Source organism: Venturia canescens, chromosome 4, assembly GCF_019457755.1.
Source record: "Venturia canescens isolate UGA chromosome 4, ASM1945775v1, whole genome shotgun sequence".
Classification (NCBI taxonomy): domain Eukaryota; kingdom Metazoa; phylum Arthropoda; class Insecta; order Hymenoptera; family Ichneumonidae; genus Venturia; species Venturia canescens.
Window position 1 is genome coordinate 11,155,176 of NC_057424.1, and position 121,896 is coordinate 11,277,071.

Below are 121,896 nucleotides of genomic sequence, written 5' to 3' on the forward strand. Positions count from 1 at the left end.
GTGTCAGTTGCGACATGAGTTCCACTACTCGACACTTTAGCTGTTATTAAGGTTGCAATATTACATCAGACGCTTTCACGCACTCTTTCCTCAAGAGAAAACTAATTTTCAATTTGATTAGAAAAAGCCTCTACGCTCCCAGACACCGAGATGTGATTCCTTCATAAATTTTTTTTCTTCTTATGCTTTCGCGCTTCTTCCTGAATGGATTCATGCACTGAAAAAAGGGTCTGTCACTGAAAATATAAAATTCAATTACTATGGCTCTAGACAGTGTGACGGTCCATCCTCACCTGTCGTGGCATCCGACACATATCAGCCTCAGTCCAGAATTAATACTGCTTCTGCCACGTTATGGCGAGTGCTTTATGTGAAACATGTAATTCTAAACCCACAGATTTGTAAATTAAATTATATGTTCCATTGCGAACGTACGATGTACTGCAATCGTTGTTAAGGTCTTTCTCATTCTCAATTCTTCGCAGGAGACCCGCTCATATCCACGTCTAGGTAGTCGTCGATGACGCGCTAGTCTGACCTCCTCGCGGCAGCTGAAATAATGAAGCACATTGTCAGTTTTGAAAAAAAGTTAGCACAGCGTAGGATGTGAAGCGACAGACGAGCGCGGGTACTTGTAAAAACTGTTAAAAGAGACGAGGCCTCGGAGAGGGTCATCCTAAACGGCCTTATCATAAGGATAGTCTTCTGAAACATGTGTTGACACTGGAGTCGGTTGACCTGGTTGGCTCAAAGCGAAACAAGCAGGCCCCCGATCGTCGTTCCTGATAGTGGCAATAGAGTCTAGATTACCTCAGGGGTGCCCATGTTACATCGCCTAAAATTCAGGATCTTCTTGAGTTCTTGGGGGTATTGCAAGGCTTTATCTTAAGCACCACTGGCTTACCTAAGCCATGATCAAACGTCGGGGGAACTATGATCGCAAATGCATGAACCCGTAGAACCGCGTCGAGATTAAAACGATGCTTGATACGCCGTTTCTTTTATCTTCTTCGTAACTGAACATGGCTGGCATCACATTTCATCTTTCTCTTTTACGATGACGAAAATGTCGGCTCGCTTCATTACGTGCTGACGTGAACGTTGAAAATTCGATCTTTCAAAATAAAAAATAACCAAATTGGCAATTTCTGTACGATATTCCTCCCAAAATGAGAGCTCCCACTATATTTAACGAGGCTGCAGAAAGATTGGGAAGAAATATCCGACGAGAAACATCTCCAAGAGCCTGAACTACTTCCACCTCCGTTCCCCGCATCCAGAATAATTCGTTGTTTTTAATTTAGCTTCTGCCATCCGTTTTCAAGGAGTTTTGAATACTCGTGTCAATAACCAGATGCCCGCGATCCCAAGAAGACTGCTCGAGTGGCCACCCGGATACTCGGTTATTGCGGCGAGGCTCGTGGAGCATCTTCAAGTTCGGTTATTAGGTTATCTCAGTTATGAGTGAACGCGAATAATCCTCTGCTATTTTTCGTCAGACGACATGGAGATTAACAAAATGACTGGACAAATTCTTGCTGACAATGTCGCTTTTCAGGATACACGTTATGAGAGCTACGTCCAAAAACGAGGGACCTTGGAACAGCGCGCGGCGAGCAGGCTTGCTAGATTCCATTGTGATTGCTTTTTCGGCTACTCATCCTTCGTTCTCTAGGCATCTGGAACTCCTCGTTCTCAGGAATGATACGGAATAAGCTGTTATAGTTCCCGGAATTTCCGCATATTGGCTTCAGATACTAGCAACACAATATAACCACGGCAAACACTGAGACAACGTATTCCTCTATTTGAAGGTACGAAACAATGGGTCTCTACGAATTGGAATAGCAATTGTACAAACCGTGGAAATACAGCGTGTTGTTTGGTCTTCTCGAGGATTATACACTCAGACGTTACGTCGAGCCAGAACGTATGTACATTGATTAATAGTGCGTCCTCCCTTCGCTAGCCCGTGTCTGGTGACCGCTCATCTGATGATGAAAGTAAGCCATCCAGTGGCCCTGTACATGTGATAAGATGTCTGGAGTGCAACCGACACGCCAAAGATGAACGACGATGCACGAATATGCAAGAGGATTAGAAACGATCGAATCAAGTCCGAGTCATGAGGCGGACATTTGTATGCATGCGAAAGTCTTCAATGAGGGTTCCATAAAGATAGCATAAAGATAGCAAGACTCGAGGAACCACAAAATATGGAAAAACGTTGAGAAGATACGCCCGAACTTCGGAGGGATGTAAGCTCGAGTTCCACGTACGCGGGTCGTCTGTGCACGGATACTTCGTACAAAATTTGTGGAAGGAGTTGCTTTTTTCTCGAATATGGCGAACTATATTTGTGGCAACTCAACACTGCTTTTCGTTGGAGTTGCTATTAGAATGTTGTTGAATTGACCAATTAATGCGCGAAAAGACAATTTTGGAGAGGCGATTTCAAGTACACAGTTTTAACTGAGGAACAAAAGAAAAATTCTTCAACGATAATAGAAAGCTTTGTTTTTATTTGGTTTTTTTTTCTATATATGAATCATGTTTTATTGTTTTAGAACTATTATTCTTTTTGCAGAGTCAAAAAAATGTTTGCAAAAATAACTTAAAAGCTCTGAATATCGTGCAATTTTTATTTTTGCAAACCTTGTGCTGCGGATGTGCCGCGAATGGCACGCACATCCGACAGCGATGAAATGACAAGGCTTTGTACGATAAGCTTCCAAACAACCGACTCCAGTTGGCATCTTTTCTCGATATGAAACATTTAGAAGCTTTTTTAAATCTACATTCAGTTGCCTGTGTACATGTTGAAAGATGAATCTGAAAGCGTTTTCAGATTAATACTTCAACGATGCGCAAGCACGTTTAACATCGAGAATAAACGTACCTGGGCGTACTGCGCAACGTTTTATAATATTTTCAGCGATTTACTTGCTTTACGACCTCCCGGGAAAAGTACCGGGAACTCAGTAATTGGTTGCTACATTCTGAACCTGTGTCAACGTTTAATCTAGTTTTATTCGCACCAGGAGAGCCCTCAAACCGGTCATTCTGTATTCTACGCAAATCACGAGTAGACACTGAAACAAAACGACTCAAAAATCGAAAAGCATGAAACTTGACGTTCCGTGGCTATAAATACTTTTGCGCAGCAGACGCGGGCAGCTAGGAAAAAATGTCACAGGGCTCCATTACGATTTGAAATTTGATTTTTTAATGGAAAACATGGTGCTTGGCTGCTATTTACTTTTATTCACTGATAAAACGAACTCCAAATTCGTAATCGATATTCCAGAGAGAATCGAATTTCTTGAGAACCCGAATTCGCTGTCGATGCGCGATCGGACTAAAAGATGGGATGAGATGCAACGGTATAATATATGAGGCTTCGTATCCGCATAACTTCAAAGCCATCGCTATTTCGTTGTGAAACGAGTTCTTCCAACTCTCACGAAATTTATGAATAAACAAAGCCGAAACTAATACGTAACAGAGTATGGACTACTATCCGTCTCTGTAAAATTCAGCAGAAATTAGCGCACAGAGAAAACGACGAACAGCTAAGAGGAGTCTGCGCGCTATTCGGATAAGGCTGGTAAGTGGAGAAGAGGATGAAAGTCTGCAGAGTAGCAGATCCGCGTGGGGATGTTAACCCCTCAAATGCCCCTACGATAATCGGATTACGGGCGTTAATGTATATTGAATTAAAATTCACGTCTCCGCCGTTGGTACGGTTTCTTGGGTGCGAGCGGTGTTGAGAAACAATCCCACCCCTTTTTATATGGTGTTTATGCATCATGGGACATTCCATGCTGAACCGACGCTCGTTTAGTTTTATTATTTCTTATTTATTATTTATTTATTTTTTTTTGCAGAAAAATCTAACGAATTGATTTAAAAAAAAAGTAGTTCTGCCGTACAGTTTTTCGGATATTGCGTGTTAAGGAGGGTGGCTAGTGACGATACAATGTTGTCATGCTAAACCATGTTAAATACATGATAGATTTCAAAATGATAAGAATTTAATAAAATTTGGTGAACATATTCTTTAGTGCCAAATTTGACAATACAAATTTTTTAAGATTTCTCTTCTGTACAGTTATCGAGTAATTGATCACTAAAGTTCACGTGTATAAGCATAGCGTTATACATTCCGGGCATAAGAAATCTGCTTTAATGCGTAATTACTCGATAACTAAGCAGAAGAAAATTTTGAAAAAAATTGTGTCTTCGCGCTTGATGTTGAAGAACATTATCACCAAATTTGATCAATTTCTTATCATTTTGACGAATGTAGCCACCCTCCTTAAAGTTCTATGGTTTCTCCATCTGAACGCATGGTAATCGTCAAACAAAATATGTGTATCGAAATAACTCGAGAACGGTTCTTAAGATTTTGATTTAAAAAAAACACAGTGTTTTTATTTCAGGGATATTTCACAACGAATAATGTTCACACAGGAAGGGAGCTGCACCCTATTCTTTCTACGGCACTTAGCAGTGGAACTACCTTAACGATTCCAGACTTCGATTCAAGTGTTTTCTTTATAGAATATTTTGGAATGATGAAAATGAGCGTTTTCAGAAGGATATTCAAAAATTCGTTAACACCATTGTTTATGAGCTAATATCAATTTAAATAGATACTGCCATTTGTAAGTTCCCAGCAATGTTGCGGTAGAATTATCGTTAGAGCTCCGGGTTTCTGGATTCCCGCCACCGCCCTCGGCCTCCAACCCTTTCCACGCCTTTGCTCTCGCTCTCCTCGTTCACCCTTTCCTCGTCAGGCCTCCTGCCTCCACGATACTTTCCGTGTCTCTCGCTCCAGGGAAATTTCCTCGACGGCACCGGGTGGCGATAAAAGCGCTACCCGCGAAACATTTCTCGATCAGGCTGTGCTGCCTGATGAGAGGGCTAATGCAGAGTTATAATCTCGTTATAATAAGTAGACGGGCGGATAAAATATATTATAGCTCTTGTACCCATTGCAGCTCTGAAGCGTTTTCATAGTAAATGCTCTGATAGTAAACACTGTACGATGCTATTTTGGTTGTAAGAAAAAGTCATTCAGGATAGGCGTGTTGACGGCTTATCAATCCTGGAAATTTGTTTCTTTTCGTTCTGATTTTGTGCTTTTACTCATTACCGACACGGTGCTCGAATACGTGGCTCGATTCTGTGACCTCGCGACCACGATTTCCATCGTTAATTCTGAATTTTCTTGAATCAATGTACGTGAATAACTGGATAATATTTGCTGGTCTAGAAGCTCATAAAATAACAGGAAATGCCTGAAACTGCGATTGCCTCTGAACGCGGTGATCACTTTAAAGGATTCGTTCACTGCAAAGGCATCCGTTGTCATGGTGAAGCTTGTAACGATTTCATTTTGAATATTGATCGAGTTCTTGATAAAGACGATATTAAGGGGGTTTCGAGGGTTGGCTAACACTTGCAGCCGGAGCTGGGCGTACATCTTCACAGAGAAATTATCTTTCTTGCTGCGTGTTCATGCCGGTAGCTCAAACTGTCTTTGAGAAGTTCGAATGTAAACGTTAAGTGACTCGAAGTGGAAGTCAGATAGGAGCTTTATTGCCGGTGGCCGAGCGACGCGACGCCATTGGCGCTCTCTCCCGAAACTAATTCTCGGTGTAATCTTGTCGCGTAATGACGGTTCTGAATGTGCCGAGTCGCTGTACAGTCGTGTGACGAGGTGTGTACTAATGGACTTCGGGTCGGTTGTCGAAGGATCATCGAAAGCCCCGAAACAGCCGGACGAATGTCTTTGTTTCATAATCGCTTTAAAAACTTTGTAAAGCTCTCAAAGAGGCGACGAAATTCGACGAACGGTTTATTCGGGAAAAGTTTTTGCAAGCTTTCTCCTGTTTTCTCGACTCGCAACTTCAATTCTCTGTCCTTGGGCCGAATTACGAGCCCATGCGTACGAGTAATTTTTTCTCGTCTCTCTGTAAAGCTTTGTGCCTTCCTGCATTCCCTTCGGCACGCGTGACAAGCCGCACGGCTTAAAAGAACTTGAACGCTTTCGTAGGAGTGTAAGTCCGCGTTCAAGAAGATGCTTAAATTTTGTTATTCGTCTGTTCCCTCTTTCTCTCACAGTTTGCAACACTTTGTGTCACATAGAAGAATTAAAGGGACGTGTATATACATGCGAGTACGTGACTGGAGATAGAAACACCGGAAGAAGCCACGACCGGAAAGCTGTGCAGCTGCTTTCTGTCCGCAGAAATATAAGCAGCACGCGTTGTTGCAAATGGCGAAGGGAGAAAAAAACGTCGACGAGGGAGAAAGAAAACGGAGAAAAGAAAGGAGTAAACGAGACGCCAGATGAAAGTGGTTCGAAGTGATTTTCGTTAAACCACGAATTCTCTAGTTTCACAGGAGCCGGTCCAAGGGGGCGGCGCATCGAAATCCTTTCGATGTCTCCGCGATATATTTCTCGAACCATTAGTCACGTGGTACATGGAGTCAGTACTTCGTAAGAGCTATTCTATCCACGTATCCGTGTGAATTTGGTCCAATCGAGTGGTCCAACTGGAGGTTCAATCGTTGAACTTTATGAATTCATTTTCAATGATATCAGGCACTGTAACATAACCAGTTATTTAAACTTATACGCAGGTGCAGTTATGTGATCATTTAATCGTTATCTCGATCTTTCTTTTCCAGCATATAATAAACGACCGCAAAAGCTTTTCAATTTCCACCCAATGACTTTTACCGAATGCACTCTCTCGTTGAAATAATTCTCAATGGGACTCAATTCACTTTTGATCAACGCACTTAATTATCTCAACTGACAATATTGCGTGGAAATTTCGCAGTGCATGTTAATCGTTGAGGCGCCACATGTACCCCGAGGCTCAAAAAATGGTCAAACGAAATTGCCGTTCGGGATTAATTTGAAAAGTAATAATCCTTCATCGCTGTGTATAGTAATTTGCTTCCATCACATCGAGTCCCCTCATCCGAGTTGGTTCGCGTAACGAAATTCGCGTTGAAGCTAACGCACTTTCTGTTCGGAAATCAAAAGCGTTTTTCCGAATAGCTGTCCAGTGTAACGCTAAAAGTATTTGCTTCTCTGAAACGTAAGCGGTATAGATTCAACGCGTTAAATATTAAGTCCGGAACTGCGAAAATGTTGAAATAAATAATGCAAAATATGATCACCGTGGTAACAAGCGCAGCTGATTAAAAAATGAATGGACGAAATGGACGAAAATGCCGAACAAAAAGCCGACCCGACCTGAAATCGTTAAAGAAGCACAAGACATAGAATATAATTCTATACGGAAAATTTAGTAGGAGATACAAGGTCGGAAAGCCAACACGAAAGCGTCGTTGTCATAATCCGAACGTATACGAATCCCTGGGATATAGTAGTGCGGGTGAGAGGTCAAGCGAATCGAAACGATAATTCGAGGGTTGTGAGAGGGTGGCGAGTATGTCGGACCGAGATCGAGGTGCACCAAGCCCGCGGGGTTTTCGCTGTTCCCTGCCGCTTTCAAACCAGTTTCTATAGATATACGTATATACACGCTTACATACTGTATACATGTATACCGGGCATATCGCCATTCACAGCAGACGACAATATTTAAGCGCGCAATTACGTCGTATCGCCGAGATCGGAGCGTATAATGGTCCTATATATTTTCATATGTACATGTATAGTTTAGTTAGTGTACAGTCGAAGCTCGGCACGCAGGTTCGACCGCCTACACGTTAGCGCAGAAACCGCGCGGCATATAGAGCCAAGCCGGTGCTTTATAAATTTTGTGCAATTGGCCAACGCCATCGAGGATTAAACAATTTTTCTCATCCACCTATGAAAGGTGAAAAGAAGGGGATAAAAAAATGGGCACCCGCTGCTAACGACACATTGGCCTCCCACTCCCACTCTCTGCACTGTCGCGTGCAATTGCCATTTCTATACACGTGTGTATGGCTCCCGCGATATGCATATATTTGCTGCTTCCTGCTCCTACTCCTATGTTCAGTGAAAATACTTTATTGCCATCGACGATTCTTTATCATTTTATTCGTGTTGTATGCTTTAGGGGTGCATTATCATTTACGGAATTTGAGGGAAAATATCGGAGTCGGCGAGTCGAAGGATGGGAGCCAAAAACATTTGTGGACAGTTCTTCTGCCCGTTGGATTTAAGGAGGTGAAGGGTGAAGGGCATTTCCACGGGATTTGAATTATTCTTAGTCTGTGAGTTAGATACAAATAAAAATTTTTGCATAATGCTGAAAACGAGGAAGAGCGCGATGCAAATTGACGCGAAATGCACGCGCTAACGTTCTCAGGCTATCCTGTCTCGCTCCTTTTCTTTCCGCTTCCGCTTCCATCGTTCAGCCCATGTAGAAAGATATGCCGTGCTCGGAACTCCTGTATACGAACAAACAGAAATAATTGAGGTCTGTGAAATTCAACTTGTATACGGACGCACGCCGAAACCCCCGTTCACGTTTTTTCAATCGTTTTGTCCGACGCTTCGGTAGAAAAAAACTTTTTTCCAAGCGCCATAGAGAGGTATTTCATCCGTTTTCACCGCACTATCTTCAAACAATTTGGCACAACGAACTGCTGTAAATTCTCGGTGACTCCTGGATTCTCTCTTGCTCACCAGTGTTATATGTGGACGTGTATGAAGGTGTGCATGGATATGCATTCGCATTTACATGCTCGTGTACAGAACGTTTCAATAACGGTTTCGAGCTCCAAAAAGTTTGTTGGATTTTCATATCTCCATGAGTAAAAATATTCGTCCATTTACTTTCTGGCCGAAATCTCTAAAAAGGCGATGTACGATTTCTGAACTTGACCGATGATTTGAAGGTCTCTGAAATTCGACATAAATTCAGGGATTGAAGCGGTCTATACCCTAATTAGAGGGGCAAAAAAAGACTATTTTCGCGAATTTTTTTGACCGGTATAAATTATAAATATGGATAGAAACAAAATGCTTTTAGATTTAATAGGTAAATGGCTATAGCGCACATCACACGATTTTTGATTTTTTCAAAAATGACAAAATGGCGGCCATTCTTCCAAAAACTACGAAAAAGCATTTTTTTTCATCGTTTTTTTCAAAAAGAAAATAGCTCTACTAAAAATTTCAAAATTCGTATGATATGCGCTATAGCTATAGTCATAAAAAACATGTGGTAGAATTTTGGTAAGGATCGGTTGAATAGTTTCGGAGATGTTATCAACGAGCCGTCGCGAAAAACGTAATTTTAAGAAAAAGGCGTTTGTGCGCGGTGCGTATTAACGCGCTCAGACAGCCAAGTAAACGTCGCTCAAAAGTGCACTTGGACTGCTCAGATTTTAATAAAATTGAATACTTTGAAATATGCAATTTGAAAAAGTGCAATCAATAAAAATCGCTTTTTTGGAAATTCTAATTAGAGTACTCAAGTGGATTTAATTGTGCGATAAAAATTGAAAATATTCAGTCGCAAACGCCATTCATAATCAGGCCATCGTGAAATGATTTTTCGTGATTATAATTCTCATAAAAGTGAGGCTTAATGCATACGATGGAGATGTCGTGCGGCGGCAGCTCAACACCGGAATGTCCGAGCGTACGCAGGCTTTACTACTAGCGAGCTAAATTTTCCTTCGGTATTATGAAACACGAGATGTGAAATTGAGTAAGAGGGAGGATAAATAACACCCACAAGCACGTTAATAAAGTCTTATCGGCGTAGGTCCATGCGTGTCGACTTAAAGCCACGGATACATTAATCCGCTATGCTAATTCGACAGGGCTGACCGTACTACCGCGCTGCAAACGCGGTTGCCGTTCTCATTGTGTGGAACTGATCTTCCCTCGTGTTTATCGCTTCCGCGCTTTCGCTATAACAGACAGTAAAAGTCTACGCATGAAAGTTTTAAAGGTCGAGGCGTCAGAAGAATTTATTGGATCAGGAAAAATCCGATTTTCGAAAACACTTGGAAACGCGGTGGTTTTGGTATAAGAGTCAAAAGCGAATTAGCATTTATAAACGTAGTCACGAGTCCCTGCCGAGATTCGAAGCAACAAAAGCACACTAAAAACTTCATTTGAACGTTCGAAATCAAGATATAGAAGAATTGAAAGTTTTTTGATTGACGGACACTGAAATTTCTTAACAAAGAAACGACGATTCGTGTACGAATTGATTTTGGGAAATTATTGAGAATGCTATTCAGACGTATATGGAAATTGCACGTTAACGTACGCAAGAATGCGACAGAGGGCTTGCGCTAGCTTAAATTCTTGGCGTTGAGCTCCTACCGCGTCTCCGCGTATAAGAAAATGCTGTACCGCTTCCTATTTTTTTGTATCCATAAATAGTTTTGCTGGATTATGGAAATTTACTTTTCGGATATAAATAAAATTTGGTAGATTATATTGGCAAATTATATTGAGATTCCGATCCATAGATAAGAGCCTTAATAATTATTTTATCTTCGTGGGCATATCGAAGACGTAAATATTGTCAAACGTTTGTCTACTTCTGTACATACGAATTTAGGGTATGGCTCAGCTGGTTCGAAAGTAAAATTTTCCAACACGGTTCAACCAATTACGAAAAAGCTCCGTCAGCGAATCGTAGCTAACGTCTTGCGTCCGCTGACGCACCGTTTTGTAATCGGTCGAACCGTGTCGAAAAATTTCAACTTCGAAAATTGAAGGTGGACGTTAAGTAATCGATTCACAAACTTAACTCCTTACATACGTCCAGCAGTGCCTAAAACGCGCTAAAAGAAAAACTGTTTTTAGAAGAGATAGCAATAGAAAATAATAAAAATAATGTTTACACATTGTTTATTAGTATTTAAACTTTGTAAAAAAATTTATTTCATTTTTTTTTTTTTTTTTTTTTAATATTACAACATAAAAAATCACGTTGCTCCATGGTCTGCATCATTTCTTCTTGAAATGTTTATAGATCTGGAAACTGTAAAAAAATTCTTGTAAAATAAAGTTGTAGTTATAGTCCGTCGAGCCGGATTTTTGGAGTTCGAAAAATTTTGCAATTTACGGCAGTTTAAAAAAAAGTGTGCATTTTGTGTCATAAATGTCACACTTTAATTATGTTTATCAAATTTTTTAATGACAATATCAAAAATCCGACTCAACAGACTACACAGAAAACAATTTCGAATATTTAAAAAAAAAGCGTCAAAAAATATGAAAAAAAAACTGTATGAGTTGTCATGCAGACCGTGCCAGAAAAAGTTATTTTGAGAAAAACGCATTTCGAGTGCGCATCAGGTTCTCTCGTTGGGCAGTCACGTTTTCTACAGTAACTTTCGATCTGTAGGGAATTTTTACAGACTTGAACAGAAATACGCCTAAAACTATCGAGAATAATAATCCGTAAAAAAAAAATCGATTTTTTGAAAATTCTGGACGTGTGTAAGGGCTTAACGTAGAAGAATCGTTTGAATCCAGCAGAGAATTCGTCGTGCTCCAGATCATTGCAACAGCTGTACAGAACACACCGTAATGTAATATTGCCACCCGATGACGGAGGCAATTCTCGTGATTTCAATTTCTTCCAATCGAAAGGACCGACTACTACTGATGGAAACAACGATCCATTCAAACCTACTATGCGAACGTTTTCAAAAATAGACAAAAAAGTGATAGATCGAGGCAATTGGATTCTGTATGCAAATACAAAAGTTCGAAAATTGCTCATTTCAAATTTCATGACCAATCGTTTTTTTTTGAGTCAACATTTCGCTTTTCCAACCTTTCGGTATATTATTGATCTTCGATGGTACTGTTCGGGAGAGTGAAAGTAAGAGAAAAGTATTAAAATTGCGCTGTTCATGAGCTACTTTACCGTACACCGATATGAAGTTTTACCGACGTTCTTTCGAGCTGACAGTAGGCAAGGTGAAACACGCCTGAGCTACAAAATTCACACTGCTTGCCTCATCGTCTTATCCTGTCAGCGGCAACCTGTGATATGTAGAACGAAAACTCCCACATCTCTGAATTTAAATCTGCACCACTGAATCGCAAATTCTAAAAAAACAAGTAAAATTCGTGTCACGTAAAATTCGATGAATAATCCTGTCATTTTCTCTGAATTTGCGAAATATATTTTTGGCTTCCTTCTGTCGTCACGTGATCCATTATAATAATTACACATTGCACTTTAATTAACATTATTACGTATTTATTATTTTCATTACATTTCAGCCAATTCTCTTAGGGAATAATTTTTTTCTGATGAGAATTTCGGTCTCAAGCTGAAGCGGTGACAATAAAAAAAAGACATACGAAGTTGATGAACGTAGTTTCGAGGTATTGCATTTACGAGTGAAAAAATTTAACCCGTTTCCTTAAATTTACAGCTGTCACTAATGACGATGACAATACCGGTGGTTGCTCACATTCAAAAATGGGTTTAAACTTTCGAACGTAACGTCGCATACGAAATCAGCATTCGGATTTTAAAAGAACGCGATCTTTTGTAAATTCGAATGCATTTAATCGCCATTTGAAATTTTTCGAACGTCACACATTGACGCATTCCATTCTTTTCTCGTATTCCAAATATTTTTCAAGTATTCTTCAAAACTATGGATTCAAATTCCATACGCTTTAGGTTAATCCTGGATACGAGAAGAATAAAAAAATATCTTTCACCGCGAAAATTGACATGTCAAAGGTGCATCAAATGTTCAGTTTGTCGTGTGACCTATCTCGAGCTGCTTCACCGACAAATAATGGAAAATAACAGAAAGCTGTATTGAAGGATTGCATTGCAAGCTAAAAGATTGTTAACGGTCTCGAAATTTTGCTTAATATCCATAGTCGAACTAATGAAACGAAGTGGAAAGTAATATTAGGTCAAAACGTTAGAATAAAAACGGTGACATCGAGGAGAATCCAATCACTGGAAAACGAGGTTTGGAGAAAGAAAACTCAAAATCTTTTTCAGTATGAAAATTGTTTCTACTGGACCGTTAATAATTCGTGATTTTTGTATGTATAATTTGCACGTAGCGATAAAATGTAACTCCCCAAATAACTCCAAAGACTTCCCTAATAAGACGGACTATTAATAATTCTCTCTCCCTCTCAGTTTTAAATTACATTTATCTCGTTGTAACAATATCAATTTTCCAAGTGACAAACGTTGAGGTCGGTTGAGGTCGTTGCAGAATAACGATAATTAGGTCTCGCAGTTCTCTCTTGCTGTCATTATTACGAAAACGCTCATTTTTCTGATAACACCAATCCTAATTTTCATAACAGTCATATATTTATCGACATCAATGTGAGAAATTAATTTTTATAATTTTCTGTACTTCACATGATTTCGGTATTAACGGTATAGCAGAGAAGCCGCCCCCGCTGTACGAAAATGGTCATTGACATACAGATATTCCATATGAATCGACAAAATAAAAAAACAGCCTGGCAGTTGTACCTTAAAAGAGTGTTCGTTTATGCTTTTTGTCTATACTTGAAAATAAAAAAGCCACGAGCTGGGGAAAAACGAATTATCGTTGACACACAAAAGTTTGCAAAGTGCTTGGTATCAGAGACAGGCGAATGCTGGCTCAAGTTGAAAAGGCAGAGTAGCTTCCTCTCAACCTCTTCTCATTCGTTCGTTATCGGAGGGCTTAGGACCTGGCTCGAGGGTCTTATCGTATTAACGTTAAAACGAATAGCCTCGATTCAGTGCCGAATGAAAGAAAATCAAATAGTTTTTATTTCGTAACCTCTCAATCGTCGACGATTGTTTTTTCAATTTATTGAAGTATCTGCAGACCCATTTTGTCAGAATAAAATATTCATATTTTGCCTCGAGATAGTTGTCTCGCCGATGCGATGTTTTCCTTCGAAGTCGTTCCATGTTCAGGGGTCGTTGCTATGCGATTACTTGAGAAATTGAGGAAAAATTCTCGGTTCGTATCTGAATTCATTATGATCAACTCTTCGCACTGTCTCTTTAGTTTCTTGTTAGAAATGCAAGTTCTAGAGGTCCGGCAACGAGATTTTTTTTCCCTAGACAATCATCAAATGTAATATAATAACGACGCAAAGTTGACGAAATAAAATCAGAATTTCACTCATCCGAGTTTGAAGACAGCAATGAAAAATCACCGAGTAATCGGGAATATTGGAATTTATATGTTGATTCGGGAACTCTGAACCTTTTAATCAGCACTTTCTTCATCCCTTTATAAGGTTTTGCATAAATAATTCATAAGATGTAACGTCTAACTTTATTAGGATATTTCACAAATTATCGAAGCTGTTTCGTACATCGACTGAAAAGTGGACTTCGTAACAAGACTGCAGCGAGACAACTACCTTAAAATAATGAATCAACGTGTATTTCCGGTCGACCTTGAGAATGAATATTTATTCCCATAGTTTTCTGTATTTATATTTAAGGCCTAACATTCTTAAATATATTTACTGGATTTTCTGATACGAAATGTTGGTTTTAACCCAACGATATGTGGACAGTCGCGTATGGAAGTAGAATAAAAGAGGATCGTGAACTCGCATAATCGTTTATAGTACTCATCACCGGGATGATCAAACAATATCTGATTGTCGAATTAAATCTCGATTCATTTTCGATACAAATAACAAAATATTTCTTTTTTTTCGACGTATTAAAAATCTCTTATGTATATTTGGTTTTTCTCAACTGGACAGGCAGTCGATTTAACGAAATTTTCAATTTTTCTTCCCAGGCACGAAAGGCCTATGAACAGATCAATGTAATATTTTTCTTCGTCAAATAAAAATAAGTTTGGAGACGAGAAAATAAAAATGATCGATAATCCAACGAAGTTTATTTGACAATAACTGTTAAAATATTACTTCCATATCATTTTAATTCTACCCAATTAAGTCTTTTTTCCGGATGTGCGGAGCGACAAATGATTTTATTATTAAGCATGATCTACTAATGCTGATGTAGCAATGAAATTCAAAATAAATAAGTACAAAAAATCTTGATGATTATATCGAAAAACGAATAAGTCACATTGTAAAACGAGAAACGAGCTTCGTGACGAAATAATACAATACAAACTTAACAAAAACGACAAATTTAATATTTTCAATTAGAAATAAACGTTGAGTAACAATTGTAAAATAACGACACGAGGAAGAATTTTACTTTAAAGTTATAATAAACGGTCGCGCACCGCAAATTTCTATATTCGGAAGATAAAAGAACGGAAGTAACGCACAAAAACGTAGGTTAATCGTTCCAACTACAAATGTTATCGATCAGTCTGCTGTATTCGTTGCAGCGGTGACTTTAGCGATGAATAAAAAGTACAAAACGAGGCTGAAGTTGAGGCCATCACTGGTTTTCACTGTTGCTTTTTGGTGGTGTATGATTTTTTGTAATAGTCCCAAAACATGTAGAATATCACGATTACGTGAAACATGTAAATGTAGGCCAGAGGCTTGCGACTTGGCTCGCACGAAGGCATCAGTGCTTGAGCTGTGTGCAAAACCATCACGACGAATTGAATCTGCAACAGAATTTTTGTGCTCAAACTAGGACGTAACGGGTCATCGTGACTCGGCTACTCGTTGACTTCGTTATATTTCGTAAATAAATTGAGAGTTTTAACTGAATAGATTTGGGAAAAATGTTTGTTCAAATAACATCGAAATAAATTGAAGTTATTTGAATTCCTCATTAATTTAGTTCATTAGAAAGTTCCTATGCGTACCAATTGAAGCATCGTTAAATACGGTTTCCATCGCCAAATTCTCTTTTGCATATTCGGCCCTAGGCAAGCTAATAAATAATAAGTATACATGATCACATGAACGATGCAATTGGGCATCATGATGAACGTCCACATGCCACCTGAAATATTAACATCAATACATTAGCAACGGCATTGTGCCGAAGGATTCAAAATCAAAGCAAAAAAGTCTGCGAATTGCGCGAACATTACCTGGCGCATATTTGCAGGCGATCCAGGCAAGGCTAACGGTTGTCACGTGATGATAAATGTGCAGAAAAGATGACTGTTTGTATTTCTTGCGAAGTATGAATATAACAGTATCGCCAAGCTCGCACATCTTCAATAACAGCAGCCACCATACCCATCTCGCCATCTAAATTGTCATGTCAATTAATTAGCTCCTTAATTAAAAAACAATTGTTTTTTAAAACTCCTCAAACACGCTATGGGAGAGGCAAATACTTTTAGGATGCCCATTAAAATCGCTGGTGAGAATGAATAACACACGAAATTCTCATTGACGAAAGACATCTTTATTGTGGAATTAATTGAAGTGGAGTCACTAAATACTGCGACGATCATTTTCAAAATATCATGAAGCAAGTGAGACTTTAGCACGTGACAATTATTTCGTGGCTGTCAAAAAATTTAAGAAAATAATGACTCAGTTTTCAAGGTAAAATTTGACCTGAGCAGCCCCCGAATTTTACCATGCACCAGGACAAGATTTTCTTGGGCCTTTTTTAGTAGTGGCGAATTTTGATTAAACATTTTCGCTATTTTACGAGAGCTAATAATCTTGGCACGCAGGAACGTTTCGAGGTAATTACAAATCATTTGCTCGTACTGATTTCACTTAAGTCTCTTCTTATCGGTGATCTGACACCGACGAAGTGAAAAAAATCGACGTCAAGATATTGGAATATCCGTTTTTGTATGGGGCTGGAGAAAATGTTCTTCCGCTGCAAAATATGTTGAAACAAACTTACGCTCATGGACTCGGAATTTAGTGAGTAATCGGGGGGTTCACATCCCCACGATAGGTTCGTTGTAAAGCCGGACGTTAGGAGCTGAAATTTGATGAAATATTCTATTAATTAACACGAACCGAAACCCAATTGCAGCCTCATATTTTTGTCCGTTTATCTTACTCCATAAAAAACCGCAGCACTCGCAAGAGCTACGAAAACGTTGTAGAATATCATGACATTGTGGAGAGAATACGGCTGACGTTTTTCCATGTACTTAGGGCCGAGGTAAAGAATGAAGAAAAGATAGGAGACGAGTATCGTTGCAACCGGAAATGGACTAGACATCAAAGGCCAATCAGCCACCCTTGGATCTGTTACGATTTAATTTATACAGAATTACTATTTTTACATTCCTCCTTGCGGTATGCGGGTTCGTACAAAATTCCAAATCATTTTACATCTTGCAAGAATCTGTGTTTTTTTACTTTTCATAGTGACCGAATTCGATTATCCTACTTTCATCCTGGTTTCCTCAATTTTTATTAGAATTTCATAGATCATTTCATAGTTGCGTTGCTTCAAGCATTTTATTTTTAAATCAAGCTCACAAACGTATTTTCAATACGTTAAAAGGAAATTCGTTCAAAAAGCCGATTATTCCGTTGAACATAGCGAACGAGATTTGAATTAATACACCAGAAGAAAAAAACATTCTTGAAAGTTTTTCAGCATCGATTGAAACAAGCAAGTGAATCGATCCAGATCTACGAATCTTCCATCGAGATCTTACCTGATATCTCCTCGATGAGGTAACGATACGCCTCCGCAGGCCCCATTTCCTGTGATGCAGAAAAACGAATAAACTTTGTGTTCACAGAATGATTGCGACGAAAGCGCGACTTTTTTCTATGCCGCGAAGATTTTTAATTCCTTTGAAAGAGACGAAAAGTAACGCGGGATACCGCGCGATCACTCGGTCATAAAATTCTCGAGAGAATTCTTCGGGGGTTCCATTCCCGATAGCTCGTGGCTCTGTGACTGAGAGAACGAGTGACAGAGTTAACGGGTCGTAGAGTCGAAGTTGGCGGATGCAGTTGTAGCAAATCGTCAACGAACGAGACCGAGATGGTCCGAGTCAAGAGAGAAAGAGAGAGAGAAAAAGGGAGCAGCAGATGATGAGAGATTCGAGCTCGACACACAGCAGGTTGCAGACTCACTCTATCCATCGTTACAGATTACAATATACGTGAATCATCAACAACGGCCACTGCACAACGCGGATTTTCATTCGTTACGCCAACGTGTACTCAATGAATTTCTATATCCGCAACGCTCACACTCCACCTGAACTCGTTGAGGAGCTATTGCGATCGGATTTTCCAAAGGGAACAAACGATCGAGCCGACACTAGAAAAAAACCGTAAAATTTACTGCTAACTGCCCTAACTCTGAGAATTTCACGAAATTTCAAGAACGACGCAGCGTTTTTATCCGAAAATCCTGTTACAAGGCTTCTGCAATTACCTGATAAACATGAAAATTTAAGGAGGAACATCAGCTTCACGTGAAGTGAGGTTATGTAAATACGAATTTCATTGTTTTTATATAAATTATCTAGGTTACGTAAAGTCCGTTTGCTTTATTTATTCGGGATTAACCCCCAAAAGTACGTAATTGTCGGGTGGAATTTATGTGATATATAAAAAAAATGGCAGAATTAAACGACCTCAAATTTTGCACACTTGTTCTTTGGAGTTCAAACTGTGGAATAGTATTTTTTTTCTAAACTATCACCATTTTTTATTTGTTTTTGAGTACGAAAAGTTGGGATCTGTGGAGTTATTTCCTATGCGTAGGTGTTAAATATTCGAAGTTTAGAAATGATTTACTAAAAAATGGCTGAATGAAATGGATTAAAAATTAGAGAGGCTATAGAAAATATATCCAAAAATGTATTCTAAAAGTTTCATTAAGCTATCGTCACTTTTCTCAAGCTGATGTTCCTCCTTAATCGAGTGATGGGAAATTTATATCCAATGATAACGGTAACAATAACGTCAGTAGAAATTTCTCGAAATCTACAATGATGCAAATTGGTTGATGATTCTCCGTCGACGGATGTACTTGAATTGAGAAAATTTATTTGTTCAGCCGGATATATATTTTCCAGGATTTTGTGAGAAATTCTGAAGAACCACTTTTTCACGTTTCTCACAGTAATCGATTGGGATTTCAAATTTTTGAAAAATTTATGATCGTTATTTCGATGACGTTGGTTTCCGAATTTATTTTGTGGTTCTTTATCCACTACCGCGAGTCGAAAAGCTATCGGGAATACTAATTTTCTCTAGTGAGACGAGGTCTGAGCTGAAAAGAGTTTAGTTCAAACTTTTATCAGCTTAATGATTTAGTCGTAACTGGCGCAGTCGAGTTTTCACAGAAACATAAATGTTGCGAGTCCAGTTTCTTGCCCTGTGTGTTGTAATCACGTGAATGGTTCCACTTAGAAATTGTTCGAAGGTGGCACCTCGATTTTTGCCAATGGAAAGCGTAACGATCGATAATAATTATGGGCGCAACCAAAACTTGGCATGGCAATTTTCGAATTGACCATCGAGCGTTTCAAGAGTGGGCACGTTCATGAGGACAGTCGAAGACGATTTGTCTCGTTTTCAAAACGAAGAAAAATCTTTGGCAAAGTTATTTTGACGGGAACGATCAGTCAAAACAACCCCCAGCGTTCTTTAATTAAACGGCAGTGGCGTAAGCTTAAATGGAGCAAAAACAGACTGCGGCAAAAAGAATAAGGAACAGACCCGAGCATTCAACATTCATCACAATGTCTGTGCCGACAGTTTAAGGAAAAAAGCGATTGGGATTACAAAAGGTGTCTCGTTTGCTGGTCCGATGACAGAGAAGTAACGAGTTTGAAAACTGCGTCGCGGGGGATCCGAGGAAAATTAATCGTCCCGAAACTGTCCGTGGACTTATCCGCGCGCACGTGATAGTTGAAGCGATAATTAGTGATCGCTTTTAATTGGCAAATGAGATAATTACTCTATCCGAGTTTAATAACGTGTCCTTCGACCGAGGGATTTAATCTCACGGTATCATCAATTTTCCAAAAACACCCTTCTATATTGTAGAAAGCTTGAATGAAAGGTGAGAAAAAAGCCAAAAAAAAAGTTATCAACCAATCAATCTTCACCAAAGCGCTATTCAATAGATATTTGCTCACTACAATTACTACAATGAAAATCTTAGTGGCTCTAGATTAAAGATTAATAGTTTCTAGGCTAATGAGTAGGTCTTACTGAAATCGATCGCGGATGTTAACTTCCTCTATCTCGTGGAAGTACACCTGCAAACAGTCAGAGAGATAGTAAGCTGTATTGTCAAAATTTCAAGCCTGTGCTTATCATTTATAAGTACATACTGGGAGGCACAATTATTTAAATACGTACTGTTTGCTACGCGTGTACAAATGAAATCGTACAGTGATTTGTTTGGAATTTTTCGTTGATTTTTTTGAGAGTTGATAAATTTCTCAAATTTTGATAATGTTCAAGGAAGATCGCGCAAATCTAATGGAAATCGGAAATTCCAATTATTATAAGATCTACGCTCTAGTTTTCGAGAAAACAATTAACGAATGTCACATTTTTTGAAGCCTTGTACGCAGGCACACTTCCTGTGCGACGATTTTAATTTAATGAAATAGGATCCTCTCAACTTTGAAGAGCCAAAAACAAGAATAGGAAAATAGAATGTTTTTAGAGATCAATAATGTCTTGAGAAAGCCTTGTTACCGGTGAAAATCACTCGGGAATGAAAAAACAAAAACACTTATTGAGGTTAACGAGTAACAATGACAAACGGTGAAAGGTTTGACAACACCCTGGACCAGCTGGTTTAAAATATAGACATAGCATACGCATATTAATAGAAAATAACTGTTGTCACATTTTGCTTAACGATTTGACTACGAAAGTATTTTAACTGCTACGATTATATTAAAAATGTATCAATCTCGACGAATAAGTTGCACACATAATTTGAATGATTGCAAGAATGAATTTAAATCGTTTCTTCGATCATATCAAAAGAGCAAAAAGTTCACTTGCTTTTTGACTCACAAGTAACCCATGATTTTCCTTAAAAGCTGATAATTTTTGTTTCAGTGATTAAGACATCGACGAGTGGGGAAATCTCAATATCTTTCATTTCGATGCCAACTTTCATGAAAAGTATGGAAAAGCTGATTACGTGTGTAACCGTGAGTGTTTAGTCGTACTTTGAAATTGTCATTTTTTCTGTCAGCTCAAGCGTTTTTAGACTCTTTTTTTATTTCGCTAAAATCACAAATATTTTTCGATCCGAATATCAATACACCCCTTTCCCTACAATCGATTTTTACAACTAATTCAATGAAAAAACCAAGGCCAGCGGATGTAGAAAAGCAAAAATGGTGAGACTCGCAACAACGCTGGTTCATTTGGGATGGAATGCCCCGCAGCTATTCGATGATAAACTTGCATGCGATGTACAAATACATAGTGATACTAAAAGGACTTATCAATGAATGTTATAGTAGTGCAGTAAAAGAGCGCAAAAATCGATAGTGCAGATGCAGCAGTGAATCGACTTAGCAATTGTTTCGAGAGAGAAGAAGATGATCGAAGCAGAGCTCGATATCGCAGCAGGACTCACTCGCTTAGGCTCTCGCACAATATACGAACGCACACGCGTGCGACACATTAATTAGCTAAAACCTACAATCGTCGTTTTATCTTAATAGTTACAACCACCAAGACGAAATAATAACGTTGGAGGCGCAGTCGTGACCGACTTACTGTGTGTTTCCGGAGTTGCAACTAGGAATAGAGTATGTATTTGGTGCAGCGAGAAGGCCCACACTATCCCTCGTTATTTCAGGATCCTTCGTGCACACACAGATCTACGGGGACGAACATACACGCACGTACACACACACACACACACACAAACACACACACACAAAATGAACAGCCCCGACACGTGCGCGTGTGTGTGTCTTCCTCATCATTCTTTGTCCACCCTTCTCCCACCCCTTCAGCTTTCTCTTACTCTCGCTTGAAATAGGGTCGATCCCAAAGATAATTTATAATGCACTCATTACGTCATTACACAGCATTACCTCTGCCAATGTTGCTGGTTATGGATAATTAAACTAAAAACTCGTCCGTGTCTCTGGACCTGTTCGATCCTTCACTCAACACGGTTTTTCCCCCATTCGAAAATTCGACTTCCGATTGAAAATTGGGGGAATAATAAAAAGCGATTTTATGGCCCGCTTCAGAGCTCCGATCGCTCCATATTCGTTCTATTTCTAAATATTGTTTTCCGGCAACGCGGTATTCAGATATATCTCACCTCTCGTGCTGCACATTTAAATTCCTTGAGCAGTGCCAGGTTCCAGCGCTGAGCGGCGAAAAAGGAGCCGAGACGCGCGCGCGTCGTCCGGAGTTTTGCGCGACGCTGTCGCCAGAGATCAATACGATTACCGCAACGCGAAAACTCTCGGGATTGAGGAAATTTCGATATCTTGCTTTACCCACTGGTGCTAACGGCTTTCTTACTCCCTAACTCTGCTTCTCACCGCGAATCAATTTTACTTATTAATTGGCGCGATTTTTTTTCCTTCCCTTCAAGATTCAACCTTCCGCGGATTCAGAACGCCACACCGACACCCACGACTGTCTCTCAGGGCGATGGTCTACTGTTCGAGTTACTCTCATCCACAGGGCATGCACCCCCGAGCCAGGAGCTTACGTCCAGTGCCGACCCCGCTGCCTTTGAGGCCCCATCACTCGATCAACGTTCTTTTATGCGCTAAAGTTCACATTTTATTTCATTTTTAAGTAACATTATATTTTTTTTCAAAAATATATATTCTTAGTTTAAATATTAGTTTCAAAGCGACCTGAGAACATTGTTTGGTAGTGTTTCTTCCCCCTTTTCTGGACAATCCAACTTCAGTAAACACCGAAAAACGTACGAAGCTCGAAAGTTAAAAAATTCAAATAAAACGATTTTTTATACGGAAAAAAAGACTTTCCAAAATCCTCAAATTTTGACATTTCTCTATTGTGTATGAAAAAGTAGGAATAAATTTTATCGAACTGAAGCCAATTTGCGTTCAGTGGATTCTCAGACTTCTCAATTCAGACTTCATAATTCGACGAAATTCGATGGACCAAAAAAAGACGACGAGAAAAGAACTGAGCAAGGAGACAAGACCATGTTTTCGGAGCTCTTCGCTCTTATCTCGTGAAAATCGTGAAAATCGCGAGAGAAAAACTTGTTTAAAGTCATCGTTGCTTCCACTTCGCAAGTAGATTCTAATGAAGTAAGAACGTCGGTACTTTATTTCGACCTTCACAGTATCGACTGATCGCAGGGTCAGCGATTTTTGTACACGGAATGCCGATTCTAAGTGGACCTGCGTGTATATTTAACTATGAGATTTCTCGAATCATCCAACGGCGATCAACGACGAAGTGCATCTTTTTCACGCTCGCAATCGATCGATCAGGGATGATTTTTATTTTTCGCACAAAGCATCCAACGTGACATCAACGTTATGTATGAAACGAACGTTTGCCCTTTTTCGGTAGAAGATATTTTAACAGCCCTGAAGAAAGTGCCGGTGCCGCCTACGGTTGCTACACGCGGCCTGCCGTAAGCGTGGGGCTTCTCAACGTTCTGTCATTAGAATCAGGATTAGCTGGGAACGTCTCTCGTATGCATATGCACAACGTACACACAAAAGTCTCTCGTCTAGCGTTGTTTTCACTGTTGCGGGACACCTAGAAGCAAAAATTTCCCATTCTTTTACCAACGCCATTACCTTCTTCGTGCGTCTGGTGCACGAACATTCGAGTTTGGATTATTTATTTATTAATTGAAGAAAATAGGCCGCAAACTTGATTTGCAACGCGCTCGTGTGCACTCCAAGTACAGCTTCGAATAAGGCATCGCCTGCTGCTGATTCAGCAACTTTAATTCGCATCCTTCAACTTCGGTTCCTAAGTGAAAATTCAGCAAAGTCTGAGTAATTTTGACAGATTTCACATAATTGGATTTTAGCAAGGGAATTTCATCGAATTTTTATGATTTTTGTTTTTTCAACTAGAAAAAATACGGGATTGGCGATGCAAAGGGTCGAAAAATGTATGACGGAAATAATTTGATGAATTAAATGAAATCCCACGGTAACAGAGTCATTGGAATTTGAATGATTTTATCACTTCTCAGCCCTCATCGACTCGGATAGATCACGTCCATTATTCGCTGGACAAACGAATGAAAAAAGTGAATAAAAATAAAAATTCTTATCGAGGATGCCCCATGAATTTGGCAATCACTTGGCTTCATGGGGAAAAATTCATCTGTTGTCAGATGGCACCCAGCACAGTTTGAATCTCTTCTCCCGAACGTCGGATTTTTACTGAAGGTGATTGCTTGCACGCGACCAGATCGAATTTGCTTTTCATTTAATGATGCATTCAGATTCATTCAGGGATGTCGACATCAAAATATATTCTTTTTGGCAAAAATTTACTTCAAAAATACAATAAAATATAAGATAAAGTGAAGCCTGTGCAAAAAAAACTAATCAACACGTACGATTGGTCCCTAAAAAATTAATCAAACGAAAAGAAGATACCGGAAGATGTTGAAAAATGCAAAATCTGAGTTAGAATTACAAAAATATTCAAATGATAAATTCAGCCAAAAATAATGAACTAATACGAATCCGTGTACTTCCATCCCCGCAAATCTTATTAGTCTCAGCTTCTTTAGGTTTGAGTAACAACCACAGAGGTCGCTAAGTCACGGGTTCAGAATTACTAGAACTCTGGGTATGATCCGGATTAACGTTTGACGAGTGCTGATAAAATCATTTCCGGCAATGTGAACGGTCGGTGACTGTTCCAATCGTCAACTGACTGTTCGATGGCTGATATAATCTGCGACATGACAATATAAATTATAGCTGAAACTATAGTAGTCACAGGATTAATTCACAATTTTATTCATACGAGAGATGTTGATAGTGATTTTTTATGGCAAGGGATAACTTCTTTTTTGTTAGTGGAATAATACTAGTTCTCAGCTTAAAAACGTGGACTTTTCTTATTTGGATTTTAAATTATTTTTTCCAATCAATTTTCGCCAATCAATATTAATTACTCGTTTTTTTATTATGAAAAAACAGGATTCGAAGTTTATTCGAAGTACATAGTCATCAACGGGGAAATCACAGTTTTTTTTCAGTCTTTTCAGATCTTTCTACGAGCTTTCTCATTGCGAATTTTTTAATACAAAAAACTTGATTGTTTTTATGTTATAAATAATGTGTAAATGAAAATAAGATAAAATAAACGATGGCAAGTGAATCTAAAAAAGAAAAAAGAATTCATTGAATTTTCCTGTTTTTCATTAATTCACTGTGATTGCATGATTATCAGGGATATAAAAAAAATTATGTTTTACGATATCTACATAATGTTGAAAGGTGAATTCGTCGAGAGAGATAAGTCTTAAGTGAATACAAATGATCACGAATTGTGAGTTGAGTCATCACTAGAGCGAACTATTGAATAATAAAATAGCTATGCATATGCAAATAATGATTCATCTGATAGCACAGTTTCAATGGACCTAAATATAAAATTTTTTTAAAGGATCTCAAAAACCAGTTCTAGCCATTCCAAATTATCCAATGATCCATGTATTATTGAAAATATTATGGAAAACGTTGAGTAAATTTTCTGGAATGTTTGAGCAACGAATATTCGGAGGGAAAATTCTTGACTTTGCGTTTAATCGAGTATATTTGAAGGTTTTAGTAGATTGCCATTACCGTTAGTCGGCAAAGGATATTTCGATCAGAAAGAAACATCGAAGGCGCTCAAATTTAAAGGGATGAGTTGTTTCTTCATAAAAAGATGCCTCATTCGAAAAATTTTTTTTTTCAATACACCAAGAAGACCGATGATGTTCGCAAGATTTTTTCATGCCGGGCACTGACCAAGGTTGAAGCCGTCGCCCCGTTCGTAACGATCAATGATGAGCTTTCACACATTTGCTGAAACAAAACACAGAGACGATATTTTTATTGGAGAATTGAATTTTTGGACTATCTTTCAATAGCAAAAGTAGTTTCTCATAAGTTCTTCGTAGGCCCAGTAATGGTTAATAGAAAATAAAAGATTCAAGTGTGCATTCGAAGTTAGTGGGGAATGAAAAAGTAGACGTTAGTAGCTCTAGAAAAGGCCCCGAGTCTCCGCGGTATCTTGATGTCAATGCAAATTGGTCGGGTTAACGGGGGTGAGGGCGTTAATTTATGCACAAGAAGATTGGTAAACACCCTCGAAAGGAAGCTCCACCAATGCTCTGTTCTCGACTTATGACGATGTGTGCTATACTCGACTGCTTAGGCTTGAGTTTTAACGTAATTCACAAAGATGCAGAGTTAAAGGAATATTTGAGGGGATTGAAAAAGTGCCACGAAGGCTAGTTTCATCTTCATAGTATATGCATAAAGCCAAGAGATTCACGTCGAAAATAAAACTCTGAGGGCAACCCAGAGAAATCCACACCCTGGCTGAGGAGTCAAGAATTAATCGAGGATTCAGTTTTCATCGTAGTGGTGGCACTCTTGCCTCGAGTAACGACACCGAGACTACATCCACGTTATATCTATAGATGCTTGCATAACGTTTATAAAATGCTGAGCTTTGAAAAAACTAAGATCACAACAATCTTCCACGTTGGATTCCGAATTTTCGATCGAAGATTCTTATGGTCCTTGTTGCTTGAACACCATCTGCAAAGAAATCAAACTTCTTTAAATACTCTTTCCAAACGCCAAATCAAGATATTTGATAAACTTGGGTTGGGCTCTCCATTTCAAGTAACTAAAATCAAGTCAACGTCATAAGGACTTAAAAATGGGAGAAAAACATTTTTCGTAATAAAACTCGGTATATAATGGCGTCCTGACGGTCGTAGAAACGGACAATTTTTCACAGATTTTCCAAAAAAGAGGAACTAAGACAAACGATAGTTAAAACTCCAAATCAATTTTGAGATTTAAAGCTGACAAAGAGAATACCATCTAAATAATTTTCAAAGATTTTGTAAACTCCTGCGACGGATAAATTATAAAAACACTGAAACTTTTCAATCGTAAGATGCATGTTGTAACGAGTTTCATTCACTGCTCTCTTTTTTGTATTTCATTTCTCTTTGTTAATATAAACAGACGAATAATGAAGTTTCTCTTTGACAGTAGCAACTTAAAAAAATATTGATCACTAACTTGAACGTTTGCCTCAGTGGTTCTTTCCTTCCGTCTGATCTCCAGAAACCATTTTTTTGTGGCTTCAACGTCACCAAATTATTCTTCGCTGATAAGTTTGTTTAAAGATTTTCATTTTTTTAAATTCTTATTCCTGTAAAAACTTGCAAACAGTCGACGAATAATGATCCTTACATTTTCTAAATTTATTGGAGAATTGAACTTGGTCTGAATCTTCTCACGAATTCCAGACGAATTAATTAACCAGAAAATCGAATAGGAATATTCATCATGTAGATGATTAATTTAGATTTATTCCTGTGCTCTCATCATGCCGAAAACTTGACCAAAATTCATACTAGAGGAAAAATGGGGGAGCATGTAACTACACTGTTCAATGTCAAATTGCAGAACTTGTGGTAAAGCTTTTGAATTCAACGCTAAGAGTTTTTAGTACACTTTTTGCAGAAAATTTTCATCATTCGTTCCAAACATCAGCTAGAATTACAGCAGGTAGAATGATCTGTGCACACACAAGCATACTTCAGAGTATTTGAATCAAATGATTTTGTGGTTTTTAGGTCAATCGATACTCAAAGTTTCTGCACAAGAAAATCATTTGGGAAAATGGTCAAAGATGTGAGTAAGGGAAAATTATAAATAATATTGAGAATTCCATCGTTGAAGTACAATGGAAGATATAATTTTTAGGCAACATTATTTTAATTTTCAATATTGTTCCAAGTTTTTGGGTCAACATAGATTAAAATTCAACCAAACAGAACAAAAAAATTAATATGTACAGAAAAGAAGTTTTCCATTGCATGATTTTTTGTGGTACAAAATCCAACATCATCCATTTAAAATTCTTTCACTTTTAGGATATATTGATCAGTTGAACGTATTTACAGAACAATTTAGAAAAATATCACACGATTGTACATCAATATACAATATTTCACACCCGGTCACAAAGTCTTACTTGATGCCTTGTAACTCGCTTATTCCGATAAGAATTAATTTAATATGAGCGTTAGTTCTGGCAATTTCAGTCCTCAGATTTTCAATAGCTAATTCAAACAGCTTAATTCTGACATCGATCAGTATAAGGGCGTCTTCCAGGCTGAATTCGACGTAATATCCAAGCCCAACATCCAATAAAATCTCTCTTGGATTTTCGACATGAGCCTGAACAAAGAAGTTATTTCCAACATCTACTTTGGTCTTGAATCCACTTTCGGTCATCCCAGTACTTTGTAGGGTTCCGATGACACTTTTCAGTTGCATAAATTCCGCAAGTTCTTCATTTTTTTTATCCAATTTTTTTTCCAGCTGTCCAAGATCCGCTCTCAAGACATCGTTTATAAACGACTCGAATTTCAATATTTTCTCGCTTATTTCGCCGCTCATATCCATATCGAGTCTAATGAGTTGGTGAAAAAAAGACGATGGAAAAGTAAATTAAATTTCATTGAAGTTTGTTTTGCGTGGTTATAGATACAATGGAATTTTTGACTCTTCACATAAGAAGTGACTTATTTACAGTATACTGATATTCAACGATTACAAAAAGTGCATCGAAACTGAAAATTCCAAATTTTAAGGTTATCTCGTTACTTAGGACACAGTTGAGATTCTACATCGTAAATTTTGACTCATCAATATTTTTTTTTTTTTTCATAGAAAAATCATTACCTTTTGGAACAGCAAAGTTATGAATAATGTTATTCTATAAAATACGAAGAATTATATTCCAGTGATTAAAGCACTGATCTCTTAGCGGTGTTTCTCAATGTTTATGTTATGTCTGTCTATTAGAGCATTAGATTAGCAAATAGGTGATCGCAATGACCTCTGAGGAGATGGTCGGAACTCGTGAGTTTCGTCGGTAAGTAAAAAATCGTTGTTACCATCTGTAAATCAGCAATTTCCTGACGAGTTATTCGATTTTAAAAACTCGTAATAGATTGAATGCACGTATTTGCGTGTGTACAGAGACGAGAATATCGAAACTTAGAATTTCAATCTTATTCCGATCGAAATCGAGAGTTTATTTTATCATTTATTACGTAAAATAAATTTATTAATTTTTCCAAATGTAATTCTTTTGTCTTTATTTCTTTGAATTTTTTTTTTCAAATATTCACGAAGATCAAACATTGTTCTACGAAAACGTAATGAATGAAATGAAGGAAATATCGTATTGGCATTTTCAAATAAAATGTGCATAGAAACTGACTAAGAAATCATGCCAAACCTGCATGCAGGATTCGAAAAAGTGTGACCAGTTGAGATGCACCATATTTCTGAAGCTTCGACTGACTCCAGTGAAATCAATCATTATCAAATGTTACATAGAATATTAATGAAAAATAACAAATGTCACGAATTATGAATTTTTCCATGTTTTATGCACTCGACGGTTGCTTAAGTCATTAAAAAAAACATTATTGACACTGGCATAATATGAAAAATGATATCGCAGGGTTCATGAATCTTTTATTGCCATAAACGATCAGCCATTCGTGATTCATGACTTGACATATCGATATGAAACTATAAATGTTTTTGCAGTAATTTTAATGAAATATGGTGACAGAAAGATATTAGATAAATATGTTCAGGAACGAAATAGAAATGTAAGAGAGAGCGGGGTAAAACAGGATACCTGGAAAATTCGAGAAATTTTTTAGACTTTTTTTCTCAACTTTCATATTTGTCCGAAAATGAACAAAAAATATATTTTTTCCAAAACGTCATGTTTTTTTTTTTTTTTTTTTTTTTTTTAATTTCCACTGCTGTCTACGACAGTAATCGCAGATATTGGGGAACGTGGGGCAAAGTGGATACGATGAGCAACTAAGCTAAATGTGTCGGCTTTTACATATGTACTACTGCTGTGTTAAAAAATTGATTTGAATGGAATTTGAATTAAAAAAAGGACAAAGTGGACTTGTTGAAAAAAATAATTTTGGGTTCTTTCATAAAAAAAAATCGCTTTATCGAACCTGACAGGAGGGGAAATCCCTTTCGTAATTATACTTATAAACCGTGCGGATTTCAAACGAAGTACTCGTTCAAACATTCGCGTGTGAACGTACCTCGACACTCGATTTTGAACACGCTTCGGCTCGACGGACGTACGATCACGATCAAATTCGTTCATTGATTATTTTTTTCTATTCTCATTTTTATAACGAGAACAGTCGATATGTGTCGATGTTGATTGATCGGTTGTTCGAAAAATCAATTATTTTTCAGATTTTCGAAGATAATTTTGTATTCGAGGGAGGTTTTATCGAGATGATTTTAGAGTAAATGTAGTCAAAGTATTTTGATCCTGGTCAACAGCTATTTTTGAATATTTTCATTCCCTAAACGCAATGTATATTGCATACCATGCAATGTGATATTGTGAATTTGTTTTTCTCTCTTTTTTTTACTTAATTCTTCAAAACCTCCTTTTGAACTATCGCAACTCCACTAAATTGTATAATTCGGTGCATTCGTAGTTGAAAACTTCATAAAAGCCCCACCATATATTATTTTACAATGATCATCGTAAAGTCATAAACTCGAAGATCAAAGTCTTAGAAGCGAGCTCGGTGTTCCCTATGCTCGTCAAGTTTTAAACATAGTTTCGAACAACTTGAGCAGGTCCACTTTTAGCAGCGTCGAGTCAAAAGCACTCGAGCTTTTTTTCCGTTTCAATGACGAGTTTTACGTTGCGTGGCATTATGGACAATGGAGAAGCGGGAAAAAATATATGCTGTCAACTCGTTCTCGTAGCATGATCGACTTCGACATTTTTACACAGTTTTTCAAACGTCCCGGATCGATAAAAATCAAAAGTTTTCCCGGTTCAGCAGAGAGTGTAATCAAGCTTTTTTTTCTTATTAAAAAAGCGGATTTCACATTTCCTGTCCAGGAAATACGATCCGGATAACTCCAACAGAATAATCAAACTAATTAGCGATTGGTTGATGCAAACGGTATGCAATTTTTTAGCAATTATTTATTCACATGGAGTCTACGTGCAGCAATGATGTCGCCTCGCCTCATTGAATGACGTTCCACGATTTATCGTCCATTAAAAACCAATAAATTATGGCGATAAATCACTAATTGATAATTAATTAATTATACGTCAACTGATTGCAGTGGTACGAATGAAAAACGAGAGTGAGGAACATTTGTCCGGCGCGTTTCTTATCGTCCAGAGATATCCTGCACAGTTGACGAAAGTATTTTTTTCGAAAGTTCGATCAATAAGAAAGTTGCAAAGATAAGGGATATTTAGTAGGGAGAGACAGCCGAGTTGAAGGAACACACGAAGGTGATTGGGGTGCCGCGAAATCTGTATTCGCGAGCGCACCGAATAAAAGAGTATTTCAAAAATTCAAAAAGGCCTCGCAGTCGGGAGTCATTCAATCTTCAGTCATTCAAATAAGACAGGAAAACGACGAGAGAGAAAGAGAGGAAGGAGCGAAGAGAGACAGGGAGAAAGAAAGAGATCGAGAGGGAAAGAGACGAATAAACGAGCTGGCGGTTGGACAGGCTCTCGTGTGGCGTATTTCCTACGCTATCTAAGCAATATACTGCACAGTTTATGTTGAGACCGGGTAGTTAAACGTTACGAAGACTTTTATAGGCCTACGCGAAACCCCCGTGCACTCGGGCGGTTGCAACGACGACGATCGCGTCGCCATTCCCTAACCAAATACACACAGCGTCAGAGTAACCGCGTCCAGGCACACGACGAGGCTGCTATCCGCGTGTGTGTACACGTCGCTTGCGTCAAGCGTATGCGAGCCGTGTGTTCATACTCGAAAACTTATACATCCTCGTCTCACCGTTGCTAGTATGCAACGCGTTCGACGTCGATGCGAACAAAAAATGTGAAGCAGCAAAAAAAATTAAGTACAAAAAAGGGACACGAACACGCAGCGTTTGGTTATACTTTGAGACTCACTTTTACGACCTGGAAATCGTTCTGCCATATCGGCGAGTATGAGCGCTGACTCTTGCAATCTTTATGCTTCTCTCTCTTCTTTTTCCTTCTCCTCTTCGACACTCGCTTCAATTATCAATCGAACAATGTCTCCGGAATTTATTTACTGTATTCCATATTCACTGATATTACCCCAATGTGTTTAATCACTTTTTATCCATACTTGGAACATACTCTCGAGTATATCGCGAGAATATTTCAGTACCACATATTCGCAAAATGACGACCGTAATTCGTTATTTTCGATCAGCAAACTCGCATCTTTTTCTCATAACTGTGCAAAATTTTAACGTGTTTGTCTTGAAATTCCTTTTTCGATACGGGGAGAGCGAGACAACTGTTTCACCAGAATTTTTTTTCTTTTTTTTCCTTCACTCATTTTCTTCCGCATGCTGACTTCACTCACCGCTCATTTTAAGAAAAGATAACACACCACGAGCCATAAATAATACTAATAGAGATAAATTTCCTTCAGCAACTGTGGAATGGTTCGATTGAAGTATGTCATCTTTAAAAACATTTTAACCCATGACATTTTGACGCGCTTGAGGATGAATTCTGAGAGAGATTGCGGTGGTTGTAATTGTTGCAGGAGACAATTTTTTTCTTTTTTTTTTTAATTGAATCTCCAGCTTTCTAGTGCTCGATCTCATCTCCGCATATCCTATCCTATTATCTAAGTTCATTTCGAATATTTTACACTCGTAACGTTGACTCTCATTTCTTGGATTATAATTGTTGGAAATTGGGTCAGCGGTTTTTGTCGAAAGTGACGAAACGCCAATATTTTGTTGAGCCTGAAAATAAGGTTGACCCTGAACCCCTCCGATCAGCTTTTTCGATTGGAAGTCCTGCAACGCAGTCGAAAACGACCTCGATGCTACCTTCAGCGTGAAATTTTATTTTCATAACGAAAAGAACGGTTTGTGACGAAGTCGCGTTTGGTGAATACGATGAAAATTCTGCGGAGAGAAAAATGAAGGAAAGTCGCTCGGCGATCATGAAAGTTGAGTAGCTTCGGCCAATACTCGGTTGGGTGAACGTTAAGTCGAGGCACCGGCTTGCGCAGCGATTGGTGAGCCGAAATTTTGGAATTCTCTATTGTCCGAGTGAGTTGAAACTCGTTTGAATTGAAGCCGGTTTGTATCGGCAGAGTTTGCACAGTTTATCTTGTCGCTCGTACAAGTCCGATTCAGTATTGCTTGAGGAAATGTGGTCTCTGGACACCACTTAAGGACATTTTCATTCGCTGTGACGATCAATAAGGGGTTGGATAAAAAATTCTCTCCGAGTGCCTATCTTCATGAATTTTTTTAGGTGAAATTCACCCTTAAGGAACCGACTTGGGTGGCCGTTCAGCGATGCACCGGCTCACGCATCAATCACAGCGGGAGATACTTTTCCAGAGTTTCAAATGGGATTTCAGACTTCAGAATGCAAATGTGACGCAGCGCAGTGAATGTGGAAAAATTTGTGTGTGGTATGCTTCGAAGGATCTCGCAGAAACAGGAACTGCTTAATGAGAGGAAAATTGCGGGATACAATTGATGAACACAGGAACGGAAAGAAAAATATTAAAAAATAACACTTTCAAGAAGTCTTGAAATGAAATTGAAATATAAATTTCACCTACCTTCCAAAATTGTAGCATTCTTACTGCAAGTGATGACGGTTTTGGTCAATTGATCAATAAATATGTAAAAGAAAAATTGTCATGAGAGCTGCAAACCTCAAGACCCTGAGGGACATTCGACGTCCATTTTGCACTGAGCTGCAACGAAAATCAACCGAATCCAGGATTCGATGTCATATTTTCATAGCTCACGTGCTCGAGAGTGAAAAATTCTATTGGAAATATCATTTTACAAGATTCCATGAGTATCCAGCTCTGTTCTTGATGTCCCTACAAATTTGAGTAGGAAATAATGAGTAACTAACGATATTCAATGATTTTCAATTTAATTCTTATTCGTATGGTATAATTTAACAAGTAGAATGAGCCAAATACACAGAATCCACAATTAACGATTCGTGCGTTTGTCAAGGAGGAATACAACACCCTCTATCTATCTCTTTATCTTTTCTTGTTGTTTCGAAGAATATAATAACTTTGGACATTCGTTTGAAATGTGATCTTCGACCATCCGTCCATCAATATATATGCTCGGGTCAAATGATTTTTTGAATATTCTTTGTCCGCTCTCTTGTGAAAAGTCTAACAAGAGTTCGTGGACACACGTAACTTGCAATAATAAATGATCCAATAAATAATGACGACGGTCTAACTTTGTCTCGCGAGTACGAGGCAAGTTCACCGAAGAGAGTATAAAAAAAAACCAACTTTTTATACGTGGATATAAATATTATATAATTAGGGGACAAGTCACGAAGACCGACCATCATATGGAGCTATTTTCATTGCATTTATTCATCTACAAATCCCATATTAATAATTTTCCCATTCTTCTCTCTTTGCGATTTTTATTCAGACAAAAAAAAATAAAATAATAACAGATTACTCGTGTCCTCGTATTTGAACTGTGAACGCATTTTTGACTATATGCAAATTCATTTTTGTCTGTTGATGAGGTGGCCTATGGACGAAACTGACTTTAGGCATTGAGTTTGCTCTTATTTCGTGCGATTTTACTCTTTATGGGTCATCTTTATTTATGGGAATAACGGACTGGGTCCAAGAGATAAAACGATTTTTAAGAAACGTCGATACTCTTTTCTCTCGGTGCCTGCAACCACGACTACACTAGCAGAATCCCTATTGTTCATTGATTTTGGAAATTTCGATTGGGGATGACTTTGCTTTCAATTGTAATGAAGTTCAAATCATTTGTTCAAATGGTACAGAAATTATTCGTTCATTTGCAAAAGCTTCTTACGAGTCTCCTCTTTATCCAAAGCTTTTCCGGTGTCACGTCAAATGTTTACTTTTGTGTTCCCAGTCCGTTTGTTCTAATGGATCGATTAAACATCACGATCCTATTCGAGTTAAACTTTTTTCTTGCTCCTTTCTTGCCTCGCTACTGTTTTGTGTTGCAAATATGGTGATTGTACGCATTAGTATTTTTCATACGTTGAATCTACGGATTCGGCAATGCTCGAGAAATGTTGACGAGATCAAAAGAAAAAGTGAAACTTGACCATGAGGCTGGAGAATGTTTAAAAAATTGATAAGCAACGTCAGTTTTTTACGTAGAAAAACTGGATACAAAAGTTTCTTTTCAATATAGCCAGGCTGAAGTTACAAACTGATGAGCTCACATGACTTACGTTTTAGCGGTTGAATTTCCCACTCAGATTCATCAGTGGAGAAAAAGAATTTAGATCCAGTCGTTTTTCACGTAAATTTAGTCAACGCGAGAAAATTCAACACACGGTTGGCGGCCATGTGATAATAGACGAGTCGCAAATTTGGCAAAATAACATCAGCTGATTGTTTAATTACTAGAATCATCAACGAATGGATTCACAAATTTTGCAAAATCGCAATTTAATAGACAGAACAAAACAAGGATAAAAATGTACAAGTTCTAGCACCTCAGAAACGAGTTATAAAATCGCATTGAATTGAAACTCGAAAATTGCATGTTTTGTAAAGACAGAGAAGTCCGTGAGCATGATTTTTCGCCACAAGTGTTTTCGCAAAACATGCGATGAAACATTAGCAGTTGGGGAAGAATTGATTTTTTATTAGTTCTCAGTGAAACGATCTGCGACCTGATTTAAAGTAGTGAATAATTTTCATTCTAAAATGGATCTATTACAAAAAAAATCGTATTACTTCTTCCAAGAGTAAGTTGGCGACGATTGAGACTTTTGAGAAACAAAAGAAATCAAACCATTCAAAGTTCAATTAACAATAATTCTTAAAACATACAACTCCAATTATTCATGGTAACTTTGTTAATGATTCTCTGTATCTGGAAAAATCTTTCGAAATACCATTATCTTTTTACAGGTAAAAATCGTTCCGACAACACAAGAATTTCTGACGTTACTTGACGCTTGAAACGAGGCTTATTGAGGAGAAAAAATCAGAGAAAAAATCAACAAGATGGAGTGAAAAACAGTAACTACTTCATTCGATAGCAAAAGTTCGATTAAACGAGTCGTACACTCGAGGTGAATATTTCGAGAGTTGTCCTCTCCGATACAATGTTGGATTAAGTAAGTTACACAGCAAAGGTTTTTATAAATGGAGGCGTAGCTGGACCGAGAAGGATGATCCTGCGGAAGATCGAAAAACAAAAAATCGATTGATCAACGCCGAGATATTTATTTTGTCCACGTTTTATATTTATTCAAATAACGTATGTATGTAAGTTTGTGTACGTGTTTCTTGTGTTTATGCGTATGTGTGTGTGTGTGTGTGTGTGTGTGTGTGTGGGTACGCAAGTGTATACAAGTTTATTTCGCGACTCCTGACCAGGTACCCTTAAATTTGCCTTCCATCCCTAATATCACATTAAATTAAGAGAAAAAAAAAGGAAAGAAATACAAAATAAGAAAAACATAAACAATAAATTTGCATTAATCACATTATGAACACTGAGACGCGTATGTTTGCGCGAATAATTGTCCTCTGAACATTGGATCAGCAAAGTCGAAGGATTCCAGTTTAATTTTCCGTTCGACGAGTCGATAAAAGTCGTGGAAATATTTTCAATGACCTTGATGATCCAACGCTTCATCGACCGTGGACGAACCTCTTTACTTATTTTTATTTTTCTTTCATTTCCTCGCGATTCTTGGGAGGGAGAAGAAAGGAAACATCGTTTTCGATTGATTCGGCAAAGTTTTGCGCAGTGAAGTACGTAAATCAGGGGCTTAGCCATGAACAATCACAAGGACGATACTAAGAGTTACACTATGACCGAAAATACTCTTCAAGCCTTTTTCTTTTTTGCCAATCGTCTTCATTTTATGAGTTAAAAAATAATAATAATAAAAGGAGAAACAAGAAGACGAATGTGAATGAATTACACAAAATAACAACGAAGGAAACAATAAAAATGTACGAATGGTTTAAGAACATTGAAAGAGAGACTCTTCTTTATCGCCCATAGTGCATGGTCGCTCTGCTGCAGAAAGGACAATTCATCATTCACGCTATCAATCGCCTTAGATTTAAAGTTCACCGCATCAAAATACGTTTTCGTCGTCCTTTCGAATAAAAGAAGATTGAGTGACTGAGCTAGCACGATTAAGAGTACCGTATGCTCGACAAACATCACGACAATTTGTTATCACTGTTTACAATCATCCTTTGAGCTCTTTTGCACCACATTTTTCAAGTCGTCCTCGTATGGACTCGGCTGCAACGCTAACAGCAACGTACGGAGGGCATCAACGCGTTCTCGTCGAACCTGTCACTACGGAATCATCGATCTCGCCGATTGTTATCTGCGGGGTCACGACCAGGCAATTGACTTCTTTGGAATCGTAGTTTCGCGTCACGTTCGCAATCACTTCGAACCGGTCCCAAATTGATCTGAAAAAAAACAATGATACATGGAACTTAATCGTTTGTTACAATTCTGAGAGAGGCAATACAGTTTTTTCTATTTATCTTTCCTCGGTACACCATGTTTGCTCTCGCTTTGATCTTCAAATTAGTCATTTTATTTTCTTCAAACTGATTTTTCATTTGACAAGACAAAATCTTTCCTACCGATTTGACAGATTTTCTCGAAATTATGAAAATCAGAACCAGAAATATTTCTGTGTTCTTAAATCTCTCCTCATTCGAAATTCAATGCAACAAATTTCACGATTGTCGAATCGAAGAAACGACCAATCCTGGAAGAAAAACGGTGGGAAAGTTCTGGCGAAAAATCACTCAAATTCTTCCACGACCATTCACTCGATTCCTTACGAAAATATCTCTCTCCTTACCCGACTCGGATAAATCACTTATTGCAAGACCGAAGACGAGTCTAGAAGCAATAAATCGGGAAAACAAATATTTAAAAAGTTCGATTGACCGCGATGGTATGAATAAATTTTTCGAAGAGCTCAGTGATGAAAATGGTGGAGAAAATACGAGGAATCAAAAGAAATGTAAGGAGCAAAACGGGACGAGAAGTTAAAAAATTCACATTACCCGAGGTGGGATTGAGGCCGAAAAAATACGAAGATCGTTAGAGTTTTGAGGCGCCGGTGTCATTTTTAATGCAGTTGAGTTTAGCGTTAAATGGAAAAGTCGGAAACTTGTATCGTGGTGGTGAATTTGTGTAGATTTATATGGAGAGCTAGAAGAGCGGTGCCAGTTTGACGGGTAGACGGAAGAATACTGCGCGGATATGTACGGGGGCGAGCGTGGACGAAAAGAGTACGAGAAGTAGATGGAGGTGCGAGAACACGGAGGACGAGGGCGAGGACGACGAGGATATGCCCGGGACTGCTTGGCTGGTTCAAACGAGATGGCAACGGGAGACGTGCAACGGGGGATATATATTATGCTCCCCAAAGCAATGTTACGAACTCGAGAACTGGCGAACTAGCCGACAGTAAAATCCATTTTATGTCCACCTCGTAAAGTCAGTCGAATGAAACCCAGGGACTTAGTTTTCATATGTGCAGCCAAACCGACGGTCTAGCTGCGCCAGACAAGACCGGAGCGGAGCAAAAGCGCGAGGAAGAGGAAGCGGAGGAGGAAGAGAGCAGCTCCTTCGCTTATTTCTTCCGTTCTCTTCTTAGTTCATAAATTATCGTTGACATGAGAAAATCTAATTACCAAATATTCGCTCCGTCAAGTAATCCTTCGTAATTAGTCCGTAAGAAATAATAAATAATTTTCTTTCATAATTGATCGTTATTATATCATCGTTATATAAATATTATTTGCATTTCAATGCGCGTGTGCCAGAGCGAGCTATTTAACGAGCAAACTTTTCTGCCACTTTTCCTCTTCTCGTTCGCAGTTTTTCTCGTATCCGCTACGAATTCCTGCGACTGATGTCCCCAAGACAAGCGCTTCGTTGACGTCCGCATTGCGTGAAATAGTTGCGAAATACTCGCATCAGCATTCATGCCAGTCACAAATACGCACAAGGTCCTTTGCAGCTTATCAACGACACTAACCATTCCTGCTCGTTAATTTATTGATTGTAAATTTAGTAAAACGTTATTTTAATGGAAGATCACCCAAAAAATTGAGCGAAATAATTAAATCATAAAATTTTTAGACAAAAGATTCGCTTAACCTGCCAATTGTCATCAAGTCCCAACGCTTTCCGTGCCTTGTTTTACTGTCCGAGACATCATAAAACTGGCGTACATAGAAGCAGAAAAACGTACTGTGTAATCGTACCAACGCGGAGTTTCCGCAAATATCTATAATCAAAGTTTGCTAAACTGAGCTTGGTCGGTCGTCACTATCACGAGTCAGCATTAATGCGCACACGTATAAAGACTGCGTGTGGTATTAAGGTAACTCCTGGTACTGCATGCTAGTCAAATGAGTGCTAAATTTTCAAAACGCTTTTAGACCATGTGCCTTTTAGGCAAATGATAGTTTTGCAAAACTATCAACTGATAGATGCAAATTTCCATGATGACACATTTTCACAGCTATTTTTCAAAGAATCATCTGTATTTTTTAACCGATTTTATTGCACCAAGTCTCATTTTGTTCCTCAACCGATCCTCTACGAATTCACCACGTGGATTTTCCTTTGAACTCATTCCTTCAGAAATTATGAATGAAAAAGTTTTTTCACTTAATGAACAATTAGCTGCGACATTGAAACGATCAAGTTAAAAAAACAACTACACGGTGGATCCATAGAGGACCAGTTGACGAACGAAATGAGACTTGTTGCGATAAAATCGATGAAAAAACGCAGATAATTCTTTGAAAAGAACCAGTGAAAATGTGCCAGTGTGGAAATTTGCATTTATCAGTTGATGCTTTTGCAAAACTAGCGTTTTTAATATTTTTACATCTTAATAAGATATGCTGTAATACAAATCCACTAACGATACATTTAATCGGTACGTTAAACTTGGTCTAAAAGCGTTTTGAAAATTTAGCACTCATTTAACTATAGCATGCAGTACCATGACCAATGACGTTCCATTGATCCACTTCGAGGTTTGAGAGTTTAACAAAAAGTTAACTACAAAATTAACGCGAATGTTACCAGTCTCCCAAGTACGAGGACCCAACTATATTCACTTTTATGTGTACAATTGGGTAGAAAAACACAAAAACGAATGAAAACGCGATAAATGTTAGCGAATGTATAAGATAGAGTCCTCAACGTAGCCATTTATGTGCAAGTGTTTCATCGAACGTTATCAGGGTAATTAAAGTGTCAGTATATAAATACTCGTGCGTCTGGATCGAGATGAAAAAAAGCTCTAACAGACACAGATTGTACTCGTGTGCGGTGTGATGTCAGAGAACTTCATTGGCAGCGTCGATATCAACTATGTATCAAGACGTTTTGATAGCGGATGTGTGCAATGTGATGTATAATCTGGCCTAACGAGAAATTCATCCGACGATGCGGATGTTAAAGTTGTTGGTTCAGACGACTCTTATTTTAATGATTTGATAAAGAAGTGTTTTCAAAGTTGCTGCAACTTGGACGAATTGCGGGAGGAATAAATCAGCAGCTCCGCGACGATGCCAGGCAGCTGGTTTTTCGAAAATATCAGCGAGATACAGAAATTCATAAACGCTTTAGAGCCTCCAAAATGAAATGAAAAGTTTAACGACGGTATCTGCAAAAAAGTCGTGGAAAATAATTAACGGTTTTATTGTGTCGATCACTTTGCAAGTGAGAAAACTTCTTGGTTTTTGCATCTTTCCAGCTTTAAACGGATTCTTATCTCAAGGATGCATCTCAGTTGCGCTCGTTTCCATCGAAATAGTATTCAATCGCTGATAAATCTCAAGGACCAACGATTCATTTGTGGAAACTGCTACTGCAAGTGAGAATAATTCTCTCCAAATACCGAGTAATGATTCTGGAAATGGAGGAGGAGGAGGAGGAGGAGGAGGAAATTAAGGGGAAGTCGATGATGCTCCAAGCTATTCGTTTTTTTCCGAAATTTTATCATCGCTAGTGTAGATATCAACTGTAAGATACGTGTTTATTATATTATTATTGGTAAGAAAAATATAAACCATGACAATCATTCATACAACCGCATACTCTACGCACTCACACCCACTCACTCGAAAATATATTTTTTCTTTTTTGCAAACTAATGTCCTATTGACTAAAGACGGATAACAGAAGTTGCTTATCTCGTTTTTTTTTTTTGTGGTGTTCATGCTCGCCCCACGTTGGGCGCCAATTGTAAGATACGTGTTTTTTCTTTTTCTCGTGAACACACCAGAGCCTCTGGCGCTCCCCTGTCAAATATCGCGGTCGTCTTAGACAAACAAACTCCTCGAACCTCGATATTTATAGATTTATAATTGATAATCACGTCATTTCGCGACATCCAGTCATGACCGAGTATTACGTCCGATGTTAGAAAAGGGATTACTAAAAATAGAGTTCTAATCACGAAATTTTCTATTTTTAGTGGGACGTAAACTTGTCGCTTTATAACTGTCACCTTTTTTTGTATAGCAGTCGAAACAACTATATTCGAGACAGGCAACTCTTCAACTTTATGTTTTTTTATCAATTCGCGGTACAGCTTTTCGGAAATCGCTGTGATCTGACTTCCTGTATCAAACATAACCATGACATTCGTTTCAAAAATTGTTGTTCGAGCGTGTGGGCTCTTAGCAATGGGAGTTCCCTTTCTATACGTATATTCCATTCCTTTTTCTATTCCGGAATCTAAATCCTCTATAAAATCATAATGCTCTTGGCACGATGTCGGACCGGTATACATCGCACCCATATTCAGTTTAAAGAATTTAAATTGTGGAAATTCGTATTTCGATTTGCGTGATTGATTTCGCTTTGGGATGGTGGGGGAAAGCGGGTATCTGGCATCGCGAAACTATTTCCATGATTATATTGCTGGTTTACACTTTGCGAAACGTTATAGCGACTCATCTGTTTACGGCCTCGACGACTAAATCTTTCTTGTTTTGATTCTCTTTCCGCTAATCCGTTCGAATGATTATTCGTACTCAAGCTGTTTACTTTAACCCCGTTATTTCTGGGATAATAATTGTTACCTGATTTCTTACTTTCTCTCTCTCGCTCGATTCGAATAACATCGAGATTTCCTAACGTCTGGCCTATTATATTTGTATCCGCAAAATTGAGCGTCGATAACGTTTCTTTCACCCAAGGAGCAAATTGTTGAACAATATTGTAATTGACTTCGAACTCCGAGAGTTCTGGAGTAAAATAACGAGCTTCAGCCAATTGTTCGTAAAAATAGGCTTGTAACGATTTAGCGTTACTGTCGCACCGTTTCTCTAGCCAATTCTTTTTGAATCGAACACAAATGGGGATCGAATAGAATTCTGCCAAAAATTGATCTTTAAATTCTTGAAAATCTTTAAACTGTTCTTTTAGCCTGTACCACGAATTTGCCTTCCCCTCAAGAGCGTGCTCCATCACTACCAATTTTCCCTGTTCTGATACATTTTTTATTTTGAAAAACTTTTCCACCTCTTCTAAGAATTTTACAGGATGAGTCTCTATTTCATTGTTAAATTTCGGAATCGGCATATCAATCTTAATACCCTTCACGCTACTCACGATCGTGGTGAGGTCCTCCGTGACATTTCGTGCGTCCTCGGAATTTTGCTCTCCATTTACGACGCACGTCGTTTGTTGTTGTCGTTTTTTCTGCGCTTCGAGACTTGCTTTAATTTGCTCCAATCTTGCCCTCTCTTCGTTTATTTTCTGCCACTCTGCCGCTATCGCGTTTGCCTGAGACGTACCGCTCTCTCTCTCTCGATCGTCGTCCCGAGTGAGCACCATTTTTCTCTTATTAACTGTAAAATTTAAACTTTCAAATTTTCGCTTTATTGGTCGACCCGATTTCGTTATATACGTTTGGTCGCTTCTTTCTTCCATTAACTAGACTAGTTATTTAAACAAAAAAAAATGGTATATCCACACATCATATATATAATTGCGACAATGAACGAGATACTCTCGAATTTTATCATCACTCGTCAAACGTAACCTTCACACATAACGATCACAAAATTTCATGTCATTTGGTCAAAGTATAATTTCTGTAGAAATTCACTCTACTATTTATGAAGCGTTCTTGCCCCGCGTTGGGCGCCAATTGTAAGATACGTGTTTATTATATTATTATTGGTAAGAAAAATATAAACCATGACAATCATTCATACAACCGCATACTCTACGCACTCACACCCACTCACTCGAAAATATATTTTTTCTTTTTTGCAAACTAATGTCCTATTGACTAAAGACGGATAACAGAAGTTGCTTATCTCGTTTTTTTTTTTTGTGGTGTTCATGCTCGTCCCACGTTGGCTCTTCGACTCCGGGAACCTCAGGAGAATTATTTCGATGAAAATACAACGGCTTTGGACGATTTTCCTCGATGTCGATTGAAATTTCTCTCTTTCTGGCGAAGATGAAGGCTTTGGGGCGGCCAGACCCAAGTAAATCCCGTCACGTTGAAAAAGAGATGACTTTTCAGGAGAGTCAAGCCAGTAGAGAGAGATGAATTTTCAGGAGAGTCCAACCAGTTGCGGTCCTTTCGACGGTCCCGGAGCGAGAGAGCGAGCATAGATTAATTGACAGACAGCTGGGAGCGAGCTCTCCCCACTCTTGTCGTCCATGACACGAACGTTACACGCATATCGATCACCGAAAGATCGAGCCCGAGAGTTTCGGAAACGGCGCGAGATTCGACATATTTTAAATCTCACACAACGTTATCTTAAAGCTCGAGGATAATAATCTTTTTATCTTGACTGAAGCAAATTACAGTCATTGGTCCTCGCGTTACAGGCGTTCTGAATGGAGAATATGTTTTTGGCTTCGACTGTCGATAATTCAGCCAAAATGCTTGCGGGGTAACTTACGAAAAGGTAAATTGTATATTGACATGAAAAAACATGAAAAATTTATCGAAAAAATAAATTAACGTCCCACGCACGTTCTCTGAGAATTAACTAATAAATATTATTATCCAATGAATCCTCCAGCTAAATTGTGTAAACAACGATTTTTCCGAAAACGTATTAGCGCCCCGGAGGATTTGAGCCGGAAATCGTTTTTTTAAATACCAGTTACTGAACAACAACGAAAATTCAGCAGAAATTTTGGCGGGCTTCTAATTTTATGGGCCATACATCAGGCGACCTAGTAACCGGAGCGCACGACAGTCCAATTCGACGAGCTCAGACTACGATAAAGATGGAAATGCGGTTGGTAAAGTTTCACTTTAAAAATTTTAGCTGATGGTCTAGACGGATTTGATTCCCGAAGAATAACCGTAATCGCCACTGTATGTACTCAAGTTTGTTGAGATCTGGGCGAGAAGTTGGTCTCTTAGCGTGGTTAAGGGTTGCCGAGCGAGAGCTCTTCGCTCAGCGTTATAGTGCTCCTCCCTCTTCTCACTTTTACGATACCTCACCTTCTTTCACGACGCTCTAACCGTCCGCACGACGCTTTTTACGAGTACGTCGATGCGGAGTTGCTCTTGTCTCGAGACAAGGCGAAGCGCTTCGCGAGGAGCAGGATCGCTTTGTCCGGGATGAGGCATCGCATCTGTATGTATATGAAACGAATCGAGATTGCAAACAGACGTGTAAAGAGACACACTTACGTTTACACGTATGATACACATAAACGAATGTAATTTGTCACGGGGTAACCGCTTCTTTTCATGTTTCGACGATCGCTATTTCTTAGTCAATAATTCTCGATAGTTGATAAGGTTTATCGTTTAACAGAATTTCCGTGGTCATTTGTCCGTGAGAATTTATCCAAAAAAATGTACACGAAGCTCGGAAGTCTCGCGGAACGTGCGGGCAATCCTCGGGGATTTGAACGATGTCAAAACTTGAATGCGCTATTAAATTTTTCTGCCTTTCAATGATTCTCCCGATGACCGGACTAAGGAACGTTTAAACCAAGTGGGAGTTTTTAAACCGCCGAGGTGAAATATCCAAGCAGAAAAGAGTTTTCGATTTTCTATGGCTTTCGAGCACGGTAATGAGAAACGAACAATTACAAAGTTTTAAAAACGCTCGATCGAGCTTCACATCTCGCAGGTTCGCGCGGTTCATGCGCCGCCGTTCTTTCCACTGGCTATTCTCTTCTTTACTCCCTGGGCTCAACCAATCATGAAGCAGAGAGTGTCAGTGCCGGATCCAGCCATAGGGTGCCTCATAAAAATATGATTTACAACAGAGTTTGTCGGATACGTGTGCAGCGAGCTCGTCGTGGCTTTTTCTTGTTGCTTTTACTCTTCGTAATATTTGGCCGTGACGCTGCGAAGAATGGTGGTAAAAAGAGTGAAGGAAGAATGAGACTCTTAACAACACATGCAGCTCTCTATTACAGTCTCTATTCGTCCAGCAGTCCGCGGATTCATCAGCGACTCAAAAGTATCGGTGTCATTTTTCCTCTCTCTCTCTCTCTCTCTCTCTCCCTTCATTTCTCTCTTTCTGGTTTCGACTTCCTCGTTCTAACGTTGACTCGCTTCGTCACACTTCCAACTGTTAGCCGCGCACGGATATATAGAAAGAGATGAGAAAATAAATTGAAGAGAGGCGATCGCAGAGCGGCGGACACGGAGCTACTGGCTTCGCAAACGTCCGAGTGATTTACGTTGACGACTTTTCGTAGGCTTTCGCGATCTCCTGGACGAAGAGATCGCTTATAGCTCAGGTAGGGTAACCCTTTCGTATGAGAGTTTCGCATGAGATCACGCGCACGTGTATGTTTTTATGAATTCTCCGGGGTATAGACAGTCCAGAAGCGTTGTTTAATGAGGAAACATCGAAGTTGCCCTTCGGCCAGTTATTACGGAATAACCCCGTGTCATTAGAGTTTTCAAGTGAGTCCGAGTCCGAAGTGGAAAGGACGTGTAAGAAGAACAGTGGATATTGCGCAATAACTCTGAAATGTAACGGTGACCGGTTGAATAATTGATCGACGGTTTGATGAGAATAAAAGAAGGAAAGAAAAAAAAGAAGAGAAAAAGAATCGGAAAAGCTTGATCGTTGCAACGGTACTCTCGTCGTCTTTCTTCCTCAGCTTTCTACGCTTTCGCAGTCCTCTTCCGCTTTTAACCACGCGCAACAATCATAAATGCAAAGCGGACCGCGATAAAGTGCACGAATGGTGAACCGAGCGAAAAACCATTCGAAAGATAGGCATAAAAGGGAAACCTGCGCGAAAGAAACACCTTGATCGAGACCGAGACCCCTCTGAACAGACAACTTTTTCCCCTCGTACACAAGCGTGAGGGGATGGATGATTTGCTCGAACACGACGAGACACGACGATAACTTTTCCATCGCCCTCTCGTTCGCTCGCGATGCAATTGTAAGGAGGGTCAGCAACGGACGGGCAGCTTGCTACTTATTTTTTAATTCAACCATCAGCTAACGGCAAGAGCTCGTATATTGGCAAAGGTATACGTCATGAAAGCTGCATTTCGACAAGCTTTTTCGTTCCGTCTCTCCGACTCGTTGAGAATATATATCAAATTGTATTTTCACCGATGGGAAAAATAAACGGGGTTATGGCGAAAATCGCTCTTCTTTTTTCAGTTTTCAATTTCATACGCGTACTGGTACGAAGAAATTAAATCACAGGTTACCCCTCAGCGTAGAGCAACCCTTTGTACTTCGAACTTGACCAACCCTTTCGTCCTTCGTGTTATGCTCCTCGTTTTTTTTTCTCGTATCCGGAGGGAACGTTTTCACGAAGATTGTGTCATAATTTCTACGAGTGTCCCGTCCTCAGGTGGATCCATCGATTTTCCCGGCCATTTTTTCGATGCACAACAAACACCTCTATCGAAAACGGCTCGAACAGGGTTTCAGCTTATTCCACTGGTTTTCATTATTGTATTAGAAATATCGACGTTGCGGTAAAACGACTGCCTCGATGTATCGACGACTCAGTACCACACTCAAACTTGCATGAAATTAATGTTGACGTTAGAGGTTCCATCGATAGTAAACGGTATCGTGCACAGTCCCAGGAAAAACAGAATAAAGACATATGCAATCGGAGAGGGGGGAGTAGAAACAACGACCGCATCGGAATATCGATCGATTCCCGAGCGATTCCACTTGTGTACCTTAACCATCATTTATTCAATGTTGAAATCTGTACTTAATTCTTTTCTCATGCATGTAGCTCTGATTATTCTAACTAATATAAATGGGAAAGTGTGTTTATTTGTTTGTTTATTTGCCCTTCCTTCGCGCCCTAACTAAGCAACTAATCTACTTGATTCTTGACACAGAGCTAGTCGAAAGGGCGGAGAGTAACGTAGGCTACTTTTGGTTCTGGAAAAAAATCAAATTCCCAAAGAAGATTTGCATGAATATTTATAAAATTTCCCGTTCTTCACGTCCTATGAAACCGAGCGAACGATTTGATTTTTGGCATAGAAATAACTGAAAAGACGAAGAGTGACATTGGTTACATTAAGTCATGGATAAACATAGAATTCCCAAGGAAGATTTATGGGAATATTTGTATTTTTACAGTAAAAATCGCTCTCCTTCAATGCTTGAAATTTATATGTCTCAGCAGTTAATTGAAAGACACGCAAGCGTCCTTAAATAGTGCACTGTTCTGTAATCGTGCTCGGTGTCTTATTCCTCCTGGCAAAGTTTTTCAAATTACCACGCGAGTGATGCCACAGGTAAAAGCTAGTTGTTAATAAACTACAATTTATTACGGTCGTTGCTTAACGTTTTTGAGGTGAATACATGTCTATAAAAATGTTTCTATTTGTTGATGAATATCTCCTGAATGTACTGTTCCAAGGAAGATTGAGGGTACCGAACTCATTTTGGAGAAATTCAATATCGAATTTGAGTAAAAATGTCAATTCATTGTATCGCTTGAATGGGACGAAGTCGTTACCTTCACACTTTTTTGCTTAAATCACTTTTGTTAATGAAGAAATTCATTTGAAAAACGACAGTTCGATTCAGGACGATACATAGAATGATTTTACTGAAAATAACAGATATGGTTTACCGACTTGAATGCCAAGAAATCACCGAAAATGTGTGACTGCATCACGATCGTATCGGGTTAATTGAGACTGCGGCGTAGAAATGCGACAACGTTGCAACTACGACACCAACGAGAGCAATTTCTTGACAGGCAGTTGTTGACATAATAACCTCCAAAAACGCCGAGCGAAACAAATAACAAATAGAGAGAGGCATAGGACTTACTGCATCCAACTCAACAACCAAGTACGAATAATAAATTACGCAGCGTTGCTAAACTTTGTCTTTAGCTCTATGCAATTTTCAATTACCGAGAATGAGTTTTCTATCGACCTTGAGTGATTAAAATAAATGTATTTTTGAATAATAATTAATATTATCATTCACACACTTGAACATTTTCGCATTGTTCATCTAAACGAATAGTAATCATTAAGTATCTATAAGGTGACATTCCTGACGTCAGTCAATGTATTAGCATAGAAGCTTCGCCTTTTACCCCCACCCTCTGAAAAGATTGGAGCCAATAAAAAAGGATCTCGGCCGCACGATTCTTCGCTGCATCTGCTTACTGATGCGTTCATTAATGAGCAGACCGACGATGGCTCCTGACGAATGCCGAATGGAATTTTAATTCGCGACTTTCCTAATTGCAAGTTTGACCAGAACGTTTTTACTCATCCAATAGCATGGAATAACACTAAATGATTTTTCAAAAAAGCCAAGATCGGATGTCGAGCTAGTTTTTGAAAAATAACGTTGTATCCGTAAAATGGGTAGGTGGAAATGAAATTTTCGAAACTTCTCAGTGAGAAAGTGCTGAAAGAGTGGTGAATTTTTGACAAGTACACGAAACGAGTATTCGTGGTTATACGGGGCTTTCTAAGAGTCGTAAACGAAAGCGTACTCGCGACCGCGGGATTCGTGGAATAAATCTATACCTATATACCGGAAGGCTAAAGTGAACATTGCTAGAATGGAAACTGAGGCTTCCCGACGCGCTGTATAAACCGGAGGACAAGCAAACGCAAGGGGGTTGGCGGCGGCACGGCTTATACGGTTTATCGTCTACCTCGGGTAAGTGCTTCGGAAAATCTCGCGAGCTCGGCTAGTGCGCGTTATAGCCTTGGAGCGAGCGTACACCCTCGTGAGCCACGGAGCTAAGGGGGATGCTCGTAAAATCAGCGTGGATACTTCGAATAATACCCATCACGAGAATCGCCAGATAAGACCAATTTATCCACGTCTTATATTTAACTCGAGCGAGCCACAGACAGGATGTGACGATTCAGAATAAAATCAATCCTATCATTTATCCAGCAAGAAGAAAAAGTACTTCAATTAGATCAAACCCGAGAGGACACTGAAATAATTAGTAATATTTATCAACGTTCCCGATCTCTGTTCGAAGCTCCAGGATCAAAGTGTGCCTTTGAAATCATTCGGAAAAGAGCTTTCCTCCGTCGATCGTAACTGCACTGAAAAAGAAAATTCTCCATTCAATAGCAATGAAAATTATCTAAATAGTTTTCCCGATAAAACCGCAATCTTTTCGGTCTCTTTCATCCCTTTTTCGCTCGTTAACTTTCATCCCGGCGCACAGTAGTGCTGATTGAAAAATTTCAAGGCTAAATTCAAAGTTCACCAATGAAATTCCTTCCTAGGAATGTTGAGGGTGATAGAGCCAAAAGCATCATTTATATTACGTTAGGAGTCTGTTAATTAACGGGATTTGAAGTTCGCACGGAAATAATACCCCCCCCCCCCCCCCCCTCCTCCTCTGCCCATTGATAGGATCTTATCGAGTGGAAAGCAAAACGTTGATAAACTTTTCGTAATTGTCAAAATCAAAATAAAACAGGGTCGGAAGACAGTGGGATTGGAGCAAGTGCTTGGATCACGGACCGAGCTAGGACGCAAAGAGTGATTATTAAATCCCAGCAGATACATGGGACAGAGCGTATAAAGAGGAGAAAAATGTAAATCCCTGCTATCCCCCTCCACCCCTTTTCATTAACAAGCCGGGCGCGAAAGGTATTCGAGCTGCGGTTATATTTCCCGTTGGTGGCCAAGTTATACCGAAGAGTCAAGAGCTGCGTCGTATATCATAGAAGCCCGGGCTGTATTTTCGCGCATATGACTTTAACTGTCGATGAGGAGTTTGCTTGTATTTCTTCTCGAGTTTTATTGGCTCTAGGTCGACCGCACTGAGCCGTAAACGTCAGTCCACGCGCGCTAAACTCACTGTGAATTTGTTAGTGTGTGCGGGGGTTTGTGTGGCTCTGTAAAACTGAGAACACGGACGGAGCAGCGAGGAGACACTCGGGGACCGGGTTGCATGTCCGCCCGCTCGATTTCTTCTTCTCATTCTTCATCTTCTCATATTTCTCGCTGGTACTCTTGAACCTCTGCGTGCATGCGCTTCGAGCGATCCTTACTTTCTCTTCGCGTTTATTCTGCTCAGATTTACTTAAAGAGTCAATCGCGCTTCGTGCTTCCAGAAGCGAAATTCACGCCTGAACAGTAATTCATTAATCAAGCATGATGAACCGTGAATAAATGCTCCGATGAGAGCGGAAAAATCAAACTTTTCGAACAAATACCATCGCGGCTGCTGCTTATTAACGGTGACTTTGGGCGTCGACGCCATTTTTCGAAGAATGGGAAAGCCCGCTCAAACCCAAATCATTATCTCCCGTGTTCATCTGCGTCAAAGATCGAAGCTTACGCGTTATATGTCTTAAAAAAAACAACCGCACAAATCTAACATTATGAAGAATATCGGAAGTACTCGTGGCCAGATTATTCGCTCATACTTTCAGACGAGTATCCCTTTTTTTACCACAGCGCAAAGATCAATCTTTAGTCAATATCGCGAAACCGAAAAAACTCGCGTTTGACAGTTTCATTTAAGCGGCAAGTGACTTTACTCGTATAAACGCGAAAACAAACTTTCTCAATGTAAGTCCGAGTCAAAAGCCCCGTTACGGAGGACCCCGTGATTACAGTAAAAAGGTTTCGTGTCCCAACTTTTTTTTCAAACGGGACAAGAAAATCGATGATCGCAGCAACACGAAGGATCTTTTTTCCAGATGTGAAAAATGTGGCTATAGAATAATTCCTTTATTTTGACGCAGTCGCAAAGTGCCTTGTCCATACGAACGGGGAAAAAACAGGCTTTATTTCGAAACGATCATAATTTGATGAATAACGCCCGATATAACGAGGACGGAAATTCAGTCAGCATGCAGCCAGCACTTTACCGAGCTCGAAACCTTCGTCCCAAGTGGTTCATTTGATTTTCAAGAAATCCCATTTATAGTTATATGTATGTTCGAGGTTTGCGTTATTCCTCGACGAATGGGGCAAAGTGGGAGGGTCCCGCCGGAAGCCGCGGAGTTGACGCACGCTCGAGGTTCCTAGACTTCATTAAGGATGCAATATGGCCGGGCTTTTTGTTCGGAGACGAAACCGTCCACTTTTGTGTATACACATGTACATAAGTCGCGGAACGAGGGAGAAAAAGAAAGAGTTAGAGAAAGAAAGGAAAAGAGAGAGAGGGCGGGGAGGGGGGGGGGGGGGGGGGGGCGTTGGAATACATGTCTGAAAGTACAGTCGCGATAATCTTACGAGGAAAAGAGTGAGAAAGGAGTGCCCTCTCGCGGGAGTCGGTGGCTTTAAAAAAAAAGTTACGACGAAGTTTATGGGGGTTTAATTGTACCCCCACGACTATGGTTAGAAAGTACTAAAAACCTCTTCGCAGCATTGCCACGGCGAGACGACCGCCAATATATGTCAGAAAGAGAGGCCTCTGCGTTACACCGCTTAACGCTCCTATATATAGCTCTCCATAAAGGTTTATATAGTTTGTGTACAGTCGGCGCAACTTAAATAAAGAATAAGAAGAATATTGAACGGCGAGAGGAGTGCCTAAAAAGTGAACGAGTGGCGGGAATCAATGGAAATGTTTCTCTAGAAAACCACGTGTAGCCTAATGACTCGAGGATGAAAAAATAAAAAATCAAAAAATACGAGAATAACATGTAGCAATGACACTTCAATTTTAAACGCAGGAATGTTTATTCGCTGATCAAAGGAAACAACGAAAGAAAAAAACGAATAAAACGCCATTATTGAGACAATGTTGAGAAAGAATCGATCGGGTTATCTTTGCAGACAGTAAATCTTTGAGAATTTATGATTTTGTGGGGAAAAAATATAAATCAGGTGACACCTTCGAATATGTGAATTAGTTAAATGAGAAATCGGTCCACGGTGCTGAGAAATCGGCCACAGCTCAATCGATGCTAAAGCGCAACCTTCGCAAAGCGAATCATCACGAGAATTGATGAAAGCTACTGCGAGCCGTGTTACTGTAAAGATAGATGAAATGGGGATCGCTGGAGCAAGTACGAGGAAGCGGTTAATTTGATAGTTTTATTGATGATCGTACGAGTCGGACAAAGCTGGGATGATCAAACAGAGCGATGAGTCCATTCGAAAAATCATATATGTTCGGAGCAGCGCGTATATAGTGGATTGAGAAAAATGTATGAGAGTACGCAGCCCCGCAGTGGTGCGAGGACGTAGACGGAACGCGGGTAATATGCTGCTCGACGTAGATTTCGCGTTGACCAGTCTCACTGTCACATAAACTTGGATAGTTTACAACGGAATGGTAAAATGAGCGAGAGCTCTCTGGAACGAGAGGTCCGACGAAGGCGAATGAGGAGGGGCAGTGGCAATAAGAAAAGAGCGAAAGCCAGAAACGAGAAGACGAAAGAAACTCTCTCGTTCGGTCGTTCCTTCAAAACGAGTGTGAAGGAGACAGAGAAAGAGCGAGACAGAAAGATAATAAAAATATGCAGGCTGCAAAGCGTGGAACTCGCGTTTACGACGATCGTTAAATTCGCTCTGAGCGGCCTGTCTGATTACATTGATGCTGCTTACTGCAAACCGGGTCTCTTTCCCTTCATTCTGCTATACCTCTTCCAACCCCCTTCGTCCCGCTTCCTCCTCTTCTTCGGGAGACAACGTTTCTCCATCTCTCGACCCGGCGTCGATCGAACGCTGTCGGTAGATATTGCAGAAAATTCTTAGTCAGATGTGTCAATGCACCGAGTATAGTTGCGGAATGTACCCGGAGGCAGAGGTATATGTTGACGATTAGACCTCACCGAGGGCGTATTTCGTGTTCTTCGACGTAATCGCCGCGTCCTTTTGCTTTCGAGTGGCTTATATATATAACCAAGATTTCTTGGACTCATCGTTACAATCGCTGTACCATCTTTGCATTTCTGAATCAATGTTTGAAAAAGATCGTTCTTCAATATCTTATCGCTGTATCGGAGAGCGAAGATTATTTTTCGCATCTTCGCTACTGCTGCATCTGGTACTCGCTTAAAATCGATTCATTTTTTACTTTTGCTCTTTACTCGTCGACGAATGGTCGTACGATAACTCTGGGAGCATCTTTTATTCTGAAAATCGTTGCTTCATGCATCTCTTACAAACAAACAAATTCTTAAGTAATTACCGACGATGCACGGTATCTGAAAAATCGATCGATGCATCAGGCCCAAATCCAAACGGTCAGACCAAAAAAGTGAAACACGAGGCAAGAAAAAACGACTGGAATCCTTCATTCGCATTTTGGGGAGGAATGAAATTGTTAGAATTCTGAAAGCTCGATTTTAGCCTATTACGCCTCGCGTAAAAAACAGGTTTGGGCTCGTACGTGAATTATTTGGGGGAAGTGCAGATACGCGAGGCTTCGGAGCAACGATTTATTGAGTGTCGGTTGCGGAGAAGCTGATAAGCCGGCGAGCAGGAAACCAGTTTTTTTTTTGTGTAGACGTACCGCGGTCTTCGCACTTTCATTCAATTCGTCACACTCTACACTCGTTCACTTTCTTCCTGCGATTACTTTTTCTAAATCTTTCATATCGATTTCTTTTTTTTTTTTCCATCTGCTTTAAGCAATTAGATATGAGAGGTCTCTTACGAAAGTCGAGCTAGTTTATCAATCGTTTGCGATCAAAGTACAACTTATCTTCGGTGACAGTTGCATTAGCACATCGAGACGACAGAGATAGAAATAGAAAGGAACTGAGGAACTTGACTTGTTATGCTGCACCTCGGAAATCCTTTGGGGCAAATGAACTTATGTTGTTTTCAATGAGGATCAAAAATTTAATGTACGCGTGAGTGAAACGCAGCGGGATAATTGATTAAATATCATTCGAAATGATAAATTACAAGCGGAATGATAATGAGAACATAAAACAGGAGTCTCGAGTATACCGAGGGCCGTTCAGCTCGTGCACTGGTTTTATGACTGCACGATATTAAAATATTTGAAAATAAGTATTTAAATGATGATATCATAAGTAACTTCTGAGAGGATCGCCTGCTGGGATATGCGGCTATGCAAGATCTTCAATGTCATGAAGAGTGGAAAATAAAAAAGGGAAATAGTGAAAAAACATGCACGTACGCTAATTCAGGGTAACATTTTAGCCTTCTCCATGCATCAAAACATTATTAAGTCCTTACACAACGTTTCAAACAATTAGAACTTTTACGTCGCTGCAGTTGCATCACAAGAAAAAAATGTTCATTGACTGCCATCGACTGGTAGTGAAATAATGTGTGCTTAAGGATATTTCGTACAGACGATACAATGTTGCCATGCTAAATCATGCTAAAAACATAAAAAAATTCAAAATGATCAGAATTTTATAAGATTTGGTGAACATATTCTTTAGTGCCAAATTTGACAATACAAATTTTTCAAGATTTTTCTTCTGTACAGTTATCGAGTAATTATTGATCACTAAAGTTCACGTGTATAAGCATAGCGTTTCCATATATATAGGTATACATTCCGGGCATAAGAAATCTGCTTTAATGCGTAATTACTCGATAACTAAGCAGAAGAAAATTTTGAAAAAAATTGTGTTTTCGCACTTGATGTTGAAGAACATTATCACCAAATTTGATAAATTTTTAATTATTTAGACTTTTGTACCATACATCCTTAAGAGCTAGTGGGGGTTGACATTTTTTTATAAAATATTTTTTCTTTCTTTTATACATTGTAATTGGGCGAACAGAACGAATGTCAATGAAAATATTTGATTTCGGCTTGACAGGCTGTGCTCATCAGAACCAAGCAATCTTTTTATTTACTTTTTTCAAAAGCCAGCACATGACAAAAAAGAGCGAGCTTGCACTGTTTCAATCTTGCTCAGGATACTGGGCATAAAGCCAGTTTGACAAAAACAGCGAATTTATAAGAAAGAGGCAGGAGGAAAAAAGTCGTAAAGATATGACGGCCGACGCATTCGAGGTGATCGTGACGATACTGATCTCGAAAATTCGATTTGCACCGCCATCAATTTAATGGTCATGCACACTCTGAAGGATCTTTAGATATACCCACGTGCGATTATTTATAAATAAAGTGTACCAAGGCCCGAACGCCGAGAACGGAGAAGAAGGAACGCGTACGCGCATAAATTCACGAATGTTGAAGGAGCTAAGAGCCAAATCCCGCGCCGTAAAATGCGCACTACTTGGAAGAAATTTAACGAAACTGTCTTATCTCTGCGTTTAAGGGGGTGTCCTGAATTAACACGGAAAAAACTTTTTTATTCTTCAAATCGATAAACTATGTAAGAACATGTTTACAAGACACAAAGACCTAATTATTTCCAAAAGTACGAAGACAGGAGGAGACGATTGAAGGCGGCAGCGACGCTCATGACATAGGCTTAGAAATCTGTGACAAGTTTTTTTATACATACCACAAAATTCCAGGCCTCCGTTCCTTTCTTTCTGTTATGAAAGAAATGACAGAAAAACGAGGTTTTAGAAAATTCTGATTCAGGACACCCCCTTAATTTAGTCGCTCTCCCCATTCGTTTTATTCTTTAGAAAATGATCCATTTTAAATCCTTTATAGGTTTGTTTGCCGGAGTGGCTCGTAAGTTTGATCCCGGGGCTAGATTGAAATTCGTTCAGTTTTACTCGAAACGTGGGTAATGAAATGTAGAGAAAAAAAAAACTTTGTCTCGTTTCATAGATTCGCATGCGTGGTGCTCGTGACACGAGTGACTGCACTCGATAGAAAAGGCGTAACTTTCGAGATGAAAAACGAAACGATAAGCGCGCTGAGCCCTTTTCGCAACGACAATTCATTGCATAACGTCGATGTACACACAATATCTCTTACACTCAACTCCACCGCTATCTCTCCATCGAGAATCGAACTGCGGTTGCGGTGGAGAGAAGTTTTATAGGTTGAAATCTGTTTTATGTCCGACGGTATACGCGATTACGAGTCTGCCGATTTCTTATTAGAAAAACATGAGCTTATATGTCTTCGCGCACGTTGAAATTTCTGTACCTATGTGGGTAAATATGCGAGCCGACATAAAACCCCGAGTCTCGAAAATACTAAAGAGATGAAACCGAGAAATCCGCCCTCCACTATCTTCAAATGTGAAGTACATAAATAATAAAAATACATAAAATCTATAGAGACCCTCGAAGGTTTTCAGTTGCTCAAATTTATGGTCACCAATTGTGTCTGTTAACGATCCTTCGAATCAACTTTAGTATCGAACGCGATCTATTTCAAAATCGTAAGACGTTATACTGCTTGATGCTTCTATAAAAAGCCCTAAATTACAATCGACCGTCGATATTTTTTCACTCTTTTATGAAAATTGAAAATTTATCAATAAAATACTTGGATTTGTGTGAAAAATTATCGTCCTAAAAAACGGATAATTATTTTTTTCGCATCATTTGAACCACAACCTGCTTGGTTGCGTAATCTTTTCAACAAGAATTCTACCACAAAGCACGAAGGCAACATTTTTTTCGTTGTTTTTACGTCTCGGAACACCAAAATCAAGGAATTTAATTGCTTTAGAGGTTTTCTACGCTCCGCGAATCCTCGGACCGAAAGTGTAGTTCGCGACGGAACCTCGTTTGAGAGTTTCACACAGCCGGCAGGGTTCCTTGGAGGATTGAAGAAAAAAATCATTCGAATCGATTAGTCGTGGTACTTCGAGTGACAATAATCGCACATAAAAATTTTCATGGCCACACCATCGAGATTATCGGTGAAAAGATGAAGGAAGAGGAAGGAGAGAGAACGAAAGGTAAGGAGAAAAAATTCTCGGTACGAAAAAATGACCGCACACGTGGCAATCTACGTTCCCCGTCGATGTCTCGGCGGAGCGACCAAATGGTAAAGCCCAATTCCGGAAAGACGTTAAACCAGTCACATAAAAATATGAAATAGTAACGAATCCGGGGACGCGGCAAACTTCTCGCGGTCCTTTTGACCCTGTACATCACTACGCAGAGGCTGTACCACGCCCGTATTCTCAAGTCGAATAGAAAACGAGAATGAAAAAAAAGAAATGAAAGCGGAAAAAAAAGATTACACGAATCCCACCGTGATCTTCGCTACAGAATATTATATTTAACGACGAAGAGTTCTCGAAGGGAGCGTTAAAAACACCGGCCGGTCATTCAATCAGGAACGATGATGTATGAATCGTAAAATAATACAATTAAAATTAAAAAATATGTGTTACTATCAATGGCCCTACACATTTTCTCCAAAAGAAGCAAATTTCATTGGAAAGATAAATTCTCAAGGATTCTTCACCGTTGAAACGCCATAAAAATTTTCCTTGATATTTTTCAATCTCTGACACTTTTTTTCCAATTATAACGCAATTTAATTTGTAAAATCCATCGACAAAGCCAGGGGGAGATGTTTCACGCAATTACGAAGTCTGATCCTTACAAAATTATTGACAACTTGCGAAAAAAATATTTGGTAAATATTTACAATACTCGCTTTTGCTAAAAGGCATGACAAATTAATTTTTGATTATTATCATTGACGAAAAATGATACCGCGATGAATTTTAGGGAGGGGGCAGATAAAAATTTGATTGAAATTTTTTTTTTTCATTTGAAAAAAAATCACGAAGAAAGATAGGAAAATCAAAATATGAAATAAGGAAGTTGTTCCGGAACCAGCCAACGATACCGCACACACATCGAAAGATGTTCCAGCCCTGCCCAACCATTTCTACGTGTTAAAGATAAAGTGTCGTATGAATTTGGAACAATGAATACTGAAAGAATGAATGATTAGCTAGGAAATAAAAATTTCGCTTATAAAAACAAAATTGTGTTTTTTGTACCTTCTCCATTCTTAAAATGCATCGTTACATAAATTTTTAACAATATTACGAGTTGCCAAAAATTTTGCATTCTTCGTCGGTGACAATGGCGAAGAAACTGAAATTCCATTCAGATTTTTTCAAATTTTTTTTTTAGTGTTTGTAATTCCCCCTCCTTAAAATAAACCCTCACACAGAAAGAATTGAATTTGAAAAATTACCGAGCAGTAACGACAGTGCGGTCACGAGCTACAATTCATGATATTATTATGGGAAAAAAATTTAATTTTCCTATAAAAAAAATAATATTCATCGTTCACAGTAGTTTTACCGGAGTATTTAGTAAATTTTGACGTCACGGTGAATTTTATCAGGCTGCACTGTAAAAATTTCCGTACGAATTTTTATGCTTCCCCATTTTTTAATATGCTTAGCCCTTTGTTGAAGTGTGTAAAGCACCGTTTCGGTGTGCTACGAAATTCGGAAACGAGTGATCGATATCTACGTCAGGGCAGAGACATTTTAGCGTGATGGACCGTAAAATTCACTAAACTTTTTGTAAATTTTAGTATACGTACCGTAAATTTCACTATCTGCAATATGAACTATGGTAAAACTGAAAATTTCGCAAAATATTGAAAATTTTACAGCGCGTTATTGGAATAAATATTTTTCGTGAACTTGTCCCCGCAGTAAAATGTATCCAGTAAATTTTACGGTGAATTTCACGCTAAATATTACCGTTTAATTCTCTCTGTGCATACTATTTTTTATTAATAATAATGATAAAAAAAACTAGGGATTATTTCTAGCAAAAGTGAGTATTGTAAACATTAACCAAATCATTGTATTCCCTCGCAAGGTTGAGATGAACAATAAAAACGAAATAAAATAAAAATTTACGTGTATGCCAAGAGGCATTAATGCTAAAATAGTTTTGGCTTGGAGCTCAGTACGAAGCGACGATCTCATATCCGGAAACGTTGGTACCATAGTAATTTTGGTTATTCATGTAAGTAGGAGAAAAGTGGTCGACATGAATAGTGAATAGTGCCGAGCTGCAGCACCAAAATACCGGAAATAATTGATGTTCATTAGAAAAAGAAGGAAAAGCATCACGCGACGATTAATAAATGATCGGTGTGTCCATAGCTCGGTTCCCGTAAACCATGAAGATCGTTGGGGTTCGATTATCGCTTATTGATCGATGAATATGTTAAAAAGGCCCATAAGTACACGAGTGAGTGTTGACCGTTAGGTTACTGCCATTTTTCCTAGCCCCAGTTGTCGCTACCAAGCGTCATTGCGACCCGAGCAACTTCGCGTGCTTGAAACTCTCGGTGGAATCTGTTTTATCGATCTAGTACATTTCGGAAGTGACAGAACAGTTCGGCACCGAGCGAATGGCGCGGGGAACGATGTCATAGAACGATCGCTCCCTGCACTCCAAGTTGGAACTTCGTGGCGTCGAATATAGTCGGAAATGACGATTTTGGTTGGGCCCAAAGCCGCCCAATCGTCATGCATGCTTCGAAGTTGCATTTTTCGGGAAACAAGTTTGCTCCGAGGAGTTTCACTTACCAGGGCTACGTGGTGGGACGTTCTGGAGGACTGTCTGGACTCGAGGGTATTCTCGTTGCCAGCATATGGGTATTATTGAGCGGATGCGGAAGTGGTCCGAGATGCGAGGCTGTGGGCGGTGGTGGGGGCCAGATGTATGGTGTTGTTTCCAGATATGTAGGTGCACCGTTCGTGGCGTTTGGTACATAACTCTCGTGCCAATATCCTCCATATTGTAGCATCCGCGTTGCCTTCCAGAACGCCATTGTTCGAATCTCGTGGTTTGCTGTACACAATTGAAGAAAAAAAAACAAATATTTAGATACAAAGAAACAAATTCGGACGGGATCGTCATTGAAATCACGAGAAATCACTGCCACGGTGCTGTCAATGAAATACGCATCGAAACTTGCGAAGAAAATTATTATTTTTCGACTTATTTCCATTCACTTGATACCATAATAAGTAATCCATATTTCGAGGCTAGAAAAGCCGACAAATATTGTAGTAGAAACAAATCAAATGGATCACGTTCGGCTCCCATGGCGGCCGGCATCCATCAATTTTGATAAACGGTCGATAGCGTATACGATTGGAAACACAATGGAAATAGAATTACAATAATAATCACCGGATAACCGTTCTACACGTTTGTTCGAGTATCAGCAAAAAATTTCAGTGTTTATAAGTTTTTTGTCGCGGCAACAAAAACGATAGAAACATGACGAATGACGTTCTCCGTTTATTTTCACTTCGTGTGCGTAGTTTGTCTTCGAAAATTCCTGACAATTTCCAGACGAATTGTTGGAACTATAGCTAATATTCTTTAGAGTGGGTCAAACATATCGACATGATTTTTTTTTTTTTTGGATCCGACACAGAAAAACTAGTTCCTAGGCACCGCTAGAAAGTACTCACCAAAAATGAGCTCTTAATATTAAAGGGAAGAACCTCGTCATTCCTGTCCATTTTTATTTCAGTCTCATATAAAAATGACCATATTTCATCTTTAATCGACTGTTAAGACAATCCCCTCCACATATTTTTGTAGGAAATTGAACGCTCCACAAAAAAAGTTTTCTCGGTTTAATCGATTACTCTAACCGTTTAGCATATATTCGTACTCAAATCTCAATGCGTGCTCATTTCAACAGTTTTTTAAAAAGCACTTTAAATTTATCCATATAATTCATGAAAATTTGAGTCCATTTCGATCGAATACAACAGCTTCTAACTTACGTCTTATCTTTTGTTGTAATTTTGTAAAAAGTGAAAAAAAAAGAATGAAGTTACAGTTGCACAAAAATATTTTGACGAAGGCATTCTCTAAAAAAAATCCTACGAACTTTGAATCGCTCTGGAGATTCTAAATGTTATACGAGTGTAGTTTCTGGGAAGCCATTAAGCTTAGGCTAACCAATGAAAGCCAGTACTCCTGCGACTGAATCGAAATGGTTCTCGGTTGCAAAGGCGTGGTTACAGGACCACCAAAATCCACTTGGTTGATCCATCTGCTTATAATTCAGTCCACAAAACGTTCTTTAATATGGTTCTTCACTGCTCCGGGGCTCGGGTAATGTTCCTCGACTTTTTATCTTCGTTTTTAATTACTATAATGGTGCATAGGTATAAATACGAGATATTTTATGGGTGTGAGGCAAAATGATGACCTAATGATCTGGCTGCTAGTCTTCGAGAGAAAACGGCGTGTTTCCTGAAAGCCCAATGTTTATTGCTCGTTTGCGAGAAGACACTGAAGACGACATCCGGCCATCAAAATCGGCAGACAAGATTTTTATGCACGTGTTATACATATTTTGATGAGCATATTGTCTCGGTGTAAATGAGTTGCTGTTGTACAAACGAAGACCTTTTAATGCGCAGGAAAATCCAGGGCGACGTTAAGTACCATCAAACTTTGGTGAATACATTCGATTGTTTTCGACTCCAAGAAGTTTCGACATCGAATCGAGGATCCAGTTGATTTTTACGGGAGACAAAACGACTTCGAATGTCTGCACAGCCTCGAAACAAATTGTCTTTTGATTCCGGCTTTTGGTTGGCTCGTTTTCCTAATTTGATTTTTTTTTTTAAATTGGCATGTCACGACATATCGTGCGGAGCTTGAAGGAACACAGCTGTGTTGACGTTTCTATTGCTTCTTGTTTAGTGCCTTTTTCTCGATCGATTATGAGCTTATGGTATCAAGTAATGACGAATTAAATCGCAGGGTATTGTCCAATTATGCGTGGAAAAAATGTACGATCAGTTGGTCTTCGGGTCCGACGGGAAAATGTTTTCGGAATGACCCCTTTTCCTTCGGTCTTCCTATTCGTAACTCTACACATTCCCATTCCCACAGACTTTTCGAAACCTCGTTTATTTTGCCTGCAATATTTACGTGTATATTTTAAAACAAAACATCTTGTTACGATTTCTCAAAATATTCTCAATCGTAATTGAATTTTATGACTACAGAACTGTGCGTGTGTGTTCGATACGATCAAATTCGAAATGCTCTCTAATTGGAGAACAGTGGGCGCCGAATTTTACAACTTCCTGTCTCTAGTTTCGCCGCAATTTTCTGTTCTCTCACATAATGCCAAAGAGAGGCCGTTACATCCGTTCATACGCGTTGCAGGTTACACCGTTTGAATATTATTATCATACGTATGCATACAGATAGATCATTTATTATCAGCTGCGAATGAACGCGTACGTTTAATTTGCAAGAGCGTTTTCTGCGTCTTTGAAATACGACAAAAAATCGACAAAAAATCAAAAACATTGATGCGCACCAGTACACGTGCGTGTGACAAACAGTATTCGTAGAAAATCATTTCATCGCGAGTGCGATGTCGAAGACGAATTTTCGTCGAATGAGTACGGTCGAATACCTCTCTTGAAGCACGATCGTCGGTTCCATATTCGATTTGATTCCGTTGATAAATTGCCTTAAAAAAGTGAATCAGGCGGAGACAGAAATGGAAAAATGCATCGAACGTTTCGTTGAATTGAAACAGTAGCAAAAAAGTAACTACTCAACATTCGCTCGACCGAAAAACTGACTCTCCGCAGAAGCTGGTTTGTAATCTTTATAATATAAGAATAGAGAAAGAGTTGGACGAATAATAGGCGAAAAGCTGATTCAATGGAAGCAAATTAAAGAAGAAAATGTGGATCGAAGTGAGTCTTGGGCGTATGCACAGCTTCAGAAATAGTTTTGTCGCGTGCAGCTGCGTACAACAGTGACCGAAACGCCAGTCGAATGGGCGCTTTTTAACTACTGTGACTTCCGGTCCCTGTTACAAGAACTTTCTGACGTCACTTCCACCTTGTACCCTTTTCAATGCTTCTTGATTCCGTTTCCCGCTCTCGTTTATTCTTTCTAAATATAACGGCGTTGTGATCAATGAACATTTTTGAAGGATCGAATTTACTGAGAGAAACCGTCGGAAAGAAATTTCATTCACAGCAGTTGACTGACTTCACTCATTTTTATTTCGATCGGTATCAATTTTTGGAAGGACTCAATGTCTCGTTAATGTATTAATTACCAAAACAGAATCGAGTCTTTATCTCCCGTCGTTTACAATCTTTGGTACGAATTTTTCAAATAAAACTCATTATTTACTTGCAAACCTTAGAAACGAAGGATACGAGGAACTTTCACTCGGTGACTTTTTGTCAAATTTATCACTCCTCTTTCGGTCAGGTTTGAATAAACATGCATCATCAGGCTGTGAATTCATTGGTGAATTTTTTTAAGGCTTTCTTACAACATTTTGTTGTAATTTTTTTGTTGAGAAGGCGATTTTTGACAAAAATGTTTATTTAAGGGAAGTGCACATGCCAGTCTCGACTATTTCACAGCATATTTACGATGCCCCGTGCGGGTTTTGTCATCCGCATGAAATAAAGTAGGAAGCAATTAGTACCGTCCTTACCAACTAATGTTCATTATATAGAGTAGGATAACGACAACACGGCCTTGAAAACGTTTGCTCTTTTGATAATCATGTCAAACCGGTTGACGAATGAGCGATACGTCATGTCACCATTACAAACATGCTTCCAGGAAAAGAAAATTGGTTGTTAACTAGTTCAATGACTTGTTTCTCCCAGTTATTACAATTTTATCTGCCTACGAGAATAACTGCGGCCAAACATTTGTCTCAATATCATTGAAAATTTGTTCACTCTATATGGTTTTTTGAAAATTATAATAAACAAATTAAACCAAAAAAAATGAGGCAGAATTTCCAAGTTTGCTAGAAAATTCAAATTTTTTGGGGATGAATTCATTTTTCTTTCACCATTTCATTTAATTTCAATGATTCTCGTTCGGATTTACTCTTTTCTGAATTCAATAAATCCCGCACGAGGTACCATGAGCAAGGACAACAAATTTGGAGATACAAGAACATTGCAGATCAGTAGGAAATAGATTTACTCCTCAAGACTCATGTCCCATTTTTTTACCCTTTAACGTGTATGAATGGTATCATTTCTGACCTGAGTTTTTTGGCAGTAAAATCGTCTTGACAGAGATCAAGATACGTGCCAGAAATGAATCTCTTCATTCATAATAGCCAATGAAATGATATGTGGCAGATTTATTTCCGTGGAAGCTATAGTCGACGAAAAACTCGTTGAAAATCTAGTTGAGAAAATCAATAAAAATCTCATTTTTTCGACGCTCGTCCGAGGTAGAATTTGCCCGAATCGTGAGTTCTAACATCTAAGATCTAAGCACATTGCGATCCGAAGTCGATGCAAAACATAATGGAAAATTCCTGTCGTTCATAATATCCCGAGTGTTGGAAGAGCGTGTGGTGGTCATTCCGTTGAGAATAGGAATAATTTTAATGTTTAATATTAGCGGGGACTGTGAAAGTCAAAAATGGCATTCATAAGCAAGATATTGTGCGTGTACGTATTTGAGTATCTTACTCTTATGAAGGGAACGCTCTTGTCGTACCAAAGGGGTCTTTTACGACGCGAGCTGAGTTCGCGAGGGCATTTTCACTGGCTTGCTCCGCTCGAGACGCTTTTATAAATCGTAAAGAGCGTCAGGGTGTGTGTGTGTGTGTGTGTTTGTGCGAGGGTAAAGTCACAAAGTTTTGCGGGCAGTCTGAGGAGCCACGTATAAATCGGACCCGAAGTGTGTGGCTGTTATGTCTCCAGCGTGCAGCTCGAACCGTTTGTGACTTTATGCTAACACCCGCTCGTGTTCGCGTCTCTTTGTTGCCCTTTTTCTCTTTCTTATTCCGAGTAGATCGTTTTGAGTAAAACGCGGCGGGGGTGAGAGAGCACCACCAAGTCAACGATGAAAAACAAAGTGAAAATATATAAATTTACGAGCAAAATCTACACAAACTTGGGTGTCGCAAGACTTTGATTACTGTTCGAAAAAAAATTAGGAGAAATGTCATTTCATCGGTGACACGGAACAGCAGGAAGTTGAACAAAACGTAACAACGTCATAAGCTGTATTTCGACAAAACACCATTCTTTTCGAGCCCAGTAAAATGCATTCGAAAAATGGATCTCTCCAAACAGAATCTAAAAACTTTCGTAACCCTAGCACCAATAATTTTCGTATCAGCGCTCATCATTTTTGAGAAATCGTCATCTTAAGAGTAGTCTCAAGGTCAGATTGAAAAAGGTTCAAGGTCTTGAGACGAAAAAATCGCATGAAACATCTCGAACGTACGTACTCGTTAGATTGATATCTACGTATTAGATGCATTAGCGGCAATGCGAGAGAGTGAGATGCGATAATGAATGAATAGTAAATCTGACAGTAGGAGCGAGTGTCAGATACGTGTGTGGTATGTGTCTAGATGTCGCATTTTCAATTGCATGCTGTCGCATCGCTCCGGCCTGATGTGCTGCCGTCCCGTCTTTCTCTGTACATGTACATGTGACATTGTACTCGCTGATGTCAAGGAAAACTAACTCTTTAGCTCGGCTCGTGTTGCGCGTGTGGGCGAGTTTATACGTGCGTGCATATCCGCGATCTGCGATTGTATTGGCGTACACGTGTCGTTGGTTCTATCTTTCTTGGATGAGTGAGTGAAACAGTCGATCGCGGCTTGAGTATTAGAGGAATCGCGCGTCGTGCATTGCAGTTTGCACGAGCACGAGCGTCTATGCAGCTAAATCGTTATTTCTCTCCGTTCTAAAGCATCCTCCGCGCGGTTAAGACCGTCTCTCTTTTTCCACCGGTGCATGCCATTTCTATGTCAGTTATTATGTCAGTTTTGTTCTTGCATCGCGCGTTTTTTTCGCACTCGCTGAAGAGCGATGGAGAGAGAAGGCGATGCAAGGTCGCCCGATAAATCTCCAACCTTTCGAGCCAGATCGCTCGTCGCGTTACTCGCCACCTCTGCCTCGACGTAAGGTGGCTTCATTGTCCGACTCCCAGGCGGGGATCTTGAATTTTTGCAATTATGCACACGTATCCACGAAAATGTCGCGAATTGCCAAGTCTTCACCGCGAGTATTACGCGAGCCCGCTTTGGCTGGTAGCACTTCGTCGAAGCTGCGATGCTGCAACCGAAGGAATAATCGATACTAAAGGACGGGAATCGAACTAGATTTTATTGAAGTTCACTTTTCGAAACGTAAACGAAGCAGAAAATCGAGGGAAAGATTTCCCGATCGAAATCAGCGGACTGTTCACGCTGTTGTCCTGATTTCAAAGAATCATTCTGCCCCAGATCACGTCTTTTTGTTACGTATCATTAGAGCACGAAGAAAAAAAACGATTCGATAATATGAAAAAAAAAAAAAAAAATGGAATCCCGAACGAAAAGCGAATAAAGAGCTTATCAATTTCTCGATTAATCGCGGTATTCAACTTGATTTGTATACGAATGAGGGAGCTCGGTTATACAAGATGTTTATACAGTATAAACTACCGCAATCGGTCTTCCTTTCTGCTCATGCTAAAGCCACGAACATTAATTATTTTACGCCCCCGAGACCGAGTCTATTTCTATGTTGCATTCTCGTCGCGTTCTTTTCCTCGCTCTTGCGGAGCAGGTTATTTTGTTTCACAAAGTTTCAATCTTCTTCTTCTTCTTCTTCTTCTTCTTCTTCTTCTTCTTCTCCATCGTTTTTCTCTTTCTCTCTCATTTCCTGAAATATTTTCTCGCAGCCTAGTATCACAATATTATAACGAATGTATGCGTTGAGAAGCTACTTTTGCCTGTGAACGCGAGTGTCCAATACACACGTGAAAGCGCACGTTACACGCATACGTTGTATGAAAATTTATCCATCCGGTATCTATTTAGGTATTTGGATCTTTCACGGTAGTTCCACCACTACCGTTCGGCCTGTTCTCACTCTTACTCCCGCTCGTTCTTCCTCGCCTGCCTCATCCCATTTATCTTGCATCCTTAATCGCCGCGGGCCGCGTTTCTCGTGTGTCTCGCTCGCTTGCCGCTGCATCTTAGTTGGCAAGTAGACGACCGAGAATACCACAATTTGCAACTGTGTGTAAAGTTCCGAAGTGCCACTCAGCTTCGTAAATGGGTGGGTACACTCACTCGAGAAAGTTATCAACCAAGCTCTCTCATTCCGATCTCTGCTCCTTATTGAAAGTTACTTGTGAAATCGCACCAATGATGATCCCACTGTTATTCATTGAAGGTTATACAATATACGATATTGATCAATAATAAAATTATTCCAGAGATCAATTCAAGAAGAATAGAACGTAGTGCGAACATTCGAAATATACTTTCTTCTTCTACAATCCACGTGCCAATGTCATTTCAGTGGATAATTTCGAGAAAATTGACATTAGAACAACAAAGACACTTTTGAGATATCGTAATACATACTTGAAAGCATAATTACAACACATTTTGATGTAGGTATTCGTTTACGGAAGGATTATAACGATCGTATATTTCCTTATCTTACAAATGCTGAAGGGTAAAACGAAAATGGGGAATTCATGAGTGTTCAAACTTGGAAAAAAAGAAAAATTTATCGATGCGATTACTCCTGATTATTATGCCGAAGGGAAACAGTGCAAGTGCTATTGATTAACAAATCGATTTTCTTCAACCTCGACACTTGGACACTTCATAAAAATGTATGAAAATGTTTATTTATAGTAGCCATGCTAAATTGATCACATTTTTATATTTTTCAGCCGTCGATACATATCAGATGCTTGACTTCATTGTCACTCGATGAAGTGAGCCTGCCAGATTTCCATAATCACTGAATAAACGAGTTATTCGTCAAAGAATCCACCGTAAAGTCAAGTCCAATTTCACGCGAGTATCGTGTTCGAAAATGAATTTTACTGCAAATAAAAACGCGTCACGTTGTCCTAACAACGTATTTTTTCCTGAATAAAATTCGAGTTTACTAAAAACCAAAATTGTGAGAAAAAAAATTCCCCACAGCAACGATTTCCCGGGGTATTTCCTAGTGACGTACAATCGAACAGGGAGCAATTATGGAGCGTTGTGCTCGAATGCCGATACACTGATGGTGCGTGTTGCTTCGCACACCGTCCAATATAATAATTCAAAAATACTCTTCGGCTGTCCCACTGGTCTTTTTTTCGGCTCGACTGGTTTCCATCGATTTCTGCATCTGTTGTAAAACTCGAAGTTGAGAAGCTATGTTATTCACACGCAATTTGCTAGCAATGTCTTGAAGGTGGCACGTATTGAGTATCCCCGGCAACATCGCTGATTCCTCTGTAAAAGCGAAGTAGCCAAAGGGCATTTCTCATGTTCACGAAAGATTTAAAAAGAAATAATGTAAACCTAAATCGTGTGCCCTCGTTCCCGGAGCCTCGTTTCGCACTGTCTTTAAAATGGCTGGTTTTTCATATCCTTTTTTTCTTAAGGAAACCCTTTATGGGAGTTTCATTATAAAATATTAAAATCGCAAGAATCTCATTACTCATTGCAACGCGAACGAGCGCAGCTCATTGTTGTGAAGCCTATGAAGCAGAATTAATCCGCGTATTGACATTTTTATTCATACGCAGGCTCGACGTCCTTAAAAATGCATGCAAGCACCGAGTTTATTGCAGTACTTCTTATATCCGGAGAATATAAGTGTGTATACTCGAAGCCTGCGTGTCTCTTCCGATACTAGACACCAGTCATGCCACGTACTTGGTCGAGTGCATCGAAGCAGCAGCGACCGAAACCACGAAGATGTATAACGTGTATGTGTAAACCTGATCGCGAGACGTCTTTCGTGCAACGCTTCGTGGCCGGACCACCCGACCGAGCCCCAGTATTTCGCTGTCTCAGTCTTAATCGTGTTCTTCGCCACGGTTTTTCTCTCGCTTCTCTCGCGTCTCTCTCTCTCTTTCTCGTGCTCGTCGGACGGCTTGCATGGAATCTATCGGATCATTCTGCCTGCCGCTCACTACTGAGGGATCGGTTCTCTTGTGCTGCGAGTCAAACGGGAGAATTAGCCAAGAATTTGCAACACAGTCAGCGGCAACAATGTTTCATAGCATTAGCACCGAGTGAGACTCGTAATACGTTATACAATGCGGAAAATAGAAATAATAAAACAAAACTGTACGCGCGCAGCAATGAAGACCTTCTTTTGTAAATTCATCGTCTGAGCAACGAGAAAGCGAAGATATATTAAGAGAGTTATTGATAACACAGGACCCCATGGCTATCGTAGACTATCGTCCACACATGTGTGCACTCTACGAGTGAGCTGCATCGTACACGTATTTTCTTGTCTTCCACGACTCGTGAATTATATCCGACTACAAAGCGCCGACTCACTTTCCCAGGAAACACTCACATAGGAGGCCACGGGCCATGCATGTGTTCAGTCATATCGGCCAACCTGTTGACCGGTTTCGTGTTTGCGTCTCTGAGTTGTGCACTCGGACTCCCGCGAGCATGCACACGCACACAGAACGGAAAATACAGACAGGGGGAGAGACCGGAGCGAGACGAAAAGTGAGTAAGAAAGAAAAAGGGAGAGAGAGGGAGGGAGGGAGATCTTGCGATCGAGGCATTTCCGCGCAGACCCACATAAGTCCGCCAGGTGATCTTAACCTTGTATCGGACAAACGGTTCTCATTCGAAGGAGAGACTTCATGAATATTTGAGTAACAACAGTACTCAGTACGATAAGTGATACTCGCGCTTAATCCTTCTTCTCATTCTCTAATGTAAAGTTCATGTACGACGAGTATTGAGACTTGATTCAATTGGCCAAGAGGAAACAAAGCATGCGTTGATGAACCGGCTCCTCGCGTGATTTTGATCTCGTCCCATTATTCCGAGCAAAAATTTTTCGAATGAACACTTGCGATTAGAACGAAGAATCCGGAATGTACGTTTTTTCAGCCATTCGCAAACAGACTCGGGAACGATCCGTCAACTTCTTCTCTCTCTATCTGCTGATCACGCTGCCTGATCTGAGTGATGACGTTCTGACCGCGTGATCACACGCTGAATTAATGCCAAGGAACTGAGATTCCACTCAAGTTTCTCATGTCAGTACTTAAGATTTTGGTGGAGCTAATCGTCGTCGAATTCATTTTTATGAAATTCCATTTCCATACCAAAACGACGAAGCCTGCCATGACTCGGAAAGAAAAGAATGGAGAAAATCTTGGGGTCGATGCACCGGTCAATGAATAAGTGAAGACCCAGTTGAAAAAAAATGTTGGAGACTGAAATGAAAGGGTTGAAGTGATAAGTGACGTTAAAAAATACTGCTCTAGAAGACTCATTCATTTGTTCCCTCCCCCCCCCCCCCCCCCCCCGAATTTCGAAGACTTCCAATATCGTTTCAGCGGCCCGTAGAAGAATTTATGACCCTGTTCTCATTATTGTTTTCATTAGCAACTGTATCGATTCCGATAACTAAGTTTTCGCTGTATCCATTATCACCGAAGCATTATTAGCGAAAACTCATGATGGTACCACTATAATTTTTAGAGTTTAGTACGCACGCGTATTTTGTTTGATACTGTAAATGCCAGGAGTGTTTACGAGAGACAAGTTGCCGTGCGCCAATTTCAGTGGCTAATTTTCACATTCGTTCAAGATACCGCAGTTCTAGTACGGTTTATACCGAAGAGTTATTAACCCGCAGCAGACCGTATATAAGTGGGGGCAGACCACGTTTGAAGCGACTCCGCGCTCCTGGTTATAAATCGTGCATTATACACTTGCCAGTAGCTAACGGTTCGTGTATCATCACACCCTCGGTGAGAAATAATGTTCGACATCGCTTCTTCCAATATTCCTTACATTTGTACCGATCTAATTATCATCTATTAATAAAAGACACTTTTATTCACTTATGACAACAAAGTTTGGATTTATTGTTGATTTATTTGTGGAGAATCGAAGTTTATCGGTCTCTATGCTCTTGGTTTATAATTTTATTGATATTGAGCCAAGGTCAATGAATTAATTACAGAGATGCGGTTCAACGATCTCGCAGCTACAATAGGCTTAGAGCCCTGGACCTATATTATCCCTCTCTGAAAGAAAGTTATTCCTTTTATAATATTATCTCGAAATACTTTCTAGTTTACGAATCCATTGTGGCATTTCAGTTTTTTTCTTGGGAAATGCAAAATTTTTAAAAGAATTAATCAGCACCAAACACCTTAAGGTATGCCTTTCGGCATGACCGCATTTTTTGGTGGCGCAAACAAGGGCACTCGAAATTTGGACCGATTCCTAACCTCTGAGGAGTCGCGGTTATGTGGGAAAAGCTTCTGCTTCTGCCATTTTTCCAACTTTTATCGTTAATATCTATTTCAAGGATTTGGTAACCCTTTATTTTTATCGTCGCTATGGATTCCTTACATTTTTTTCTATCTGTGAGACAGTTTGTATCAGGAATTGAAAATTATTTAGTACATGAATTATTAAAATAGAAATGTGGTGATGATGGAATCTCCATAAGCTCCCATATGAGTTTTACGATTTTTAAAGTTTTTATTCTTTATTAAGTGTTCGGTAACACCTGAACTGAAATTTCACCAATCCATTCACATGCACTTTTACTTTACTGTCATTTAAAATCAGTTATTTGTAGAATATTCAGGTTCGTGAAAGGAATACCTTAAATACATCATATGAGCTTCCCCCTTTGAAAGGATATAACGTTTGGAGCATAAAAAACAAATGTTTGTACTCACTTTTCTTCTGCGATAACTAAAGCACGTTTTCACACAGCGACGACTCAACACGAAACGCCAGCTTTGTATTGACATTTCGATGGGCTAAAGCAGTTTATCTCTTGGTTTAGGAGTATCTATCGTGCAATCGGAAGCACGTGTTGCGTAGGAGCAACATACGGTCCGAGAGGGTTATGTTGTCATAGAAAACTTGGTTTTTGCCACACCAGTTCGGTGGACAATTTGTTTGTTCTAATCATTGACACAGACCCGGACATCGAAAACCTGAATGATTGTAGAAATTCTACTTTGTCGTTCTAGCTCGCTTTACCTCATACGACAAAACTGTGCACATTGGAGTATTGAGAAACGGCAAAACTTTGAGCAGGGTGTAGAATGAGTTAGCGAGGGTTGAGACATCGCGAAATGCCTCCTCGCGAAGATTTTTTTTTCAGCTTTTATCGATAAGTCAGAAATTTTCATCCGATAGCCCAAGATTTGCGGTTTTTTGCATTCATAAAAAAGTCATGAGCATGTGATATCGCCGAGAGATTTCCCACACATTTATAGCCCGTCATTGGACAAAATTAATCTAATCTAACCAGGGATCACTGTCTCAACGTAATGCTTATTCTTATTCAAAATCCAATCGCATGCATAATATAAATTGAACATGTGGCCATGAACTGTTCGCCATGTCTAGTTCGAATAATTCACTTGACACGGGCATAATATGAACCGTTTTTTTTCACATTCATCACTCAAAAATGCCATTCGAACGTGGAAAAAAGTAACTAAAGTTCGTTTTTACTTGACAGTAGCGATGTTTCTGTAAATATCAGTCAAAATTCGATACTTGAGTAACTAATCGCAAAACTATCGATCAGTCCTCCAAGCGTTGTAAAAAATAAAAATTACAACAATGCAATGGAAGGAAGAAATTCGTTAATATAGACTCAAGTTCTATAAATGTTAAATTTCTATGAAAATTAGCAGATATCCACTGTCGATTGGGATTGAAAACATTTAAATTTAAGTTCCCTTGACCCGTTGAAAAATCACTATATCAAACTGTTGGATACACTCAAAAGTTGGAACTATCGGACCTACAAGAACCCAAAAAAATTGCGAAATTCTATACCGACAGCACGTTGAAGTGATATTCTTCTTCTTTAGAAGGGTTTTTTTTCAAACTCGTTAAAAATATAGAATCTTGCAATTTTTTCGGGGTCTATGGGTTCATATGGAAGGAAAATATATGGAAATGGAATAAAAATTGGAATTTTTGTTGCAGACAATAGTTGCGATCTCCACATTGTACACAGCTGAGAAATTTCGACAATCAGACTTTGAGCATGAACCATGTACAAATATATAAGTATTTCTCACGTTAAAACAGTGTTTTTATACTCTTGAAATATTCTTGAAACTGTGCCGAAAAGTTCGCTATGGTGAGTTATTTCCATCTATCCAAAAACATTCCCGAAAACAATCGACTTTTTCGACTTTCTAAAGCAGGACCCCCTTAAAAATCTCGACACACAAAATACCAGGTAAAATGTACGTGAGGAGAAATGTGTGCATTGAAAGGTTTTTCATAACTCCACTTGTTTTCTTCTCGTGCAAGACCACGTAGCCAGTCCGAGACAGTGCAGGGCAGGCTCGGACATTTCTTCATCTTCCTCTTCGCCTCCAGCAGTCGACTTTTTCGCAGTAGAATACCACGAGCGAAACTCGAGTTGAAGATCTTGGAATAGTTGTTTGCAACACTGTATGCTCGAATGGTGAGCGCGAATCACGAAAAAATGAACGTTTTATGTCGCCTTCGGACCACGATGGGTTTGATCGATGGACTCGATCGAGAATATCAACGAATCTTGGGACAATGACGCGAGGATTATTGCTGATTCGAACTTCACTCCAACATCAACATTACATCAACAATACAAAAGCGTATATCAGCCCAGGACTTTATTAATCAAATTATCAGGGAGTTTATCATTACTATTATTCCGGAAATATTGAAAACAAAAATGATTTATTCGATCAAACGAGAATCGATCAAACGATCAAACACGAACTAATATTTTATTTTCCATTTTAAGCTCTCCCCGGCCAAATTCTTTTTATACTTTATGCATTTAAATTTATGCAAGAACTAAAGAAGAATCTCGTGGAATAGTGACTCCATTATTTGCAAATTTTTACTTGAAAAGCCGAGTTTTTACTTGACTGACAATCTACCTCAACTCAGTGGGTTTATATCTACAAACAGGTATTATTTTATCGTTTCAAGATGATTTGACCTTGAAAATTAGGAAGTCTGTTTGCGCCACCAAAAAATCCGCCCACGCGAAAGGAATACCTTAATACTATATTCTTGCTTGTTTCCCATAAAGAGTGATGGATAAGTGTTATTTCGTGACAATGAAATGACGAAAATATTAAAAAAAACGTCGTTTTTTCTGAATCGGTGGGTCAGTGAACTTTGTCCATCTTTTTTTGACTGAAAATAAAAGGTTGAATGGGGCTTTGTGTATCGCGGTTCCGTTTCCTTTATCTATACGTTAAAAGTAATCGAAGAAAATGTTTTAGAGAAAAAGCATGCACGAGCTGGTTGAATCGCGATCCTCGCAGGTTCGGAGTCTCACGATCAATTGATCGGAGGCAAAAAACAGGTTTCATAAAACCGGCAATTCTAAAGTCACAAGCAAAAGTCGATCTGTTGCAGAGTCCATCAACCCAGATGTTTATAAGTCCTCGTTTTGCAAGTAGCTCTATTTAAATTCAAATAACTTTGGATTGGCATCAAGACGAGCGTGTCATGTACGCATGATGCAGGAATAAAAAATAAATAGAAAAGAAAATATTCTACCAAATTTATTTAATATCCTGCTTGATTCTAATCTCTCTTATTTCTGCTGACCAAAACAGTTTGTTTTTTCTTATGTACATCTCTCACTAATAAAAGCTACTGGAGTTCGCTAATCGTATTTATTGCGGTACGTACAAATTTAGCAGACCTCGATAAATTGCCTAACGTCACAGATATTAGGTGAGCTCCGTTGGCAGGACATTAATGAAAAAAAATCCAAAAGATTCACTATTGCACAAGAGCACGTCATTACCAAAATGTTCTAGAGCACATTTCAACCGATACGAAATTTTAGCACCAAGAACCCGGATATTACAGTGAATCGTCGATTTTTTCGTTCGTCACAAAGTACACCCATCGTAGTTGGAAAATACTTGTAGTAGTTTGAATAAAATTAGAAAAATTAGAAAAGAAAGAGAAAGAGAGGGAGAGAGAATTATTACCTGAAAGAACGTGAGTTCGACGAGGTCAATTGACCTTTGACGTCTATTTTTTACACCCTATGATCGATCTGTTTACGTAACGAGATCGATACTTTCGTATTTCGATGACAAACTACATAATTACCTGTTATACGTACATTCCACTCCCATCTTTACCACAAGAATCATTTCTGCATGACATTTTTTGTCGGATTTGTGTGTTTTGAGGTTGCAGCGTCATGTCACACGCGGAAGGTGGAGTTTGTAAAAAAGAGGATCGTTGATCAGACAGCAGCATGTGCTCAAGGGGCAGTTGGTATTGCCTGAGACAGCAATTATTAGAGAGAATCTCTGTGGCAGATAAAAGTTCGTGTATTCGAAGCGTGATTTACAATCACACTTGAGAATAGAGAAAACGTAATTTAAGGAACGTTTCCGTAAGCGAGTGAAGAAGAGCTTTTACTTAATTCAAGTAATGAGCTCTTTAATTTAAAAACAATTTTCGAGCCTCGATTTTAACTAGTAGGCCACGTGAAGCCAAGTTCGTGCTTTTAGGACGTACTATTGTTCTTCCAATCACAAACCAGTTCCAAACTGACTGATGGGCAGAAGAATCAATATCAAGAAACAAACAATTTCGCTGCAGCAAATCGTTAAATGAAAAGTGCGTTTTGAATTCTCGCCTGAATCAGGAAAGAATATATACGAATAACTTCAAGTTTTTACAGCATTCCAGACTACGCTGACAATTTCAACGACGTTACGAAAATCCCGACGGCAGGATCGAGTGGGCTCCTTTTGGACAGATCGCCACAGCTTTAAATCAAATGCAATCGCAATTAAGGTATTCCTTTCGCATGACCGTATTTTTTGGTGGCGCAAACAAGGGCACTCGAAATTTGGACTGATTCTGCCATTTCTCCAACTTTTATCGTTAATATCTCTTTTAAGGATTCGGTAACCCATTATTCTTATCGTCGCTGGGGATTTAGATTTTTTCTATCTGCGAGACAGTTTGTATCAGGACTTTAGAATTATTTAGAATATGAATTATTGAATAGAAATTTGCTGATGATGGAATCTCCGTAAGCTCTCGTATAAATTTTACGATTTCTGAAGTTTTCATTCATTATTAAATGTTCGGTAACCTGACCTGAAATTTCGTAATGCACTTTTACATTACTGTAATTTAAAATCAGTTATTTGTGGAATATTCGGGTTCGTGAAAGGAATATCTTAAGTGAAAGTCATTGGTAACTCGGACAGACTGGCTGCCGCTCGCAGGGCGGCAGTTTGATTGATCGAGGCACGAGCCAGTGCACGGCTAAGCTGTCACCCATCCGAGTATTGACCGCGTCCGTGGCTGCTTAACTAGTAGGTTGCTGTTTTGGAGAAACCGTTTTTTACACGTCAGAAAATAAAGTGCATAACCAGGAAGAGAATTATGAAGTTCGCAACGAAACTCAGAGCTCCTTAAAGCGACTGATTGTTGATTATCATAATACTGGAACGCGGCGCGCGTTAACCGAAATTGAAATCCTGACACGTTCTGTCAAGACCCGACGCGGGGATCAACGTCATTTTTCAAAAGAGTGCAGACTCCGTAACGATTTATCATAATTTAGCAGCGAGCTCGAACCGCGTCTAAATAATTAAGGCGATTAGGTTGTTCAAAAGCCGGCAAAAAAGCATCCACTCCCCCTTCTCCTCTGTGTTGCTCTCATGGCTATTTAAACCAACTGAAGAATCCTAAGAGTGTGCGCCGTGAGTGCTTGCTGAGAGAAACGCGTGCGGAGAATATTAGGTCGTCGCAGGATTGATGAGATCACGAATGTGAGATGATTATTTATTCTGACGTCTTTCCTTGTTATGTTTTTTATTCTTTGCTTTTTTGCTCCCGTGCGGAACAGCTCGAGGCGTGACGACGGAATCCCCCTCAAAGGAGGGGAAACCAGGCCTCAAACGATTTTTAACGAGCTGCTCGGTTTCCAAGTAGCTTTACGTAGGACAGATGAGGTGTGTTAATCTTACAAAATGAGTATCACTTCTTAGATTATAACGACTTCTTAACTGCTTGATATACCGGCCGGTACGAGATTAGTAAAATTATTATAATTTATCATTTATCGAGTATTCATACACCTTCTCATTATTGTCAATGATAATTTTGTATCGTTGATTTACAGAGAACGGAGCACATCTTTTAAAAATCCATCAATACCCCTTGCGATGAATCGTCTCGGAGACGAAATTTTGACACGAAATCATGACACGTAACTGGCTGCTTCGTCGATGTTACGAATACAGTGTTAGTTTGATATTTAATATCGTTTATATCTTGTTGCGGGTATGCGCGCGCGAGCGTGCGACATGTTTGGCAAAACGGGACGAATGAATAGCCTTGAATTATTAGAGGAAACACGAGAAGGTAGAGAAAAGCTCGAAGCTCGGTGACTGCTAGGGCGAGGAGAACTTTAGCAAAGTGCATTCTCGTGGCGCACGAGTATCGCGGGCTTCTGGCTACTTTCCAAAAAACATTCACATAGCGTCTACAATATCTCGAAGTGAGAGAAGCAGTGCGCAACAGTCGAACCTGGCTCGGATCTAAACAGAGCATTTCGTCCGGAGGAGAAGAGATTGCGGGCGAGCCGGGAGCAGGGATGGGCGAGTTTGCTACAGAATAATCGCAGAAAAGAAGTGCAGTATGCTCAGACGAGATACGAAACGTGTTGCATACTCTCTCGCGAGGGATTTCGCTGCCGCGACTATGTATCGTTTCTGATCGGATATTTCTGTACGTCGCGTCACGCCAGATTGTACGCGATTTCTCAACTTTGTTAGCATATAGAAGAACGATCGCTGAGCACATGTATTCGCATTGCGCATCCTCCTTACAGCGGACTGCAAGAATGTAGCATCGCCAAGACGCTGCCAAATTATGCTTCTCAGCGGCGATGCGATGTAAATAAGTAGATTTTTATCTTTTTTTTTTGGCAAATTTTATTTATTGTTTAACGAGTTAATTGTTGTGGAAACAAATAAATGAACTAGCCTTGAATTTATTACCGAGTTATATCGTTGGAATTAGCTCGCGTGAAACTCGAAACGAAGAGGCGCTTGCGCACTGAGGTTCTAAAAACAACCTCGCGCAACGACGATTCAGCGGCGATTGTGAGTTGCCATCGGGACAAGTAGCCAGTTTTTTGTTTTCGATCATTGACCACTCAGCGGTCGCACACACTAGAAAGTTCTGCTTATCACTTTGGATTTATTTAATTGAATGGCAAACGGTGAGATTGAGGCGGAGGTGAAATTTCGAGCGCTTTTCATTTATGCAAAGCGAAAGGAAATCGAGGAATCTCGAGTGTTTATTGCGGCACTGCTTCGGCGGGTTGAAAATTTCATGCTCAATATTTGGCATCGAGGCGCTCGCCGCTCTCTAGATCCGTCACAGTATTAATTTTCTTTGCGTTTGTGCTTCTTGAGAAATGAAGATATTTGAAATTCACTATATTTGCTGTGTTTTGTAATTTCATTAGAGCACTGATGGCACGAACGTTGAAAGGTTTAAAGAGAGAAAACAACGTGAAGACACCAAATCGAAGGGGAATTTATATCGAGCGTTCGACGCATGAAATAATAAAATAAAATAAAATAAGATATAATAAACCCCGAGAGGAAAAAGTTGGCGGTTGGCTGAGATTGTAAAAATAACGATTACATTACGCGGCTGATATTAAATTTCTATTGAATTTTTTTTCATATTTATTCGATCGGATTGAATCACTTTAAAGTTATATTCACCTTAATTGAATCTCACGAGATGGGTTGATGCTTGTGTTTCACTTAACTGACTCTATACGTGACCTGTATTTACTTGGAAATTTGCGTTGAAAGTGTTCTCGGCTCGTTTTTTTTTATACGGAATAACTCTTTGAAAGGTAATGAGCCTGTAAAAAAATGCCATTGCGATCTCACAGAAGATTAGTATAAGAAATGAATATTTTAGGAAACTACAAATTCTGGCTATTCGTTCGTACACGATATTAATGCAAATGGAAAAACCTGGTATTTATTGTTGCATAGCAATTGAATGATCATAAAACCACAAAAGAAAAAGTGGGACGAAAAGTGAGTCCAATTACGACTCGATATGGATTTACAGTTTTTGCTTCGTTGAATGAAACTCCCGTTAGAGTTTGGAAAAACCGTAACGCAATTTCGTTCAGCCCATCGATCCCTAAAATTTCAACGACGTTTCTCTGACTTTTTTTATCTCAAAGTAACAGAACTTTTAACGAATCAATTAACGAACAATCCGTTTTCCTGTACTGACCAGAGAACTAATGAAATTCTACGCCAAATTCGACGATTCACTTGAGCCTCGGTCGTTGCTCGAACCTCGATGGCCAGGATGCTCAAAACCCTGGCAACTTTCCACGATTCGAAGAAAATTAATGTTTTTTTTTTTTCGGAATAAACTGCTGACTCATTTTCTATGATTATATTTCGATAGAATGTGAAAAAAAAACAGTATTTTTCCATTCGATTGAATAGAAAATTACTCGGAGCAAGCAATGAATAATTCAACGGATATTTTATTGTTTGGAGAACCATGAATTGTGAATTAAATCAAAGAGGATAATGGCAACGGTCATAAAAATTGTCCACTTGCTCTATTGATAGTAGTAAAATATGTTATGTTCGCTCCGAGGCGAGAATTCGAAGATTAGATTTTACCGGTATGAAAATCGCGTATTACCGGTTTAGTTGCCACGGGATCTAAGAATGAATATCGCAAACAGGAAAACGGTATACACGCCATGGCCGGTTTGCATCTTGCTAAACATATCAAGAGACCCAATAGAGGTAGGATAGAATCTAACATAAACTTATTCACCTCTCGTTATTTATTGACGGGTTGAGAAATCTGTAGTGCAAACGCGGACACGCGTACACGCGATACCGGCGATCTATTTGCCGAATTTTCAGAACGTTTAGTAGCAAGGAAACGACGGTAAAGTAAAGTCGATGACGGTGATGCGTTTTGTTTCGCATCACTGCCGTAATCCTACCTTGAGATTTCCCAAGCTTTGAAAAGGAGGTTGAAATGTAAGAACTTCGACAATGGTCCCGTGTGATCTTCATTGCTATGAGACACTTTTTGTAAGGAAGGATTAACCTTTTACCACTCCACTGGTCAATTGCCCATGGTGTCAACGATTCCAACAACTTCATGAAATATTTCGTCTTCATTGATGAACACAACAGCCGTCTCCGGTAACTGTCGTGTTTGCCTTCTTCACTGACGACTATTCCAATGCATTTGAGCGATTCATTGATGCGTCACAGATCTTCGGTGCGTCGATTCGCAACATTCGCAATCAGAATGGTAGACGATTTAAAAAAAAACAAACATTTTATGCACGAAAATAAGCTGAACGAGCGAACTCGTTCGACGTGTGGAATTGATTGTCAAGAAAAAAATGTCAACATCTTCAGTGTGGCATTATTCCTCTGCAGCAACGCAATGTGAATTTGTTCGTGGCAACGAAAAACCAACCATTTATCATATACCGAAATCCCCAAAATGCTACGGTGCGGATATTTTGATTGATGATTCAACACCCAATCAAAAATTATTATGGAATGGAAACCAAGTATACCAAAATCAATTTAATAAGCTATCATCGTCGAATATGTCATATTGTCGTGGCACACGTCCGTGGCTGTGGGGGAAAAATACAATATTTAGAGACCAGGCACATCTAAAACTAATGTTTTTCCAATTTAGTTTGACATACTGAGAAACAAAGTCAAAATCTGTTTAAAAAAAAAAATTTTTTTCCATTTGACGAGCAGCTTTTTCGTGTTTAACGATTGTTTCCGGAGAATATCAGATTAAGAGAATGTTCGGTGTTTGGAAACAGTGAATTGGAAGAAAAAGAATGTTAAAAAATAAATATTCAAAAATAGTGACGCGCAGGAAATCGAAATTTCAAATAATCCGAGATAAATGAAATTTTGAATCGTCAAGTGGGGTTGAAGCATTTTGAAAACTCACCTGCAGCAATGCGTCTCGTAGCTTCCTCTAAATCGGCCCCGCAATCTTTGAGGATGACGTACATCAGGGGCAACATTTCCCACGAATACCGAAGAAATCTCTCGAGTAATTCTGTACTATATTTCAGTAGTATTTCGACGTTTTCGCCTGCAAAATTACAAAGAGGCACGAAATCAATGGTTTGATAAGCATTTCTTTTCTGTATTGCTTTTACAGTACTTTATAAAGTTTTATTCCACAGGGTTTAAATGAAACGTTGGGTCTCATTGACCCAAAGAAAAATCGTCGGTACGTAGTATGGACAACGACCGGAAGCTAAGAAAAAGGTGAGTCGATGAATCATAAGGACAAAGCAATGGCAACGATGAATTGAAAAAAATAGTGTGTTCGATTCGCAGGGGAAGTAATGATGAAATATTATATTTATAAATTTTTCTCCAGGAAGATTACGTGAAACTAAAAAAGAAAACGAATTTCGTGGAAGAATCAGTACGAAATTTCGGACTGAAATATAAGATTCGTGTCAGCTCGTTCAATTGTATTTCCCTCCATGTCGAAAAATCGTCCGGATTCAATACTCATTAAAATCCAAGCATGGCACATCCTCTCGTATGGTCAATTCTTTATTTCTAAATTTCCCGATGCAAACGTTATTTTTCATGTTAACAAATATACTGCATAGAATAAGAATGAAAAACAAACATTCTCACGCCGTTAATCTCACGGATGTGTTAAAGTATATACAAAAGTGCAAGTGTGCATCGCTTATAAATGAGGATAATTTTCAAACCTCACAAACATGTGCACCGCACGATACACGACTAAAAGTAAAGCCAATCTGAAGTCTCGTTCAAAGCGTCGTTTGCTCCGCCCACTTGAGGGAAGGAGAGACTGGCAAAGCGAAGTGGGAGCAAGAGAGGAAATCTTGCTGTAACGCTAGAACGTAGCAGTGAGAACATTAATCACGTGTGTATGGGGCTATCCGTGCCGAATCACGAGATCATTCGAACCCGCTATTTTTTCGGTGTGATCGAAAATTTGTCGATATTTAGCTGAGAAATAACGGTAAAATTGGAACGACATTTCCATAAGTAGGGCAGCGTCACTATTCGAATTTCGGAGATTAAAAAATCGTTTGTTGTTGTTACGAAGGGGATTATTTTCCAGTTATTTATTAATCAACATTACAAAAGTCGAATGGCTGTTGGCACGAAACAAAATCGGCAGTTTTGTAATTGGATCTATTTTTTTGGGAGACCGGAACTGAAAGCGCCCTTGCTGAACGAATTTTTATTTTTTTATACGAAGGAAAAGGCAAGGATCGTTCAACGAGGTGCTTCAGCTTCATCCAACCGTAGGTTTGTCAAAAATTGATTCAACTCCAATAAATAGTTTCGAATATGCCGGACCTTGATATTTTTACAAATAATTATAACCGCCCTGACTCTCTGCATAAAATCACCGAACATTTGAACCGGACGAAACTTCCTCGACGGAACAAACATTTTTTTTATACAAAAGTAGAAAAATAGAAATCTTCGAATACGATTTAACTGAAAAATTGCTAATGCAGCCAAGTAATAATTCGAAAGAGTATTTGGCATGGAAAAATGATTGAAAAATTCCGTGGGCTGTTAAAACCGAACAAAAAGATAGGGGCGTTAGGAAGGAGGAGAAAGAGGCGATCGAAAGAAGGCGGTAAACAGCGAAAGGGTGGGGGGAAACCCGACCGATTCCGTTCCTCTCTCGCTGCGCGTTACAGTCTCTCGAGGGTCGCCATTTTGCCGTAACTCACCGGCACCAGCATCCCGTTCCTCTATCCAAGATAACACACGAATCATGTCTCTCCTCTCTAAACATCGCGACAATCCTCGAAAATCCAATCTCATCATGATTTTTTCTTCAAAATTTCTTTCTCAATACTCTTCAGTTTTGACACTTGACAATTTCGAGATTTTTCAAAAATAATTGTGTACCGAAACGGTCCAGCGTCCAGGCTGCCGAGCCTGGCAGCCATTTTCAAATGGAAAAATTTTCATCGAACCAGCCACGTTTACGTCAACGTTACAGAATTAAATTCTCTTCAATTTCTACGTTCCAAATATTCTTTCACTCTCGCCATAAAAATAGCCGAAAAAACGTGCAAGTTCTCTGAGAATATCAACTTCGAAATAGTGCCTCAAAAATTATTAATTTGTAGTCACAGAATAAGAGTAAGACGAGCAAATTTATCGATAAAATGCTGCAACTTCGTAGCAGAAGATTTAGGTTTATTTAGTATACAAAACGTAAGTTTCCAGACCTCAGAAGCACAAACGATTCTTGGCCCCCAATGAATATTTATTCACCACTGAATAATGACAGACGATAATCAAACATGTTTTACTCTAACTGGGAGTTTGGGAGTAAGAAGTTTTTTTTTTTTCAAGCTCAGTCAGCGACAAATGATCGAGGAAGAGCAGCCAAGAAAAAAACTAACACAATAAGTGAAAATTGATTGAGATCGATTTTTCGAGCTCAGATTAGCCCGTTGCAATTCTACTCTGTATCAAACTATTGGAAGATCATTTTGGCCGTTTTTATTTCGCTCGGTTTCGTGACCCATCGATCCACAATTATTATTTGTAATTATACGGATTACTAATAATTATTAGTTATCCGTAATAAATCTGTGTCCTTATTTACTGTAATTTTTTAATTTTTTTCTTTCGTTTTGCATTGTTATGTATATTTTTGTATATCGATCAAGTTAGCAAAAATCTGACAGTATTAGCTGTGAGGACTGTGAGTCGAAATATCAGTAACTCATTTGCCCTCGCTTGACAGTGTGTGTCTGTAAGATAGCAGACTTAATCGTCATCAGGCCATATCGTATCTCGGGCATGGAGATTAATTCTCATGGAGTGTGAACGAGAGTCAGATGTTTATAACTTCTGCGTGGAGTGACGCATTCATGAATGAGGGTTTTTGTTGTGGCATCAATAATACGAGCGCACACTGGTTTCAACTCTGGGAGAAGAGAAGCCTCGTGTGTGGCGTAGCTGGAGTTTGATGGGACGTCTATCTAAGGAAAGAAAAAACACGAAAGGTCCTGAGACCTCTGAAGATTATGCGCAAGTTTTCAAAGAAATATTATCCGATGCGGTCGGAGGAAAAAAAAAATAGGATTAATTGATGGAGAATCGCAGTGTAATAAAACGTAACGATCGACCGATACTCCAGCGCGTAAAAGTGCATCAATCGTTATTCATGATTCTCTGGGCTTTTATTTTCCTTCGATTTATCTCAAAGGAAACGTTTTTTTGAGCCCATCGCGAAATTTCTCACGTCGGAAAACGAGAAATGCTGACTGCGAGGGAACGCGCGTCGTCTCTACATACAAATATAAATCGAACGAAAAACGTCACGTGAATATATATAAAGTTGAATGAAATGAGAAAGAAGAGGAATAAAAGAGTTTTGATGACTGCGTTTGAACGGACAAGAATGAGAGGGGGATCGGGAAGATTTTTGAGACCCGAGGACAATTTATTCCACCCGAGTCGAGCTTTATCCGGTTCCGTGCACTTCCGTTTTACGGCTCTCCGTCGCCGCACGTCCGGCGGCGCGACTTACGCGCGTCTGTGATCCTCAACCCCCAAACCATCGGAGGCTTTCATGTCGCGAAAGCTCCTTCGTTTCTGCATTGCCCCCGACTTCTAGCTCACTCGCTTTCCTCCGTTCTCCTTCCCTCCCTCCTTCTTTCTCGTCGTATAAGATTTTCGCGAATCCAGCGAAAATTTCATTCCCTCGACACTATAGGCAAGGGTAGCAGCATCACGGCGTCGATAAAACGAAATCTTTTCTTATCACACTACGCCTCCACCGAGTCCCAACTTTTATACTTGAAATATTTTAGCATTAATAAACCGAAGCGTCGTAAATTATGATGCGCTTTATTCGTTTTCCGTTATATATCATCGCGATCGATACTTGTCTCCGCGTTCTACTATATACTATCTTCATTATTTATTTTTCTATGAATCGATGCATTGAATTCGAAAAAAAATGTACGGAACGAGTCTCGCCCGGGTGGACAGTACCATTGAAAGAAAAATTGAATATTTTTTGCCTTTTTCTATCGTCATTTTTCACATCAATGATCCGTGAAATAAAAAAATGACGAATTACAAATGTTTTTTCGTTCATTTCGTTGGACTCCGACGTCGCAAGCTTCAGCCTCGTGGAACTTTTTTCCCAAAATAACGAATTTACACTGAGGTTTTGTCTTATTGTTTTTTTGTAATATATAAAAATTCGACAGTATTGAAATGTGCAAAATTTCACTATTCCGCTGCTCACTATTAATAATTTAGTCCCTGCTCGAATTGTTTTCGTACATTTGATAGTTAGCATCAAATAAATATTGGCAGATGAAACTTCGAGCTCTACTGCACAACATATCCGCGGCTTCGAGTGTAACGCGAATTAATACAAAATTGACCGGCCACTAGGAAAAATATCGATCAGTTTAAGAAAGCTTCAAAACTGTGAGAAAAAAACTTCCGTGGAATAAGATTATGAGAATCTTCAGTTCGATTCGTCTTCCATCGAATTCGGTGGAAAGGAACCGCGGGAAAGCCGTTCCGAGCCGAAACACTGCGAACGAAAAAATGTCGGAAAATTCACTGGCGTTAATCGAGCGAGTAATCAAGAATGTAGCTCGATTGAGGAGTTATTAGACCGTCAATCGTGTCTTCGACGAACGATCTTATTGTCTTGTTACCGCGGTCTTGACAATGAAACTGACACGACGCGCCGCATGAAAAATGAAGCGCTTAATCGACGCGATAGAGGAGACTGTCCAAACCAATTATTGTGGATAAGGCAACGGAAAAAAAGGAGAAGGAAACCGTTGTATTTGTTTCGAGAAGTCGTTAATACGGAGGGTGTTTTATTTGATACGACTGATAATAATCATCTCCTGTCATATAATTCTTCGTAAGCTCCAGCTATACAATTAATACTGCCATAGACTCTCAACTTTCAAGCGCTCGTTTTGCTCCGGGTTGGCACGTCCCACGTTTTTTCACAGTTGGTTACTGATTGAACAGCTTTACCGACAGCGAATACCGGTTTTATTTTTATTGCATGATACCTTGAACGCTCCAAGGCGAATATCAGAAAGAAACTTCATGTTTTATTGGCAGAAATAAATTACGACTATTTGAGCAATTGCCAAAAACGAATGTATCAATATTTTCAAAAAAATGTTTCTTCTCAACGGGTGTATAGGAAAATCGATATTTTTTCTCCGATTAAATGCAATTAGCTTCAACATTTCTTTCAGAATTTTCTATCCGAATGCAATAAATTATTTCTCGAATATGAATTCCCTTTTCTTCGTTTTTTCGTCTGAAATATCAGTTGAGTTGAAGACCTTTCGAAGAAATATATCTCAAATCTCACGACACGATTCCAATCATATATTTACTTAAAATCATGCTCTTGCAGTGATTACTTGACCCAAAGGATGTTGGAGTGCAGCAGTATTCGTTAGTTATGACGATAGGACGATCACTGACCACCTCAAAAATAGATTATCAATGACAATTGACAGCATTTGAAAAACATGACGAAACATTTAATGAAAAATGATGATTTTGTTGAAAAAATACTATCGAACGTGGTGCAAACGAGAATGCCTCGAACTCCGAATGTGAGATTCCTTCCAATAATGCACATGTGATCAAGTGCAAGGGGTATAAAGAAGCTTCGCAACGGGGCGAGGGTGCGTCGGGGCGAGCCGGTGGAGACACACAGAAGATAACATCGACAATTTTCTACCTTCAAACTTTATATGCAGGTAGGCTCGAGTTGCAAAGAGGGAAACCATCATAGTCCGGTACTATTCGATACGTGAGAGATACGCGACTGATGTACTATAGTTGATCGTTCGTGTCCCCTTTTTGAAAATCACCCTTCGCTGCTTAGTTGAGCGAGAGGGAGAAGCTTTGTAGCAATGATACCGTTGTGGCTTGTAATCGAAACCCTCTCAGTCGGCTGATAGTCCGGCGTCAACGGATTCGCCGTTGCAAATCGCCATACGAAACGGGGCATACTGTTTCGCATGGAAAAAAAAAAAAATAAAAATAAAAATAAAATAAAATAAAAATAGGGGAAAACAGAAAACAGTGAACAAAGTGGAATATTCGCGTTTGAAATTTCAGTAGAAATGACAATTTATTTTATTTTCGAAGCTGGAGGAATTTTCATCAAAGCAGAAATCGCGATATAGAAACGTCATTTCGCGTAGACGGTGGTTTTCAGCGTGCCATTTGAAAACAGACGACTTTTGTTCCCGTCGACGCTCGCAATACGGGGGAATCGCTGCATGATTCCTGATGGGAAGGAAAAATCATGAAAAAATGGGAATCGACGTTAGAAGGAAAACGAGACGTGGTCAGTGAACCGGAGCGGAGTGGGGGAAGATTCGAAGAGGGTGAAACGAATCTTGCAGCGTAGTCCTCCTCTAGTTTTACGAGTGGAACTGGCCGGTTCTCCGGAAGTTATAAAATTTCAGGCTTTCGAGCGCGATATCTCATAAAACTCGCTCGATATGATAACCAAGGACTTCCCCTTCGGGTCCCATTCACATTCTCGTATCTCGGCAAGCAGATTCCTTTGTACACGGAACTTTGCATAGCTCCCAAAAAGAGAATAATTTTTCAATATCCGTTCGCGATGAGGAATGATTTGGTGGAAAATAAAAAACCTCTTGAGCCTGTGATGAAATTTACATCGCTTCCGGCCGTCGCAGACGTCGCTGTCGCGAATAAAAATCGCACTCCCAACATCCAGGAATAAAATAAAAGACGATTTTCGAGGAGCTCGTTATCGAGAAGCTGCGAGACGATAATCGACGAATCGCTCGTGCGAATGCTTCTACAAGAATCCAGCAGACGCCAAGTCCCTCTCGGGAAAAGGTTCACACGCACTGCGAAGACGAACGCACGGGACACAGTTTTCCGGATTTTCACCTCCCAGAGTTACGGGAAAGAGGAAAATGTTCGCGGCCACGAGTGTAAAGGAGAAACCCATAAAAGTAGCAAGCGAAAACAGGGAAAGGGGCGCCCGAGAAAGGCAGTCAGTAAGCGGCCAGAGGGATGAAAGTGACAGATCATTTAACCCTGGCTGGGTCGTAAAACGTTGTTGGAGCTAGGCTTCGGGGCGACAGCTACGAAACGAGACGGTGCTGGACAGTAGCAAGTTTTTCAGACTCGTAGACTCTGCGATAGAGAATGAGCTTGTACCATACGATTCCCATATCATCCCTCGCTCTTTCACTCTTTCCGTGTGGTCGGTGCACTGGAACGATCATTCCTCTCCTCCGGCTGTCCCCTTCTGCTCTCTTGCCCACGACACGCCGCCATTCGCAAAATGCTTGCCGCTCTCTCTCTCTCTGTCCCACTTACTCTCCGCCTCGATTCTAGCTCACATGTAAATAAACGTGAATTCTTTCCGCATACCGAATGAGATGCATATCATCACCCAGCCCAAGTCTGGGATTAGAAATCTTCGAGGGAACACTAGTCAAAATCGTGGCGAATCTCAGCGGTCTCCATTTTTTTTATAATCTTGCATGATGCATTGAATGATGGAGCAATATAAATTGAAATGTTTGCTTGCAGAAATCGATGGAACGATTTTTCGATGCGTTTTGCTAGATTATCGAGTATAGTAATGAGAAAACCGACGGGACGAAAAATGAATATTCTTTGCAAGCAGGTTTTGCCTTGACGGAACGATGTGGTTGAGGAAAATTGTCATCGTCGCTGAAACGTCGCAGTACGTAATAATCAATTGAATTTTTTCGTTTCTATTGTGCGAGAAAGGAACTTACTGGAGCGAGGATCGGATGAAAAATATTTGTGTTCAATATCTCAAAAGCCCTGGAGAAAAAGGACCTTCGTACAAAAATAAGTCCGAGCGATTCTACGTATACGCGAAAAGGTCTTCGTGCCACGAATTCGTACTGAGGAAAAAAAGTCATTGGAACAACGAAATGTGGCATTACGACGAGATGCCAATGAAATATATCACCACAAGGTTAAATATGATTAAACGAACAGAAGAGTTTTAGATCAAACTGCAGATTCATTCTCTCCGAAAAAGAATGTAATTGAATGAAGATAACTCTTCCAATAATATCAATTGTTATTGAGTCAACCATTTTTTTCCCCAGTGCGGAAGAACGAAATTTGAAAGAATCGTTGACCAGCAATCTACGACGCTGACACGAAATTTATTTCACACCGACCTGAAAATTCTCATGTCACGAAGCATTATGCAATATAATACACGATCACAATTATGTCATCTCGCTATCTCTGTTTGTCAAAAATGAAATCTGCGAAACGTCAAATGTTCGCATATATCACGTGTCAAATGTATCGCATGTAATGTTTGTAATGATACGATCGCCGCGTGAAATCTCTATGTTCAGTCTTCTAATCACTGCTTCAGTTTTTATATTCTCATTTTATCTCTCCGTGTCTGTTTCGTCCTGCTTCTTTGTTCAGATCGATTCAAATGGTACGTGTGTTATGAAAATGGCCGTCAGAATGATGATCGTTTGAGGAAGAATAAAAAAAAATCTAGCTCGGAGTAACCGCAGCATAAAATAATGGGAGTGTTTGTCGAAAATATTTCCGTCCAACTGCGTCCATCCAACGCGCTAACGTCGAGCTCAAAATGGAGCATTTTACGGGTGACTAGAATAATTTTATGCTTCGTAGAATAATCTTATGAAAAATTTATTATTCCGAGGAGAAAATAGCGTCGGAGAAATGTGTTTTCGCAGAGACATTTTCAAGAATTTGGTGCACATAACTAGAAAACTTGTCAATTTCTTGGTAACGATTGCAGAAATTCGCTTGTTAAAAAGGACGAGAAACGAAGTATTTCGTGTATTTTTAGAAGATTCCTGGAGCATTTCAGAGATTCGCTTTCATTTCGCTGCACCCGAATGGTTGGATTCGATAATCGGTGAGTTTTCCATGCACAAAAAAAGTAAAACAAAAACTTTTACAAAAAGAAACCTGGAAATAAAAACGCCTGAAACGCATGTCTCGTGTGACGAAGAAAAAAGTGAGAATTCTTCACACCTCGATGAATGATTTATTCCTCGCCATAGAGCGTATCAATCATTACGTGCCAGCTGCTTAATCATAATGCACAAGCATTTATTATTCGATTATGTTACGATTACGCTATTAGAATACGACCAACGAGTATAAAAAAGAAAATGTTTTTTAATTTTTTTTTTTTTATTGCGATCACCGCAATGGTGCAGTTACAAACAATGTATAAAGCAGCTAATCGATTTAATAGGATACTGTAATTGCTCGTTAATCAATTCCACTGTTCTTGTGGTCTGGATTATTCTCCACTTTCCTTCGATCCGATAGAAAAAACGCGTTTTTTTTTTTAATTCAACGACGTGTTCTCATCAGCGTAGTAGTTTTATCATATCCATCGTATCTGAAGCTTCCACTTCGTATAGACTTCGTACTTATCAAGCACGAACGTATCGGGAGTTTTATTTCACGTTCGTCAATAATCGTGGTCAACTGGACCCACATCGAAGGGCTTCCTGGGGTACATTTTATGAACGTGATCGTCAAATGCTTAGGAAAAAGCTTGAAAAGTTATGAGGCGACAATTTTTCAAATATTTATGTCAATAAAAAATGCAATAATCTCTGATTGATGCAGTATCAAATGAAAACTGACAGAGAGCGATAAAAAAAATCGATCGAGTATTCAACTATTGTATTAATTAGAATTTTTATCACAATTGAATAATCATGAGCAATGCCCTAACAAAATTTCAACGTTTTTATAAACTTCTAAATTTACCTATGATTATTGGATCGTTAATATTGGAGTAAAAAAAATAGTGTTGGAACGCGGATAAATATATACGCTCTCGGTATAAAATTCAACATACAAAAGTGCGCGCGTGCGAACGAATGAACGTACACGAATCTTTTAGTCTGCGGTTGAGTTAATTCAAAAGTGAGTGTGCACTCTCATTCTCTCATTGCAAATGGCTGTTAATATATTCTATTACAGAATGCAGAACTAATCAGGAACTTATTGCCTGTTAATAGTGTTTGTGTTATAAAGCTATAAAAAAAGAGGCACAAACGAGCGCGTGCGTGTTCAGTGCTTGCGAGCATATACGATACATGCTCAATCGCAATGCACGATAATGGACGTTGAAACCTTTCGTTACAAAGACAAAATGAATTGCCTGAAAATGGCCATTACCAAAAATGTATTCGTTATAAAGATGTTGTTTTTCTGAATACTGCGATTTCGTTTCAAGTGTGACGAGGGGAACATTCAATAGGAAAATTGTGGAAAAAATCTTGCGTAAAATGATCACTTTTGCTCATTTGGGCATTGAGTCCGAAATCGTAGTGAAGTCGGAGGATCGTTGGAAGGCAACGAATTTTTTTCCGTTGATTATTCTATTTATTTATCTACAACGACAAAATTTTGAAAAATTTTCATTTCATTTCTATGCAACTATCTAATTTTTCAGCACATTTTTCTCCTTGGTTTCATAAAAATGGACCAATTTTCTTAGCCAGTTGCTGGACATCGTGCCTGAACTTTGCTAAGGAAAAGGAAAAAATAAAAATTTCTCTGCATTCTGCAAATGTCGAAATCATGAAGAAAATCCAAAAACATGAGACGATTAATTCGGTCTGAACTCCACCAAAACCCTTAATAGCCCATAATAACATTGACACGCTCTACGGTACAGTAGTTTTGCAAAACAAGAACCAAAATCAAAAGAAATGAAGAATCCGTGAACCAACAGCGTCTTAAAAACTTCTGTAATTATTTATTCATGGCAGAGACCAATTTTTCAAAAATTTCAAAAACAGTTGAAAATGTACAGAGAGAAATGGAGGCAGCAAAAAATCATTCGGTGTGGATCCTTCCGGTAAGGAACTTTGGAGTCTCTTGTCTCCGAGTCTCGCTACCGACGTTCCAGAAAGGAAAACATTTCGGCACAGAATCACGTTTTCATACAACACTAAATTTATAATGCAATTATCTTCGCGTGCTAATAATAACTGTAACATTTTCATACGAAAAGAGTACGACTGACAGACGAATATGCAAGGCCTCGAAGCTGCTTCGAAAGTGGCAGAGCAATGAGGACGAGCATGATTTACTGCGAAAGTGGGGTCGCCCGACGAGAGCACCAGCCGCATCGCGGAATAATTTCTCTCGTGTGTTGCAGCATCCCCCATAAAGATTGTGATGACGTTGAGAAGTTATTTTTGCGAGCGTTTTTCTATAAACTCTTCGCTTCAATCCAACTGAGGGATTCAGGACACAACGCGTCGAAATAACCTTCCCAAAAGTATATTTTTCATGAGAGCAGATTGCGAAGTTTTTAAAAATTTCAAACAGCGCAGTGATACTTTGAAACTTGTTCACCGATATGTTCCGTACAAGCTTTTCAATAACACAAAAACATTCGGTGAAGTTCTTTCAAGAAGGTAAAGGGATAAAATATAAAAGTGATTTTTTCTGGAGATTGAGTAAGGTCGTTATTTCTGGAATATATCTTGTGAGTTCATTGCCATTGCAACTTGTTTCCTTCGAGAAGACTAGAAAATAAATTTCCATCCACAGCTTATTCTTTCAGTATGATTTTCTTGGGTTGCCCATGAAAAATTAAAGCGTAAAGCTCGATGAACTAACAAAAAAAAAAAGTAGCCGAAGGTTCGTACTGTTCAGGAAAGAGATGTAAAAAAAGTGGTCTTTGTAGAAGCAACCGAGAGCGAAGTAAGGGAATAAAAGGGGACATAAAAAAGTAGTAAAACAAGGAAAAGGGAGTAAAAAAGGAGGGCGGCGGTGTGAGGCTATACCGTTCTTAGAGCCTCGTATGAGTCAGCACTTTTCGTCAGACGTCACCCAGACACTTCTCCAAGTGTCCCGCTGTCCGCAGAACCTTCCCAAAGATTGTATACAAGCCGTGAGTAAGCTCATAAAAAATGGTGTTGAATTCGAGTTGCGTCAAGCCACGCGAACAAAATGTATCCTAAACGACCTTACCCAAATCTGCTCCTCGGCTAGGCAAGGGCAGTACTGAGAAAAGGGATCGCTCGCCCTTCTTTGCTCCTTCACTCTCAACGAGGATTTCTCGAGTTTGTAAAAGAATGCGTACTGCCGTGTGGTTCAGTGTTTTTTTTATGTACGCGAAGCATTGGAAAAATTGATCGATGTCTTACACATGGTGGCTAGTCAAAGAAAGCCGCCGTATGAAACGTTTGGCCACATTTTATGACCGTCGCAGCATTCACTTTTATATCGTTACACGTGCTAAGCGATCGTTTGACTAAAGATGTTCACTTTCTGTAGTTCGGAAAGCGACGCTCTGCTACTTTACTCTTTACGGAAAAATCGGATGAGTGGACAAACGAATTTTAAAAAGGGGGAAAAGAGTTTGCAAAATTCGTTGTTAAAACGGACTGCAACGAATTTTTGAAAATACAATTATTACGTTCGTTTTATACCCTTCCGATTTTTGATGGAATCATCAGCTTTTAGGCAGCATTGACGATCCTTGTTTGAAATCAAGTGAAACTTTAAGAGATCAATAAAACGAATACCTTTCGTGAAAATTTGATTGAATTCGAGTTCGTCGCTAAAAAAGAAGGTCTTAGCATTCCGCTCCCTGGAAATTCGCTTCATTTTTCTCCCTCGGATTCTCTAATCTCCAAGTCAGCGAACATAAAAACTTCAGAAAATGTTGTGAGCCAGCGATCGTGCCGTGACCAATTTCTGCCGTTTTCGGACATGTTTGCGCCTAATTTCCACCAATTTTTCACAACTTAAACGAAAAACGAAGACAATTTTTCGATATTTTCGATTTTCAAGGTTTTCTCTTTCGATAATAAATCGATTGGATCGTTCCAGCGCTCGTTTCCTTCGTATTATAATTCCCTGCACTTCGGCTATCGAGCTACTTTCCATTTGTCCATTTATTTTTATTTTATAAGCAAAAGACGAAAAAAAATCAGTTTTTCGAGTGAATTTTTAATAATAATAAAAAAAATTAAATCGGTGCAATCAGAACCTCGAGATCGTTCCGCGTGTGTTGCCACCGGCAGTATTCGAGTATAATTTTTTTCAAAATCTGGCGATTTTAGAGCTACTTTGCTCGTCCAAAATAGATGTGATTGAGGGCGGGAGCTCAATCCACTGCAGTTCAAATCGTGCTCGCGTGGACGCTTTAATTTTCCAATGCTACGCAGAGAAAACCAAAACAAACGCACACACGCGCACACGGACAGTACGAACTCGTGCTTTCGAGCAACCGTATATCGACGCATGCGCCGAGCGACAGAGAGAACCTTCGAATGAGTGCGAACGGTGGAGCGATTAGTGGCTCTCTTTCTAAAAGGGGTTCTCAAACAGTATTTTGTCAATATTCAATCGCACTTTTCTCATAATTAAAAAATTAATGAAAAAGCATTAAAAAACAGGAAGTTAAATCAATCTCTACTGACGAAGCGTGTAAAAAAAGCCTGAGACATTGCCAAATTTGATGTTTTTAAGCAGCTGCAACCTGGAAGTTTTCACCCCGAAGCTCAATCTTTTTATTTTCTCTTTTTTTCGCCCATTTGTTGTTATACGAAAATTGACGGCGTGTATGCATACGCAATTTGACTTCCGAAAACGTCGTTTTACGCAATTTTCTTCAGCAACTTAATAGCTCTCGAGTTACAAAGGTCTTCAATTTTGAAGCCTTTTTTCGCGTCGCCGAGGGTTCATCACAAAAAAATTAACGATTCAGCCCAATCGAATGACTTTTTAACGAAGTTTCCGGGTTCGTGCGAAAATTTTATTTTTCGCACGAATTTAGAGTGCGCTCAGAGTCGTGGGTCGTGGGCTGGATGAGCATTCGAACTGACGAATGAATCGGGCGGGCGGTATACAAAGGGGAAGAGCAATTAAAGAACGCTCAATGTCAAATAATCCCGGCACAGTGTGACGGTGCTGCAATAACGCTTCACCAGGTCCAACGATATCGAGGCTGCTGCTAAGGAGATGACGATTTCAATGGAAATTCTCAAGAGTAGAATTAAGAAAAACTGTTAGATCGTCACTATAGAATACATTGAGATTTGATTGATATTAGCACAAACTTGGAAAGAGAGAAAACGAAGTAACTCGAAGGCTTGAGTAACTTGACACGCAACCAAATAAACTTATTTGAATACCGTTAAATTCTAAATGCCCAAAGTCTCCGTTTGTTCGGTTGAAACATGAATAAAATTTGAATAAAGCTTGAGGCATAAAAGAAGAGAAAAATACTAATTGAAAACGAAGCTCTCCCTTGGAACAAACTTTCAGCCAAAAGAGGCAAAATATCTAAGAAAAATAATAGTGTCTTATCAGTTTCTCGTCGCTTAGCGTTTCCGGAATTCGTTATTCACGTAGGATAATTACAGCTAATACGATGTCATCTCACTTATCTGTAGCCTTGCCGGCCTGCTGAAAATATCTCAAGCGAATGAGACTTATTTTATTTGCGAGACGTTGCCGCTGAAACGAATTGGTTTCGAGAGTGTACACACATCCGTAGGAAATATATGAAAGACCGGGCGAGAGTATTCGTCGATGTTTTACCGTGCCACGCACAAGGTTCCACATCCCGAGAAAACTATTCCACTGTCGAACGTCCCAAGCTGAAAGGGGTTGAGGCTGAATAACGATAACTTTTTAAAACGCTTCGGTCTCGATCGTAAAAGCAAGAAGTGAACGAGAGGATTTACTGTATTTGTACATGCGCGTGTATGTGGTGCAAGTCTGCTGTCTCGTGAGAATCCGTGTATTTTTATGTCTACATATATACATATTATCTATAGATTCTATAGATACACGGACGCGAGTTCGCGCAAACACACGCGCACTGAAAACGCATACACGTTCACACATACGGAGAGCACACATATGCATGTATGCATGCACTGGATGAGTGCACGTACGTGAGGATTTCTGTCCAACAGAGTTATAAGCGACGGGCTTTTCGAGTCGTAGGTTTTACGGGAGGCTCTTTGGTTATAAGTTCGTATTATATTAGCCGGCTTCGAAATGACCCGTTGCCCAATCGGAAAGATCGTAAAGCCGGTCTCGACATTTGGTCGGGTTGTCAAGTGAAAGAGTCGCTTGGATTTCGTCGAGTTCTTTCTCTCTCGCCCGCTCGCTCTCTCTCCACTTCTGTCTCTTTTTCTTTCTCTCATTTCTTACACGCTGCTTCGTCCGTCTCTTTCCTCCTCTGCAAAGTGTAACTCCGAGCATTAACGAGCCCAGTTTCCTTTCCGAGGATATTTTTTCCTCCGTGTGCCTCTATTCCGTCGTTATAATACGTTCGATTTTTAGCACCAATCATATCGGGGGCTGCTTCATGGGAGCCTGTAAATCGTTCGACATGAATTATCCTTTATACGTAACGCAAAAACCTTATCGCGAACCCTCTATCCAGGCAATTCTTTTGTTTTCGATACACCCCGCACGGCATAAGGAGCGAAACCTCGGAACAACAGATTTTAGCTTATCGTTAGGCGACCAGTATATTTTGCAAATCAAAATTTCAATGGGACCGTCATCAACGCAATAATGTTGTCTGGGCGAAATCGTTTCTCGCTGGATTCGTCGAATAAAATTTCACGACTATTATTGAGATATATTTTATTAGTTGTTTTCTTTTCTTTTTCTTCATTTCTTGGTTTTTTTTTTGTTTATTTTTTACTTCAACAGACCGGGAATATAGTTCTGCACTCAGTGAATTCGCTCACACGAATCCATACGATCGCGCATTATCGAAGGCACCGTTTTGTTTGAACGCTTTGCGATTTAATTCGATGCATTCGAGTTTCTTTCGGTTCGTTCGGATTTACTTGAATGTTATAAAAATTCTTCGAGCTGAAGAGAATTTAACGAGACAGATATAGAAGAGCAAAAACAGGTTCGGATTTGTTCGAGTTTGTCTACCATTCGAGCTGCTTGTGGTAAGTGATAAAAAAATGCTGGACCTACGCTCACAGTTTTTTCACCCAACCGGCGCGGCGGCCCCTTTCAGAGAGCGAATTGAAGCAACAAAAATAACCGAAAACCATCGAACTTGAGCCGCGTGAGGATTCAGTTTCAGGATTCAAGCGCGAGAGTCGCCACCGTGTCTCTCGACCTGACCATCGCTGAAATACGCTTCTCCTAAAAACATTTTTCTTTTTCCATTTTTTGGCAAGTAGCATTTATTCGTGAATGAAAATTTGTATTTACGGGCTCCAACTCTCTTTTTGCTCGGAGCGTGACGAGGCAGCGTGCCAGTCACTTTCGTACACGATTCGGTCAAGCCGCTAAAATGTTTTCAACTATATTCGTCGAAAAACCGGTTGGAGAGTGAAGAAAAACTTTCATTGATAATAACCAGAATTGCCTTGATAAAAGTGCAAATGCTTCACAATTTCCTGCTACAAGCTACGATAATCAATCTGCATTAATTGAACTTCTCTTGCCCGATTTTGTTTTATCGAGTATAGTGAAACCTGATGAAGGCCCACGACTTTTGACAAGGGGAATGATCGACTATACCGGTATCGTTATCACCCCGAAAGTTCACCAAAATGAAATCCTCGAGCTACTCTGATTGAGTGTGACCGAACAGATTTCTTGTTACTCGTTCACCGTTTCCATACGAGCTTAATTTTGTGATTTAGAACAAACGTGAGAAATTATGTTCAGACTGTGAATCATTTCGAATGAGATTCGGATGCTGTGAAAACTAATGAAAAAACTCGTTTTATTTATCAATATTTCGTGAATTCCTTTTCATAACGTTGATCCTCCATTTATTCCTTTGGAGTTTTGAATCTAAATATTTCCAGAGCAATTTAAATTACACAACCTTCGCAAGGTCAATTTAATAGGAGTTTTAATTTCGTCGCGATGTTGCCACGGTCGGCGTACTTAAACCGTTACCGTTCACGTGGCTTTTTATTCCTTTCTTATTCCGGTTCACTCGTTTCACATTCGTCGATCGCGAATAGGACTAAGCTGGTTTCCTGTGGAATATGGACTTTAAAACCCCCTTTTTAGGTGCTTTAGGTGTTATTAATAAGAGTCCGTCGTTGGTGTCATCAACTCAGTCATTTCGATGGATAGACGTGAGCTCATGATCGAACTAAGGAAAGCATTTGTACAGAAATCTTTTTCGTTTCGGCGACAATGTTATCGAGTCTGTCTCATACCCTCTCGAGTTTATCGGAGGCAATGATCGAATAACGATCGAATCGCTCGACCACGTAGGAGAAGAAAATGATGAAGAAGAAAAAGAGGAGAAGCGAAAAGAAAGACTGTGTCTGAGCGAGTGTTGACGGAGGGTCGAATTATCATATCTCAAAACGGAAACCACAACGGGAAGTTGGACACTACTCGAGTCTTTGAACTTGTACAGGACGATTCAAAGTATGCGAGGTACAATCAGTGACAATTTGGATTTTCAGAGCTTTGAAGAACGACACTCAAAATATGGAAATATCAATTATTTTGAATGCTCGTTCCATTCGGCATGCAATTTTTCCCTCCCTCATTCGACAATGTTACGGTGTGAAGAGAAATGTGAAAAAACAATTCGTAGATCTTCTTCGGACTCTCAACTAAACGATGAAATGAGGCAGCCTGCTCTGAAAATTTCTTAATCCATTAAAATTTTCATCACAATTGCGAGGCGAGGAGAAAGTTTATGAGATTTAACACGTGTACGAAGGACCAATGTACAGGGTTTTAGGGTTAAAAATGTGTCTCCTGCGAGTGGAGAATTCCCGTGGAAATTATTCTGGAAAGTTGAATTTTCACTGTACTCTGTTTTCACCTAAAATCTATCATTCCTCAAGAGACAATTCAATGGAGTATTTGATGAAAAAACTGTTCCATTTTATGGAGAATGATTCGGGAATGATTGTCAAGGAATAATCGTTTCATAGAGACACGAATTTCATGACAGTAAACTTGACTTTACTGCCGGGGGGTAGATTCGGTTTCAGAAAACAAAATTGGAGTTGACGTCGAGGCACTGCGATCGGGATGCGCACGAAAAAGACATTATTGAAGGTAGAAAACTTCAGTGGCACCCGGTACGTATGGCTGCTGCAATAAATCATTTATAATGGAGAAGCATCCAGTTACCAGAAAAGTGCGGTTACGAATAAATTAATGAACAGTTTTCGCGTGAATGCAAAGCTTTGTTTCACGTCTCGGTAGACAAACCGATCATGAATATATTTTTTCTCGGGTTTCAACAGTAATATTTGTGTCCTATTACGGTTCTTTACTCTGCCTTATTACGGTTCATTAATTAATTTTCGAATTGAATTTTCTTCCTTCGAGGGTTCCTTCTTCCGCCGTTTTATGATAGAATTTTTGCCAGAGCCTGTTCCAAATTCCGGCGAGGAACAAGATCTCGGGAAGATTCTGGTGGCCTGAACGAAACCGCAACAACGCCGCGGCCTGAGAAGATCGTCCATCACCGAGAACATTTTTTTCCGTTCTTCTGTATTTCTTTCGGTTCTTCACTGTCGTAATAATTTTCCCAAGCGCGTTTAAAGATATATACGCCTTGACTTTATATTAACCAGTGTGGTTTGGAGCTGCTGCGTCTAATATTTATCGTCTGTTTGTTTTAACCGTCGGTTTTGTTCCTTTCCGCATGATTCTTCGTGCCAGAATATCCATAATTCACTTGGCAGCCGTTGAAAGGTACGAGAAATTAAATAAAAAATCTTCTCCGCGGTGGACTATGCGAAGTTTGAAAATGCCGCGAGGCTGATGGAAGCCGTCGGAAGAGGATGAAATCCATGACAAGAGAAGAAATAGACGAGGAAGCTGCGAGACCTTGCGATTCACGAGAAATATCACTTTCTAGCGGGTGCGCAATCTGCGTTCTCACGACTTTAAAATCCAACGGCGTTTATACCGGTGAGAGACGAAGAAACAATGCGAGAGAAAGCCCAATTTGTACTGCGGCATAAGTTAGTTACGGTATTTCCATTAAACTTTTCAACAAAGAGGAAACGAAATCGTTTCATGTTCCACAAGCATAAATCGTCGATTTTTGTCTTCGAGTTTGTTACATCGGGAATAAGCGCACGAGAAAGAGCGGGAAGGAAAGTGGCCGCAGGGGCAGAAAAGGAAGAGGAAAGGGGCGGAAGGCTCGACTCTGTGGATGAGCAGCATCAAGCAACAGGTAGGCCTCTTCTGGTTTTGCCTCGACGCATTCGTGTACGAGAATGCATTTGTGGTTGACGCGGCTGTGTGTCTCTTTCGTGGTTCTCTCCCCCTCGCCGGTGGCACTAATAGCGGATGATTCCGTGGTCACAAAACTCAAGTACCTGAATATACTGTTGGCCCCTGTGCGTTGTGGCGCTACCATCGATTTTTATGGTGTGTAAACTTGTTAAAATTTAGGGTCTTTACATGACAGTTATCAACGTAATTCCATACAAATTCTTCCACCGGCCACAAATCATGGTGTTAAACTTTTTGGTTGAGGCAATAACTCTTGACGCTGCGCCCATCTCGAGGCTCTGAGGGGAAAATGCTCTTCAGGAAAGTTACACTGATCGTAAGAAGCTTTTCTTTTTCGAAACGACGATATTTCCGGGGCCAAAAGTCTCGCTTTTCCCTCACCTTTTCGATGATATTACAATAATCGATTGCAAAATCAAGCTCCAAAAGCCATCCGCTAAGATTCCATAGCGATATGACCAGAATTTCGCAAAGGAGAAAATTCTAAAGCATTTTCATACGCTTCTCTAACCGATCAGCGGTTGCGTTATTTGCACTTTGACCGATAGAATAAAATCAATAAAATTTCGAAGCGTTTGTAACATTTGAATTTTTCACATTATCATTTTCAATGCATGAGAGAAAATCTTATATCACGACCGTTGGCAGATTAATATTTAAAAACAAACATATTCGAGTCGTATAAAACTCGTTAAATCGGCATTGTCCGATCGAAATATCTCAAAAAAATGTCAAGTGATGAAACGCACGGTAAATTCGCCCAAGTGCCAGGCATATTCAGCATTTATATTTTGCATAATCAACCAGACTTGAAAACAACGCTGAAGTTTCCAACGTTGGAGTCCAACGAAATGAATGAAAAAAAACGTTTGAAATTCACCAATTTTTTATTTCACGAATCGTTAGTGCAGCTTGAAAAACAGCGAATCGCAAATTTGGCAGGGAACAAAATAGGAGAATTACTGGAATTATTGGAGAGTTTTTTTCGATCATTTCGTTGGACTCCAACGTTGGAAACTTCAGCGTCATACTTGAAATTGTACAATCCACACGAATAAAGTATCATACATCACCGAAATTTTATTGACTTTATTCAAGAAAATTTTCATTACCCGCAATAATAATGTGGAAAATGCACGTCGTCGCCAAATTGACGTATGCCAAAGTGTTGTTTTTTTTTTCTTTCCATTGAAACTTCATTTCCTCCGTGCCCAGTAATAAATAGAGCGAAGAAAGTGAAGAATTTTTATAAGAATTTGGATCGAATGGAAAACTCACTGCTCTGAGGTAACGGTATGTGATGTCCTTGGCTGGCAGGTGAGTGCGGTTGCATAGGAGGCGGTAATTTTCGGCTGGATGACACACTAACGAAACCAGTGCTACCTATGCCACTGTGAGCACCAATACTCCCGTGATTACTGATAGGAGATTGGCTGTTACTACCGCCACGACTACCCTCGAGACTTAGAGCAGGTTGTGACACTGAGACCAATCGATCGGCGTCGAGTTCAACCGGTCGAGGCTCCACCTGCTGGGAAGAAAAATATATTGTGTCAAGGTCGGGTGATCCTGGTAGTCCTTGAGGTCGTCGGCCGCGAGAGACCGGAGAACGTTTCTCGGCGTTTGTAACGTTGTTCCAACTGCATCCTAGGAGTTGGACTTTATTTTTTCATTCGTCATACAAATGCGTAAATTCAATTATTCCATTTGGTGAATAAGCATAGAGTTGCATCAATTTTATTTCGCTTGGATCCTCGCTCAAACTTTCCATGTCACGACGAGCGCGAGTCTCATCGAGTGAAAATACAGTTTCTCAACCGGATCTACCGGTTCAATGTTTTAACGCGCGGTACTTGTTCCTTGCTCTGTCCCCCCATTGAATGAACATGTATGAAACTTGTTGGAACATCTTACTAATGTTTGTGAATATCGAGACGCGCGCAACTTATCATCCGATTGTCTCGAGCTTTTATCATTTTTTTTTTCTATTCGTCAATATTTTCGTAAGTTGAGACACAGAGACTTGCTTGGGGGATCGAGTCGTGATTTCGTGGTTGGAATCTCAGTGCGCGTGATCGGTTCGACTGATTGTCTTGATTGGGAAACGATCCAATTTTAAACAAGGGGCTTTTGAACATCATAAAATATGTGAAATCGTGGGAGTTTCTACGAAAATGAAGGGAGAAAAAAAAGATAAATAAAATGACGTTGACGATGGAACGAGCGAAAATTTGGATGAAAATAATAAAAGTAATAATTGAAACCGATCGTCTCGGGTCTCTCGCGCGAGTGTCCGAGAGTACTAGAATAAAACAGCACTCAATCGTACACGATTACCGACTTTCCCTGAGGAACAAGGACAAAATCACCTCCTCGGGCCTCCTTACTCTCGCGGCGTCTTGATCCTGGGCCCGTCGGAGTCGCACCTGCAATGCCATGACCCTTTGGCGATCCTTGGTCAACTTGCACTTTTCACAAACACAATTTCGATATCTGCAGTATCTTTTATGGTCTTTTAAAGCTATTTTAATACGATGATTACGGCAACGCGCACAATTCGGCGCTGCACGAGGCGTCAGTGCGGAATTTCCAGTCCCGTTCGTCGCCTTGGATTCGTTTGAACGGACCGAGCTCACTTCGCTGTCGCGACTCATTCTTGAAACCATTCTTGAACGTTCGTTTTTTTCAAGACAAATGACACACTTCCATTCCAACGCACCCACGCACTTCGAAATCGGAGTTAAGAAGAGTTGGGACCAATGAGTATGCGCAGAAAGAAACGGAATACCAGTCACAGACGATCGATCGAAGAGAAATTCACAGAAATCGATCGCTTCTTGGCATCAAGCCTCTTGATCATCCGTCAAAGTATTCGGACCGCGATGACATAATCTTCCTGTAACAGAACAAGAGAAACAAGATTATGTTTTAACTCAACTTTAAAAACAATGTTTTTTGAAAAATTTCACTCAATACATTCGATGCATGAAAACTGATATAACAATCGTAATTCCCATCATCAGGTGCATATTTAACGATGCATACAGCAACAATAAATATACAAATTGGTACTCGTTGAATATAAAAAACGTATGAAGCACAACGAATGCAAAGCACTCAAAATTCAAGTGTCTTGTTAATTTTTCTTCCGAACCCAACATCGTTCGAAACACTCCGAGATTGTCGTACTAAAGTTTCCTGATTTTTGCAGATCAATAAAAAAAAAACAATCAATTTTTTAATTGTTTTTTTTTGCATCGAAAAGTAAAGCTGTAGAAAAATCATTGTAGCGCACTCATAAGATTTGGTATGCAAAAACCTGACGGAAATTTTCAATAGTTTTTGTATACTAACGTACATTTGAGTTTGGCAATGAAAAAAGGACTTTCGCCATATTCCAGAGATGCAAATGCCAGTGTCACTAATAAGAAAGAACTTTCTTAGCAAAACTCGTGATTTGTTGTTTTCCATTATCTTCATTTTACAGCGAAATGCACAACGATTCTTCAGGTGGTAGAAAATTAAAGTCAGCGTACAGAGTCCATCAATATTGATAGCAAAAAACTAACGTAACGACAGAATAGAACTTGCCAAGTCAGTGAGATCATGTGCTTGTATTCATGACACTGCTGAAGTTCGCAGCGTTGAATTACAAAACAAAGAACAATTTGTAATCCTCCTTTGTTTCCTTTCTGATTTGCCATTCGTAGTTTTTCAAACGACGCTGAAGTTTGCAACGCTGGAGCCCAACGAAACGAACGAAAACAAAGTGGCTGGAAAAATGACGAATTGCTAATTCGGCAGGGAACAAAATTGGAGATTCACTGGAATTATTCGAGAGTTATCTTACATCGTTTCGCTCGACTCCAACGTTGAAAACTCCAGCTTAATTTTTTCAACCTACAAAATAATTCGTAAAATGAAAAATTGGAGGATAACAAATGTTTTTATCGTTCATTCCATTGGAATGCAACGCTGCAAACTTCGGCGTCATTTGTATTTATTTGTATTGTGTTTTCTAATTGAATTCCAATAGTCCTAGAAGTTCGTTATCTTCCAATGTTCTACTGTCCGTCGTGGATTAAGGTAACTCCTGTACTGCATGCTAGTCAAGTGAGTGCTAAATTTTCAAAACGCTTTTAGACCAAGTTTAACGTATCGATTAAACTTATTGTAAGCAGATATGTATTCAAGCATATTTTATTAACGTGAAAAAATATTTAAAATGATAGTTTTGCAAAACTATCAACTGATAGATGCAAATTTCCATGATGACACATTTTCACAGCTATTTTTCAAAGAATCATCTGTATTTTTTAACCGATTTTATTACACCAAGTCTCATTTTGTTCCTCAACTGATCCTCTACGAATTCACCACGTAGATTTTCCTTTAAACTCATTCCTTCAGAAATTATGAATGAAAAAGTTTTTTCACTTAATGAACAATTAGCTGCAACAGTGAAACGATCAAGTTAAAAAAACAACTACATGGTGGATTCATAGAGGACCAGTTGACGAACAATCTGAGACTTGTTGCAATAAAATCGATGAAAAAACGGAGATAATTCTTTGAAAAATACCAGTGAAAATGTGTCAGCGTGGAAATTTGCATTTATCAGTTGATGCTTTTGCAAAACTAGCGTTTTTAATATTTTTACAACTTAATAAGATATGCTGTAATACAAATTCACTAACGATACATTTAATCGGTACGTTAAACTTGGTCTAAAAGCGTTTTGAAAATTTAGCACTCATTTGACTAGCATGCAGTACAGGAGTTACCTTAAAGACGTGCCAATCGGGTTAGAAAAATGCATCGAAAATGCATCGTCGCAGTTTTTCACGAATGTGAATTTTTCAAGATTAGAAGTTTCAAAGAAATCGGGTAAAGCAAATGGCCGTCGGTTATTCGAGGTGCAGAACACGAGCTCCGGAAACCGACAAGTTATTTCCTAATACAACTTGTTCCCAAATTTTTCCTTCAATATTATAAAATTTCTCAATCATTTGGCCTAATGATGTGCGCATGAAGAACACCGAAGGAGATTCACGCGTTGAAAATCGATAGGTCACGGCCGGAAGTTGTTGCACCGTGTCTCGTAGAAGCACCACGTGGTGGTGAACGATACTGATAACGAGGCCGGTATCGTAATCATTTTTGCTGTACGAGCGCAATTAAAATTGGTGTCGCTGGTGATACATTATCGAAGACACACGAACAAGCAAAAAAGTTTGCTAGTGCGAACAAAGTGAATACAAAAAGGCTATACGTAATTGGTGCGTACGGACAGACATTTGTCACTGCAAGTCCAACTTCTCGCTGCTATTTCAGTAGTGCTTCCGCGTATTATGTAAACTTATTCATATCGTTATATAGTCATCTTCGATCGCTTTTAGGCCCTTGCGTACAACGCTCTGACCCAGGAATTTCTTAGTCTTACCACAAAAAAGTTTCATTCGAAATCTGCCAAGATCGATTCATCCGCCTAACGATTTTTTCACAACGCTGAAGTTTGCAACGTTCGAGTCCAACGAAATGAACGAAAAACAAACACTTGTACTTCACCAATGCAGGTTGAAAAAGTAGGAATTTCTAAACTGGCAGGGAACGAAATTGGACAATTACTGAAATTATTGGAAGGTTTTTTAGATCGTTTATTTTTTCAAGGTGAAGAACGGATGGTCCCGTGGATGCGGGCCAGTGCTAGATCGCCCCGAATCTTTTATTCGATTCTCTGATAAACAGGATTGAACAATTTTCAAAAGTTTTTTTTTCATTTTTCAGTGGTTTTATCTCCACCTTTAAACAGTCATGAGAGTGAAAGCAATCGCCCATTATTGGCTCTCTCTCGATCACAAATCTCTGATCCCAATAATATCACATTGACATCGACGATCATCAGAGTTTAGAAATCACTAGTCCAATGGCCGGCGAATAATTAGGCCCCCCAGTTAGCTGGTAAATGGAATTTCCATCCTTCGAGAGATTTTGTTTCTACAAACTAATATTCGGTCATAAAATAATCGATTCTCCAAGTCGTAAAATGGAGTTGGAATGCTTTAGAAAATGACGATAAAAAAAGAATTGCAGTGCAATCCGAGGATACATAAGAAAAATGCTAACAATCGATTTGATAATTCAACGGTTAAAATTCTGCCAACAGTTTCCATAAAAAACTACAATATCGCGATTCATAAGATGATTGAACAGATTACGAAGACTTCCGAATAAAAACAGATTAATATCTCGCAACAAGTTTGAAAACGAGATTTCATTTAAACAATGAGCTTGATCAAAATTTCAACATCCGATTGCATGCGTGCATTAAATTTTGATTTTATTGAAGAGAGAGAAAGAGCACGTGGAAAAAGTCTTCCCTCATGTTCTTACCATCTCCGCCCGTATTTCCCGTTGCGCTGCCTGCACCACATCGATAATTCAGAGCGATGATTATACGCTTCCTCTACTCGTGCACATTACTACCAACTATAGATTCATCAAGCGCAGCTTGCAGTTCTCTTATCTAGAGTCGCAGTAGCGACTCGATCAAATGTTACGCGGAGCGCCTCGTTCAGGTAACCTATGCCATGCACATAACCTTTGAAACTGTAAGCAGTAAAGTGGACCAAGAGCTGTGCAAAAAATGAGAACTTGGAGCACTTTGCTTCTCAGACATAAAGGGCTTTCTGGGGGTAGATGATTGCGTTGCCTTAATCAATTCAATTGATTGTTGGAGGAATTTCGTATTGAGATCACGTGGTCGGGGGAGCGTACTTTAATCAAGAAATATGGACGAAACGAATCAATCGGCTGTTCATAAGCTTTCCAAGTGTTTACGAAATGTGAGATCGTCTCATGAAAACTTCGGCTAATGAGGAATTCTCAAAAGGATTCGTCAACGACATTTTACTTCCCTTAATATTATTTCTCCCTTTAAGGTAAGAGTCGCGCGACTCTATGGTCAAATGACTAATTATTAATCGTCGAAATAAAATAGGTTATAAGAAAGGTTTTCTGTATTGAATAAATCTTAGGGCAATTTAAACTGTATTTGTATAAATTTATACAAGATCATATTTAGTAACTTATTATTAGAAATATCTTATGATTGCTTATTTGACTCGGTTTTTCAATATATACATATATATATATATTGGTTCTCTTCTCACCTGACAGTCGAGAGATATCTCTTAGCCTCCAAACTCGCCGGCTATCACGACAAGTATACATATATGTATACATTCTTAACGTTGCCAAATATATCGAGCCACTTCATGGCAGTCGATCTCCTGCCATTTTCTGAGTTTTCATCGAAATTATTTTAAAAATTCTCTTCGAATGAGTCGATGGCCCTATATTTTTATGGTCACATTGGAATCTTTATAATATAATCTATGAGGAGCAATTTCAACATAAACTATATCTAATCGATAAGGAAATGAATTCTGCATCATATTTCTATTTTTGATCGTAAATTTATTAATATAAACTTCGGTAACCAATTAAATAGTTTAGCCATATGAAAGTTTATCACGTAAAAATTGTATAATTTAAAAATCACGAGTTCGTCTAATATCGATTGTCGCGCGACTCCTACCTTAAAAGTCCATTCGAGTACGCAGAAAACTGCAAATTCCGTCGTCGCTTTTTCGCCATTCTCATGATGCAGAAGTTTGCAACGTTCGAGTCCAACGAAATGAAGGAAAACAAACATTTGCAATTGAGCTGTTTTTCATTTCACGAAGTATAGGAGCAGGTTGAAAAACTACGAATTGCGAATTCGGCGGGGAACGAAGTTGGAGAATTGCTGGAATTATTTCAGGTTTTTTTTGGTAGATTATTTCGTTGGACTGGAACGTTGCAAGCTTCAGCGTCATCCATTCTCATTGATTCGCGATGACGCAACACGTAGCTCGAACGATGTTAAACAATTGATGAATCGTGAAAGGGAAACGCTCGCTGCGTTAAAAGAATCGATGCTGTTCATTGTATCAGAAAACTTCAGGTGTTTACCGACATCAAGCAGGTATCGATTAATCAATTTGAGCCGCGGTGGGGATTTATGTCGTAGAAATGAACTGCCACAATCAACAAATCCGTACTATTGAAAAGCTTTTCAGATTCATATCGCGGGCGTATAAAAAACTAATCGCCTCACGTGTCTAAAGCTCTCGCGTCATTCAAATGATAAACAAACGATTCTCGCTACAATTTTTCATTGAGTCAAGTGATTAAGGGGTGGGTGAGAGAGACGCAAATTCCGTAAGTGAAATAAGTGAAATTCTTCGTTACAGTTCGACCGATTACAAAAATGTCTTGTCCGCAGTTTACTACCGTCCTGCGCGGGCTGACAGAACTTTTTCGTTTTCGATCAAACCGTATCGAAGAATTTGGACTTTGAAAATTCGAAGTTTCAACTGACTTCCGTAAGGAATCATGCTAGTTTTCAAGCTTTCGCACCGCTGAATTTCACTCAGTAAAAGTTTATTGAAAAACTTACGGATCGATTGAAACACAAGAAAAGAGCAATGATCCGGGTGTGGTGGTTATTCACGTCCAGGAATAAGCAAAAAGTTATTTTCTTTTCTACTAGCGTAGAGCGCACTACCGCTTCGGATACGAAGCTCGATTGGCGATCATGGGGAGTAGACTTTGAGAGAGCTTCTACCGCCGATAACAACGCGCTTGACTATGCAGAGTCTATTGCCAGCTCTGTATGCCTCGCGGTATCTAATTATTCATAATTTTCTCCCTGAAACCTTTTCAGAAGGAACGTTTGACGTAACATTTAATCGATTCGATCCATCAATAGAAAAACTATTAAAATTGCTTCATTTCCTAGTTGACTTATGCGGAGCACCCAGTTCAGAAACGAAGAATGAGCGATGATGGAATGATCTGAAAACCGAAATCTTTCATGACGTTTTCAAAATCGCTGGGTTTTTAGAAAAGTGGGTTTTTTTCAAGCCCGGAAAAATTCCTATTTGAAATCGCGGGTTTTTTTTTAAATACTATTTTCGAGTACCACGAGTGGGCTCAATGCGATCATAAAAATGATCTTTCGTTTTCGAAATTTATGCGATCCGGATCGTTTGGTTTTCGCGTACTATAATTAAAAAATCGAATAGTTTTTTAGTTTCGAAACAAAGCTCCTTGCGGAGAAAGTCGATTGCCGGAAGTTCACGAATTATACTTTTGCCTCTCATGAATCCCAATGAGTTCAGTGAGAAACGGAGATTTCGTAGATTAGACGTAATAAATATTGTAAAAGATAAAAAAAAGGATGGAACTCCAGACTGGCAGATGGCAGCGCTCACCTTATACACGGAAGTTCCAATTCTTGGCAATTTTGCATGCTCGCTCCTAACAACTGATATAATCGGCAGACCTCACTCATCTTCCACTCCCAAATCGTTGAGAATCTAATTCTTTAGTCTTCTGGAGAAAAACGCGCTCAAGTAACCAGTTCACCATACGAAATACACATACTGTTACGATATGGACGAAACAAATTTTCGAACTAGTTTTTAAAAAGTATGGGACGGTTTATTGTGTAACAGAGTACAATGTGACGTGTATCGCTTGAGGTTCGTACGTCTTTTTTGTCTTTTATCTTGTTTACTAGGGTCACCGTGCGCGCAAGCGCGCGCTTGTCTTTAACTGTTTTAACACTTTTTAAATAAAAATATTACCTAGGTATTGTTTCGAATAGTTCATTGCAAAAATCACGGTACCTACGGTCGAATAGTAATTGCGTAAAATCACTCTTACTAAATGACTCCATCACTTCACTCTTATGTCGCTAAATAAATTTATCTGACACGATCGCGATCAAATGTGTTGCAATTGTTTCCTCCTTTTTTCTACGATCTGAAATACGCACATGAACGAACTCCGAGCACAAGATCGACAACCAAAGTACAGTTAAAACAGTTAATGCCTGGACCTATCAATTGTTACCGACCGTTCAAGTTGCATTATGACAGGTCCAGGCATTAATGGAACATAGTGTACGTCTATAGCAGCTTCAAAAATAACTCGCACTTCGAGATTTCGTGACAACTCTTCTTTTATGAAAGGATTACAAAGGAGGATCGTTGTCAAAAAACATAAGATCTTCATTTTGGTAATAAGACAAATACATGTGCACACATACAAGAGAGGGAACCGTAACAATACTTTTTAGAACTTTTCATGTGCTCATGTGGAACGAGCGAATATTTATTTATTTATTTATTTATTTTAAATTTATTGCAACATGGTTTGGAACTATAGGCGGTATCGAGAGAAAATACGTTAAGGAGTTTCGATACAAAAGTCTAAATATTAAGAAATTGATAAAACTTGGTGATAATGTTGTTCAACATCAAGTGCAAAAACACAATTTTTTTTCAAAATTTTCTTCTACTTAGTTATCGAGTAATTACGCATTAAAGCAGATTTCTTATGCCCGGAATGTATACCTATATATATGAAAACGCTATGCTTATACACGTGAACTTTAGTGATCAATTACTCGATAACTGTGTAGAAGAAAAATCTTAAAAAATTTGTATTGCCAAATTTGGCACTAAAGAATATGTTCACCAAATTTTATAAAATTCTAAACTTTTTGAAATTTTTTATGTTTTTAGCATGGTTTAGCATGGCAACATTGTATTGCCTGTACCGAAACTCCTTAAGCTCATATTTGTCTTTAGTGTAAAGACACATGAAAATAATTAATGGACCGACGACCATCGGGTATAATACTTTGTGTGTAAAAACTAGGTCCACGAAAGTTTTGCGGACGTAAGGATTCTCATGAGTTCGAAATAGTGTGCACCGAAAAAATATTGCCTGGCGACAAATGATCTTTCTCGTGAGCTCGAGTTCTTCAGGTTTTAAATTCGAGATGAAGAATTTCATCGCATTTCTCAATCACGCTATTTTTCTAATTGATCCATTGATCGTTTGGCTTTTTTCTGCTAGTCTACTAAAGCATACAAACGAGCAAAGAATTTATCAAAATGTTCAACGATTTGATTTTGCCGGTTTGCGAAACTGCTGACTCCCTTCGCCTGAATCTGAATTAACTTGTCAGTTTTACACCCCAATAAGTGTTTTATCGAAATTTCTCACAAATTCGACCATTTTCTCGACAGAGCATCCACAAAAAATACATCAAATCCTTTCCCGCTATTTTAATATTATTTTCTCAATGAATATTCGCATCGACAATCTCACATCCGAAATACAAAAAGTAAAATTGCACCTCTGTCGCCGAGTGACAAGTGACAGTGAGATTTGAGCCGTAGATGTTAGAGGCGAAGGTAGCTATGGCGACAACGTTACCTGTGCATATTCTTTTCTCGATTTTCGCGTATATTCAACAGGTTATTTTTTATTATGCTTATATTTCTATGAATATACACATGGTCACGTTGAATTATTGATGACAACGCGATGTGCATCGAAGATAGAATGTACGTTTTAAAATGGACTTCTGTTAGTCGCTCATAGCTCTGGAGGGCGCTCATAGCTCTGGTGGAGTGAAAAGTGAGCGAGACTCGCCAATCCAATGTGCAACAATGTATTACAATGAATTCAATGAAAACATGATAAATTCGAGATGGTAAAAGTTTGAGAGCTTCCGACTTTTGCATATCAATTTTTCGCACCGTTGCCGAGTGAAAATTTGAACAACAAAATGCCATATCACTGAATATCGAATGGATGCATGAAACTCGTCGTCTTTTATCATTCGAAAGGTCAAAGCACGATTGGAGGTCGAGCTAAGCTCGATTGGATCGATCTTGTTTCGAACAACAATCTGTCGATTAAATCAATCAAACTTAAGGCATTAGTTTATTGAGCTTTCGTGATGTTGCGGTGACCAACCTCGTACACTGTTGTAAGAGTTTTGGAATCGCGTTTGCAAATCTTTCGTATTCACGGGCTACGAAAGGTGCATGCACACCGGAGATGATAAGCTTTCACTATAATGACCGAAGCTATTTATCGAACAATTTCAACTATTTTGCTGGCTGGATAAGTCGCGACTACTCAAGCATGCAGGAACAATCTTGACCCCGATTACGCGGAAATAACAGAGGGCAATGAATGTACGAATACGAGAGTGAAATCCTCGGAAACGGATACCGCGGAATGACTGGAAAACATTAAGATTTTCTCAACATATTTTAACAACACGAATTCGGCGTACGATTATTCTGCAATAAGCTTATCTCCAGTTCCACCCGTTCAGTCGATGCGAGATATCGTTATCATCCAGCCCGAAATCGTCGACAATGTTGTACAAATCACGTGGGCGTTAACGTCAGACCGGTCACACTTACCTCGTCGAAAGAGAGTGCAACGTACATGCACGTGGACTGGAAAATATTTTTCCGTTCGATTAAACATGAAATATTTTTCGACAGTGTGTTGCACAGTCGAAAAAAGTTTCGTTTGATATTAAAAGGAAAATATCTATTCGTCTTTCGTTAAAAATTAATCGAAATAACACTTGTTGTTGAAAATAGAGATTCGCAGTGTTGAAATAACCGGTGAGTGAAAACGCAAATTTTCTTCTCAAATTCCCTTTCACTTAGATGAGAACACGAATTTTGTTAAGGAGGATGGCTACATTCGTCGAAATGATAAGAAATTTATGAAATTTGGTGATACAATGTTCTTCAACATCAAGTGCGAAGACACAACTTTTTTCAAAATTTTCTTTTGCTTAGTTATCGAGTAATTACGCATTAAAGCAGATTTCTTATGCCCGGAATGTATACCTATATATATGGAAAGGCTATGCTTATACACGTGAACATTAGTGATCAATTACTCGATAACTGTACAGAAGAAAAATCTTAAAAAATTTGTATTGTCAAATTTGGCACTAAAGAATATGTTCACCAAATTTTATTAAATTCTTATCATTTTGAAATGTTTAATTGTATCGTCGCTATCCACCCTCCTTAAGATTTTGACTTCTTCCTACGAATTTGGTTTTTTCAGAAGCCGAAATCACTGCGTCTCGGATGGAAATGATGAAAAACGACATTAACATTGTCTCCGGTAAGGTTGGCGAGTGTGAGAAGAGGCCAGCTGTCCCAAAGTTTATCACACTGCATGGTTTACGATGACGAACCACCGATATACTTAAAAATGCACCGTGACGACCTACTTCCACGAGCTCATGCAATACGCTCTATGACCGAAGTCGACGCTACGAGCCCGGACTATATCAATTTCAATAATGTATAGTTCCAAGTGGAGATTCTATACAGAGGAGAGGGGAAGCTTGGAGAGAAAGACGAAGAGAGAGAGGAAGGAGTCTAAGGAGGAGGGGGCGGCACGCTATCGCTGCCTCGACCGTGATAACTGCTAATTATGTTGCCAGTGAGTTAAAGGGAGACCACAGTCGTTCTGTGCGAAATGTTGTTTCGCCGTGTATCCCGGCGTTGAGACTTATTTTCTGTATGTAAGTGCATGCGTGGGATCGAACATGGAATTATGTGTGCGGCTGTACACGTCTGTGTTGCTTCATTTAATCGTCCGAGAATTCGTGAACTCCTGATATAATTCTGGGAGCATCTCTTTTATCCGAACCTCGTCTTTCATCTCTGTTTTATTTTACAGTTCTTCTTCGTGCAGTTTTATTTATCGTCGAGGACTTTTCGTACTCGTTGTTCACACACGCGAAGAGCATTTTCTTTGAGGACGCTGAAAAGTCTGCTACGTTCGATTCCAATGAAATGAACGGAAATTTTTAGTCGAAACAGAGAATTGTTTTTACTGCAAAGAACTCCCTTTTACTGCATCTTCGTTTCTTCTGCTAATGGCTTCAGGCACGGACGAATGAAGGAAATTCTGCTCCATCCCGCTGCACGTATTGCTCAGCGAATTCCGTTCCTCTAACAACTTCATCGCTCGGTCAAAGAAAATTCAAGAAAAATTCAAAAAATTATAATAAATTTTCACGAAAATTTTGACTTTCTACTGTAGACATTTACAAACACTCAAAGGCCCCGTTGTTATTGCTCCATCACATTTCTCTCCCTGAGCACTGAAAACAACATTTTGAAACATTAAAACATTTGTTGCACCCTCTTTTTTGTTCAGGCGCCAAAAATTCGAAAAATTTTGGCGAACGTATTTGACAAAATGTTTCGAAATTGAAAAGAAAAATGTTTTTAGTGCGACTTTTTGGTGAAGCTTGTCCAAGTGCCTTGGCAACTGTAAGCCTTTTTTTGTTCGTGCATGTGACGAAGAGCCCGCGGAACGGAAAATTTTTCGTATGTTCATTAAGGATCACGTGCAAACGGATGAAGGACGAAAGTAAAGGAAGTTGCAAAAAGGTATCGTGAATCAATCTTGCGAATGGAAAACACGAGTTTCTCTCTTTGAAACTTTATTATAATCCTTCATTTACTGCTCGATATTCGACGACTCTAGATTCTCAATTTGTTAAATAATCAACGGTGCAACTAGAGACGTTTTCTTTCCCCTTGCTATAGAAATTGCTGGCTCGTTTCTCCCCAGGAAGTATAACGTAGAGTTCGAATAATTAGTTTATCAATAATTAACGCTGCGGTATCGTCGATTCGTCTACACTTCTTATAAAAAATTACTCCAAGTCAGTTTACCAGTCGAACTGGTAAACGCGAGTGCACCGAGAAAGAAGTTCGTTGATTCGACTAAATTTCTAGATCGTAGCATATACAAAATGGAATTTCTCGATGGAATTGTAAGTGCGCCAAAAAACGTCTCTCACTCGATTTATTTTTCTCGCGTGTTTAAATTTGAATTATTACTAAGCTCAGATGCTCTCAGGGAAGGAAATTGTTTGTCGAAAAGTGTGCAATTTCAACAAAAATATGGTGGATTCGACGCTTTTTTTCCTCAAAATGACAATTTGAATTTCAGCTCGTTGAACGAAAAAAGTGTGACGAAGTTTGGATATTCCATATTCCATTGAGCCAAATTGAATGTTGTTCGATAAACAAAGATTTATTTTCCCTTTGAATAAAACGCAAGTAATAAAATGAAACCGAGCCTTCGCCTACGTTAGAAATAACTTGGCGTCACTGTACTCTGAATTTATAAACGCGATGTGAATTCAAATCTAACGAATAATCTCATCCAATTTTTCCCACTATCGTGTTTCGAATAAATGTATTGTACGAATAAGATGAAAAGAATGGGAGAAATATCGGTGGTCATCCCTTGTCATGCAGCGTGAAAGGAAGCTCTTTCTGTTGCCCGTGGAAATTTGCGAGTGCGTTGAAGGAGCCAACGAAAGGGTTATGGTTATGGTTATTGGACAAACAACAAGGAATCCGCAAAATCGGTAGTCTACGCTCCGATCAATGAAAGAAGAAAAGGATTCAGGAAAGTATGAGTGACATATACAAACGAGGAATACATTAACTAGCCGCAACACCTGTTCGACCACATAATATTGTGCTTCGTTTCTCACAGCCTACCGTAACCACTAGGATCTTGGCACTGTTTTGTTTTTGTTTTTTCTCTTACTTTCTCTTTTCTCATTTTATTTACAATATTCGTCATTCAAAAATGCTTATTCACTGGAATAAACATATATTTTGTAATGTCGAATCGAAGGAATAAGAATCCTGAAAAATGTGTACGTTTTGTGCTCGAGCCCAATTCAAGAACTCGCTTTAAGTGGTCCCAAAACCCTTCGAGCTACTTAGACTGCCGAGTTACTAAATGGAGCCTCTTTCACACGTCATAAATCTGTGATTTCTGTCTCGTAATGCGAGAAGAAAATATTGCAATTATTGATTCCCACACGCCAGGTGTACAGACGAATTTTGTAGTCGAGTTTTTTTACGAAGGAAACGACGAGTGTTTTGTCGAGCGTTTGTAATGAATCATACTTGTTAAGGATTCAAAAAAAAGATCAATTCTCTCATTACGCCGGGTTAAAAATGCTGGATATATCGGAACTTCCAATAGTGGAAGATTCAACGGTTCGAGCTAATCTGCATCGCAAAACGTCTGTCACTTCTGAACAATGTTAAATCATACGATGTTGACGTTTGTATCGATGTTACGTAACCAAATGATTTCTCTTTCGCAGAGCTCGGTGTGGATTTCCGTTTCATCAGCCACGTTAGCGCAATATTTTTTGAGCTTCCGTGTCTCACAGAAAATGATAGATTTGCTATGAAATGTGGAAACCTACGGTAAGTTAGGATGACGCAAAAAGTAAATGGAATATTTCAAATTTCCTACCAGACGAAGTTCAATCGAAGTCGCTCGGTGTTTTTTCTCACATAAATTAGTCAGTCTGAGTAAACTGACCGTTTAGAAATATTTTGAACATTTAAGCTGACCTGTTATAAAGCACTGTCAATCGATCCAGTTAAAATGTGCGGGTTTCAAAGGAAACGGAGACGCTTCACCACCGCGTGTGAACGACACGCCGCCGCGGACTGAAAAAATGCGTACGAGTACTTATAACGGGAACATGTAAGTCGATCGAGTAATAATTTCTTTGCAATGTTCGAGGACATCCGACACGGCCAAGAACGTCGAGCAATGATAGTGCAGTGCATTGAGCTACAGCGACGATCAGTCGCATCGAAAGAGAGCGAGCGTAGGAGAAAAAAGAGAAAGAGATTGCGCCAAGCCCCAACACGTGGAATAAAATCGGGCACGCACGCGCGTGCACACACGTGCGTGCGAAAATATACACGGAGAAAAAGGCGCACAGGTACAAACACACACACGCGACAAGAACAGGAAGTTACCGCCCCCGGAAGAGAACGCTTTCCCTCTCTCTGTCGCAATAATATCCTCCCTTTTATTCGCATGCATATTTCCCCTCCCGCTGGTCCCGTTCTCGCTCTTTCTGTTTCCCTATTTCGTCTGTATCGTAGCTCCTCCGCTTGTAAAAGTAGCAGTGTGTCATTTTGTATGCAATTCGACGTTGCGCACAGCGCCACCTGCTGCTGACATCAACATTGACAACTTTGTTGAAATACGCGCTCCTTATCATCAGTTTCGACAGTAACGCATTCAAATAAATATATTTCAGTCTCCTGGGGCTTGTGAAAATTATCGTTCAAGTTCACATCGAATTCATTTTGCAGCTCCACCGATCGATCTTTCCACATTTTGTTGTCAACTTGCTGTTACTTTTCCAGATATTCCTTTCGGTCGATCCACTTATTTGACATTTTAATCACCCTCTGGACGGGGAAGGAACGACGCTGAAGTTTGCGACGTCGAGTCCAACGAAATCAACGAAATAAAACATTTGTCGTTCAGCCATTTTTCGTTCCACGGAGTTGCGGGGCGCAGGCTGAAAAACTGGGAATTTCGAATTCGGCAGGAAACTAAATTGGAGAATTACTGGAATTATCGGAGGGGCTTTTAGATCACTTCGTTTGACTCTAACCTTGCAAACTTAGTTATTTTATAAAATTATACTGAAATCATACATTTTTGCTATTTTTCGTAATTGTCTTCGTTCTCTTAAAAAAACTTATGAAAAGATAATAAAAACATACTTTTTCAATGTTTTACCGACGCAAAATCGCTCCTGTGAATCAATTGATTTGCTGGTGAGACGCCAACATTCTCATCGTGAATTCCAGTTGCCGGCAGTTTGCGATGCCAACAATGCAATAACTTTAGTGGAAACCGAGTACTCGGCGGTTGCGAGTAGCTTCGTACTGGCAAAGGTAACATTTTTCTACGTAACATTGTTTTCCAGTGGGCCCGTTTTTATTCAATCTTTCCTCATCATTTTTTCACCGGAATGATTATTTTCATCAATCAAATAATCAACATCGTTTTTCAGTAATAAGATGACGCTGAAGTTTGTTACGTTAAAGTCCAACGAAATGAGTGGAAAAAAAATATTTGTAATATTCCAATTAATTGCAAATTGGAGGAAGGACACAATTGGAAAAATATAAATTCTATTTTTCGTTAATTTCGTTCAAAATTCGTGGTAAATTTCAGCGTCATTTAATAAGTGGAGTAGCGAGTGCATTTCTGTTTCGCGACACAACTGCTCCTGCGGGTAAGTAAATGAATTTTTGTTAAAAGATGAACTGGGCAGCAACGGAAAACACGTCATGCCAACGCAGTTCAACACGTGCATTCATCTGGTATGAGAACATTAAAATTACGTTTGTAACTGTTTCTTTTGTTTCTTCAAATCGCAGAAAATCCGTCGTCAAGTAAATGACAAGTACAAACGGTCAGGTCTCGATGTAAAACGGACTCTACAATCAAGACATTTGTCGTTCGTTAATTTCTTCATTTTTTTCCAAACCATTTACATTTTTTACAAAACTTGCTTTTTGAATATCGGGAAAACAGGTAAATGTCAGCAGCATCGTTGAAATGCAAAGAAATTTGTTTCCCGTAAATATTCTTGGGGTCCGAAGGACCCGAAACTAAAAACGAAGTTGAGCTCTGGACGATTTGTTGCCTCGTAATTTTTGCGAAATTTTCAATTTTCAATAAACATTTACAAACGTACGAATTTTCGCGAGCCTCATTGCTGTCAACTTAATACCAGTTTGAAGTCCTGGGGTCGTCCGAACCCCCCCAGTGTCCTTAACTTTACACGAGGCAATAGTTTTCTCAAAGATTGAACATCAAGAGTTCACAGAATGAGAAGAAAATGTTCCAGTAGAAAAATTCATGGAATATAAAACACGGTGCTAAAATTTTCATGAGCGAAGTGAAAGAAATTTTGTCTGTCATTTACATACTAAATACAAAATTCATTGAATTGAGAATTTTCATAGCTGATACACAACCGATTTGACAGTGGCAAAATGAATATCCATGTGACCGACGTACGCAAGTTTTAGTAGCATGTACGTGCCTATACTTGAATTATGAATAAAAGAGAAAAACAAAGAAAGAGAGAGAGCGAAGAGAATCGTTAATAATTCGTACCTGTTGAAAAGAAGAGCGTTGATATAGCGGCAGTTCCTAACCTCCAGCAGCATGTGTTATGTATCGGGGCGAGGAAAAAACCGAACGCACACGCGGCCAACTGACAGTTCGTCCGTCGTGTGTGACGTGAAGAAAAAAGGTCTCACAATCAGCGTGAATAGTAAAACGGCTCACGAAAGCCTGCTATCGTGCATCACTCAGAGTCTTTCTATGTTCCATCTTCGTAACAAAGTGTGTAGTAATAGCGGCTCAATGTAACATGATACGATGCAGCCGAACGAGGGAGAGGAGGGAAGAGGGAGAAAAAGAAGAAATAAATAAAAAGAAAACTGGCGCCAAAGGAGGGAAAGCAACGTGGCCCGGCGAAAGAGTCGTTCTCGCTGCGCTTGCACACCCGACACACACGCGACCTCGCAGTTGCTCTTGCGAGAACGCAATACACAGAGCGCGATCTTTCGTTCTCCTCTTCCTGCTATTCCGTTCTCTCTCGCTCTTTCTTTTTTTCTTGGTTTCTCCTACCACTTGATCAGTGCAAACAGCATCGCAGCCAATCTACGAATCTCTGCCGAGGCGTGCTCTATCTCGAGTTCTCCTTCGCCGTCACTCGCTCTCTCGCAGTATCTATTTCTTGTTCACTCGTTCGGTCTACTGCAGAAGAAAAATAAAGGGAAAAAACAGAGAGAAGCACCACACACGCACGTTTTTATTATTGACCGGAGTCTTCTTTCGAGCTACTTTGTTGCGCTGGTGTAAAGATGGTATCACAAACTCGAAGAATATAAACAACCGCGCACACTCACCATCGTGTAACGTAAACAGACTCGAATATCACCGCGAGTTTCTCCGTTTTTTCCAACTTCTTTACGTTTTTATCTATCTTTATTCTTCAACGTCGAAACGACCGTTAATAAAGTAATTTGGTGGCGTTTTATTCGTGGCAAAATTGCCTGTTTCGTTGACGTACAAGTTCGAATACAACGCGAATAATAAAACGTCGCATTCTTCGTACGGCGAGTATTAAAATTACATTGTCGTGTCTGCAGAGTACATTAATGCACTGTTATACGCGATCTTTGATCGAGGATAATAACGGGTCGAGAACAGCAGCAGCAGCAGCAGCAGCAGCGATAGCGACACAGAATTCAATTCGACGTGAATACGTGTCTCTTAAGTTGAGCGAATATATCGTGTTCGAACGAGAAACACGTACACATATGTGTGTGTGTGTGTGTGTCAGTATGCGCAATGTGTTCTCAGCGATTGTACACGTGCATGAACACACACACACACGCACACAAAAAACACCGATCCGCACGGGTACGCAGCCCGTAACTCACTGAGTGCTCGCTCCGTGGCCAGCTCAACAGCGTGCGAGAGCGGCGAACGACGGCGACCGATCGGCACGGCGCGCCGAAGGTAGGGTGGGTGCTCGGGCGGCCCGGCGGGCGGGAGGGGGCCGCCGGACGAGGGGGCACAACTTCGTGGTTGCGCCGCAGCGACGCTCGCGTGGACTCGCGCACGCTCGCGAGTCCGATATACTGGGCGCGTTTTCATATTTATGTAGTTGTGACCGTTGGAAGTGAAGCCATCGGGTAAAGATGGCGTGCGGTAAAATGCAAACCGCGAGACGCGAGACTCAGGCCACTGCATTGATAGCGGAAGAGAGGCGAGGAGAGACTTGGCAGGCAATATTTTTAAACGAGTACGAAAAAAATAATCACACTTTTTTACGATTCTTTTAAATACGAGGAGACAGGACAATGCGGTATTAAACATTCAACCCCCTCGGTTCTCCACATTCTTCGATTTCTCGTCCGGAAACATACTGCCGCAATTTTCTTACATTTTATTCGTATTTCTCCGTTTCCGATCTATCCTAAGGTCATCAACCTCAACTTTTTCACTCTTTAAAAACAGTATTCCCTAATGAAATGACTAAAGTTGAAAATTAGAGATTTTCAAATGATTCGGCTGAAAGAAGAAAACACGAACTCGCCAGAGACATCTGCGAACTTCTGCGAATCGACGG

General features: G+C 39.4%; 2 protein-coding genes across 7 annotated transcripts; both read right to left on the bottom strand.

Moving 5' to 3' along the window:
* Positions 1 to 12,196: 12,196 nt before the first annotated feature.
* LOC122409175 (elongation of very long chain fatty acids protein 1-like) lies at positions 12,197 to 22,516 on the bottom strand. 2 transcript variants are annotated; one of them, XM_043416512.1, is made up of 7 exons: positions 22,164 to 22,516; positions 17,542 to 17,590; positions 16,932 to 17,122; positions 16,770 to 16,850; positions 15,991 to 16,153; positions 15,760 to 15,899; positions 12,197 to 15,555 (listed from the first exon to the last, which is right to left on the bottom strand). In XM_043416512.1, the coding sequence occupies exons 2-7, from the start codon at positions 17,585 to 17,587 to the stop codon at positions 15,391 to 15,393; spliced, it is 786 nt and encodes a 261-aa protein (XP_043272447.1). In that variant the 5' UTR covers positions 17,588 to 17,590; positions 22,164 to 22,516; the 3' UTR covers positions 12,197 to 15,390. The 2 variants fall into 2 exon arrangements, with proteins under 2 accessions (XP_043272447.1, XP_043272448.1); XM_043416513.1 differs by lacking the exon at positions 22,164 to 22,516 and adding an exon at positions 21,605 to 21,624.
* An 11,536-nt stretch (positions 22,517 to 34,052) lies between these two features.
* Positions 34,053 to 121,212, bottom strand: LOC122408820 (protein doublesex-like). Of its 5 annotated transcripts, XR_006260546.1 has the most exons (7): positions 119,868 to 121,212; positions 103,295 to 103,821; positions 102,204 to 102,456; positions 81,547 to 81,693; positions 60,047 to 60,311; positions 42,811 to 43,049; positions 34,053 to 37,616 (listed from the first exon to the last, which is right to left on the bottom strand). XR_006260546.1 is itself a non-coding variant. In XM_043415884.1 (6 exons), exons 2-5 carry the CDS (start codon positions 103,589 to 103,591, stop codon positions 60,052 to 60,054), a joined length of 936 nt encoding a protein of 311 aa, XP_043271819.1. In that variant the 5' UTR covers positions 103,592 to 103,821; positions 119,868 to 121,210; the 3' UTR covers positions 34,053 to 37,616; positions 60,047 to 60,051. The 5 variants fall into 5 exon arrangements, 4 of the variants coding, with proteins under 4 accessions (XP_043271819.1, XP_043271818.1, XP_043271816.1 ...); XM_043415884.1 differs by lacking the exon at positions 42,811 to 43,049 and having other exon boundaries at positions 102,204 to 102,453; positions 103,313 to 103,821; positions 119,868 to 121,210; XM_043415883.1 differs by lacking the exon at positions 42,811 to 43,049 and having other exon boundaries at positions 103,313 to 103,821; positions 119,868 to 121,210.
* Positions 121,213 to 121,896: the final 684 nt, after the last annotated feature.

What these genes read in the sequence shown, in the direction of transcription:
- LOC122408820 (XM_043415881.1), bottom strand. Translation starts at nt 103,591, where the DNA reads ATGGTTTCAAGAATGAGTCGCGACAGCGAAGTGAGCTCGGTCCGTTCA. An exon ending in CATACCGTTACCTCAGAGCA is followed by an intron (nt 81,694 to 102,203) that starts GTGAGTTTTCCA and finishes GTAATTTTGCAG; the next exon opens with GCGAAAACGTCGAAATACTA. An exon ending in TACGAGACGCATTGCTGCAG is followed by an intron (nt 60,312 to 81,546) that starts GTGAGTTTTCAA and finishes AATTGTGTACAG; the next exon opens with CAAACCACGAGATTCGAACA.
- LOC122409175 (XM_043416512.1), bottom strand. Translation starts at nt 17,587, where the DNA reads ATGGGGCCTGCGGAGGCGTATCGTTACCTCATCGAGGAGATATCAG. An exon ending in TAAATTCCGAGTCCATGAGC is followed by an intron (nt 16,154 to 16,769) that starts GTAAGTTTGTTT and finishes ATGACAATTTAG; the next exon opens with ATGGCGAGATGGGTATGGTG. An exon ending in CGCCTGCAAATATGCGCCAG is followed by an intron (nt 15,900 to 15,990) that starts GTAATGTTCGCG and finishes TTAATATTTCAG; the next exon opens with GTGGCATGTGGACGTTCATC.